This window comes from Hemiscyllium ocellatum, chromosome 4, assembly GCF_020745735.1.
Source record: "Hemiscyllium ocellatum isolate sHemOce1 chromosome 4, sHemOce1.pat.X.cur, whole genome shotgun sequence".
NCBI classification, from domain to species: Eukaryota; Metazoa; Chordata; class Chondrichthyes; order Orectolobiformes; family Hemiscylliidae; genus Hemiscyllium; species Hemiscyllium ocellatum.
In genome coordinates, this window is record NC_083404.1 from 2,231,219 (window position 1) to 2,375,397 (window position 144,179).

General features: G+C 46.1%; 1 protein-coding gene across 4 annotated transcripts; it reads right to left on the reverse strand.

Moving 5' to 3' along the window:
* Nucleotides 1-39,584: 39,584 nt before the first annotated feature.
* On the reverse strand, nucleotides 39,585-108,731 carry ca8 (carbonic anhydrase VIII). 4 transcript variants are annotated; one of them, XM_060824085.1, is made up of 10 exons: nucleotides 108,693-108,731; nucleotides 107,463-107,596; nucleotides 106,826-107,017; nucleotides 102,549-102,673; nucleotides 97,866-97,961; nucleotides 90,306-90,368; nucleotides 83,857-83,905; nucleotides 83,644-83,756; nucleotides 72,218-72,384; nucleotides 39,585-40,642 (listed from the first exon to the last, which is right to left on the reverse strand). In XM_060824085.1, exons 2-9 carry the CDS (start codon nucleotides 107,536-107,538, stop codon nucleotides 72,250-72,252), a joined length of 849 nt encoding a protein of 282 aa, XP_060680068.1. In that variant the 5' UTR covers nucleotides 107,539-107,596; nucleotides 108,693-108,731; the 3' UTR covers nucleotides 39,585-40,642; nucleotides 72,218-72,249. The 4 variants fall into 4 exon arrangements, with proteins under 4 accessions (XP_060680068.1, XP_060680066.1, XP_060680069.1 ...); XM_060824083.1 differs by lacking the exon at nucleotides 108,693-108,731 and adding an exon at nucleotides 108,574-108,683; XM_060824086.1 differs by lacking the exon at nucleotides 108,693-108,731 and adding an exon at nucleotides 108,574-108,619 and having other exon boundaries at nucleotides 107,463-107,640.
* Nucleotides 108,732-144,179: the final 35,448 nt, after the last annotated feature.

Consider the following 144,179-nt stretch of genomic DNA (forward strand, 5'->3'; position numbering starts at 1 on the left):
CATTCTCACAACCAAGATCATACTCAGGAAATTGGTCATCATTGTCCAATCATCTCCATGAGAGAAAACACAGCCTCAGTTGTGAATGTTTTGCTGATAATACTTATCAAAGCGTTTGATTGTGAATCATTAATTAGACTTGCCTTATAGTGAAAAATGCTCTAAATCTATTTTTATGCAGGCTGTAAATGGAAATTAAGAAATGTGTCTAAAGTTTTTGTCTCGATATATTTGACATAGACACGTGGTGGCGCTGTCATGCTACATGGTTATGTTTCCTGTGACTATCTTAACTAAATATGAAAGAATGAACCTGTACTCAAATCAAAATAATACCAGAAATTTGAAGAGTTGGTGTTGCATAGTTTCTCACGTCTCTGACTCATTCACCTGCGGTTGGTGGAACACAGAGACATCCTGAAGCAAGAGACATTTATACAAATTCACACGTTCAAAATAAAGCAAAGAAATGCACAGAAGGTATTACATTGGCTGGGATTGTTCACTTGCTTTCCTGCTCTTCACCTCAATTGTTTTAACAACAAGCAGCCCGTATTTTAAATTGAAAACTTTCAGTTAAATGTGTCAATAATATTGCTGTTTTGTTCAGGTCTCTAAAAAGGGTGAACGTGTTTATTTCCCTAAATGGATGCAACAGTTAATGTATGTAATTATCCATTAGTCATGGTGTTATCAATTAAATCCTTAGACCATTTATATAATGTTGTTCTGTTTCCCTTCTGTACTCGAAATTACAAATCACTTCAAATGCTGTGTTCCTGAAACTCAATTAATTTCCTTCAGTCTTTATTAATACTCATAATGAAGAAATGTGGTTTCTATTACATATGTTTGGCAGAGCAGAAATTTCATGGCTTCTATCCAACGAGCTTGACTTTGAGGTTTATAAATGTAGAGAGAAATAGAGTAGAGTTAATTAATTCAAATTCAATTGATCCATACACTGATTTAATTTGCTGTGTAAATGAGATTTAAGACTCCAGGCTAATTTTAGAATGACTTCATAATGATGTTTGACATACATCTCACTTAATTACTACCATTTAGCATTTGTTTCCGAAGGAACTTCCTCACAGCTCTAACTTTAATCAGTCACTGCACTGCTCCAAACTAATCATTCTGGGCTCATTTGCCACGAGTAAAAATGACTTCTCAAGCAAGAATTCTATGCAAAGCCAATAGTTTGTTTCACAAAAAGAAAATAATATTTTCAATCATTGCTTTGCCTTCTATATTTTGCATTTTCCTGGTGTTATCCACTGTCTGTGGACAATGTGAATGAGCAATAAATGCCCAGTCAGAGACGCTCATGTCCCACCAATGAGTCATTAAAACATTCTATGGATATGACTATTAAATATTGGGTACATCTTAATTATTCACAAGAGTACACAGATTAGTCTCTCAGGAGTAAAATGCCAGCATTGTAGGTCTATGCAATTTCATTGGTTATATTTATGTGATACAAGTCAACGTCAGCATTTCAGGCATGGCTTGTCATCAAAGAGTCAAGAAACATAAGAATATTTAACATACTCTCGGCATAACCAAAGAGAAAGGAATTTAAATTAAAATACATGTTGTTGTTCATGCTGCAACGGACCCTGGTGTTCAGTTCATAATATTATAGTGAAACTTTTCATAACTACATTAAACACTACAAAAATTAAATATAAGCATGTAAAATGTTGGAAAAGTCATAAGAATCTATGTAAATGTTGAAAATTTAGCCAAAGCTTGCACTTAAATATAGCAGCAATAACACTCAAACTGATTTGTCAAAATGTAATGAGAAAATAGTCTGTCTGCAAGAGCTGCATTTCAAGTAGATGTTCAGACTTTGTGCAGCTTTGTTAAAGTGGGCCAACTTGCCTTACAACGATCATGTGACTCGGATATATTGGTGTGATTAAGTAAGTTACCAAATTTCAGCTTAAAGTTCCCAGTTTACTGAAGGCAAGTTTATTCATTAAGTTAATCAGAAAATGACAGTTGTCAGTAAAATATCTACTTGTTATCCCAGTAACACTTTGACAAGGGACAGAATCAGACCTGGTTCGAAATGTCAGGGGTGAGGATGAGATGAATGGCAGAATCAGGAGAGATGTTTAGCGTAGTCTCTCTCAATGTTGAGATCATCGCGCAGCACCTTGTACACTCTCTCAGACGGACCGAGGAGCTTCTCACTGGGCAGCAGGGAGGTTCTATTGATGCTGATCATTACCCTTCCTGCTGCTTTGCAAAAGTAGCCAAGAAGGTCCCCTCCTCCCTCCACAACCTCTTGTAAGGATGCCTACCTTGAAGATGTTCTCCTCCTCTTTCCACAAAAATCTCAGTGAGTCTCTCTCTCACTGCAACCCCCAGGTCATCTCCGCTGCCTTGACTCTTTGCTACCTTCTCCCCAGAACCCCCTCCCCCCGCCCCCCCCCCCCCCCCCCCCCCAGTGTATCTCTCTCCCCGGAGGCTCCCTGCCTCTATTCCTGATGAAGGGCTTTTGACCAAAACGTTGATTTTCCTGCTCCTCGGATGCTGCCTGACCTGCCGTGCTTTTCCAGCACCACTCTGATCTAAACCCCTCCCATCCCATTCATTCTCTCTTCCACCCTCTTTCATTGGGGCAGAAGATATAAAATTTTGAAAACATGCACATGCTGAATGAACTTCCTGAGGAAGTGGTGGATGTGAGCACAATGTTTAAAAGACACTTAGATGAGCACATGAACAGGAAAGGTTTGGGGGAATAAATACCAAGGAGCAGGCAGCTGGGACTGGTTTAATGTGGGATTATTTGCAGCATGGATGAGTTAGACCAAAGGGTCTGTTTCTGTACTGCATGATTCTATGACTATGATTCCATAACAGATTTAAAAACAGTTTCTTCCCCACTGTTGTCAGACTTATGAACAGGCCTCTCATATATTGGAATCAATCTTTCTCTGCACCTTCTCTGTGGCTCTAACACTATATTCCACGTTCTGTTCTATTAGCTGTAAGGAATGATTTGTCTGGTTAGTGAGCATCTTTGGACATGTGACAAAAATAAATCAAATCTAAAGTATGAGAAAGTAAAGCCTGTAGATGCTGGGGATTGGAGTCAGAGAGTGTGGGGCTGGAAAAGCACAGCCGGTCAGGCAGCTTCCAAGGAGCAGGAGAGTCGATGTTTTGGGCAAAAGTTCTTCATGATGATTCCTGATGCTTGAAACATCAATTCTCCTGCCCCTCAGGTGCTGCCTGACAAACTGTGCTTTCCCAGCATCACACTCTTCAAATCTTATCTATGTCCTATGTGTTAAAAGTAGGACAAATCCAACCTGGCCAAACGACCATCCTACCCACGCCCACTTAATCATCAGCAAGTGATGGAAGGAATTGGTGACGGTGCTATCAAGCAGAACTTGCAAAGGTATAACCTGCTCCCTAGCGGTTTGGGTTCTGCCAGGACCTTCAGCTCCTGACCTCATTATCACATTTTGGAAAATCAGATCACAACACTGTCCTTCTCCTCCCGGCTTACAGGGAGAAATGGAAACATGAGGGCCCAGTGCAGAGATGGTCTGAGGCAACAGAGGGACCTCTCAGGGACTGCTTAGAGTTGGTGCACTGGTCCATATTCAAAACTCAGTGGCCCACCTAAATGAGCAAACAACACTACCATTACAAATTTCATTAGTCAGCGTGTAGATGGCTGTGTGCTGAAGAGGTGGGCCTGAATGTTCCCCAATCAGAATCCATGGTTAAACTGGGAGATCCACTCCTGAAGTCCAAGTCTGAGATGTACAAGACAGGTGACCTTGACCTATCCAGGAGATACAGGTACAACCTTTGTAAGGCTATCAGAGACACTCAGAGGCAATACCAAACTAAGCTTCTGCCAAGGCTTACACAACATAACAGGCTACAAAGCGCAGCCAAACAGAATGGCAGGCAACAGTAACCTCCTACCCAATCAGCTCAATGCATTCTACGCTCGCTTTGAACAGGCGTTTGGTGAAACAATGTTTCATCAGCCTTTACTGCTCCTGTACCCACAGTCACTGCTATAGACCTTCTTGAGAGTGAACTCATGGAAAGCGCTTGGCTCAGATGGAGTCCCTGGCTGTGCACTCTGATCCTGTGCAGACCAGCTGGTGGGAATATTCACCTCTCTAACCTCTCCTTCCTCTGATGTGAGAATCCCCCCTGCTTCAACTAGACCACCATCATCCTGGTGTCAAACGAAAATCAGGCAGCATGCCTTAGTGACTATCACCCAGTAACTCTAACCTTCTTCATGATGAAGTGCTTCGAGAGGTTGATCATGGCTCACATTAACTCCAGCTTCCCAGATTACCCTGATCCCTTCTGATTCACCAGCTGTCACAACAGGTCCATGACAGACACCATCTCCTTGGCCCTACTCTCATCCCTGAAACAACTGACTAACAAGGATAGCGACGTTAGGTTCCTACTTATTGACTACAGTTTCACCTTCAAAACCAAATTCCAAACAAACTCATCTCCAAATTCCAAGACCTAGATCTCTTCGACTCTGTCCTAGGAGTTGAATCTCAGACAATAACAAGATGGAGTACAGGGAAGGGATTGTATTCCTTTGGCATTGTTATAGACAGTGATCTCTCCCTCAACATCAGCAAAAGGAAGCAGCTGATCAATGACCTCAGGAAGTGGAGTGGAGGACACACTCCTGTCTCTATCCATGGGGCTGAGGAGGAGATGGTCAACAGTGTCAAGTTCCTGGGAGTGACAATCACCAACAATTTGTCCTGGACCACCCACATTAACGCCTCAGTCAAGGAAGCATACCAACATCTCTACTTTATCGGGAGGCTAAGAAAATTCAGCATATCCACAATGACTCTCAGCAATTTTGATAGATGCACCACAGAAAGCATCCAATCTGGACGTATCAGAACATAGTATGGCAACTGCTCTGCTCAAGACCATAAGAAACTCCACAGAATTGTGAACACAATCCAGTCCATCACCCAAACCAGTCTCCCATCCACTGACTCCATCTCCACCTCCCACTGTCTCAGGAAAGCAGCCAACATTATCACAGACCCCTCCCACCCCAGTTCGACTCTCTTCCACTCTCTTATGAAGATATAAAAGTTTGTATACACATACAAACAGATTTAAGGACTGCTTCTTCCCCTCTGTTTTCAGACTTTTGAATCAACCTCTTTAATGTTAATGTTGGTCTCTCTCTGCACCTTCTTGGGCAGCTGAATCATTATACCCTGTGCTCTGTTCTGTTACCCTGATGCTCACATATAGTACAATCTGCCTGGAAAGCATAAAAGACCACACTTTTCACTGTACATTGGTACAGGTGACAGGAATAAATCAAATCAAATTAAAATTTTTGCCTGTTGAATACTTTGTTAAGTGCCCAACTCACCAAATGTTGCAATCTTCTTTCAGGACATTACGAGTGCGGTGGACAGCGGGGAACTGGTGGATGTATGTATCTGGATTTCCTGAAGTCATTCGACAAGGTGCCGCACAAAAGGCTGCTGCATAAGATAAAGATACACGGCATTGTAGGCAATCTCTTTGTATGGATAGAGGTTTGGTTAACTAACAAGAAGCAAAGAGTGGTGATAAATGGGTGTTTTTCTGGTTGGTGATCAAGGATCATGATTTCCCACCCACTGTGGGTCGATAGGGCCCTCACCCTTGCCCCTTGCCATCACTCACAACAGCATGATCAGATTCCCCTCATCCTCACTTTTCAAATCATCATTCTCCACCATTTCAGACAACTCCAGCAGAATGCCACCACCAAACACATCTTCCCCTCACGACCCTTGTCTGCATTTCACAGAGATCGTTCCCTCCGGGACACTCTAGTCCAAACACCACCCTCCCTTCCCACGGCACATTCCCCGGTAACAGCAGAAGGTGCAACACCCGCCCCTTTCACTCTTCCAAACCCCCAAACTAGCTGTTGTGAAAACTCAGTGTAGAAACCAGAGTGGGTGCTTGGCAGATTCAATTTAACACATGTTCCAAAAAACCTCCATGTTGAATACCAGGTGCCAACATGCCTGGCACAGTTCCTGGACAATAGCCACACACAGCCCACAGCTGGGAACATGAACATCCGAGCTCTACCAGTATCTGTGGAATCTCATGGGTATATCCATCCACTTACAGGACATTCTGCCCTTCGATGCTGGACCCCAGGCTGCCCCGGTAACTCTGATTGTAACGTTGCAGCATGGACACAGTGTGCTCAGGGACACCCCTCGCCCCACACCCTACACCCAGCTCAGGGACTGCACCGGGCTGTATCTCCGGGATCCCCACTCCCTGTCAGAGCACTCCCTCACTCACTCAGTCACACTGAGCCTACCCCGATGCACACAGCCTCCTGGCTTGTATTGCCTTACCTCGTCTTTTTGCACCTTTCCCCCTGAGCCAGTGATACCACCTCATATGAGCATGACCTCGCTGTGCCACTTAGCCAGGAGGCTTGTCATGGTTGTGTACAGAGACTTTGCTCAGGGACCCTGGCACAGCTGGTCCTGTGATCCCAGTCCAGGGCCTGCTCAGGGGAGAGGGCAGAGTCAGGACCCTCTGTGAAATGCGCACCACCCACCCTGCCTCTTACTGTCCTGTTGTGGCCTGTTTCCCTGCTGGAGTGAGAGTGAGGAGATGGAGGTGGTTGGCACAGCTGTTACAGCTGGAGGGAGTGGGCAGCTCAGACACCCGGCAGGTTAGTGGTTTTGGGGGTTGGGATGGTGACGGTGAGTGGGGAACATGCCGCATGGGGTAATGAGAGTGATAGAGCATGAGCCTTGCTGGGCACTAGGTACAGCAGGAGAAGGAGAGTGAATGCGTGGGAGTGATGATGGGGCACTCACTCTGGCAGAGTGGAGAAGGACATTGGTCTCCTTACTGTATTTATCCAAGTGGTTGAGACTGCTTGAGCCCAAGTGACAACACGAGACAGTGCTGGTATGGTCTGGGTCCTGGCCCTTACTGCTCCTGCTGCCTGTCCATCGCCCTGCCCAGTGGGAGCTCCAGGGCCCGGTCCATCAATCAGCCCCCAACCCCTGTCTCCCATGTCCAGGGCAAACATCAGGGCAGTTCCAGGCTGTGTGTGTCCAGGTTCGTAACAGACTTTCAAATATGGCGCCGGCGTTAGGGAGGCTGGTTAATCCTGGGATCTCGGGTGAGTGGGAAATTGATACAAGGTAAGACGAAGTAGGAATCGGGTGTGATTGACATCACCAATCAATGCAGCAAGTTTGGAAAGTTACAGAGAGAAACCGTGCGCAGTGGGAATCCATCCCCCAAGTACATTGTGTCTCACATCTAGCCAAAGAAAACACAAGATTTCACCTGAAGTCTTTACTCCTGGAACTGCAGGTCAGTTTGAAAAAAATGTTTTGATTCAAGCCTGTAACTTGGTCTAAATTGATCTTTTGAAGCATTTTATTGGAACCAATTGTTTTAGGAGAAGTTGCCATTTCATTGTCAGTTTCAACAGTTTTCATATGTCCTTGAATTGTTCACTCAGTAAGAGAATTAAAAAGTATCCCTGCCTACTTAACCAGGGATATTCAGTTCAGGAGCTGAACCACAAACAAGCAATTTACTCTGTGACCAATCCTGTAACTGAAGTGTTTTAGGCTGGGGTTTTCAATACGATGTCAGTGAGCTGCTAGATGTTCACAATAAAACATCAAGGGATCTATCAGCAGCTTCTTCTGTATATTGAGACAACAGGAACAGTCTGAGTGATGAAAGACAGTCCATTGTTCTCTTTCTGTTTCCACTGCTCATTACATAAATTTGAATGTTTAACGAGTTACTGGTATGACCAATCGCTTGTTTTATCATAATTAGGTTTACAATAAAAAGGTCAATCTAACAGATTTCTTTACTAAACAACAAAATTATTAATTTATTGTGAAAGCAGGTCCTCTTCAGTAAACATAGAGTCATAGAAATGTACAACATGGAAACAGACCTTTCATCCATGTCGACCAGATCAATAAATTAATCTAGTCCCACCTGACAGCACCCGGCCCATATCCCTCCAAACTCTTCCTATTCATATTCCCATCCAAATGCCTCTTAAATGTTGCAATTGTACCAGCCTCCATCACATCCTCTGGCAACTCATTCCATACACACACCACCCTCTGTGTGAAAAAGTTGCCCCTTAGGTGTCTTTTAAATCTTTCCCCTCTCACCTTAAACCCATGCCCTCTAGTTCTGGACTCCCCCACCCCAGGGAACAGACCTTGGCTTTTCACCTTATGCACGCCCCTCGTGATTTTATAAACCTCTATAAGGTCACCCCTCAGTCTCCGCAACTTCAGGGAAAATACCCCAAGACAATTCAGTCTCTCCCTACAACTCAAAGCCTCCAACATTGGCAATGTCCTTGTGAATCTTTTCTGAACCCTTTCTAGTTTCACAACAGCCTTCCTGTAGGAGGGGGACCAGAATTGAATGTGGATTCCAAAAGTGGTCTAGCCAATGTCCTGTACAGCTGCAACATGACCTCCCAACTCCTGTACTCAATACACTGACCAATAAAGGCAAGTATACCAAACTTCTTCTTTCCTACCCTGTCTATCTGTATGAGGCTGATTAATGCATAGTTTGAAATCAGAAAGTCTGAATATTTATCCTAGACCATATATGGAATCATAGAATCCTACAGTGTGGGAAGAGACCATTGAGCACATCAACTCTTCATTGATACTTCAAACAGCATCCTACCCAGAGCAAGCCCCCTACCCTATCCCCATAACCCCACAATTACCATGGCTACTCATCCGAACTGCACACCTTTGCACTATGGGAGGAAACCTACACAGACATGGGGAGGATGTGCAAATTCCACACACACAGTCACCCGAGATCAGAATTGAACCCAGGATCCTGGTGCTAGGAGGCAGCAGTGCTAACCACTGAGCCAAACACACACTACTTTAAAGGAAAAAAGAACTTTTATTACAAAGCTGAATGGGAGGTGGAAATACTTTGGCCAATAACTGTTAGTTCCTGAAAGAATAAGGTTTGTCATGTTCAACGGTTTGTCATGTTCATGCTGCCTAACCTGCTGTGCTTTAACCAGCAACACATTTTCAACTGTGATCTCCAGCATCTGCAGACCTAATTTTTTACCCTTTGTCATGTTCAAGACAGCTTTCAGTCTGTGTCCTGACATACATAGACGGGTCTCGTTAGACACAGATCATTGTCACCAGGTGAGTTGCAGATGTAATGCAGCAGGAATCATGGACTACCCAAAGGCAGTTTCAGAAGATTTCAAGACTCAGGGGCAATCCTTTTCACACAGGGTGTGGTTTGTGTGTGGAATGAACTTCCAGGGGAAGGAGTGGATGTGGGTACAGTTGTAATGTTAAATGACATTCGGATACGTACATGAATGGAGGGATATGGGCCAAGTGCAGGCAGGTGGGACTTGTCTATGTTGGGATTATGGTCAGCATGGACTGATTGGACCAAAGATCTGTTTCTGAGCTGTATGACTCTATGATTCTAACAACATCAATATTTATTTTGGGGGAGTGTCTTTGATCCCCTCTATTCACTTACATGTTCATAAACCACTCCCTATTTTTAATTATTAAATAAAATAGTGTAATATTCTAAAGTCATAGAGATGTACAGCATGGAAACAGACCATTCACTCCAACCTGTCCATGTCGACCAGATATCCCAACCCAATCTAGTCCCACCTGCCAGCACCCGGCCCATATCCCTCCAAACCCTTCCTATTCATATACCCATCCAGATGCCTCTTAAATGTTGCAATTGTACCAGCCTCCACCACTTCCTCTGGCAGCTCAGTCCATACACGTACCACCCTCTGCGTGAAAAAGTTGCTCCGTAGGTCTCTTTTATATCTTTCCCCTCTCACCCTAAACCTATGCCCTCTAGTTCTGGACTCCCCCACCTCAGGAAAAGACTTTGCCTATTTATCCTATCCATGCCCCTCATAATTTTGTAAGCCTCTATAAGGTCACCCCTCAGCCTCCGATGCTCCAGGGAAAACAGCCCCAGCCTGTTCAGCCTGTTCAGTCTCTCCCTGTAGCTCAAATCCTCCAACCCAGGCAACATCCTTGTAAGTCTTTTCTGAACCCTTTCAAATTTCACAACATCTTTCCGATAGGAAGGAGACCAGAATTGCACGCAATATTCCAACAGTGGCCTAACCAATGTCCTGTACAGCCGCAACATGACCTCCCAACTCCTGTACTCAATATTCTGACCAATAAAGGAAAGCATACCAAATGCCTTCTTCACTATCCTATCTACCTGCGACTCCACTTTCAAGGAGCTATGAACTTTGCACTCCAAGGTCTCTTTGTTCAGCAACACTCCCTAGGACCTTACCATTAAGTGTTAAGTCCTGCTAAGATTTGCTTTCCCAAAATGCAGCCCCTCACATTTATCTGAATTAAACTCCATCTGCCACTTCTCAGCCCATTGGCCCATCTGGTCCAGATCCTGTTGTAATCTGAGGTAACCCTTTTCACTGTCCACTACACCTCCAATTTTGGTGTCATCTGCAAACTTACTAACTGTACCTCTTATGCTCGCATCCAAATCATTTATGTAAATGACAAAAAGTAGAGGGCCCAGCACCGATCCTTGTGGCACTCCACTGGTCACAGGCCTCCAGTCTGAAAAACAACCCTCCACCACCACCCTCTGTCTTCTACCTTTGAGCCAGTTCTGTATCCAAATGGCTAGTTCTCCCTGTATTCCATGAGGTCTAACCTTGCTAATCAGTCTCTCATGGGGAACCTTGTCAAACACCTTACCGAAGTCCATATCGATCACATCTACTGCTCTGCCCTCATCAATCTTCTTTGTTGCTTCTTCAAAAAACTCAATCAAGTTTGTGAGACATGATTTCCCACGCACAAAGCCATGTTGACTATCCCTAATTTTCATCGAGGGGATTAATGACCAGCTGAGGAGCAGAGAAATCTGTGAGTTAAATGTATGTGATGAGTAGGAGCAGCATAAGCCATTCTTTCAATGTTCATCTTTCAGCTTGTACATAGCCGCCCAATGTCAGTTCGATGGTGCACATATGTTCCATAAGAAAGGGCCTGTTACTAAGTTGTAATAATCTGGATCATATACAAATATCTTCTCTAATGTCTTCACTGCACAGAGTTTTCAGAAAGCTGAAAGTGATATCAAACGTTTATTCTCATTTCATCAGATTCGAAGCTTTAAAGTCTGACCACAAATGCACCTGGTGTCCTTTGATATACGCACTGGATATTTACAGAATTAGACAGACTGGCAGTTCTCCCTTTCACTGATCAGAGAAATGTGGCAAGCATGAAAATCACAGACACTGAACCATCTGGGTTATTTAAACACAGTAAACAGCACTGTGCATGCTGCTTAGGGCAGCACATTGGCTCAGAGGTTAGCACTGCTGCCTCCCAGCACCAGGAACCCAGGTTCAATTCCCGCCTCAGGCGACTGTCTGTGTGGAGTTTGCACATTCTCCCCGAGTTTGGGTGGGTTTCCTCCCACAGTCCAAAGGTGTGCAGGTTAGGTGGATTAGCCATGGGCAATGCAAGATTGTAGGCAGTGGGCCTGGGTAGGATACTCTTTGGAGGGTCAGTGTGAATTTGATGGGTCAAACACCCTGCTACCAGACTGCAGGGATTTGAAAATTTTCTGTTTTCCAAATCTCTCCCCACGTCCCGAGACAGTTACATTGAGCTGTGTATGTCCCCAAATGAAGGTGCTAACTTTAGGAATGAAGTTAACTTTATTCTTGCATGGGATGTGAGCATTGTTGGTAAGCATTTATCCCTAATTACCCTTAAATTGAGTAGTTTGCTAGGTCAGTTCAGATGGAATTCAAGATTCAATTGCGTTGCTGTCGGGCTAGAGTCACATAGAGGTCTCCGGCATGGAAAAAGGCCCTTCGGCCAAAGGGCCAAGCCACCCAGTTTTCACAATAGAACTAGTCCCATTTGCTTGTGTTTGGTCCATATCCCTCCATACCTATCCCATCCAGGTACCTGCCTATATGTTTCTTAAATCACAAAATTATACCCGCCTCCACCACTACCTGTGGCAGCCCGTTCCTGATACTCACCAGCCTCTGTGTGAAAACATTACCCCTCTGGAGCCTTTTGTATCTCTCCCCTCTCACCTTAAACCTCTGCCCTCTAGTTTTAGACTACATTACAACAGGGAAAACCTGTTAAGAGTGTAGTGCTGGAAAAGCACAGCAGATCAGGCAGCATCCGAGGAGCAGGAGAATTGACATTTCAGGATAAACCCTTCACCAGGAATTGGGAAAAGCTGTTGGCTAGCTACCTTACCTATGCCTCTCATGATTATACAAGTCACGATAAGGTCACCTCTCAATGCCCTATACTCCAGAGAAAAGGTCCCAGGCTATCCAACCTCTCCTCATAGCTCAAACCCTCCAGTCCAGATATCACTGTAATAAATCTTTTCTGCATTCTTTCTAGTTTAATAATATCCTTTCTATAGTCAGGTGACCAGAACTGCACGCAGTACTCCAAACGTGGCCTCACCAATATCTTGGCTGAAAATGTGTTGCTGGTTAAAGCACAGCAGGTTAGGCAGCATCCAAGGAACAGGAAATTCGACGTTTCGGGCATAAGCCCTTCATCAGGAATAAGAAGAGTGTGTCCAGCAGGCTAAGATAAAAGGTAGGGAGGAGGGACTTGGGGGAGGGGCGATAGAGATGTGATAGGTGGAAGGAGGTCAAGGTGAGGGTGATAGGCCGGAGTGGGGTGGGGGCGGAGAGGTCAGGAAGAAGATTGCAGGTTAGGAGGGCGGTGCTGAGTTGAGGGAACCGACTGAGACAAGGTGGGGGGAGGGGAAATGAGGAAACTGGAGAAATCTGAGTTCATTCCTTGTGGTTGGAGGGTTCCCAGGCGGAAGATATCTTGTACCGCTGCAACAAGGTTTCCCATCTCCCATACTGCAAATGTGTTGCTGGTCAAAGCACAGCAGGTTAGGCAGCATCTCAGGAATAGAGAATTCGACGTTTCGAGCATAAGCCCTTCATCAGGAATAAGAGAGAGAGAGCCAAGCAGGCTGAGATAAAAGGTAGGGAGGAGGGACTAGGGGGAGGGGCGATGGAGGTGGGATAGGTGGAAGGAGGTCAAGGTGAGGGTGAACTCCCCCTCCCACTCCACCGAGGACATGCAGGTCCTTGGACTCCTCCACCGGCAGAACACAACTACACGACGGCTGGAGGAGGAGCGCCTCATCTTCCGCCTGGGAACCCTCCAACCACAAGGTATGAATTCAGATTTCTCCAGCTTCCTCATTTCCCCTCCCCCCACCTCGTCTCAGTCGGTTCCCTCAACTCAGCACCGCCCTCCTAACCTGCAATCCTCTTCCTGACCTCTCCGCCCCCACCCCACTCCGGCCTATCACCCTCACCTTGACCTCCTTCCACCTATCCCACCTCCATCGCCCCTCCCCCTAGTCCCTCCTCCCTACCTTTTATCTCAGCCGGCTTGGCTCTCTCTCTCTTATTCCTGATGAAGGGCTTATGCTCGAAACGTCGAATTCTCTATTCCTGAGATGCTGCCTAACCTGCTGTGCTTTGACCAGCAACACATTTGCAGCTGTGATCTCCAGCATCTGCAGACCTCATTTTTTACTCGAAGATTTCCCATCTCCCATACTCAATTCTCTGACTGATGAAAGCTAACATGCTGAAAACCATCTTCACTGCCCTGTCTACCTGTGAGTCCACTTTCAAGGAACTAATGAACCTTTATCTCTTCATTCTATAACACCCTCCAGGCCCCTACCATTGACTGTGTAAGTACTGCCCTGGTTTGACCTTCCAAAATGCAACACCATGGGAAGACCATGTAATACCAGATAAGGGCAACAAATTTCCTCCTTTTTGTACAACGTATTCATCCCAGTATAAAAACTGTTATTAAAAAGTGATCATAAAACAGTTAATTCAAACAGAAATGCATTCCTGGGCAGGATGGTCAGCAAATCCCTCATTGGCTGAAACACCTTTGAGGCGATAAAGACAGTCCCGCCTCTTTACTCTAGGTCCGTCGTCTCTCTCAGTTTTACCATATTACATCATCACTCTGTGGCATCTCTTCTAACCAAATACCTTCATGATGAAACAATGTGAAAATGCTGCAAAACAACTACAATGCTGGGGAAGCTTGGGAAACAAAACTATTTCCTATTGTCCAGATTTTGAAATTACCAGCTTTGCAGTGAACCAGAAAAGCCCACTAGAAATCCACATCAAACATCCGTAACCTCCCGGGACAACAGCCTTTCCAGCTCATTGCCATTAGCAAGGGCAAATCCAAAAGGTTGTTATTTGGTGAAGCAAATAGGTTTGAATGACAACAACAAGGTCCATGGCCATCAGCTGGCTTTTAATTGCAGGTTTTATTGAATTCAAATGTTGTCGTCAGTCATGATGGGATTTGAACCCAAGTCCCCAGAACACTTGCTTCCACCGCTGTGTTAGGGCTTGGTTATAAAATAAGTGTGAAATTCTGAAATGGAGCACATTATTGTGGAATTTTAATCCAATTGAATTAAATATTCACAAACATGTCTGTAATGCCTGCACCCATGCTTGCTGCTCCTGGTTAAGGAGAAAGTGAGGACTGCAGATGCTGGAGATCAGAGCTGAAAATGTGTTGCTGTAAAAGCGCAGCAGGTCAGGCAGCATCCAAGGAACAGGTGAACCGACGTTTCAGGCATAAGCCTTTCCTGAAGAAGGGCTTATGCCCGAAACATCGATTCTCCTGTTCCTTGGATGCTGCCTGACCTGCTGCGCTTTTCCAGCAACACATTTTCTGCTCTTAGTTAAGTTCTGGTTAACAAGAGCGAGGAACATTCACAGGGAGGGGACACACATTGGGGACATAATAAATCCTTCTTCACATAACACAAGAAATCTGTTTCAGCAGGAGCAAGGTAAACTAGAAAGTGCAAGAAAAATTGTAAGCTCACACAAGAAATATCAGATATAGTTGAATTGTTAGTCTGACTGTCAGCTTAAAAAAGCCCAAACCCACAAACTTCCTTCTGAGAGGGTGAGAAAGATCAAGAAGGTGTGGCTAAGAGGTCAAAGGATAAAGTCTCATTAACTCTGCAAAGTTAAGTAAACATAAGACGAACTTCACACTGAAAGTGGAGACATATTAACTGCAGCGTTTTGCACAGGACCATCTAATACATTTTCAAACTTACCCAAATTACTGAGATAATTCATGAGCAAATACAAAATAGGAGAATTCCTTTCTGAGTAAAAGAACTACTTCGTGGTAAAGCAGTTATAAAATTCTCAATTACAGCTAATAAAATCATCTATTACATGGCACAGAAACTAGTAAATACAAAATGTGACTGCATGTGACCCCTCAGTGTAATGCTCTGTGACATGGGAATGGTTGGAGAGCAAGGACGCCAAGGAGCTGCAAAGTAACATTAATGTCAAATGAAATAATCAAACAATAGATTGATTTAACGTCAGAAGATATTATGCACAGAATACTCCCCTCCCTGGAGGTGGTGAGAGAGCTCATTGGAAATGGGAAATCATTGGGTAAGTTGGCATGATGAGATACTGACATCTTTTCTGCCACCTCACCAATTAAATGTGGGCAAAGAGATAGCAGGCAAGCGTCTGAACCCATCAACTATTAATGCCCTTAAGGGACCAATGAATAGGGTGCCTTAATCTGAGGGCAAAGAGAGACATGAATGGGGTGTACAGCCTCTGAAAGCCCCTGTCCCTGAAACCCCCTGTCCAAAACCTCCTATCCCCGAAACCCCCTCTCCCCGAAACCCCCCTGTCCCCGAAACCCCCTCTCCCCGAAAGCCCCTGTCCCTGAAACCCCATCTCCCCGAAAGCACCTGTCCCTGAAACCCCCTCTCCCCGAAACCCCCCTCTCCCCGAAAGCCCCTGTCCCTGAAACCCCCTCTCCCTGAAAGCCCATCTCCCCGAAAGCCCCTGTCCCCGAAATCCCCTCTCCCCGAAAGCCCATCTCCCCGAAAGCCCCTGTCCCCGAAATCCCCTCTCCCCGAAAGCCCATCTCCCTGAAAGCCCCTCTCCCCTATACCCCATCTCCCCAAAACCCTCCGTCCCCGAAACCCCATCTCCCCAAAAGCCCCTGTCCCCGAAAACCCCTCTCCCCGAAACCCCCCTGTCCCCAAAAGCCCCTGTCCCCGAAACCCCCTCTCCCCGAAAGCCCCTGTCCCCGAAAACCCCCCGTCCCCGAAAGCCCCTCTCCCCGAAACCCCCGCCCCCGAAAGCCCCTGTCCCCAAAACCCCCTCTCCCCGAAAGCCCCTCTCCCCGAAACCCCCTCTCTCTGAAACCCCATCTCCCCGAAAGCCCCTCTCCCCGAAACCCCCTCTTCCCAAAAGCCCCCTGTCCCCGAAACCCCCTCTCCCTGAAACCCCCCTGTCCCCGAAACCCCCTCTCCCTGAAACCCCCTCTCCCCGAAACCCCATCTCCCCGAAAGCCCCTGTCCCTGAAACCCCCTCTCCCCGAAACCCCATCTCCCCGAAAGCCCCTGTCCCTGAAACCCCCTCTCCCCGAAACCCCATCTCCCCGAAACCCCCTCTCCCCGAAACCCCCTCTCCCCGAAACCTCCTCTCCCCGAAACCCCCCTGTCCCCGAAAGCCCCTGTCCCTGAAACCCCCCTCTCCCCGCCCCAACTAGACAATTATAATCATGTCACTTCTCACCGTGGGATCCCCCAAGACGTCACATCCTCTTATTGGGTGGTAACTTCTTGTGACCTGGGGAACTAGTGTTGAGGCCTGTGATAGGTCAAGAGACTTGCCCACCATCACCTGTCAGCTCTTCGCAACCTGATTGGTGCACAATTGGTTGTCTAGCTCAGTAATGTTAGTCATGTTAGTCAACATCTTACACACCCACACACGCACTCAGCCCCAAATAGTTAATGAGGCGAGATTGGGACAACAGCATGAGAAAACTCGTTAAGCCTTGCAAACAGAAACCCACCATCAAATTCAACAAAAATGATATTTTACCAGAACATGGGAAGGGTCAACCCCTTTTATTGTTGTTTGTCAGGATGTGCAGGCAAAGGATATTTCTGTGCTCATACACAGAGCGATGAGATAATTATCTTGAGACACAATGCTTAGCCATATGATTTCATTGCCAAGGAATACAGCTTGGCTGATAACAATCAGAACTTACAGAAATGCTGGCCGATGCAACACAGCTGAGTTACTTTGCAGACATATTCAGTGAAATAAATAAGCTGAATAAGTCTGTGAAAGCTGAAAGAACATTCTTTGCCTGATGTGAAAAGAAGTCAATGCATCAAAAAGTCCAGAACGTTCTTGTAAGTGTGGGGAACGACAGTTATATTTGAGCTCTTATCTTCCCTTGTTCAAGATAAAAATAGACTGATTGATGCAATTAAGCTATAGCTGGCAGCGCATCGCTTTGGAATGTGTAAAAAACTTAATCCTGCTTTTTCAGAATTCACAACAGAACAATCAGGTACAAAGGAACTGATTATCCAGCATTTGACTAACTGAATTTTAGATTATCTGAACAAGATCGCAAGGTCCCGATGCTTGGCTGACTATGTTATCTGGCATTTGATTAACCCAACAAAATACTCCCCACCCGAGTCCTTCAGATAATCAAGGCTCCTCTATATACCCTGGTACTCTACAAAACATTTTAGTGAGAATCTTGAAGCTAATTCTCATTGTCTGCCCCATCATAGCTATTGGAAGAGATAACAGATTTCACCACACAGTGCCCTCAGAACCAATGACAGTAAAATGCCACTGGAGACATATTGGTGTAAACACTCCGATGAAGATAGCTTTACTTTTTCTGCAGTGTAGAAAGTGCTGGCCCCATTCAACACAACCTTCCAATGGGAGTGTTTAACAGTGACAAGTACCGAGGCACAGCATTGAGATTAACAGGTACTTTCAAAGATAGATCCCCATTTTCAAGGATTATTGCTCAGTTCCAGCATGTTCCTCATGAATTAAACCAAATACTTTCCTTTTTGTTAATAATGGGCACATCAGAAGATAAACTAATCACTCATTTTAGACAATGTGTTCAGTGCAGTGTCCGAATGAGTAGCTGCCATTCAGTTAAAGACGTTTGAGGATAGTGTCAAGTAGACAATCAGTTTATTGTGTCAGAGCGAATTACTGCAGATGCTGGAATCTGTACTGAAAACTATATTGCTGGAGATCACAGTGGGTCAGGTGGCATCCATGGAGAGAGACAGCAAGCTAACGTTTCCAGTCTAGATGGCTCTTCATCAGTTTACGGTGTCACTTTGATGTGATCAGATAGGATCATAGAGTCAAGAGTGTGGTGCTGGAAAAGCACAGTAGGTCAGGCAGCATCTGAGGAGATCAACGTTTTGGGCAAAAGCCCTTCATCAGGACTGAGTCATAGAATCATACAGCATGGAAACAGTCCCTTCAGCCCACCCAGTCCATGCTAGCCATCATCCCAAACTGGACTAGTCCCACTTGCCTGCATTTGGCCCCTATCCCTCCACAACTTTCCTATTCATGAACTAATCTAAATGTCATCTAAACATTGTAACTGTACCTGAATCCGCCACTTCCTCAGGAAGTTCATTCCACACATGAACCACTCTCTGTGTAAAAAAAGTTGGCTCGTGTCTTTTTTAAGTCTTTCTCCTTTCACCTTAAAAATTCGCCCCCTAGTTTTGACTCCCCCACCCTCAGGAAAAGACCTTTGCTATTCACCTTATCTGTACCCCTCATGATTTTATAAACTTCTATAAAATCACCTCTCAACCTCCTATGTTCCAGTGAAAAAAGACATGGATATTTGAATAAATCCCACTACAAGGCCTTAATCTTATCTAAGCCATCACAAAGAAGTGCAGTCTACAATAAGGTGCCTCACCTTAGAGAGAGGGAAGAAAATCACCATAAGAGGTTAGTCATTTTATAATCATTCAACACTTAGTGGGTAGAAAAAAGCAGAATAAAAATTCTTAAGGAGCTTGACAGGGTCAATGCTGAGAGAATGTTTCACCTCATGGAGGGTCTAGGATCAGGGGGTACGGTCCCAGAATAAAGGGACACCAATTTAAGGCTGAGATGAGGAGGAATTTCTTCTGCCAGAGGGTTGTGAGTCTTTGGAACTCCTTAACACAGAGAGCTGTGGGGGCAGAGTCCCTGTGTATATACAAGGCTGAGAGAGAGAGAGATTCGTCATCAGTCAGGGAATCAATGGTTACAGGGAAAGGACAGGGAAGTGGATGTGAGGAATGTTGGATCAACCATGATCCTATCCAATGGTGGAGCAAGTTCGAGGGGCCAAATGGTCATTATCCAAAAGTCTTTAAGGAAGTAAAATGGAATGCACGAATTAGGAACTATTGGAGGAGACAGTTACGGTCCAATGGGTAGCAGCTGCTGCCAAACTGCATGGGAGCATTTAGTCCAGAGGATGTGAAGCTCATCGGCCTGTGAGCTAATGCTGAACCTAGTCCCTCGCTGCCACCACCTTACTGCCCCTGCACCTCACTCCCCAATCTCTCACCACCTTACTGCCCCTGCACCACGACTAACCCCGCCCCCACGTCGATCTCCGTCACCGCCCCGGGCCTAACCCCGCCCCCACCCCCAGCTCCAGTCCCACACCAGGTCCTAGCTCCCAGCCCTGCCGTGTTTTCACCATCCCTCCAGACCTCCCCCTCTCTGAGGATGAAAGATCAGTCCTCAGCAGAGGCCTCACCTTCATTCCCCTACGCCCTCGGATTAATGAGTTCAACACGCGGCGAGATATTGAACAATTCTTCCGCCGCCTTCGCCTCCGTGCCTACTTTCACAACCAAGACTCCCGCCCACCCTCTGACGACCCCTTCTCCCACCTCCAACACACCCCATCCACCTGGACACCCCGTGCTAGCCTCTTACCCACCCTCGATCTATTTATAGCCAACTGCCGCCGTGATATTAACCAACTCAATCTGTCCACCCCTCTCACCCTCGGAATGTGCAGCCCTCCACTCCCTCCGCTCCAACCCCAACCTCACCATCAAACCAGCAGACAAGGGAGGCGCGGTTGTAGTTTGGCGCACCGACATTTATACTGCTGAGGCCAAACGCCAGCTCGCGGACGCCTCCTCCTATTGCCCCCTTGACCATGACCCCACCTCCCACCACCAAACCATCATCTCCCAGACCATCCATAACCTCATCACCTCAGGGGATCTCCCATCCACCGCCTCCAACCCCATAGTCCCACAACCCCGCACCGCCCGTTTCTACCTCCTGCCCAAAATCCACAAACCTGACTGCCCCGGCCGACCCATTGTCTCAGCCTGCTCCTGCCCCACCGAACTCATCTCCGTGTACCTCGACACGGTTCTGTCCCCCTTAGTCCAAGAACTCCTCACCTACGCTCGGGACACCACCCACGCCCTCCACCGCCTCCATGATTTTCGCTTCCCCGGTCCCCAATGCCTTATCTTCACCATGGACATCCAGTCCCTGTACACCTCCATCCCCCATCACGAAGGACTCAAAGCCCTCCACTTCTTCCTTTCCCGCCATACCAACCAGTACCCTTCCACTGACACCCTCCTTCGACTGACTGAACTGGTCCTCACCCTGAACAACTTCTCTTTCCAATCCTCCCACTTCCTCCAAACTAAAGGAGTTGCCATGGGCACCCGCATGGGCCCCAGCTATGTCTGTCTCTTTGTAAGATATGTGGAACAGTCCATCTTCCGCAACTACACTGGCACCACCCCCCACCTTTTCCTCCGCTACATCGATGACTGTATCGGCGCTGCCTCGTGCTCCCACGAAGAGGTTGAACAGTTCATCAACTTTACCAACACCTTCCATCCCGACCTCAAATTCACCTGGACCGTCTCAGACTCCTCCCTCCCCTTCCTAGACCTTTCCATTTCTATCTCGGGTGACCGAATCAACACAGACATCTACTATAAACCGACTGACTCCCACAGCTACCTGGACTACACCTCCTCCCACCCTGCCCCCTGTAAAAACTCCATCCCATATTCCCAATTCCTTCGTCTCCGCCGCATCTGCTCCCAGGAGGACCAGTTCCAACACCGCACAGCCCAGATGGCCTCCTTCTTCAAGGACCGCAGATTCCCCCCAGACGTGATCGACGATGCCCTCCACCGCATCTCCTCCACTTCCCGCTCCTCCGCCCTTGAGCCCCGCTCCTCCAACCGCCACCAAGACAGAACCCCACTGGTTCTCACCTACCACCCCACCAACCTCCATATACAGCGTATCATCCGCCGACATTTCCGCCACCTCCAAACGGATCCCACCGCCAGGGATATATGTCCCTCCCCTCCCCTTTCAGCATTCCAAAAAGACCACTCCCTCCGTGACTCCCTCGTCAGGTCCACACCCCCCACCAATCCAACCTCCACTCCTGGCACCTTCCCCTGCAACCGCAGGAAATGTAAAACTTGTGCCCACACCTCCTCCCTTACCTCTCTCCAAGGCCCCAAGGGATCCTTCCATATCCGCCACAAGTTCACCTGTACCTCCACACACATCATCTATTGCATCCGCTGCACCCGATGTGGCCTCCTCTATATTGGGGAGACAGGCCGCCTACTTGCGGAACGTTTCAGGGAACATCTCTGGGACGCCCGCACCAACCAACCCAACCACCCCGTGGTTCAACACTTTAACTCCCCCTCCCACTCCACCGAGGACATGCAGGTCCTTGGACTCCTCCATCGCCAGAACATAACAACATGACAGCTGGAGGAAGAGCACCTCATCTTCCGCCTGGGAACCCTCCAACCACAAGGGATGAACTCAGATTTCTCCAGTTTCCTCATTTCCCCTCCCCCTACCTTGTCTCAGTCGATTTCCTCGAACTCAGCACCGCCATCCTAACCTGCAATCTTCTTCCTGACCTCTCCGCCCCCACCACACTCCGGCCTATCACCCTCACCTTGACCTCCTTCCACCTATCACATCTCCATCGCCCCTCCCCCAAGTCCCTCCTCCCTACCTTTTATCTTAGCCTGCCTGGCACCCTCTCCTCATTCCTGATGAAGGGCTTATGCTCGAAACGTCGAATCTCCTGTTCCTTGGATGCTGCCTGACCTGCTACGCTTTAACCAGCAACACATTTTCAGCACCTTTCCGCACCAACCTCACCAAGTCCCCTAAGAAATGTGTATTTTTCAATCAGGTTGCCTCTCATTCTCCTAAATTTCAACAAGTACAGGCCCAACCTACCCAACCCCTCCTCCCCAGACAGTCCCTCCACACCTGGTAGCAATGAAGAGACGCACTCTGGGCTGTCTCCAAGGCCAGTCTATCCTTCCTGAGGTAACAGGACCAAAGTTGGTCACAGTGTTCCAGGTATAGCCTGATATTTTCGAAGGGGAAAATTTCTAATTAATCAATACGACTGTGGTAAATTAGCAACACACAGAAAAAAGAATTTTTGTTCAAATCTGGAAAGAAGTGGTGGATCCTTTATTGACGTTTCTCTTGTGAAAAAGGAAGTTGTGATCTATTTGAAGGATGATGAAAAACCGAGAAGCAGAATTTAGAGGAATACTTTGAAATTAAATGAGATTAAAAAAAATTACACTAAGCACCAAATGGATACAATTCCCAATTAAACATATGCTGTAAATGTGAAGTAATTTATCAGCTGATATTACTTTGGATATATAACACATTTAATTGGAATCAAATTATCAAACAATTTATAAATCTACCTTCATGTGTCATTTAAATTGATTGCTTCCAACTGCTGCTGTGAATATATTATTGAAAATGGTTGAGGGGGAAGCTGAATAGAGCAGGCAGCTCTATCATACAGCAGAGGGTAGTCTCCCTGTCTCTAAACCATCAACTCTGCATTTTAAGATGGACTTCAGGACGTGGTGACTGGTCACAACATGACTGCGTATCACCTCATTAATTCTTCCATCAAACACAACTGGCAAAGGGTAAGAGTGAAAGGAATTCTTATAGAGTTATTGAGTCATTGAGATGTACGCACAGAAACAGACCCTTTGGTCCAACTTGTCCATGCTGACCAGATATCCTAAATTAATCTACTCCCATTTGCCAACATTTGGCACATATCCCTCTAAAACCTTCTTGTTGGGGTGGCACGGTGGCTCAGTGGCTAGCACTGGGGCCTCACAGCACCAGGGTCCCAGGTTGAATTCCAGCCTCGGTTGACTGTCTGTGTGGAGTTTGCACATTCTCCCCGTGTCTGCGTGGGTTTCCTCCCACAGTCCAATGATGTGCAGGCCAGGTGAGTTGGCCGTGGGAAATTGTCCATAGTGTTAGGTGAAGGGGTAAATGTAGGGGAATAGGTCTAGGTGGGTTGCTCTTCGGACGGTCAGTGTGGACTTGTTGGGCTGAAGGGCCTGTTTCCAACTGTAGGGGAACTAAACTATTCATATACCCATCCAGATGCCTTTGAAATGTTATAACTTTACCAGCCTCCACCACATCCTCTGGCAGCTCATTCTATACACATACAACCCTCTGTGTGAAAAAGTTACTCTGGGTAGCCAAGTGAGGAAAAGCTAGTCTAGCCGCCACCATCCTGGTCGTCGCACTGAGAGCGGAGATGTACGTGAGAGTGCATGTTCTTTCTCATGTGGTCCGGAGATGTGAGTGTCCCTGGCACGGTTGTTGTTGACCCCAGCTGCACTTTGCCTGAATCTCTCGGTAAGCCATTGCAGATGGAAGTTAAGAGTGAACCATGTTGCTGGGGGTCTGGAGTTACACAGAGGCCAGGCAACATCAGAACGGCAGATTTCTTTTTGTAAGGTTCATTTGTGAACCACAGCAATCATCACCGAGACTAATTTATTCATTGAGTTTAACATCCACCAGCGAGTGACATGGGATTTGAATCCCTGAGAGCCTGTGTTTTTGGATTATGAGCTGAAAATGTGTTGCTGGAAAAGCGCAGCAGGTCAGGCTTCAGTGATTCCTGATGAAGGGCTCATGCCCGAAACGTCGAATCTCCTGTTCCTTGGATGCTGCCTGACCTGCTGCGCTTTTCCAGCAACACATTGTCAGCTCTGATCTCCAGCATCTGCAGACCTCACTTTCTCCTCTTTGGCTTATGAGTCCAGTGACATTATCACTGCCCCACAATCACACTTTGTACCCACAATAACTCCCAGTTGACTGGATGACTGACGTGAATGAAATCAGTGTCAGCAGCACAAGGTTTGAGCTGTGTTCCTGTCGGGCTGGATTCAGGACCTGCCTCTTTGTCCTTCCTGTGGTGAAGGTACGAGACTGTGACTCGAGCTCTCGAAGAAGAGACCAGGTCCGATTTATGAACTGCCCGCCCACTCTGAGCAAACTGGAATGGCTGCTCCAACTGCGATTGACCAGACACGAGACTGACCTCTGACTGACCACTGTACAAGTGCTGGACTGATTCCTGCTAATCCCTCGACCATTTGCAGTGACTGAGGCTTATTCCCAGGTCAGGGCCTTTACAGAATCCCTGGCGCAGACCACCCCAAGTGGCTGACTGACCTTGTCCAAGCCATTGGACAGATGTTGAGTGGTGTCCTTGACTCACTCCGCGACAGAGTTAGAGTTAGTACCTGTTGGGTCCCCTCAGATCGATAACAGAGCTCTGAGACTTTACTGAGAAAGACTGCTCTTTGAATTTCAGACATGGCTGCTTGTGGGAGTGGGAGTTGCTGCAGATTGTGCACTAACAGGTCTGCCCTCTCCCTGACCATTGCCAGCAGCTCTGCCTGCTGCTGGAGCTTCCTTGCTTGTAGCTTGTTGTCACAGCAACTACCCGACGCCACACAGTCACTTCTTGCTGGGCTGTTACATTATCAGCAGCTTCAATATTGCCTCAAGGGATAGAAAATCCAACTGGAAATCTCGTAATATGTTGAACCCCAATTCTAACCCCATGGTAAACCCAACTTCCTTACTTCCATTGGATTATCAGTTGGGTCACAAATTACCAGCAATCCAGGGCCCTGGAAAGTGTGGTCAAGGACCAATAGGACAATCAATGTGGCCACGAACGGGGGATGTGTGACTCCTCTCCCCACCCCTGCCCTGTCACAGTCCCAACAGCCTCTTTTGAGCATACCTGGGGGTGGGGTATTGGCCATAAGGCTTTCCGTGCAGTAAGGAGAGGATCGGCACTTTCTGTGCAGCTGCCTGACTCTCCTGAGGGGTTTATGTCCACCTCTGAACCAACAGTCACCTCCCTGATGGTAGCCCCTTTCCTGGTCTTAGGAATTCAATCCTTCCCCGTGATCAGGATGATGTGATCCCATGCTTCAAAGAAAGATCATTGAGTGTGGTCATTATTAAACCTCAACCCTAGCTGAATGTGCTCATCTCTCCCTGCTTCCATCAGGTGGTCCCTCACTCCCCTCCCAAGATCAGACTAAATGAGAGATCCAGGAGATCAACGAGTTTAAACAATTTCTTCATCTCCAGGGAAACCAATTCCTCCCCTTACAGTGTGCTCCTTTTAATAAAACCTCCTCTGTGACTGAGTTGGGTTGCTGGTGTCCCCAAAAGCTATTGTTAGTCCCTCAAAGATCCACCATAGCCTTTGTTACACATCTGCAGCTCTTTCCAATATTTCCCAACTGGTTTTCCAGTCCAGGTGTTCCATATGAAACTACCTGCTCACTCACATTAAAGCCTCACGAGGCCAAAGGTGATCATGCATCCTCAACCAATCATTAATCGCTGGATCAACAAATCTCTCTCAATCTATTCAGCTTCTTACTCAATGGGAAGTAGAATATCCAACCACAAGTATTGTCAAGGGAATGCTGATGGGGAGCCTCTGCCTGTATTCTCCTAAAAATCTGTTTTCCTCTTCAATACCTGAGCATCCAGTAACCCAGAGCAGCTCCAGCCTCTGACAAGGGCATTACCAGTTTCAACTCCTCCACCATCCACTCCATCTCAACCAGGCACCTTCCAACCCTGATCACCAGGACTTGATACCTGGACTGTGGAATCTTACTGAATACACCAGAAATGTTAGCTGAGATTTAAACACACAGCCCCAGCCATCAGGAAGCTGACAGCATTTATCCCACTGGCATCAAGTCTTTACAAACGTGAAGTGAAATTAAAGTTAACAAGGAAATAGTCCTAATATTTACTTGGAATGCAGCCAGTGATTTACATTGAGTTAATGTATCCTTGTCTGTCTGCTCCTTCTCCTGAAGACAACTGTTTTACCAGAGAGTGTTCTTTCAACTTCACCAACAGCATTCCATCACCATTGCCACCCGCTGATGGAAGTCCGAGCACATGTACAGGAGCTCCCCTTCTTGCTGCCCTCCCTCACCATCGCCACCTGCTGCTGGAGGTTCCGAAACACAGTGAGCATCCATGGATGGGCAAAGTGAGTGAGTGTTCAGGAAGCAAGCTTGGAACTCTGAGAGGAGGGCTCTTGTGGTGTGGTAACAAGAAGAGGTAGGGAGCTAGGGGCCTGAGTTCATGTCCCACCTGCTCCAGAGGCGTGTTATAGCATTTCTGAACAGTTTGGAACTCCGAGGTGCACCCTCTGGTAATGTATGTGAACTCCTGTGAGTAAAGTGACCTGGCAGCACATTGCATTGCAAGGTGTCAGTGAGCTCGAGAATGCAGTTTGGAATTTGAAGAGATACCATGAAGATGTGAGGCGTGTTCTTGGCCAATACGATGGATGGAGGTGTCGGTAATCACTGCGAATGAAGCTTGTCCTGGGGTGGCAGGTTTGTTGTACGAGGACAGATTGAGTCAAATGGTCCAGTATTCATTGAAGTCCAGAAAAATGACAGGAAGTGTCATTGAGACATATACAATTCTGAAATTCTCTAAAGGGTGTCACGGTGGCTCAATAGTTAGCGCAGCTGTCTCACAACAGGAGGGACTCAGGTTCGATTCCAGCCTCAGGTGACTGTCTGTGGAGTTTGCATGTTCTGCCCGTGTCTGCGTGGGTTTCCTCCTACAGTCCAAAGATATGCAGATTAGGTGGATTGGCCATGGGAAACTGCCCCATAATGCCCAAGGTTGTACAGGCTAGGTGGATTGGCCATTGGAAATGCGGGAGTTACAGGGATGGGGTCGGTTGGAGTAGGATACTCTTCAGCAGATTAGTATGGACTTGATGGGCTGAATGGTCTATGTCTGCACTATAGAGATTCTAGGATTCTGATATCAAATATGGGATTGCTGTTTCCCTTAGGTGGGGATTTCAGAACAAGCAGTTCATGATCTCAGGGTATGAGGATGGCATTTTGAACATAAATAAGGAGAAATGTCTTCATTCAGAAGGTGGTGAACCTGTTAAACTTTCTACCAATGAAGGTTGTGGAAGCCTATTATGTTTAAGCTAGAGATAGAAGCTAAATGCATCAGGGATATGGGGAGACCACAGAGTATAGAGTTGGGATAAAGGTTCAGCCATCATCATGCTGAATGCTGGAATGGGTTCCATTGGCTGAATGGTCTCTGTTTTTATGTTCCTATCTATGTACTGCCTCCTGACAGTCACTTTCCAACTTGTCTTGGTATCATCAGCAAATTTAGCCCCACACATTTGGTCCCCTCAACTAATTCACTGACACAGATTGTAAATCGTTGAGGACTTGCCCCTGTGGTAATCCATTAGTTGTAGTTCCTGACTAGAGAAGGACCATTTATCCCTATTTTGTGCTTCCTGTTAACCAACAAATAATTGATCTACAATAAAGAACTATCATGACAGCAGTTCTTAAATGAGATTGTGCCCTCAGTCATGTTTGGTGGAAGCTTCTGGAAGCTAGGCTGTTGGTAACTTTCAGGAGAAAGTGAGGACTGCAGATGCTGGAGATCGAAGCTGAAAATGTGTTGCTGGAAAAGCGCAGCAGGTCAGGCAGCATTAAGGAACAGGAGAATCGACGTTTTGGGCATGAGCCCTTCTTCAGGAATGAGGAGAGTGTGCCAAGCAGGCTAAGATAAAAGGTAGGGAGGAGGGACTTGAGGGAGGGGCGTTGGGAATGCGATAGGTGGAAGGAGGTTAAGATGAGGGTGATAGGCCGGAGTGGGGTGGGGGCGGAGAGGTCGGGAAGAAGATTGCAGGTCAAGAAGGCGGTGCTGAGCCTGAGGGTTGGGACTGAGATAAGGTGGGGGGAGGGGAAACGAGGAAGCTAGAGAAATCTGCATTCATCCCTTGTGGTTGGAGGGTTCCTAGGTGGAAAATGAGGCACTCTTCCTCCAGGTGTCATGTTGCCATGGTCTGGCGATGGAGGAGTGGGAGGGGGAGTTAAAGTGTTCAGCCAAGGGGTGGTTGGGTTGTTTGGTCCGGGTGTCCCAGAGGTGTTCCCTGAAACATTCCGCAAGTAGGCGGCCTGTCTCCCCAATGTAGAGGAGGCCACATCGGGTGCAACGGATGCAGTAAATGGTGTGTGTGGAGGTGCAGGTGAATTTGTGATGGATATGGAAGGATCCCTTGGGGCCTAGAAGAGACGTGAGGGGGGAGGTGTGGGCACAAGTTTTGCATTTCTTGCGGTTGCAGGGGAAGGTTGCGGGAGTGAAGGTTGGGTTGGTGGGGGGTGTGGACCTGACGAGGGAGTCGCAGAGGGGGTAGTCTTTCCGGGATGCTGATAGGGGTGGGGAGGGAAATATATGTGAGGAATAAGAGAAAGGTCAAAGAAAGGGTAGCATAGGGAATTTGTGTGTGGAGTCTGAGGAGGTAGGGGAAGCCCAAAATGAGTTTTTTGCTTCTGTCTTTACAAAAGAAATGAATTTTGTAGTGAATGAAACCTTTGAAGAGCAGGTGTGCATACTGGAATGGATAGAGATAGTGGAAGCTGATGTGCTGAAAATTTTGTCAAACATTAAGATTGACAAGTCGCCAGGCCCGGACCAGATTTGTCCTCAGCTGCTTTGGGAAACGAGAAATGTAATTGCATCCTCACTCTCCACTGGAGTCGTACCTGAGGACTGGAGAGAGGCAAATGTAATTCCTCTCTTCAAGAAAGGAAATAGGGAAATCCCCGGCAATTACAGACCAGTCAGTCTCACGTCTGTCATCTGCAAGGTGTTAGAAAGGATTCTGAGGGTTAGGATTGATGACCATCTGGAAGAGCATGGCTTGGTTAAATGCGTCAACACGGCTTTGTGAGGGGCAGGTCATGCCTCACAAACCTTACCTTTGAGGATGTGACTAGAAAAGTTGATGAGGGTCAAGCTGTGGATGTGGTGTATGTGGACTTCAGCAAGGCATTTGATAAGGTTCCCCACAGTAGGCTCATTCAGAAGGTCAGGAGGAATGGGATTCAGGGGAACATAGCTGTCTGGATACAGAATTGGCTGGCCAACAGAAGACAGCGAGTGGTAGTAGAAGGAAAATATTCTGCCTGGAAGTCTGTGGTGAGTGGTGTTCCACAGGGCTCTGTCCTTGGGCCTCTATTGTTTGTAATTTTTATTAATGACTTGGGTGGGGGGATTGAAGGATGGGTCAGCAAGTTTGCAGATGACACAAAGGTTGGAGGTGTCGTTGACAGTATAGAGGGCTGTTGTAGGCTGCAGCGGGACATTGAACAGGATGCAGAAATGGGCTGAGAGGTGGCAGATGGAGTTCAACCTGGATAAATACGAGGTGATGTATTTTGGAAGGTTGAATTTGAAAGCTGAGTACAGGATTAAGAGTAGGATTCTTGGCAGTGTGGAGGAACAGAGGGATCTTGGGGTGCAGTTACATAGATCCCTTAAAATGGCCACCCAAGTGGACAGGGTTGTTAAGAAAGCATATGGTGTTTTGGTTTTCATTAACAGGGGGATTGAGTTTAAGAGTCGTGAGATCTTGTTGCAGCTCTATAAAACTTTGGTTAGACCGCACTTGGAATACTGTGTCCAGTTCTGGTCACCCTATTTTAAGAAAGATGTGGATGCTTTGGAGAGGGTTCAAAGGAGGTTTACCAGGATGCTGCCTGGACTGGAGGGCTTATCTTATGACGGAGCTTGAACTTTTCTCATTGGAGAAAAGGAGGAGGAGAGGGGACCTAATTGAGGTATACAAGATAATGAGAGGCATAGATAGAGTCGATAGCCAGAAACTATTTCCCAGGGCAGAAATGACCAACACGGGGGGTCATAGTTTTAAGCTGGTTGGAGGAAAGTATAGAGGGATGTCAGAGGCGGGTTCTTTACACAGAGAGTTGTGAGAGCATGGAATGCGTTGCCAGCAGCATTTGTGGAGGCAGGGTCATTGGGGACATTTAAGAGACTCCAGGACATGCATATGGTCACAGAAATTTGAGGGTGCATACACATGAGGATCAGTGGTCGGCACAACATCGTGGGCTGAAGGACCTGTTCTGTGCTGTACTGTTCTATGTTCTATATCCTTGGTGGTGGAGTCTGTTTGGAAAGTTGGTAACTTTCCGTTTTATTAGACCCTTGTCTATTTACAGCTAAGGCTTGACATGGGGCTTAACACAGAGTTCGCCAATCTGTTATGTGATCGTCTAATCACGAAAGATGTGCGCTATTTACATGTTTACATTTAATCCTTTACTCTATATTCCTCCAATCTCTACCATCCTCCAGTCTCTAACTTAAAACATTTATTTATAGTCTGAGTTAAAACAGGAAGGCATAGTTTCAATTTCATTTCTGATTTGAAGTTCCTGGTTTGTTTATACTACACTTTTAGTGAAAGTTTACAGCATTGGATTAGAACTGGGAATGAGCAGGTCAATGTGGTTTTTTTTTGAAAACTAGAGAAATTGGGTTATTGTGCACAGTAAGATTCTCAATGACACAGGAAATGTGACAAAAAGTATTTAATCAGTCAGTGAGTTACTCCGTGTCTGTAAAAAGCCTGGCCAGAGAAAGTATCGGAAGCTGAGTTTATGGAAAACAATGTTTTTCTTGTGAGCATGCTCAGAGGTCAATGGGGAGAAAGCTCCAAAATTCAATGACAGCTGAACTCAAGACTTCAGCATGAAGAGAGGAGTTGTGTTTCACTGAGGCTTGTGTCTGCAGGTTATTGTTGGGGAATAGGATATCAGATTCTTTCCTTCTGATATTTGTGATGAGACGGTCTCAGATTGTCAAGAACAGTTCTTGCTTTCCATTTTTTTTTAAATGCTCTTGTGTTTGAAGTCCATTACAGGTCTCTTGTGAATATGTTCAGTGACTGACCCCACAGGAAACAGAAAAAAACCATACTTTTGGTTTATCTCGCAAGATTTAGCTAGATGGGTCAGTTTTTGTTCAATGTCTGCAGGAGGGTTTCCTGACCCAGTATGTAGACAGGCCAACAAGGGGCAAGGCCACATTGGATTTGGTTCTGGGGACTGAACCCGGCCAGGTGTTAGATTTGGAGGAAGGTGATAATGACCACAATTCAGTTATGTTCATTTTAGCAATGGAAAGGGATAGGTATATATTGCAGGGCAAGAGTTATAGCTGGGGGAAAGGCAATTACGATGTAATTAGGCAAGATTTAGGATGCACAGGATGGGGAAGGAAACTGCAGGGGATGGGCACAATTGAAATGTGGAGCTTATTCAAGGAACAGTTACTGCGTGTCCCTAATAAGTACGTACCTGTCAGGCAGGGAGGAAGTGGTCAAGCGAGGGAGCTGTGGTTTACTAAAGAAGTTGAATCTCTTGTCAAGAGGAAGGCAGTGGCTTATGTTAGGATGAGATGTGAAGGCTCAGTTAGGGCACTTGAGAGATACAAGTTGGTCAGGAAAGACCTAATGAGAGAGCTAAGAAGAGGCAGGAGGGGACATGAGAAGTCATTGGTGGATAGGATCAAGGAAAACCATAAGGCTTTCTATAGGTATATCAGGAATAAAAGAATGGCTAGAGAAAGATTAGGGCCAATCAAGGGCAGTAGTGGGAGGTTGTGCGTGGAGGCTGAGGAGATGGGGAGGTGCTAAATGAATACTTTTCATCAGTATTCACACTGGAAAAAGACAATGGTGTCGAGCGGAGTACTGAGATACAGGCTACTAGACTAGATGGGATTGAGGTTCACAAGGAGGAGGTGTTAGCAATTCTGGAAAGTGTGAAAATAGATAAATCACCTGGGCCGGATGGGAATTATCCTAGAATTCTCAAGGAGAAGATTACATAGCCTTTGGCTTTGATCTTTATATTGACATTGTCTACAGGAATAGTGCCAGGACACTAGAGAATAGTAAATGGAAAAAGGGGTGTAGATGCAAGCCTGGTAATTATAGACCAGTGAGACTTAGTTTGGTTGTGAGTAGAGTGTTGGAAAAGGTTACAAGAGATAGAATTTATAATCATCGAGAGAGGAATAAGTTGATTAGGGACAGTCAACATGGTTTTGTGAAAAGTAGGTCATGCCTCACAAACCTTATTGAGTTTTTTGAGAAGGTGACCAAACAGGTGGATGAGGGTAAAGTGCTTGATGTGGTGTATATGGATTTCAGTAAGGCATTTGATAAGGTTCCCCACAGTGGACTATTGCACAAAATATGGAGGCATGGGATTGAGGGTGATTTAGTGGTTTGGATCAGAAATTGGTTAGCTAAAAGAAGACAGAGGGTGGTGGTTGATGGGAAACGTTCATCCTGGAGTTCAGATTAGATTAGATTACTTAGTGTGGAAACAGGCCCTTCGGCCCAACAAGTCCACAAGATGTACCGCAAGGATCTGTTTTGGATCCACTGTTGTTTGTCATTTTTATAAACGACCTGGATGAGGGCATAAAAGGGTGGGTTAGTAAATTTGCAGATGACACTAAGGTCGGTAAAGTTGTGGATAGTGCTGAAAGATGTTGTAGGTAACAGAGGGACATAGATAAGCTGCAGAGCTGAGCTGAGAGGTGGAAAATGGCCATTAATGTGAAACAGTGTGAGGTGATTCACTTTGGAAGGATTAACAAGAATGCAGAGTACTGGATTAATGGTAAGATTCTTGGTAGTGTAGATGAACAGAGAGCTCTGGGTGTCTATGTACATAGATCCCTGAAAGTTGCCACCCAGGTTGATTAGGGTTGTTACGAAGGCATACGCCGTGTTAGCTTTTATTGGTAGAGGGATTGAGTTTTGGAGCCATGAGGTCATGCTGCAGCTGTACAATACTCTGGTGCAGCGCACTTGGAGTACTGTGTACAAGTTCTGGTAACCACATTATAGGAAGGATGTGGAAGCTTTGGAAAGAGTTCAAAGGAGATTTACTAGGATATTTCATGCTATGGAGGGAAGGTCTTATGAGGAAAGGCTGAGGGGTTGAGCCTGCTTTCATTAGAGAGAAGGAGGTTGAGAGGTGACTTAATTGAGACATAAGATAATCAGAGGATTAGGGTGGGCAGGGAGAGCCTTTTTCCTCAGATGGTGATGGCAAGCACGAGGGGACATAGCTTTAAATTGAGGGGTGACAGACATAGATGTGAGAGGTAGTTTCTTTACTCAGAATATTAGGGGTGTGGAATGCATTGCTTGCATTGCCTGTAGATTAGAGTGGTGCTGGAAAAGCACAGCAGGTCAGGCAGCATCCAAGGAACAGGAAAATCGATGTTTTGGGCAAATGCCCTTCATCAGGAATGGAGGCAGGAAGCCTCCAGGGTGGAGAGATAAATGGGAGGGTGGTGGAGCTAGGGAGAAGGTAGCAAAGAGTAGATAGGTGAATGTGGGTGGGTATGGAGGTGATAGGATGGAGCGGATAGGTGGGAAGGGAGATTTGCAGGTAGGACAGGTCATGAGGACAGTGTTGAGCTGGAAGGTCGGAACTGGGGTAAGGTGGGGGGAGAGGAAATGAGGAAACTGGTGAAGTCCACATTGATGCCCTGGGGTTGAAGAGTTCTGAGGCAGAAGATGAGGCGTTCTTCCTCCAGGCGTTCGGTGGTGAGGGAGTGGCAAAGGGCATTTAAATGGAATAGTGTAGGATAGATGGGTTTCAGATTGGTTCCACAGGCCAGCGCAACATAGAGGGCTGAAGGGCCTGTACTGCACTGTTATGTTCTATTTAGAGTCATACAGATGTACAGCATGGAAACAGACCCTTCAGTCCAATCCATCCATGCTGACCAGATATCTTAACCCAATCTAGTCCCACCTGCCAGCACCTGGCCCATATCCCTCCAAACCCTTCCTAGTCATATACTCATCCAAATGCCTCTTAAATGTTGCAATTGTACCAGCCCCCACCACTTCCTCTGGCAGCTCATTCCATACATGTACCACCCTCTGCGTGAAAAAGTTGCCCCATTATATATATATTTATATATCTTTCCCCTCTCACCCTAAACCAATGCCCTCTGGATCTGGACTCCCCGACCCCAGGGAAAAGACTTTGCCTATTTACCCTCTCCATGCCCTACATGATTTTATAAACCTCTAGAAGGTCACCCCTCAGCCTCCGACACTCCAGGGAAAACAGACCCAGCCTATTCAGAGTCTCCCTGTAGCTCAAATCCTCCAACCCTTGTAAATCTTTTCTGAACCCTTTGTTTTCACAACATCTTTCCGATAGGAAGGAGATGAGAATTGCATACAATATTCCAACAGTGGCCTAACCAATTTCTTGTACAGCCGCAACATGATCTCCCAACTCCTGTACTCAATACTCTGACCAATAAAGGAAAGCATACCAAACGCCTTCTTCACTATCCTACCTACCTGCGATCCACTTTCAAGGAGCTATGAACCTGTACTCCAAGGTCTCTTTGTTCAGCAACACTCCCTAGGACCTTACCAATAAGTGTATAAGTCCTGCTAAGACTTGCTTTCCCAAAATGCACTTGGCTCTGGGATCTGACTTATCGTCAGCCGGATAATAATATAAACAAAGTCTCTGCACTCTCAGTGGCATCTTCACTAGTTCCTTGGTTTTTAATAACGCTGGCACTGATTAGCCACCTGGTTTTATAATATACTTTAAAACAAAGACATAGTCTGGAATCTTCTTACCAGCAGCTATTGCATCTTGAAGTCATTGATCACAGAGATTTACAGAACAGAAAATGTTTCTTCAGCCCAAAACGTCTGCACCAGTCTCCAACAACCAGCCGATGGTTTCCATTTCCCAGCACTCGGCCCTAGCTTTATTTGCCTCGGAATCACAAGTGAGTATTTAAATCCTTCTTAAATTCTGCTTCTCCCACCCTTCCAGCCAGTGAGTGCCCAATTCCCACCACCCTCTGGGCAAAACGGTTTCTACTCAGATTTCCTCTAAACTCTTGCCCCTTTCCTGAAATCTCTGTCCCTGGTCACTGATCCCTCCATCAAAGAAAATGTTTCTTCCTGTCTACCCTCTCTATACCTCAATGCTTCTACGCACCTCCGTCATATCTCTTCTCAATCTCATCTGCTCTAATGAAAACCATCCCAGTCTGTCTAACCTCTCTTCATAACTGAAGCTCTCTCGCCCAGGGACTATCCTGGTAAATTCTCTCTGGACCCTCTCCGGTGCGATCACATCCCTCCTGTGGTGTGGATTACAGAATGATACACAGCACGCTGCTGTGGCCTTACCAATTAATTGTTTAATTAATTCAAGACCTGGAAATGGAGCAGACTGTCTTTATATGGTATATTTGAGAGAGGAGTACAGATACTAAACTGTTTGTTGATGTACCTGCAGCTGCTATTCTGGGTTGTAATGAGCTGATGTGTCTGATGAAATGAGCATTTCCTTTTCTCCTGTTGGATGAAATGTGTTTTGATTTGCGTCAGCAATGGGTTTGGTCTTGCCTATGGAATTGTCATTGTGATTCAATGGTGTGATCTGATTCACCGTCACTATGAAACGTTGAAGTTATGTGACTTTGCAAAACATCAGGAAATCTTTGACCATGTTGCTTTCCTTTTAGAAGAGTAGATGCTTACTACATGAATGACATGTCCCGGAACTTTAATGGCTGGCTGTGAGAACTTATTTTTCATTGAAAGTTAGTCTTGGCTTCTTGCATTGGAATGTAATCTCCGTCTATCAGTGTGCTCTGATATAGTGGAACGTCAATAAAGAATGCCATTCCAATGACACATAACTCCCTGTACTTCAAGGATGTTCATTATGGTTCTTTGAAAACTTTCTGGTGCTGATGTAATACTAAGGAGCAATTGATTAAAGCTATATGCTGTAAACAGTGTCAGGAATGTTGTCGGTATTTTGAATCCTGTGGCTGGATAAAGGTACTCATGTCCCTGATTCAGGGTAGGGCATTTACACTGAGATGAAGAGAAATTTATTCCAGAAATTTCACCCAGAGAATGGGAGCCTGAGGAATCCTCAGGCACAGAAAGCAGTTGAGGCCAAAACGTTGAATGTTTTCAAGGAGGAGTGGAGTTATAGGTCTTAGAGCTGAAGGGATCAAAGGGTACGGGGGGAAAAGTGGGAACGGGGGGAAAAGTGGGAACGGGGGGAAAAGTGGGAACGGGGGGAAAAGTGGGAACGGGGGGAAAAGTGGGAACGGGGGGAAAAGTGGGAACGGGGGACTGGGCTGGATGATCAGGCATGATCATATTCAATGGTGAAACAGACTCAAAAGACTGAATGATCTACTCTTGCTCCTACTCTCCACATTTAATAATAGGAGAAGTGATGAGAATTGATGAGTTTTGAGAAGATTTATAGCTCAGGTTGAGGTTTTGGATGTCTCAACAACAAACCCAAATAAGCAGACAAAACACATCCAGAAACCCTAGCCACTCTCCCCTACATCAAAGACATCTTGGAAATGACTGCCAGACTACTCAGACCCCTTGGCATCACGGTAGCCCACAAACCCACCAACACACTAGAAAAGCAGCTAATGAACTTGAAAGACCCTATACAGACAATAAGCAAAACTAATGTTGTTATTTACAAAATAACCATGCAAGGACTGTAACAAACACTATATTAGACAAAACGGGCAGGAAACTAGCCGCTAGGATACATGAACACCAACTAGCCATAAAAGACATGACCCTCTCTCACTAGTATTCTCACATACAGATGAGGAAGGACACCACGCATGAGAATTCCTAGAAGCATGGCATTCCAACTGGAACTCTATCAACAAACACATTGAGTTAGACCCCCATCAACCACCCCCTTAAAAAAGGAACAGAAAGTGACTTCACCACAGGAAATCACATCACCAACTCAAAGAAACCCAAACAATATAAATAAAAAGCAGGAATTTTCAGCATTGCTTCACGTGAGGTCCACTGAAGATGTTGAAAATGTGTTGCTGGAAATGCACAGCAGGTCAGGCAGCATCCAAGGGGCAGGAGAATAGACGCTTCGGGCACGAGCCCTTCTTCAGGATTCCTGAAGAAGGGCTCATGCCCGAAACATCGAATATCCTGCTCTTTGGATGCTGCCTGACCTGCTGCGCTTTTCCAGCAACACATTTTCAGCTCTGATTTCCAGCATCTGCCGTCCTCACTTTCTCCCACTGAAGATGTTACCTAGTAAGGTAACAAAACTTCTGGAAATGAACCTTTCAGCTCAGGTGAGCAAACCTACATCCAATATGTATTGATATTGAAGGCCTACAAGGCGACAGGAAGATTTCCATTACTTCAGGGACATGGGCTTTACTGGCTGGGCCAAGGGCATGATTCCGGAGATTTGGCCATAGCTGCTCATATTTTAAACACCAACATATTATTGAGATGAAAATTTTGCTGAACACACAGTCACGGTACAGATAACATTCACAAATGAAAGCTTTAAATAAAAAACTATACTGACATTATTGTACTAATAAGGAGATCAATTTTTTTTAAAACAGCTATTATAAAAGTAACAAACTCTCAATTGATAATCTTAGCTCAGCTGCTATATGGGATCCAATGCAGTAACATCTTTATATGAATGAGATTTGTGCGACAAGTTATTGAAAAGAAGAGTTATTGGAGTACTTTAAAATGCAATGCTAAAATAATTTGCCAAAAACTCAATTATAGCACTGGGTTTTTGACTATAAAGGATTTCTGGTCATAACTTGGAGAGATAGGAAATGTTTAATGTGTTCTCACTAAGGACAATTATTTTACAATCTTGGAAATACTTGAAGGTTAGCTTTGGATATTGTCTTTACTGTTTATCTTAATGCAGTACAAAAATTTGCACTTTCAATACAGAAAATCAGGGATATCAATTCTATGAGATAATTAAACTAACAATATTTTCTTTTCACACAGAATCAAGAATTGAAACCTAAAGATTTGTTTGAATTGATTTAGACATAACAAGGAAGATTTGATTTTGACATCAGTCCTTATGCTCACATCTCCACTGATACACAAAGTTGTCAAATGCTTCATGAACAGCACCTTTAGTAAGGCCATAAGTTTATTGCTCTATGGTTCTAGCTTAGTATCCAGGCAGATAATTGTGATGAGGAATTAAGAAAGCTCCTATAAAGTTTAGTAAAAGAGATACTTCCATCAACAGATACTCCAAATATTTAAATAATGTCTGTAAAATGTCTGCGATATTGATGTAAGTTCTGTTTGTACTTGTATATGAATAGAAAAACAATGCAATGGATAGGAAAATGTTCAAATTCTGACATCACTGTTTGTAGAATAATCAGTACCAGGAGCATAAACAAAATGATACCATCTTACCTGCTCAAAATGTGTAAAATTGATGCCTACACAATCTATAGAGTTCAATTTTGAAAATTATGGCACATGATCAGCTAAACATTAAATTATTATTGTTTCACTAATTGCACTTCAACAATCAGCTATGAAAGAAGTACATGCAGATCTTTCATTAAAATGGAATATTCAATTAAACATCTAGCCTGTAGTTTGCAGCAATTTGAAACTTTATCATGTACAGAATATTTTGAAAAGCAATTTGTCAAAGATTTCCAGATAATAAATCAAAACAAATGAGTATTTCAGCAGAATTTAGCAGGCTCCAACAATTTGCTCAAGATTTCAACTAATAGTTTAGATTGTAGGTTTGAACCATCTACGGTGGTGCCATCAACAGTTTGTGGCTTAGACAGCCAAAAAGGAAAAAATGGGTAAAAGGAAAGAAATGAAAATAAAGTAGCATTTAGACAAAGGATGCATTAAACAGGAAATACAAAGAAGAGAGAAAAAAAACAGCCTTTTGTGGACCTATTAAATATTCAAAAGTTTGATTCAGCACATTATAAAACAGATGAGTTGCACAAAAAAAAAGTCACTAGAGGTTCCAGATATTCATTCAAATTTTCTTCCACTAACATGTCCTCTCACCCCAACATCATTTAGAATGAAATTGTATTAAAAATTATTGAACTTGACACACTCAACCTGTCTCAAAATGTAAATCCAAATGAGGGTAAAGCAAGGTCTACCAGTTTAAAAACACGATCAAAGCTTATTGAGACTATGTATTATAGTGCTATTTTAGCTTGCTACCTCTCTAATATGGTTCATAGCATTAGCTTGAATGAACATAGATGTAACTAGATTTACAGAAAGTTTATCTATGACAAACTAAATTGGAGTATCATTCAGGAACAGAATGGTTTGAAATAAAAGACATATCAAACCATGCTGTTGAGACAGGTTTCAGTTTCCCATAACTGCAGCAAAATCTACATTGCACTAATTTTACTAATTGCTGCAAACCTTCCTTAAGTAAAAAGTAAATGCAGTTTATTTAGAATATAGAATGTTACAGCGCAGTACAGGCCCTTTGGCCCTCGATGTTGCGCCGACCTGTGAAGCTAATCTGACACCCATTTAACCTACAACGTTCCATTATTATCCATATGTAAATCCAACGTCCATTTAAATGCCCTTAACGTTGGCGAGTCTCCTACAGTTGCAGGCAGGCCGTTCCATGTCCTTACTGCTCTGAGTAAAGAAACAACCCCTGACATCTGTCCTAAATCATCACCCCTCATGTTAGCCTTCACCATCCGAGGAAAAAGGCTCTCACTGTCCACCCTATCTATCCCTCTGATTATCTTATACCTTCCTTCTACATGGATATTCAATTTAAAGTCACAAATTATTGAAGCTTTTTAAAAAAAGTTCATAATTTAACATGATCAGGAATAGCCAAATTAAATAATTTCTTTGATAAAGGATAAACTGAGTTGCGACTGAATTCTTTGTAAGTGCAGGCACTCCCTGCAGTATTGTTCATTAATGCAGATAATCTACACTCATTCACTGAAGAGAAAGTTTCCTTTTAATGTTTATAAGCCACAGTTTGCAAAATTGAACTATTTTAAGCAGCAAAGAGCTTCAAACTCAAAACTTCAGAAATATGTTTCACTGTTGAGTTGTTAAGTGTATGAAAGAATTTCTACATCAATAAAATACTTAATAAATATCCATTTACAAAATGCAAATGCATAAACAGTCTACAGAAACAATTATGTGAAGCATCAGGGCACGTAAAACGAACTCTTGTTCTTGCACATCAGCTTTTCTTTTCTGGAATATTCCGCAGGACTATGAGAACAAGCCAACTGCTACAGCTGCTGTTCACGACTGCATTAATTATAGAAGGCAACACAAAACATGCTTTGTACTTTGAAGGAGCAGCAGCCTCACAAAGATCCATTTCTCATACAGTGGGATACTGTGGGTGCATTGTCTTCACCCTGTTGAGAGAGAATGGGACATTCATGCCTGAGAAATTCCTTAGTAGAAGGTTCACCCTGTCCATTTGACTGATCAGACATATGGAATAACAAAACAACAGTTCTAATATATCTGTGCTGTCTACCACTGTAGAATTCCTGTCCTACAAATTACTCAGTAGAATAATTTTATCTATGTGCTACTCAACAGGGTCAAAACAAGCCCTGTGCCATAAATACACTTTTCTTACAGCTTTCAGATCTATGCTTCATGTATTTATAAACTGCTGAAGCAGCCACACCACCTTATTATTTTCTTCAGTACAACTAAATTTCAAAACTGTTTTTTCTGATATCAAGAACAAATGGGATGAGAAACTGTTAAAATTTTAGTTTATTTGTTTTACTATGGGCCAATTCAAACCAATGAAAATCACAACTCTGTGGAAAAGATGATTGAACAAATTAAATCCATTATTTTGGATAAGTGTAATTTTGAGGGCAAAATAATGAACCTTTGAATTCGCACGAACCTTTAAAAGTAAGTTCTGAAGGGGACCTCTTGTGGCCAGCTTCAAGTCCCACCTTCCCCAGAGGTGTGTATTAACATCTCAGAAAGGTTGATTAGGAAAAATAAGTTAATTTCTTTTTAATTAGGAGTGAGTTCTGGATCAATTTAGTGGCAAGCAGATAAGATTTTACTATGAATCCCTGCTTCATAACAATGCACACTTTCAAAGATACTCATACACAATCACAAGGGGAAAAATAAACACTTATTTTGCCAAATGTTGTCTGCTATGATTCCTGTGTTACAACAGAGATTCCACGAATAGTACGTCACTGCTTGTGATGCATTTCGGGTTGTCCTGATGATGTAAAGGGTGCTCCAATGCTTATTTTCCTTTTATTTGAAGATGTTTCCTCATACCAAATTTGCTAAACAGATGGATGGCCATTTCAGTCATTTAAAACAATGGCCACCACTTTAGTAAGGAGTACTAAAGACAGATTGAATAACATTCTTTGCTATCTTGAGGATTTAAAATATTGAAACCTAGATAACTAATAAATTCAATTAGAATACAAAACTGTTTTAGCTGCAAATTTTTATTAACCATTCCTTGAATGTGGGTGTTGCTGGCTAGGGCCAGCATTTGTTACCCATCACCAATTGACCAGAGAGTAATTTAAGAGTCAACCCCATTTCTGAGAGTCTGGAGTCACATGTAGGCCAGGCCAAGTAAGGATGGGGTTTTCTGACAAGTGGCAATGGTTTCATGGTAATTATTGGATGATCAAATAAGAATCATTGGAATTTTATTGAATTCAAATTCCACTATTTGCCATGGTGGGATTTGAACCCAGGTCCTCAGAACATACCCTGAGTTTCTGGATTAACAGGCCAGAAATAATACCACTCAGATATCACCTTCCCACACAAATGGAAATAGGAACAGGTGATGAGGGTAGAAGGTAAACAGTGAGCCATTCTCACCACTGACCTTAGCGGAGAAAGACCTGGTAATTAAAATAGATTACCCTCATCATCATTCCAAATAAAAAGTTTGCATAGTGGCAACTCGCTGGTCGATAGACAGAAGTTTGTGCAGGAGACCCCGAGCTGACATCACAGTAACAGGCAACAAAAATAACAATCCACACATTGCTAGAAGCTCTCAAGAGGGAAGAAGGAGCAAGATAGGCCTAGACATTCTTAGTGGGGCTTAATAAGAACACTTTAGCTCCTCCAGGCTCCAGAAGGAGAGCAAAATAAATGTCACTTAATTCTGGTTTCGGGACCTCTTACTGATCTTTCCTTTGTAGAAATGGAGCAGCATTGAGCTGCTCAGCATCAAGGCTGTGTCCCCTGACTACTATGTTTAAGCTCACTGCTTATCTTCCACCCTCATCACATGTTCCCCATTTCCATTTGTATGGGGAAGTGACAGCCGAGTGGTATTAGCTCTGGCCTGTTAATCCAGAAACTCAGGTAATTTTCTGAGGACCTGACCACCACAGCAAATAGTGGAATTCCAATGATTCTTATTTGATCATCCAATGATGACCATGAAACTATTGCCACCTGTCAGAAAACCCCATCTAGCTCATGAATGTCTTTTAGAGAAGGAAACATCCTTTAGAGAAATGGGTGTCACCCACTTCAGGTAGGTTAATGAAGACTTCAATGGCTACATCACAACGATGGCTTTAACTATATCAATTAGGCAAAAGGGTTAAAAATTGTCCTTGAAAATAGGAAGGAAATCATGCAATTCCAAAAGTAGGCAACCCTAGATATTTTGAATAAAAACGTTACATTCAGCATGTGAAACTATGTAAGCCTTGGTTGACTATCAGACCCTGACTGTCACATCCTGACCATAGTTGCATATTTCTGCACAATGTTCTAGAGTTTGAGCTTCAGCACCAATAAGTTCCACTTGAATCTCAATATTATTGAATATTGAGATTAGTAATAAAATCCAGATCTACTACATATGAAGTGTTTTTGATTCTTCTCTGGTAAAGGCATTTGGGAACAAATTGATTAAAAGATTTTGCTGGAAGAATTTGGTAATGAGAAGCAACATTCATCAAAACAAAAATGAGTAAATTTCTAAGATTAGTTATCTGCTGACTGGACAGAATGGTACCACTGCGTTTCTCTGATAGAAACAGCCTTGAATTAAATCGATGCAGTGACGTCAGTGGAAGGATAAAATTAATCAAGTGGTATGTTGCCTAGTGAAAATAAACTTCATATCTCATCGGCTTATAGCATTTCACACATTGATCAAAGATGAACCTTTAACTGCCTTTCATCTGCACAAAGCGGACAGAATAAAACAGAACAAAAGAATCACGATGCTGTAAATTAGAAACAAAAACAAATTGCTGGAAAAGCTCAGCAGGTCTGGCAGCATCTGTGGAGAGAAATCAGAGTTAACATTTCAGGTTTGGTAATTAAAACAGAATACATGCTGTGAATAAGACCTTCTTTTTGATTACTATTTCTGCTAAACTCTTCCTTTGCTCCTTATCCAGACAGAAGAGTTGTTTGCACGTCAGATGCTCATGATTAACACCAGTTCCTCCATCATATTGTATTGCAGACTAACCATTAAGGATTGTTTTAACATTCAGTAATCAGCTGAAGTGAAGGGACATCAGCAGTTGATAATGAAACAAAAAAATCTACCTGCCTCAAATTCACAGAGTAACTAAGTTAAACATTACAACAAAGGGACACTTTTATTTTAGATGTGTACAGTGCAGGCACCGAAAACTAGAGCAACCTGCAGCAATTGGAAGTGGCTGAATCCATGAACAAAATACCTTTAAAGAAGTGATTGCAGGTGGGGGGCATGGGGAAAGAGGAGTACTAGGGACCTAATAAAACCTAAAATGAAAGAACTGCAGATAGTGCAAATCAGAGACAAAAGCAGTAATTGCTGGAAAAGCTCAGCAGGTCTGGCAATACCTGTGGAGAGAAATCAGAGTTAGCATTTTGGGTTGAATGACCCTTTCTCAGAAGTAATAAAACTATCCCAACCCTACCCCGGTCCAGGAGTTGTCTGCTTGACCAAGCCAAGCACCATCACCCCTCCCACATAACACCGGCTTGTTCTTACAGACTTTGGCTTCTGGCCTGATGTGGTTCAGGACACAATTTAAAAATGGTATCCTGCTGTTAAACTCTGAATTTCCCAGCCTCAAGTACACCCTACCCCCAACAAATCTGACCTCCTAAAGCAGCATAAACAAATTATTCAGCTTCACAATGTCCTGATGTCTGCAATGGTGAAGATGAAAGGTCTGTTTTAGATCTGGTTTTCGGACATGCTCATGTCTAATGAGAGCTTAAACGTATTGCAGCTGGCAAGGTCCTCAAGGAAATAAATGGTGTGGAATTTTTTAAAACAAGAGTATTCCATCGTACCTGTCACTTGAAACCATAAACTGTACAACCAATTTCCCTAACCACCATTCTCACATTGAATTCCAAAGTGAGATGTTGATGGACAGTTCCTATCAATTGTGTTGCTGGTCAAAGCACAGCAGGCCAGGCAGCATCTCAGGAATAGAGAATTCGACGATTCGAGCATAAGCCCTTCATCAGGAATAAGAGAGAGAGCCAAGCAGGCTAAGATAAAAGGTAGGGAGGAGGGACTAGGGGGAGGGGCGATGGAGGTGGGATAGGTGGAAGGAGGTCAAGGTGAGGGTGATAGGCCGGAGTGGGGTGGGGGCGGAGAGGTCAGGAAGAGGATTGCAGGTTAGGAGGGCGGTGCTGAGTTGAGGGAACCGACTGAGACAAGGTGGGGGAGGGGAAATGAGGAAACTGGAGGAATCTGAATTCATACCTTGTGGTTGGAGGGTTCCCAGGCGGAAGATGAGGCGCTCTTCCTCCAGCCGTCGTGTTGTTGTGTTCTGCCGGTGGAGGAGTCCAAGGACTTGCATGTCCTCGGTGGAGTGGGAGGGAGAGTTAAAGTGTTGAGCCACTGGGTGATTGGGTTGGTTGGTTCGGGCGGCCCGGAGGTGTTCTCTGAAGCGTTCCGCAAGTAAGCGGCCTGTCTCACCAATATAGAGGAGGCCACATCGGGTGCAGCGGATGCAATAGATGACGTGTGTGGAGGTACAGGTGAACTTGGTGGATATGGAAGGATCCCTTGGGGCCTTGGAGGGAAGTGAGGAAGGAGGTGTGGGCGCAAGTTTTACATTTCCTGCGGTTGCAGGGGAAGGTGCCGGGGGTGGAGGTTGGGTTGGTGGGGGGTGTGGATCTGACGAGGGAGTCACGAAGGGAGTGGTCCTTGCGGAACGCTGATAGGGGAGGGGAGGGAAATATATCCTTGGTGGTGGGGTCCGTTTGGAGGTGGCGGAAATGGCGGCGGATGATACGTTGTATGCGGAGGTTGGTGGGGTGGTAGGTGAGAACCAGTGGGGTTCTGTCTTGATGGCGGTTGGAGGAGCGGGGCTCAAGGGCGGAGGAGATGCGGTGGAGGGCATCGTCGATCACGTCTGGGGGGAATCTGCGGTCCTTGAAGAAGGAGGCCATCTGGGCTGTGCGGTGTTGGAACTGGTCCTCCTGGGAGCAGATGCGGTGGAGACGAAGGAATTGGGAATATGGGATGGCGTTTTTACAGGGGGCAGGATGGGAGGAGTGTAGTCCAGGTAGCTGTGGGAGTCAGTCGGTTTATAATAGATGTCTGTGTTGAGTCGGTCGCCCGAGATGGAAATGGAAAGGTCTAGGAAGGGGAGGGAGGAGTCTGAGACAGCCCCACTCCTCCAACCGCCACCAAGACAGAACCCCACTGGTTCTCACCTACCACCCCACCAACCTCCGCATACAACGTATCATCCGCCGCCATTTCCGCCACCTCCAAACGGACCCCACCACCAAGGATATATTTCCCTCCCCTCCCCTATCAGCGTTCCGCAAGGACCACTCCCTTCGTGACTCCCTCGTCAGATCCACACCCCCCACCAACCCAACCTCCACCCCCGGCACCTTCCCCTGCAACCGCAGGAAATGTAAAACTTGCGCCCACATCTCCACACTCACTTCCCTCCAAGGCCCCAAGGGATCCTTCCATATCCGCCACAAGTTCACCTGTACCTCCACACACATCATCTATTGCATCCGCTGCACCCGATGTGGCCTCCTCTATATTGGTGAGACAGGTCGCTTACTTGCGGAACGTTTCAGAGAACACCTCCGGGCCGCCCGAACCAACCAACCCAATCACCCCGTGGCTCAACACTTTAACTCTCCCTCCCACTCCACCGAGGACATGCAGGTCCTTGGACTCCTCCACCGGCAGAACATAACAACACGACGGCTGGAGGAGGAGCGCCTCATCTTCCGCCTGGGAACCCTCCAACCACAAGGTATGAATTCAGATTTCTCCAGTTTCCTCATTTCCCCTCCCCCCACCTTGTCTCAGTCGGTTCCCTCAACTCAGCACCGCCCTCCTAACCTGCAATCCTCTTCCTGACCTCTCCGCCCCCACCCCACTCCGGCCTATCACCCTCACCTTGACCTCCTTCCACCTATCCCACCTCCATCGCCCCTCCCCCTAGTCCCTCCTCCCTACCTTTTATCTTAGCCTGCTTGGCTCTCTCTCTTATTCCTGATGAAGGGCTTATGCTCAAAACGTAGAATTCTCTATTCCTGAGATGCTGCCTAACCTGCTGTGCTTTGACCAGCAACACTTTTGCAGCTGTGATCTCCAGCATCTGCAGACCTCATTTTTTACTTACAGTTCCTATCAATTCTTGAGTGGAAATATTTGTTGACGTAGGGGATTAAGTACTTAATTAAACTGATTTCAAACATTTCATTTAATACCTTCTGTAAACAATGGATTGATTTTTTTTATTATTATAGAAGAGTGTTTTTTCTCCCCAATAGTAACACCATCAATAGACACAGTCAGCGCACATCCAGATCTGCGGTTATCATGATTATTAAGGGAGTTGTATAGACAGGGAAGGGGTTGATGAGTAGGGCTGGGAGCTGATATTTGCCACTCCATGTCCCAAACACCTCCATATCCCTTTATAGCCTCAAGATGACAGAGGGTATTGAGGGGCTATGGAAGACGGGTACATAGGCATAGAATAGCATGGGGATATAAAAGGAATGAGTACATTGGTATAGGCTTGGTAACAGGCTATAAGGAATCAGAGATGGGTAAATGAGCATGGGGAAGAGCCATGTTAGATCGAGAGGGAGTATAGGAAAACAAGGAGGAGTTGGCAATTCAGCCCCATGAGTCTATTCTGCTTTTTAATAGGAGCATCTCGGCTTCAGCTCCACCCTCCCGTCCTCTCTCCATGTGAGGGGTGAGGGGTAAGGGGGAGTGAACAGGAGGGATACTTCCTTTTTAAACTTTCCCTGTACTGCCGAAACCCGAAACGTCCTATATAACAGGATCGGATTTATGCTTTCATTATTAGCTGTGGTCACAGGTCCTCTTTTCTGGTTTTATGTCCAAATCCAGCTGCAGCAGATTTGTGTAGAGTTCTGGTGGGAGACCTTCAATGGAGCTGGAGAAAGGCTGCAAAGTAAATTCATGCCAAAGACCTGAGCTCCCAGGTTTCCTGTTCCTACATCAGGGGCTGCTGTTAGCCCAGCATCTGGCACTAGAACATCCTGGGCTACAGTTTTATTAGTGTGTCTGGAAAGCAGAGGACCAAGGCTGTGTAAGAATCTCTCACTGAAATATCCAACAGGCTTAAGGACTCGATAGGGAAGATGTGGAAAAGTAGCTTCCCCTGGAGGGAGAGTCTAGGATCAGAGGGTATATCTCAGAGTAAAGGATCACACTTTTAAGATAGAGATGAGGAGGAATTTCTTCTCAGAGTGAGAAAGAATGCCTTAGATTCACTAAAGAAAGCTTTAGGTATATTCAAGGTTGAGAGAGGGGTTTTTAATCAGGAAAGGAATCAAGGATTATGGAAAGTGAAGTTGAGGGTTAGCCGAACAGCCATGATCTCATGGAATGCTGAAGGAGACTGGAGTGGCTGAATGATGTTTGCTCCTATACATTATGTTGTAAAACCTATCACGGCACATGTCACATGCTAACACTAACTTCCATACAGCGGTCACAATGCCAGGTTTTAGTAATGCACCATTTTCGAAAGAACGGAATCTCTTACACTGGGCTTTGGCTGTAGTTTGAGGTGAGTTATGGTTAACACACCAGCTGTCACAGGAAGTCAAACACAGGATATATAAAGCACTCAATGGCTCTACAAAGTAAAGAGACAATAATGTTATCTTTTACAAATTGCTAACTGTAAACAATAAATACAAAGTGCTGGAAAAGACTCCTAACACCTGCTGTTTTTCAACCATTAGGAAAGAAAAGCTCGTTATTCTTTGCTAAGGTCATTTAAGCTTCATCTGTTTACAATATGCTCAGAGCTGCCAAGGCATTGCTCATATTTACGTTTCACTCACTTCAAATGGTGAGAAATGGAAATAACACTACAGGTTGGTCCTGGAGAGGAACTCATCACAGTTCAATGGTGGGTCAGACATTTTCTACTCACCTTGTTCAAAGATGGTATGACACACCTTTGGAACAGGTGGGATTGAACCTGGGTTTCCTGGCTCAAAGGTTAGAGGCACTAGCACTGAGACACAAGAGCCCCTAGTACTGGGTAAGAAGGTTCTTCACTCACCAGTAATCAAGTCCCCTAAGTGACCAATTACTGGCTACTTTGAGGGTCTGAACTTCCCAATCAATCAATCAGCTGGTGAAAAACAATGGGACTGATTCACCCAACTGAAAATAAAAAAGCTTCCAGGTACCAAAGTGCACCGACCTGATGACAATCTGAGCCAGAGATGAAAGGTAATCGTATGGACTCTGAAAGCCACCATCCTACCCTTGTTTCCAACCTAATTGACCCTATCCATATGCAACAAAACAACAATATACCTGCCCAGCCACCAGCAGGTCTCCTGAGGAAGGCAACTTAACCAGCCGGATTTAGGACCCAAGGCTGGCAACTTCTGATTGGCTAGCAACTCTGGTCATTGGGTGACATACGTTCCCTTATTCAGCTGTCAGCTGTAAATGAACAGATTGGCAGGTGATTGGGTAAGTGTTCCAGCAATGGGAGGGTTTGGTCTGTTACCTCCAAATATACTTGTAACATTCCTTTTAAACAAAGGGAACGTTCTGACTGCATCCATATCTATGATCTAGAGACAGTCGGTCAATCTAACATTTTATAAATCCTTACTTTGGAAATAAAAACAAATCTGACTCCAGGAAGAGAGACAGTCAAAAAAAACCTGCAGGTGCTGGAATCCAAAGTAGACAAGCAGGAGGCTGGGAGAACACAGCAAGGCAGGGAGCATCAGGAGGGAGAGGGGACACAGCAAGGCAGGCAGCATCAGGAGGGAGAGGGAACACAGCAAGGCAGGCAGCATCAGGAGGGAGAGGGAACACAGCAAGGCAGGCAGCATCAGGAGGGAGAGGGAACACAGCAAGGCAGGCAGCATCAGGAGGGAGAGGGAACACAGCAAGGCAGGCAGCATCAGGAGGGAGAGGGAACACAGCAAGGCAGGCAGCATCAGGAGGGAGGGAACACAGCAAGGCAGGCAGCATCAGGAGGGAGAGGGAACACAGCAAGGCAGGCAGCATCAGGAGGGAGAGGGAACACAGCAAGGCAGGCAGCATCAGGAGGGAGAGGGAACACAGCAAGGCAGGCAGCATCAGGAGGGAGAGGGAACACAGCAAGGCAGGCAGCATCAGGAGGGAGAGGGAACACAGCAAGGCAGGCAGCATCAGGAGGGAGAGGGAACACAGCAAGGCAGGCAGCATCAGGAGGGAGAGGGAACACAGCAAGGCAGGCAGCATCAGGAGGGAGAGAAATCATTGTCTAATGCATTGTCTAACCCGAGGAGTCACCCTGATTCTGATTTAATCTAAAATTATCTTGGGGCAGGGATTCACACATTAATCGATTGAAACCTGCACCTCTATTTAACTGATTAAAGAGTTAATCATCATTTAAGTTTGTTCAATACAAAGGGTCATACAACTTATGCAAATGATCTTTTACTATAAACTCTATGCCTTATGCATTCTCTCTCAGTAGCAGCCGCACTCTGAAAGCTTCTCATTTTAAATAAACCTGCTGTCGTGTGATGTTAGATCTTCTATCTTGGCAATGTGCCCCTTAACAGACAATGACCAAGTGAAAAGGCTGAATTAAAACTACGTTTATTACAATATATCCCTGAGTGTACTTTGGAGATGGAATTATACAATTATATACATGACAATAAGAAATAGTTGCAATTATGATTACATTGTTCTTCTACCTTTGTACTTTATCGTAGAATGTTTTTCTTTTTTAAAACAAGGTCAAGGAACATTTAAAGGAGAGACAGCTAGATGCAGATTTTTCTTTATTCATTCACAGGATGTGGACACTGTGCAGCTCAGTGGCAGACAACCACATTGCTGTGGGTCTGAACTCACAAGTAGGTCAGACTAGGTAAAGGCAACTGCTTCCTTCCCCAGACGGACCTTAGTTAACCAGATGGGATTTCTCGGAAAATCGGCAGTGGCTTCATGGTCATCGTGACCACACAGCAGAATCATAGATCCTCTATAGTGTGCAAACAGGCCATTCGGCCCATCACTTAAAACATGACCTGGGTCAGGTGGTCTTGAAACAGGGATAAAACTGAGGTAAAACTATTAAAATAAGGTATTCCAAAATTTAGTAAATAGAGGATGGTCCCAGATAATGAAGCCTGTGAAAAGACAGCCCACTCTTAGTTTGAGTGAGGGGATGGGGATTGAATTACTGCTAATTCTCTTAAAAATGCCATAGTTTGGTTCCCACGCGATCTCACCTTATAAGAAAATCACGCAATGCCAACACCATTTAAACTATTGGGGCCAGAATCATTATAAGCAACATGGATAGGGAAAGTTCATGGTCTACAAATAAATCGGTCTAAATTCTGTATTCTAGCCCTCTTGAAATGAATGCTGACATTGCATTTGCCTTCGTAACCTCCAGCTGAGCTTGTATGTTAATCTGAAGAGAATCCTGAACTAGTACTCCCAAGTCCCTTTCTGCTTCAGATTTCTGAAGCCTTTCCCCATTTAGAAAATAGTTTACACACCTATTCTTCCATCCAAAGTGCAACACCTCACTTTCCCACAATGTATTCCACCCGCAATTTCTGTACCCACTTTCCTAGCCAAACCAAGTCCTTCTGCAGCCTCCCTACTTCCTCAACCTCCACCTACCTTTGTCAACTGCAACTTAGCAACAATTCCCTCAGTTCTCTCACCCAGATCATTCATGTACAATGTGGATAGTTGTGATACCAACACAGACCCCTGAGGAACTTCACTAGTCACTGGCTGCCATCTTGATAAAGACCCCTTTATCCCCAATCTCTCTGCCTTCTGCTAGTCAGCCAATCCTCTGTCCATGCCAGTACCTTGTCCCTAACACCATGGGTTCTTATCTTATTTAGCAGTCTCCTGTGCAGAACCTTGTCAAAGGCCTTCTGGAAATCCAGATATTCACATGCACTGGCTCTCATTTGTCTAACTTGCTCATCACCTCCTCAAAGAATTCGAACAGATTTGTCAGGCGTGACCTCTTCTTGAGAAAGCTGTCTCAGTCCCATTATACCATGCACTTCCAAATGCTCCACAATCTCATCCTTAATAATAGACATTAAATCTTACCAAAGATTGAGGTCAGGCTAACTGACCTCTTGTCTTCTGCCTCCCTCCCTTCTTAAACAGGTCACATTAGCCATTTTCCATCCTCTAGGACCCTTCCTGACTCCAGTGATTCCTGAAAGATCACCACAATGTCTCCACTATTTTCGCAGATATCTCCTTTAGATCCCTGGGGTGTAGTCCATCTGGTCCAGATGATTATCCACCTTCAGATCCTCAGCCTCCCCTTCTCCTTAGTGGTGGCCATTATACTCACCTCTGCCCCCTGACTCTACTGAAGGTCTACGGAGGTAAAAACAATGGCTGCAGATGCTGGAAACCAGATTCTGGATCAGTGGTGCTGGAAGAGCACAGCAGTTCAGGCAGCATCCGAGGAGCAGCGAAATCAACATTTCGGGCAAAAGCCCTTCATCAGGAATAAAGGCAGTGAGCCTGAAGGGTGGAGAGATAAGCTAGAGGAGGGTGGGGATGGGGAGAAAGTAGCATAGAGTACAATGGGTGAGTGGGGGAGGGGATGACAGTGATAGGTCAGGGAGGAGAGGGTGGAGTGGACAGGTGGAAAAGGAGATGGACAGATAGGACAAGTCCAGCAGCCAGTGACTAGTGAAGTTCCTTAGGGGTCTGTGTTGGTATCACAACTATCCACATTGTACATGAATGATCTGGGTGAGAGAACTGAGGGAATTGTTGCTAAGTTGCAGATGGAAGTTTGGAACTAGGGCGAGGTGGGGGAAGGGGAAATGAGGAAACTGTTGAAGTCCACATAGATGCCCTGGGGTTGAAGTGTTCCGAGGCAGAAGATGTGGCGTTTATCCTCCAGGTGTCTGGTGGTGAGGGAGCGGCGGTGAAGGAGGCCCAGGACCTCCATGTCCTCGGCAGAGTGGGAGGGGGAGTTGAAATGTTGGGCCACGGGGCGGTGTGGTTGATTGGTGCAGGTATCCCAGAGATGTTCCCTAAAGCGCTCTGCTAGGAGGCGCCCAGTCTCCCCAATGTAGAGGAGACCACATCGGGAGCAACGGATACAATAAATGATTAGTGGATGTGCAGGTAAAACTTTGTTGGATGTGGAAGGCTCCTTTAGGGCCTTGGATAGAGGTGATGGAGGTCTGGGCGCTGGTTTTACAATTCCTGCGGTGGCAGGGGAAGGTGCCAGGATGGGAGGGTGGGTTGTAGGGGGGCCTGGACCTGACCAGGTAGTCACGGAGGGAACGGTCTTTGCAGAAGGCGGGAAGGGGTGGGGAGGGAAATATATCCCTGGTGGTGGGGTCTGTTTGGAGGTGGCGGAAATGTCGGCGGATGATTTGGTTTATGCGAAGGTTTGTAGGGTGGAAGGTGAGCACCAGGGGTGTTCTGTCCTTGTTAAGGATGGTGCGGGACACCCGCACCAATCAACCACACCACCCTGTTGCCCAACATTTCAACTCCCCCTCCCACTCTGCCGAGGACATGGAGGTCCTGGGCCTCCTTCACCGCCGCTCCCTCACCACCAGACGCCTGGAGGAAGAATGCCTCATCTTCCGCCTCGGAACACTTCAACCCCAGGGCATCAATATGGACTTCAACAGTTTCCTCATTTACCCTCCCCCCACCTCACCCCAGTTCCAAACTTCCAGCTCAGCACTGTCCCCATGACTTGTCCGGACTTGTCCTACCTGCCTATCTCCTTTTCCACCTATCCACTCCACCCTCTCCTCCCTGACCTATCACCTTCATCCCCTCCCCCACTCACCCATTGTACTCTATGCTACTCTCTCCCCACCCCCACCCTCCTCTGGCTTATCTCTCCACCCTTCAGGCTCACTGCCTTTATTCCTGATGAAGGGCTTTTGCCCGAAATGTCAATTTTGCTGCTCCTCAGATGCTGCCTGGACTGCTGTGCTCTTCCAGCACCACTAATCCAGAATCTACTAAAGTTCTGGAATGTTCCTGGTGTCTTCTATTGTGAAGACTGACGCAAATAAATTTCCCAGAAGCTGTGTTGGTGGGATTTGAACCGACATGCCGAGAGTATTAAGTTGATCTATCAGGACTGTTAGGACAGTGACATTACCACTAAGCCATCCTGACCCCCAATAAGTCTCATGGACAATGTAAAATCCCCAGCCATCTGTCACACTGCCCTGGATTTTATACTTTGTGAAGGATGAGTAAATATCACAATTCGAATTGAAATACAACAGTTGATTGCAGCAAACTGACCAAGAGCAGGCAGATATCGCAGAAGGAAGGATGAAATCTAAACTAATAGAATTGGAACTTCAGAATCAATGTTCCCGTGACCAGCTGATCAAGTCCGTAAATGACTGAGCCACTGATGAGCACTTTCACAAACTCCATGCTCTATGAAAGAGACCCTCAAAAGGAGCAGACCAGAAAGAAACTCGAGGAGAGACATTGATGGGAAGAGTATTGATGAATAAGACAAGAAAATCTGTCCCAAAGCAACAGTTAGTCATCTCAGATTAGCAATCTGCTGATGGGTGCCACATGGTTTAGCGGAAACAGAATTGTTTAAATTTCTCCATAAAAATGGCGGGAGTTAGAGGTTGTGTCAACCTCAGTAAGTCATCCCTAAAAAGTACTAAATCTCCAATACTCATCAATTATTCTCAGAATCACGTTCCACGTTTTTAAAAGTCACTTGTTTTGGGAACAAAAAGTTACTTGCTGTGCTGTTCAAATTACTGGCTATGATGGACACTGCTGCTACCATCATCTTTATGTTTAAGGAAGTACAGGGTCTGCTTGTTCTAGTGTGGTCACAAAACTACTGCCTGGTCTAACTAGAAGAGTCTCCTGTAGGTGATGGAATATGTTAACAATTAGTTACATTGATCTGACAGACACAGATGTTAGGTCTCACTCCTTCAGAATCTTAAGCTGTCCTGCCCACAAGTCCATATGGGATCACAACTCATGACACTGACCCCCTCAAACAATACACAGTGCGGCCATCATCCCATTAAATATTTACCTATTCTTGAGTGCAGCAAACATGACTTATTCTGATGTCTCCAGTGGGAAATTGTGAATAATTACATTAAGATCAGAAAACTGCATCAATTTCAGTATTACATCAGCAAGAACTATTATAACACATCCTGGGGAGGACAGGAGTGTCTTTGACAACAAATTTCACATTTCCACGTTTTAACGCACGTACAACGGAAGTAATGTCTTATTTTCTCCATAAAAACAGAAACACCGAGTCTCACCGTCACAGTGCACCCCAACACCCCAGGCCTCACCGTCACAGTGCACCCCAAACCCAGGCCTCACCGTCACAGTGCACCCCAACACCCAGGCCTCACCGTCACAATGTACCCCAAACCCAGGCCTCACCGTCACAGTGCACCCCAACACCCCAGGCCTCGCCGTCACAGTGCACCCCAACACCCCAGGCCTCGCCGTCACAGTGCACCCCAACACCCCAGGCCTCGCCGTCACAGTGCACCCCAAACCCAGGCCTCGCCGTCACAGTGCACCCCAACACCCCAGGCCTCGCCGTCACAGTGCACCCCAACACCCCAGGCCTCGCCGTCACAGTGCACCCCAAACCCAGACCTCGCCGTCACAGTGCACCCCAACACCCCAGGCCTGACTGTAGTTGCACCAATGGTAGTGAGAAGGCACAGGATGTTCCAGGCCCAGCTTTACCTCATGAACTGGGAGGTCACTTCAGTAACTACATACTACACACAGCCACACAGGAAAGAAAATACCTGACTGTTGTTACTTTAGCCTTTGGTGAGAATTACATTTGTTCTTTACAAAAATGTATTTAGTAAAAGACTCTTAATATTCTTTCAGCTGCTGAGGTTTCACTCTGTGCTCGACTTGGTAAATGTGAAAGTAATTCTGCTTCGATTTGAAAAAGGAGGGAAGAGGGCCAGACTGAGATTGGACTTTCCTGTCAGAGTGTAAGTATCTCCCCACGGCTGCAGAAGAACTTGCAAAGTTAGAGCTGACCATCCATTTACCAAGGTTCAAGAGGGAATCAACAAAACCGACAGAGCTAGTTGGAGGAGTAAATTACAAAGCAGAACCTCAAACATAAATCTCTGGACTGTTACATAAACCAGACCCCAATAACGAATCAGTTGAAGGTTAAATGTGTGGATTAAAAAAAAAGTGTGGTGTAGGAGTTGTAGATTTTTCATTTTGTAGACCACTGGCACACATAATGGAAATGGAGGAACTATTTATAAAAACATAGGAGCAGTAATTAGGCCATTCAGCCCATCGAGACTGGTCTGCTGTTCAATCATGGCTGATAAGTTTCTCCAGGTGAAAGGGAGGACTGTGGATGCTGGAGATGAGATTCAAGGTTAGAGGGGTGCTGGAAAAGCACAGCAGATCCTGATGAAGGGCTTTTGCCCGAAATGTCAGCTTTCCTGCTCCTTGGATGCTGCCTGCCCTGCTGTGCTTTTCCAGCACCACTCTAATCTTGACTGATAAGTTTCTCACCCCATTATCCTGCTTTCTCCCTGTAACCCTTGATCCCCTTGACAATCAAGAACCTATCTACCTCCGTCTTAAATACACTCACTGACCTGGCCCCAACAGCCTCCTGTGGCAGTGAATTCCACAGATTGACCACTCTCTGGCTGAAGGAATTCCTCCTTGTCGCCATTCTAAAAGGCTGTGACGTCGGGTCCTAGTCTCTCCTACCAATGGAAGCATCTTCCCAACATCCACCCTGTCCGGGCTGTTCAGTATTCTGTTTCAATTCAATCCTCGCTCATCCTTCTAAACTCCACCGAGTATAGACCCAGAGTCTTCAAATCTTCGTCATATGTTAAGCTTTTCCTTCCTGGGACCATTCTCATGAACCTCCTCTGAACACACCCCAGGCCCAGTACATCCTTCCTGAGATATGGGGCCCAAAACTGTACACACAATACTCCAAACGTGGTCCGACCAGAGCCTCAGAGGTACACCCCAGCCTTTATATTCAAGTTCTCTCAAAGTAAATGCCATCATTGCATTTGTCTTCCTAACGACTGACTCAACCTGCAAGTTTACCTTGGGATTTCTAGTCCAGGACTCTCAAGTCTCTTTGCACTTCAGGCTTCTGAATTTTCTCTCCATTTAGAAAATAGTCCATGTCTCTTTCCTTCCGACCAAAGTGCATGATTTCATACTTTCCCACATTGCACTCCACCTGCCACTTCCTTGCCCATTTTCCTAACCTGTACAAATCCTTCTGCAGCCTCCCTGCCTCCTCAAATGCTACCTGTCCCTCTACCTGTCTTTGTATCACCTGCAAATTTAACCAGAATGCCCTCAGTTCCTGCATCTAAATCATTAAAAAAAGGTATAAAGTGAAAAGTTGTGGTCCCAACGCTGACCTTTGTGGAACACCACCAGTCACCAGCTGTCATCCTCAGAAGGGACAGACTCTGCTTAAAAGTGAGTTGGAACCAGTCCCAGTGTGTCCCAGTGCCTGGGCTCATGTGTATATTTGACAGTGCTTTTCACAAACTTGGTGTAGGTGGGCAGAGCTTCAGGAGAGGCTTGATTCAAAAGCAGCAAGAGAAAAAAAAAAGTGTGACATGGCACTACAGCAAAGATTCAACTGTTTATCCCTTTTCTTTTAAAATCAGGGATTTTATGCTTTATTTTCATTTTAGTTATCTCTACTTTAAGCACCCTAAAATATTTCGAATCCTTGTCACTTTGCAACAATATTTCTGTAATATCTATTAGTACAGATTAACTTCTGTCAATGCATAATTTTTTTCACTTGGAGGAGCTGGTGTTGGACTGGGGTGGACAAAGTTAAAAAAATCACCAGGTTATCATCCAACAGGTTTATTTGGAAGCACTAGCTTTCAGAGCGCCACAACCACCTGATGAAGGAGCTTCGCTCCGAAAGCTACTGCTTCCAAATAAACCTGTTGGACGATAACCTGGTGTTAAGACCACAAGACCATAGGAGTGGAAGTAAGGCCATTCGGCCCATCGAGTCCACTCCGCCATTCAATCATGGCTGATGGGCATTTCAACTCCACTTACCCGCATTCTCCCCGTAGCCCTTAATTCCTTGTGACATCAAGAATTTATAAGTGTTGTGAGATTTATAATTTTTTGAGAATGCTTTGAGCAACTGGTTATATAAAGAACAAAGAATATTCCAGCTCAGGAACAGGCCCTTCGGCCCTCCAAGGCTGTGCCGATCCAGACCCTCTATCTAAACCTGTTGCCCATTTTCTAAGGATCTGTATCCCTCTCCTCCCTGCCCATTTTTCTGTCGAGATACATCTTAAATGACGCAATCATGCCTGTCCCTACCACCTCCACTGACAACGCATTCCAGACACCTACCACCCGCTCTGTAAAGAACTTTTCCCCCTCACCTTGACATCATGACCCCTAGTAATTGAGTCCTCCACTCTTGTGGGGGTGGGAGGGGAGACGAGTTTCTTGCTATCCACCCAGTCTACACCTCTCATGGTTTTGTCGGCTTCAATCAGGTCCCCCCTCAACCGCCTTCTTGCCGATGAAAATAAACCTAATCTACTCAACTTCTCATGGCGAGCCCCCTCCATACCAGGCAACATCCTGGTGAGCCTCCTCCTCCTCCTCTGCACCCTCTCCAAAGTGTCCACATCCTTTTGGTAAGTGGCGACCAGAACTGTGCACAGTATTCTAAATGCAGCCGAACCAAAGTCCTATACAACTGTCACATGACCTGCTAACTCTTGTACTCAGCACCCCATCTGATGAAGGAAAGGATTCCATATGCCTTCTTGAGCACTCGATTGACAGCATTGCCACCATCAGGGAACAGTGGACCTGAACACCCAGATCTCTCTGTACATTAAATTTTCCTCAGGGCTTCTCCATTTACTGTATAGATTGCTCTTGAATTGCATCTTCCAAAATCCATCTTCTCCCATTTGTCCAGATTGAACTCCATCTGCCATTTCTCTACCCAGCTCTCCAATCTATCTATATTCAGCTGTATTCTCTGACAGTCCCCTTCACTATCTGCTACTCCACCAATCTTAGTATCATCTGTAAACTTGCTAATCATACCACCTATACTTTCCTCCAGATCATTTATGTATATCACAAAAACAGTGGCCCCAGCACGGATCCCTGTGGGACACCACTGGCCATAGGTCTCCATTTGGAGAAATGCCCTTCCACTACTACACTGTCTCCTCTTGCCCAGCCAGTTCTCTATCCATCTAGCTAGAACACCCTGGACCTCCATGCGACCTCACTTTCTCCATCAGCCTACCATGGGGAACCTTACTGAACACCTTACCTGAAGTCCATGTATATGACATCTACAGCCCTTCCCTCATCAATCAACTTGGTCACTTCCTCAGAGAATTCTATTACGTTTGGAAGACATGACTTTCCTTGCACAAAACCATGCTGCCTATCACTGATAAGCCCCATTTTCTTCCAAATGTAAGTAGATCCTATCCCTCAGTACCTTCTCCAGCAGCTTCCCTACCACTGACATCAGGCTCACTGGGCTATAATTACCTGGATTATCCCTGCTACCTTTCTCAAGGGGGTCATCAGCAATTCTCCAGTCCTCCCGGACCGCTGGAGCAATTGTGAGCCTGGGGGCAGAGCGGGGTATTCTCACTGCTTAACAGGCCCTCAGAACCTCGCCTCTCAACCACAGTGCATCACCCAAACATGTTCCTTCCCCCAATCTCCCACACATCCTGCATCGCTACTCACACACACTGTGTACAGTCCTCAAAAGCAAATGGTTGATTATTTTAAAAACAGCTGTTGAAAAAAAACCTTGACAATCTGAAACTCATGATTCCTGATGAAGGGCTTTTGCCCGAAACGTCGAATTTCCTGTTGCTTGGATGCTGCCTGACCTGCTGCGCTTTAACCAGCAACACATTTTCAATCTGAAACTCATACAACAGCTGATGTCAAATCAAAAGAATTGAACAAATTGGAGGAGCGAGAGAGAGCGAGAACTGCCCACATTAAAGGTGTTACGCTGACTGTTAAACTCGAGCTAACACAGACTTGTCCACATTTAATAATATAAATGTCTTTCAGCTGTCCCAGCACTAGGTGGAGCAGTTGTACCTCTTTGCTCTAACAGGTCCATTTATGTGGATGGCACAACAACATCTCAGATATTTCTAATATTGAGTCATGTAGAGCCAGAGGTGTACAGCATGGAAACAGACCCTTCGCTCTAACCAGATATCCTAAATTAATCTAGTCCCATTCACCAACATTTGGCCCATATCTGTCCAAACCCTTCCTATTCATATACCCATCCAGATGCCTTATAACTGCTGTAATTGTACCAGTCTCCACCACTTCCTCTGGCAGCTCATTCCATACACGTACCACCCTCTGTGTGAAAACATTACCCCTTCGGTCTCTTTTATATCTTTCCCCTTCTCACCCTAAACCTATGCCCTCTAGTTCGGGACTCCCCCATCCCAGGGAAGACTTTGCTTATTTAACCTATCCATGCCCCTCAGAATTTTGTAAACCTCTAAAGTCACCTCTCAGCCTCTGACGCTCCAGGGAAAACAGCCCCAGCCTGTTCAGCCTCTCCCTGTAGCTCAAATCCTCCAACCCTGGCAACATTCCTGTAAATCTTTTCTGAACCTTTTCAAGTTTCACAATATCTTTCGATAAATAAAATGTCACAAGACACTTCACACGGATCATTGTAATGTCTATTTTTTAAAAAGATGGGTCACATTCGGACATATTTGTTCAGATGACCAAGTGCCAGGGTAAGCTGGCAGTTCACAGCCATAGATGAAGTGTTTCGGTGATCAGGTTTCCTGGCACCACATCCTCCATGGCCTGAGGAAAATTCTCATATAAATTACCACTTTTCACCTCACTAGTTGCTGAGATGTTGGACATGCCCCATGGGGACTAAGGTGGAAGCACTCAGTACTGCTGGGACCCACCAACGTACACTCCTCTGACACCATATTTAAACCCAGCTGCACACCACCCCAGCTTTGCAGATCAGGAACATCCACTCTCCCTCACTCACTAATGGTGATGCTCCTCTCAGAGAATGGTCTAAGAGGAAGGGTGACCTTACTGCCCATTTCCAAACCAGGGATCTGGAGGTGAGCAGGGCAATGCTTCTCCCTCCTGACCACCAAAAGATGACAATGCCAGAGTGGACAAAAATGGTATCATGGGTATTGGAAAATCAGGCAGAAACAGATATTAGCATCGGGCAGTTTGCCAGGAGCTGGAGAAGCTGGAATAAAGAATGGAGACATCCAAAAAAGGGGTTTAGAGCGGTGTTTTCCTGGAAAGGTTGGTGCCCGCTGTGCACAAGATCCAGAGGAATGTTCACTGTCTGCTGGGTGTGTGCATGGAGCATAGTGTCCATATTATCAGCAGGGTGAAGGGAGGGGGTAACAGACCCCTGAGACAGGATGCTGCCAGAGGTGGAATCACAAAAGTATACCAGGAGTTTATTCTCAAAACATTCCAGTGGGACTCAGACTTTCCATTGCCTCCCCTCCCCTCCCCTCCCCATCCCACCCCTAACCCCATGCCGGTGATCCCAAAGTCTAATGGATTACAGGCAGTGAACCTGAATCTGGGGAGGAGTCAGTCCATCGCCCTGGGGTCTCTAAGGCCCCATCCTCACCTAGTGACCAGAGTTCACTGCCAATCGTGAAGCAGGCTTCCTTCCCTCTACCAGGAGGAGCTGACAGACGAACACAAACAGTTAAAGTCACATCCTTATCAATATTCATGAGATTAAAATCACATCCAGAAGCAGGATAGGCCACTTGCCCAACTGCAGTCTTCACCAACTGCCCCCTGCAGCATTCTACGTCACCGCCTGCCCTCCGAGTCACCCCCTGCGTGACCTCCCCTCCCTCTGCTGCCCTCCACGTCACCCCCTGCCCTAGCTTCCCTCGTGTCACTCCCTCCCCCAGCTGCCCTCTGCATCACCCCCCTCCCCGTCACCCCCCCTTGCCCTCCGTATCACCACCTCCCCGTCACCCCCCCACCCTCCGTATCACCCCCTCCCTGTCACCCCCTGCCCTAGCTGCCCTCCGAGTCAAACCCCTGCCCTCTGCCTCTCAGTTCTAAAGGATCATCCCTTCACCAGGACGCTGTGCCCTCAAGTCTTAGTCTGTCCAACTGGTGGAAACATCTTCTCCATGCCCCCTCTCTCTCCAGGGTCCCAGTATTCTGGGAGTTTCAGTCAGATTCCTTCCAAAATTCATCTAGTGCAGACCCAGAGTCCTCATACGGCAGACCCTACATCCACAGGATCATTCTTAGAAAGATTCTCTGGACCCCCTCCAATGCCAGCACATCCTCCCTTAGATACAGGGCCCAAAACTGCTCACAATGTTCCTAATGGAGTTTGGTCAGAGCCTTGTACAGTCTCAGTGTATCCCTGCCCCTGTATTCCAGTCCTCTTGAAATGAATGCCAACATTGCATTTGCAGGTTCGGTTGGCAGTTAGGAAGACACGTTAACCTGAGCAGCATCCTGAACAAGCACTCCCAACTCATTGTGCTTCAGCCATCAATGATGGATCATGTTGTGCCATCACAGTATGGGATCGAGGCTTCACAAAGGGGCCAGAGTCAGGGGTTGATAGCAGCCCTCAGTCTGTGCCTTTATCCAGTTGTATATCACACAACCAGAAGTTGTCATTTCACATTGCAGTTAGAATTCTAACCATAAACCACACAGAAACCCACAACCCCAAGGGGAAGGCACGGTGGCACAGTGGTTAGCACTGCTGCCTCACAGCGCCTGAGACCCGGGTTCAATTCCCGACTCAGGCGACAGACTGTGTGGAGTTTGCACGTTCTCTCCGTGTCTGTGTGGGTTTCCTCCGGTTTCCTCCCACAGTCCAAAGGTGTGCAGGTCAGGTGAATTGGCCATGCTAAATTGCCTGTAGTGTTAGGTATGGGTGGGTTGCGCTTCGGTGGGTTGGTGTGGACTTGTTGGGCCGAAGGGCCTGTTTCCATACTAAGTAATCTAATCTAAAGGCTTCCTTCCACATCCATGGCCTTGCATAGCTACACTCTCATTCTGAGAGAATCTGGAAGTTGCATTGTGTCATCTTGCAGAACTTGCTAAAGGAACATCGTTGGAAAGTTCCAGATTCTCATGACACTTGTTTAGTCTACGTGACAAGGAGGCAATTAGTGTGCACCAGGATTGCAAGGCCATAGTTTTACACTTGCATTCTTGGACAATAAGTGACATGTCAATGGTGTACAATCTGAAGAAAAGTGAGTAATATTTCTGAATAGCTGCAACTGCCGCTGGAGGTTCTCAACCATTTTGTTTGAAGTCATTGTGCAAAGTTCACTTTTCATTGGATGGAGCAAGATTCCATCTCAGTGAGCGAGAGTGTGAGAGCGAGAGTGTGAGAGAGCGAGATTTGTAGGCTCCAGTCACCTACAACCTCCCCCCAGTCATTGGGTTCCAAAGAACAATATGTCACAGCAACATGCCCTTCAGCCCAATAAGATTGTGCTGACATGTCTTTCTAAACAATAAACATTTTGCCTTTATTAGTTTGTCCTTTATTAGGACACAGCTTAAAAATATGGTGTAGACCATTTAGGACAGAGATGAGGAGAAACTTCTTCACCCAGAGAGTGGTGGCTGTGTGGAATGCTCTGCCCCAGAGGGCAGTGGAGGCCCAGTCTCTGGATTCATTTAAGAGTTGGATAGAGCTCTCAAGGATAGTGGAATCAAGGGTTATGGATATAAGGCAGGAACAGGATACTGATTAAGGATGATCAGCCATGATCATATTGAATGGTGGCGCAGGCTCAAAGGGCTGAATGGCCTACTCCTGCACCTATTGTCTATTGTCTATAGTATTGACAAAGGGCCTCACCCACTTCCCCTGACTCCACACAAATTCCTTCCTTTGTCCTGGGTAGACCGATCCTTCCTGAGCTACTCTGCTAGGCCCTGTATATGTATAAAATGTCTTGGGGTTTCCTTTCAGCCTGTTTGCCACGGATATTTGATGGCCCCTTTTAGTCCTAATTCTCTGTTTGAGTTCATTCCTGTTAGCTTTGTATTCTTGGAGGGATCTATCGTAAACCTGACAGTTGACTCCTTTTGCTTTTGGACTAAGCTCTCAAATTTCTCTCATCATCCAAAGTTCCTGAATTTTACTATCCCCCTATCTTTCATTTTGACAGGAACATGCTGGTCCTGAATTCTGAACAAATAGCCTTTTAAAGATTCCCACGTGCCAGATGTAGAGTTACCCTCAAAGAGCCACCCAGAGTCTACATTCCCCAGTTCCTGCCTATTTTGTAGTCGCTAGTTTTCCCCCAGTTTAGTTCTTTCACCCAAGGACCACTCTTAACCTTATTCAAAAAGGTTACTTAAAACTTAGAGAATTATGGTCACTGTTCCCCACTAAAACTCCAATCACTTGGCCAGGCTCATTCCCCAGTACCAGGTTTGATATGGCCCCTTCCCTATTTGGGTGATTTACATATGGTTTAAAAAAAATCCTTGATGCACCTAACAAAATCCCTCCATCCACATCCCTGGCACTGAGCAAGTCCCAGTCAATGGAGGAGAAATTAAAATCTTGTTTCTTTAAAACTTTTTTCCCCACCATCTTCCCCCTTTGTTCCCATTCCAGAGGCCTGAAAGAGCTTTGAACTCCATCTATTTCTGTTCAATTCCTTAACATTAACAGCAATACGCCCATTTGACCTCCAACCAATGATTTTACACATTCCCACATCCATGATGCCCCTACACTCTTCCCAGGTCAGAGTTCTTATGAGCCCACTGACCACCCCCTTGTTCATAGATCCCAGTTGTATCCCATTCGCTGAGATCCCAGTCTGGTCCCAGCATGCAACTGCTTCCTAACACAATGACTGTCGCCTCAGATCAAATGCAATGATACCCAAACCCATCTCAAGTTGCACATGTTCTCCAGGATTCCAGATCCAAACTTATTAACCACTGTCCATATCTGACCATGGTCCACCCAGAGAGAGGCAGTTTAGATTGACCTCTCAAATTCCCAGGCTGCTTTCACCTGACTGTCATGCAAGTCCCAGATGATAATGACTCCGTCTTACAACAGTCCAGGGACCGGAGGGCTTTAGTGATCAGGACTAACACCGCACACTAGAATCGGATGGGATTGTTTCTGGTTGTGGTGAGACCTGATTGACTGTGGTGGCTTTTCACACCATGAAAGGACACTTCCACTTTGACACTCACACATGGTCACTTCCTGTGGCTGTGATACTGACATAACAAACATGGTGTTGTTCAGTGACATGTCCACCCCCTGTCAAACTGTTCAGCTCTACCCACCATCACAGACTGCCTACTTTCCCCTCAAGGGAGCTGAAACAGGCTGGGTGCCCTGTCACTCCAACAAGACTAATGTGCTGAAGAAGTAGTGAACCAGAGACTGGCAACAACTGAGTAGTGTGGGGGAGACAATGGCCCAGTGGTCTATCACTGCACTATTAATCCAGAGATCCATGTAATAGTCTGGGGACCTGCGTTCAAATCCCACCACAGGAGATGGTGGAATTAGAATTCAATAAATATCTGGAATTAAGAGGCTGACCAGAAGCCCATTATTGATTTTCGGAAAAACTAATGTTTCACTCATGTCCTTCAGGGAAGGAAACTGCCATCCTTACCAGGTCTGGCCTACATGTGGCCCCACAGCTAACAGAAATGTAAGTTGACTCTTCACTGTCCCCTGGTCAATTATGGACAGGCAGTGAATACTGGCCAGCCAGCGACATCTACATCCTGGGAATTAATTTTCAAAAGCACAAGCTAGGAGCCATCGAATGCTGGTCTACAGCAGTTGGAAAGTGTCCGATGTGGGTGCAGGTTGTTCTGCGCAAACAGCCATAAGACACAGGAGTATAAGTAGGCCATTCTGCCCATAGAGTCCACTCCACAATTCAATTAGATCATGGCTGATCTGAATCCTCAGTATCAAAGACTTCTGCACCATTACCTGTTACACTCCTAAACCAACTTCTTCCAAACTTCAATACTGGCATCTACTCAGCAATGTGGAAAATTTCCCAAGGTACATCCTTTACAGAACAAGCAGGACCAATCAAACCCAGTCAATATCAACAACATCTCCATCAACATAGTGCTACCAATCAACAACATCTCCATCAACGTAGTGCTACCAATCAACTTGGTTACAGGACCATTGAGCTCCTGACCTCATCTTAACCTTGGTTCAAAGAGGAAAGAGCTGGTCTCCAGAGCCACAGTGAGGGGCACTGCCCTTGACATCAACGCCATATTCAACTGCGTGTAATCAAGAAGCTCAAGCAAGATTCTATGGGAGTCAAGTGAAAATGCTGTGCTAGTTAAATGGTTGTGGGAGGTCAGTTATTACAGCCCCAGGACATAACCACCAGGAGTTCCTCAGGATAGTGTCCAAGGCCCAACCATCTCCAGCTGCTTCATTAATGACCTTACGTCCATCATAAATGTCAAAAATGGGAATGGTCATTGAACATTGATGATTGCACACCACCATTCACAACACCACAGACACTGAAGTAGTCCATGTTCAGATGCAACAAGATCTGGATAGTATCCAGGCTCGGGCTGACAAATGGCAAGTAACATTCATACCACACAAATGCCAGTCTATGACCATCTCAGACTGCCCATTGGCATCACTGAATCCTCAATATCAACATCTTGGGAGTTATCATTGACCAGAAATTCAACTGGACTCACCACATAAACAGAGTGGCTACAAGTGCAAGTCAGAGGCTTGGAATACTGCGGTGAGTAACTCACCTCCCGACTCCCCATCTACAAGGCACAAGGTGTGTGAAGGAATACTCCTCACTTGCCCTGGACGGGTGCAGCTCCAACAATACTCAAGAAGCTGGTCAACCCATCCAGGAGAAAGTAACATAATCTGCCAACTCTTGTACTCAATACCCCATTCAATGAAGGAAAGCATGCCGTATGCCTTTTTGACCACTCATCGTCCTGCATTGCCACCTTCAGGGAACAAAGGACTTGGACACCCAGATCTCTCTGTACATCAATTTTCCCTAGGGCTTTTCCATTTACCATATCGTTCACTCGCGAATTGGATCTTCCAAAATGCAATGCCTCTCATTTGGCAGGATTGAACTCCTTCTGCCATTTCTCTGCCCAACTCTCCTATCTATATTCTGCTACATTCTCTAACAGTCCCCTTCATCATCTGCTACTCCACCAATCTTAGTGTCATCTGCAAACTTGCTAATCAGACCATCCAAACCTTCCTCCAAATCATTTATGTAGATCACAAACAGTGGTCCCAGCATGGATCCCTATGGGACACCACTGGTCACACATCTTAGTTTTGAGAAACTCCCTTCTACTAGTACGGTCTCCTCTTGCCCAACCAGGTCTCTATCCATCTGGCTAGAACACCCTGAACACCATGCAACTTCACCTTCATCAGCCTACCATGGGGAACCTTATTAAATGTCTTACTAAAGTCCATGTATAGGACATTGACATCCCTTCCCGCATCAAGCAACGTTATCACCTCTTCAATAGGTTTGTAAGACATGACCTTCCCTGCACAAAACCATGTTATCCATTTTATTCCAAATGGGGATAGATCCTATCTCTGAGTATCTTCTCCAGCAGCTTCCCTACCACTGACGTCAGACTCACTGGTCTATAATTACCTGGAGTATCCCTGCTACCCTTCTTAAACAAGGGGACAACATTAGCAATTCTCCAGTCCCCTGGGACCACCCCCATTTTCAAGGATGCTGCAAAGATATATCTGTTAAGGCCCCAGCTATTTCCTCTCTCATTTCTCTCAGTAACTCAAGATAGATCTCATCTGGACCTGGGAACTTGTCCACCTTAATACCTTTTCAAATACACAAATACACATTCCTTATACTGACTTGACCGAGAGTAATCAAATATCTATCCCGAACTACAACATCCGTCATGTCCCTCTCCTCGGTGAATACCGATGCAAAGTACTCATTAAGAATCTCACCTATTTTCTCTGACGCCATGCATATCTTTCCTCCTTTGTCCTTGAGTGGGCTAACCTTTTCCCTAGTTACATAGAAAAGTACAATACAGAACAGATCCTTAGGCCTATGATGTTGTGCTGAAGTTTAACCCTAATGTAAAATATAGTAACAACCTACACATCCCTCAACTCACTGCTATCCACGTGCATGTCCAGCAGTCGTTTAAATGTCCCCAATGACTCTGCTTCCACCACCACCGCTGGCAACACGTTCCATGCATTCACAACACACTGCGTAAAGAACCTACCTCTAACATCTCCTTTATACCTTCCTCCCAATATCTTCAAAGTATGACCCTCGCACTAGTCAATCCTGCCCAGGGGAAAGGTCTCTGGCTATTGACTCTATCCATGCCTCTCATTACCTTGATCAGGTCACCTCTCTTCCTCCTTCTCTTCAGAGAGAAAAGTCCGAGCTTATTCAACCTTTCTTCATAAGATAAGCCCTCCAGTCCAGGCAGCATCCTGGTAAACCTTCTTTGCACCCTCTCCAAAGCCTCTGTATCTTTCCAAAAGTAGGACGACCAGAACTGGACACAATATTCCAAGTGTGGTCTCACTAGGGACTTGTAGAGCTGCAGCAAAACCTTGCGGCTCTTAAACTCAATCTCCCCCTGTTAATGAAAGCCAAAGCTCCATATGCCTTCTTAACAACCTTATCCACTTGGGTGGCAACTTTGAGGGATCTATGCACTTGAACACCAAGACCCCTCTGTTCCTCCACACTGCCAAGAATCCTGTCTTTAATCCTATATTCAGCATTCAAGTTCAAAATGCAACACTTCACATTTATCCAGGTTGAACTCCATCTGCCATTTCTCAGCCCAGCCCTGCATCCTGTCTATGTCACGCTGTAGCCTGCAATAGCCCTCTACTATCGATGACACCTCCAACCTTTGTCATAAATCTCCAACCTTTGTGTTACCTCTTGCTCCTTACATACAACTAAAAAGCCTTCGCATTTTCCTTAACCCTGTTTGCTAAAGATATCTCATGACCTCTTTTAGCCCGCTTAATTCCTCACTTCAGATTGGTCCTACTTTCCCGATATTCTTCCAAAGCATCATCTGTTTTCAGTTGCCTTGACCTTATGTACGCATCCTTCTCCTCTTAGTTTCACAATTTCACCTGTTATCCATGATTCCCTAATCTTGCCATTTCTATCCCTCATTTTCACAGGGACATATCTGTCCTGCACTCTAATCAACCTCTCTTTAAAAGCCTCCCACATATCTATTGTGGATTTACCCTCAAACAGCTGCTCCCAATCCACATTCCCCAGCTCCTGCCAAATTTTGGTACAGTTGGCCTTCCCTCAATTTAGCACTCTTCCTTTAGGACCACTCTAGTCTTTGTCCATGAGTATTCTAAAAGTTATGGAATTGTGATCACTGTTCCTAAAGTACTCCCCTACTGAAACCTCAACCACCTGGCCAGGGTCATTCCCCAACACCAGTTCCAGTATAGCCCCTTCCCAAGTTGGACTATTGGCATACTGCTCTTAAAAAAAAAACCCTCTTGGATGCTCCTTACAAATTCTGCTCCATCCAGACTTCTAACACTAAGTCAATCCCAGACAATGTTGGGAAAGTTAAAATTTCCTATCACCACCGCCCTGTTGCTCCTACATCTTTCCATAATCTGTTTACATATTTGTACATCTATCTCATGCTCGCTGCTGGGAGGCCTGCAGTACAATCCCAACATGGTGACCACACCCTTCCTACTTCTGAGCTCTGCTCATATTGCCTCACTGCTCAAGTCCTCCATAGTGCCCTCCATCAGCACAGCTATGATATCCTCTTTGACCAGTAATGCAACTCCTCCACCCCTTTTCCCTCCCTCTCTATCCTGCCTGAAGCATCTATATCCTGGGATATTTAGTTGCCAATCGTGCCCTTCCCCCAGCTAAGTCTCAATAATTGCAATAAATAGTTCAACAGTATTTTCAAGGGCAGCTAGGGATGGGCAATAAATTTTGGGTTAGCCCTGAACCCCTAAATGATTTTTTTTTGTGAAAAGCATAAACATTTTTAACCAGATGTTTATATTTTTAAAAATTAACATTTTGTTTCCTTTCTCACTTATAAAATTAGCATTATTGAAGTTCAGTCTGGTTCAAATGTGCTGTCAATTGGCATTAGGTTCACAAACATCCTGAGAGCAGTCTTCCCCAGTGGAAGATTAAGGTAGTTGGGATTGTTATTAATTAATGTCTATTTTCATCATATTGTCCTGCTTTCTAAAACGAGATCCCATTCCCTCAGGACTGAATGACCTATTTAATAGGTACAGGCAAAATAACACTATTTAATTTCCTTTCTCTTTCTACAGAATATTCCTGCAGCATTTACAGTCATGAGTATATATTTAGCATGAACAAAACAGTGTAACAAGACAATGAGGCTACAAAAATGTACCACTAATGAATATGCAAAAAGGTGATTAATTTCAATTTATTCATATCATTTTAGTGACAGAGATATTCGTTCTAATAATGTGTACTTATACCATGTTTTTTAGCATCAAAGAACAGTGCTTCACAGAACCATTATCCTGCAACATTAGATGAAGAGCTCATGTTCGAAATGCTGACTGTCCTGCTCCTCGGATGCTGCCTGACTGACTGTGCTTTTCCAGCACCACACCAACTACTGAATCACAATGGTGTTATGGGGATGGATGGTCCAAAGCTTAGTTACAGATGGGGTTTTTAAAAAGGAGCATCTTAAAAGGAAATGAGAGCGAGAGAAAAATTAAGGAATTCCAAAGATTAGAGTCAAAGTAGTATAAAAAGCCACAGTCCCTGATGGTGACAATTAAAATCAAATGGTAATATCTGACAGTTTATAGAGTCACAACACAGAAATAGCCAGCCCCTCGATCCAACTCGCCCATAACAACCAATGTAGTAGGGCTGAGGAAAATTAAAGGAGGTGGTGAAGAACAAAGGCCATGATAGAACTCAACAAACAGACAGGAATTTTAAAACAAGATGCAGAATCTGCAGGGTGATGGGATTTCAAGCAAGTTAAAAATACATGGACAACAGAGGGTTTTAATGATTTTGAGTTGATGGAGATCAGAATGTCAGAGACTGGACAATAATGCGACTGAGTAGCCCAAAGTTAAAAAGGCAAAGACATTGAATGAGAGAAGTTACAATATATCAAAAAGGCCACACAGTCCATGTACGAGAACCTGCTAACCACTCAACCCACTTTCTCACACCTGGTCCATGGCACTTCAGCTGAAGATTCAGATCAAGATTTTCACCTCAATCTTCAAACCAGGCAGTGAATCCCAAGCAGTCACCATGCTCTGGGTCAAAGGGTTTTTTTTCTGATGGCCCTTATTAATTACTTTAAATCTCTACCCCCAATCACCAACCTTTCCTCTAGAGGAGAAACAGGTCCTCCCTGCCTATTCTATCCAAGTCCTTCCTTACTGTGAAACTCAATTACATTATCTACAGCCTCCTCTGTTTTGAAGGAGAAAGAAGTCTGGCCTCTCCAATCTTTCATTTGCAGCTTTCAAGCCCCAAAATATTCTTATAGCCCCTCTGGAACAATGATGACCTTCCTTTTTAGTAAAGGAAAATATTACCCTCTCTTAACAAAATTAAAATGAAGTCTCCTGGATTAACCCAGTGCCTATCCAAATAGGAGAGCTCTTCTGACACCAACAATTTGATAAATTCTGATTGGACATGCTCACCATTTGTTGTTCCAGAAATGTGCACATGGTTGAGTGAAAAAAATTTTCAATAATCTACTTTAACAGTTTTTCTTTGTACCAATCACCAAGGTAATGGCTTAATCTTCTCAATGTTCAACCACACAGAATTTCTGCTGATTACGTACAGGCTGCTGTACAATAATTTAGTGACAGTGGAGTGATTGAGAGGGGCATTGTAGAGGTGGAGCTGGTATCATCAGCATACATCCAAGTTGTTTTTACTTCATTCATGGGACATGGGCATCATTGGCTGGGCCAGTACTTAATGCACTTTCACATCTCAATTTGTTGTGAAAAGAGTGTTTAATAAAGGCAGGTCAGCCTTTTCTCTCTCTCTTCTCTACAAGATAATCCAGGAATAAAGTATATTACTGTTTAAAGATTACTGTCACAGATGTGACATCTGTGTATTATGCAAACTCATCTAGAAATAGAAATGTTTTCAAAAACTTTAACAATAGCACAGCAACCTGTAACTAAACAGCATAGATGGCTTCACGTTCACAGATATATTTTTGGTCTATTTGTAAAACAGCAAGAAAGATTTTGTCTGAGGATTACCTGGAAATGATTCTGTTTAGCATCAGCATTTCCTATTGGAATGCAGCTCTGACAATTCGATCACTGAGAGGCTGAGTTGGTCTAAAATTGTCTCCTAAAATCCCATCACATCCTTCAGGTAGCTCGGCTCCTTTAACGTGAGATCGTACTCTTCGGAACTCTTCTATCTGGGATGCAAAATACAGTCAGATTCAAACAAACTGCATTTATATGACGACGTCTTTCTTCCTTCATGGGAGGTAGGCATTCCTGGAGAGGAACTGAAGCCTTTCAACTGAAGGCTTCACCAGGAAATTTCAGGGGCTGGCTAAAAGTCCACCACATTTCTGTGGGTCTGGAGTCTCACAGAGCAGCCTGGGTGAGAACGTCAGATTTTCCACTCTTAAAAAAAAATTTGTGAACCAGATAGATTCGTGACAAATGAGTAATAATGATAGTCATCATCTCTGCAATTTAACTTCATATTCCAGATTTTTATTAAATTAAGTTTAAATTCTACCAGCTGCCACTGAAGCATTCTGTAGGGTCATCGAACCCAAAGCATCAACGGTTTCTCCCTGCACAGATGTTACCAGACCTGCTGAGCAGCATTAAGTCACCATCTCCCCTGTTACCCTTCTTATACAATGGGACAGCATCGACTATTCTCCAGTCTTCTGGGACCGCACCCAAGGCCAAAGATGATACAAAGATGTTGGTCAATGCTCCAGCAATTTGTTCTCTTACATCCCTCAGTATTCTGGGATAGATCCCATCAGAACCCAGGGACATATCTACTTTCGTACTTTAAGACACAAAATACTTCTTCCTTTTTAATAGCCACTTGCTTAGAGATTCACTCCCTTCCCAGAGATCTTCCTCCACCAATACCTTCTCTTTGGTGAATAGATAAGATTAGATTACTTACAGTATGGAAACAGGCCCTTCGGCCCAACAAGTCCACACCGACTCTCTGAAGAGCAACCCATCCAGAACCATTCCCCTACATTCAGCCCTAACGAATGCGCCTAACACTACGGGCAACTTAGCACGGCCAATTCACCTAACCTGCACATCTTTGGACAATGGGAGGAAACCTGAGCACCCAGAGGAAACCCACGCAGACACAGACAGTTGCCAGAGGCAGGAATTGAACCCAGGCCCCTGGTGCTGTGAGGCAGCAGTGCTAACCACTGAGCCACTGTGCTGCCCTGACACAAGTATTAGTTTAGGACCTCACCTACCTCTTCTGGCGCCACACACCGATTCCCTCCTCAGTTCTTGAGTGGGCCACCCCTTTCCCTGGCTACCCTCTTGCTTTCTATACAAGTATAGAAAAAAAAACTCAACTCTCCCCTTCAGTTGATGAATCAGTAATCTCCCCCTCATATTAAAAACCACTAAGAAACAACTGAGGGTATAAGGATACAGAATGTTCTCAGGACCTTTAATGTTCATCGTTAAGAGGGGCTCTGCAGTAGCACTGACTGAGCTGGCTGTATCCAAAATAACAGCTGCAAAACATCGCCTGAGAAAGCTGGAACCAACTGTCAATGTAACCCTGCCCTTACTAGTTTGCAGACTGATTGGAGTTACAATGACACACAGTCGAGAGTAGAGACTCAGTCCAGCCCAGGAGGGGCTTTCACACGGTGACTCTGACCTGCTGAAAATAATTCAAACTAATCTAACTATTCCAAACTAGGAACCAGTGAGACTCTGCGGACTATCAGCAGAATTGTAACCTCATGGCCACACACACACACACACACACACACACACACTTACCATCTTGCCAAAAAGATTAATATTGGTTCAAAGCAGAGTGCATACCAAGAACCCCACCATACAGAGATACAAAGGAACGATCAATCTGGTGAAGCTATTCCATGGGACTGCATGCATGTCAAACAGCACATGACAGAGAGGGCTCAGTGATCCCACAACCAATGGATCAGAATCTAAACTCTGCAGTCCTGCTACATCCAGTCATGGATAGTGATTGACAAGCCTCCTCCAGCAGTCCCCAGGATTCCAGATGCAAGTCTTCAACCAATTTGATTCATTCCACATGAGATCAAGACACTGTTGGGGAGACTAGATACTGAGAATACATTTGGCAATGGTACTGGACACCTGCTCCAGAATTAGCCACCTCCCAAGCCAAACTCTTCCAGTCCAGCTAAACACTGTCCTCTACCCAACAGTGTGGAAAATTGCCCACATATTTCCCATGCATCCCACCCAATGTACTCTCTGCTCACTTTGGACTGGTGAGTGAAAGGAGATCACCTGCCCCAACAGCACCCATACCCACATTCACCATCACAGACATCAGATAGACCTTGGAGTGTGAACCCATGGAAAGGACTGGCCCAGAGGGAGTCCCGGCCATGCACTCAGATCCTGCACACACCAGCTGGCAGGAGCAGGCCCATCTTTAACCTCTCCTTACGGAGGGATGAAATTCCCACCAGCTTCAAGACAACTTCACGATTATCCTAGTACTGAAGAAAAAAAATCAGCTAATGTGCCTTAATGATTAATGTCCGATTATTCTGACCGCCATCATTATGAAGTGCTTTGAGAGGTCAGTAATGGGACACAACAACTCCAGCCTCCCAGATTGACTTAATCCACTACAATTCATCTACCATCACAACAGGTCCATGGCAGACAGGCAATCTCCCTATCCCAATACTCATCCCTGGAACATATGGATAACAAGGACACCTACGTCAGTGTCCTATTTATGGATTTTAGGCCTGCCTTTGACACCACAATTCCAACCAAACCCAGCTTCAAACTCAGAAGCCTATGTCTCAGCTCTCCGCTCCCCAGCTCCCCCCCCCCTCCACCAAGGATCCTGGATCTCCTGACCCACAGACTGCATCAGTGATGATAGGTGACAGCACCTCCTCCACCATAATCCTCAACACCAGTGCCCCACAAGACTATGTACTCATCCGTTTACTAGCTTCCTGATACACGCATGACTGTGTCGCCAAGTTCAGCTTGAACTCCATTTAGAAATTTGCTGATAACACCACTGTAGTAGGTTGGATCTCAAACAGCAAGACAGAGTACAAGAAAGAGATCGAGAGCTTAGCAGCATGGTGTAAAGACAACAATCTCTCCCTCAATGTCAGCACAATGAAGGAGCTGGCCATCGACCTCAGGAAGTGGAATGGAGGCACGTCTCTATCTCTATCTATGGGACTGAGGTGGAGATGGTCAAGAGTTTCAGGTTCCTGGGAGTAAATACTACGACCAATCTGTCCCTGTCCATCTACATTGATGTTACAGTCAGAAAGCATAGCAACACCTCCACTTCCTCAGGAGGCTAAGGAAATGCAGCATGCCCACAGTGACTCTCACCAATTTTTATAGATTCACCACAGAAGGCATTATAGCCAGATATATCACAGGGCGATATGGCAACTGCTCTGCCCAAGACCACAACAAATTAGAGTTGTGAACCAGCTCAGTCCATCACGCAAACCAGCCTTCCATCAACTGACTCAATCTAAGCTTCCCACTGCCTCAGGCAAGCAGCCAACAGAAAGACCCTTCTCATCCCAGTCATCCCCTTTTCCAATGGGAAAAAGATACAAACATTTGAAAACATGAACCAACAGATTCAAGAAAAGCTTCTTCCCCGCTGTGTTCAGATTTATGAACGGACCTCTCATATTAGAGTGGATCTTTCTCTGCACCTTCTCTGTAGCTGTAACATTATATTCTGTGTTCCGTTCTATCACCCTGACGTACTTATGTAATGTATTTGTCTGGTTAGCATGCAAAACCATACTTTTCACTGTATCTCAGTACATGTAACAATAAATCAAATCTAAACTAGTCCTGCCTTTGTGTACAGGGCAAAGTTCAACCTGGCCAAACGACCATCCTACTCACGCCCACTTAATCATCAGCAAGTGATGGAAGGAATTGGTGATGGTGCTATCAAGCAGAACTTGCAAAGGTATAACCTGCTCCCTGACGGTTTGGGTTCTGCCAGGACATTCAGCTCCTGACCTAATTACCCCAAACATGGACCAAAGAGCTGAACTCCAGAGGAGAGGCAACTGTCACTTCCCTTGTCATTAAGACTTGACCAAGAATAGCATCAAGGAACTCTAAATCTGGAGCTGGCAGGAAATAGGAGGAAAGCACTCTGCTGTTGGAACATAAAGGAAGATGGTTGTGGCTGTTGGAGGTCAGTCATCTCAACTCCAGGACATCTCTGCAGGAGCTCCTCAGGAAAGTGTCCTAGGCCCAACCATCTCCAACTGCTCCATCAATGACCTTCCCCCATTGGTCAGAAGTGGGAAACAAAAACAGAAATTGCTAGAAAAACTCAGCAGGTCTGGATGCACCTGTGGAGAGAAACCAGAGTCAACGTTTTGGGTCGAGTGACCCTTCCTCAGAACACTCTTCCTCAACCTTTCCTCAGGACAGGAGTGAGGATGTTCACTGATGAATGCACAATGCACAATTCCTCAGACACTAACAGTCCAAACCCATGATCAGTAACATAGATGGGAGCAAGGAATATTCCTACCATCTTATTAAAACAATCTTTTGGTCTCAACCACTTTGTTGTAGTGAACTCCACTGGCACACCACTCTCTGGGTGAAGACATTTCTCCTCGTCTCAGTCGAAAAAGGGTTTACCCATTATCCTTAAACTATGACCCCTGATTCTGGACTCCCCACCATTGGGAATATTCTTCCTGCATCTAACCTAACCATCTAGTCCTAGATCCCCCTCATACTTCTAAACTCCAGTGAACACAATCTCCCCTCAGACATTAGTCCTGCCACCTCAGGGATCAGTCTTTGCTTCACTCCCTCCATCACCAGAACATCCTTCCTCAGATAAGGAGATCAAAGTTGCACACAATGTTTCAGATGTAGCCTTACCAATGCCCTGATTACAGTAAGACATCCTTGTTCCTATAATCGAATCCTCTCACTATGAAAGCCAGTATACAGTGTACCTATGACCTGCTGCACCTGCATGCTTCCCTTCAGTGACTGGTGCACAAGGACACCCAGGTCTTGTGAAATCCCCCCCTCCCAGTCTCAATTGACAGTCAAATAATAGTTTGCTTTCCTATTTTTGCTATGAAGAAATAGCAGTAAGATTTGGAAAATATCAAGTCTGCAGCTGATAGGTGGTGAGAAATCTTTGTGCCTGGCATTGGTGTGACAATCTCCAAAAGAGTATCTCACCATCACTTCTCAACTTTAATGGCATTACCATATCTCAATCTCTCGCCATCAACATTCTGGGGATGACCGACCATTTTCTGCACCACAAGCACTACATTTTAGGATTCATGACCCTTTCTAGGATCCAGGGAAATGTTCACATTACAACGTTCACATTTACGGTCTATGCAACCACTTCTTTTAAGACCCAAGGAAGAAAGCCATCAGGTACAGGGCTGGGTCAATGTTTAGTCCCCATTAGCTTTCAGTATTTTGGTCATTTTGTGATAACAATTATTTTAAACCCCCCCTTGCCTCTTTCCCTTATATTTTCTTCCATGATAAAGGATGTTCCTTTGCCTGTCATCTATAAAGATGACAAATGTAAAATATTTGTCCAAAGCATCTTCTCTCCACCTTCATTAATTCCCCCGCCTCATCCTCAAAATGACCAATGCCGAGTTTCAGCTACTCTCTGCTTTTTTAATACTTGGAAAACCTCTCCCCTGTCTGAATTTATATTTCTTGTTACTTACTCTCAAATTTCAATTTCACCCGCATTCTTTTATGACATCCTTTTCAGATTTCTGAAAATTTGAATCTTCTGGCCTCCTACTAACCATGGAACCTTGCACCACAGAGCTTTGACAACGTTATGTGATGATCATATATCCCAATAAATATGCAACCTTTATAGCTCAGGTTCCATCATCATGGTCTTGGCAATCACCATTGACTAAAAGATGTACTGAATTAATACAAGTGAATATTCTGCACAAAACGTTCCCTCCTAAAAACTTGATTGAGTTTTTTGAAGTAGTAACAAAGAGGATTGATGAGGGCAGAGCAGTAGATGTGATCTATATGGACTTCAGTAAGGCATTCGACAAGGTTGCCCAAGGTAAGATCTCACGGAATACTGGGAGAACTAGCCATTTGGATACAGAACTGGCTGAAAGGGAGAAGACAGAGGGTGTTGGTGGAGGGTTGTTTTTCAGACTGGAGGCCTGTGACCAGTGGAGTGTCACAAGGATCGGTGCTGGGCCCTCTACTTTTCATCATTTACATAAATGATTTGGATGCGAGCATAAGAGGTACAGTTAGTAAGTTTGCAGATGACACCAAAATTGGAGGTGTAGTGGACAGCGAAGAGGGTTACCTCAGATTACAACAGGATCTGGACCAGATGGGCCAATGAACTGAGAGGTGGCAGATGGAGTTTAATTCAGATAAATGAGAGGTGTTGCATTTTGGGAAAGCAAATCTTAGCAGGACTTATATACTTAATGGTAAGGTCCTAGGGAGTGTTGCTGAACAAAGAGATCTTGGAGTGCAGGTCCATTGCTCCTTGAAAGTGGAGTTGCAGGTAGATAGGATAGTGAAGGTGGTGTTTGGTATGCTTTCCTTTATTGGTCAGAGTATTGAGTACAGGAGTTGGGAGGTCACCTTGAGGCTGTACAGGACATTGGTTAGGCCACTGTTGGAATATTGCATGCAGTTCTGGTCTCCTTCCTATCAGAAAGATGTTGTGAAACTTGAAAGGGTTCAGAAAAGATTGGCAAGGATGTTACCAGATTTGGAGGATTTGAGTTTTAGGGAGATGCTGAACAGGCTGGGGCTGTTTTCCCTGGAGCATCAAGGGCTGAGGGGTGATCTTCTAGAGGTTTACAAAATTATGAGGGGCATGGATAGGGTAAACAGACAAAGTCTTTTCCCTGGGGTCAGGGAGTCTAGAACTAGAGGGCATAGGTTTAGGGTGAGAGGAGAAAGATATAAAAGAGACCCCAGGGGCAACTTTTTCCACACAATGTGGTACGTGTATGGAATGAGCTGCCAGAGGATGTGGTGGAGGCTGGTACAATTGCAACATTTAAGAGGCATTTGGATGGGTACATGAATAGGAAGGGTTTGGAGGGATATGGACCAAGTGCTGTCAGGTGGGACTAGATTGGGTTGGGGGATATCTGGTTGGCATGGATGGGTTGGACCAAAGGGTTTGTTTCCATGCTGTACATCTATGATTCTATATTTGTAAATGCAAGTCAGGACCATGATGGGATTGTGATCCTCAAATGAGTGCAGTTACACTGAAAGTGAAACTTCAGTCGTTAAATACCACGAAGGACAGAGAAGTTGTTACCCCTCTCCACTATTAGATTTAGTGTCCACCTGCCTATGGTCTCAGGGCAACCAGGAGGACCTACTCACCACCATCCACTTCCCAAAAACAATTTCTTTTTAAGTGTGCTCTCGGAATAAGTGTCAGAAGTTGGGAACATCTATAATTGTATCAAAAAACCAAAACTTATCTCAAATGATGTTGACAGGTATCCTTTCCCTTCGATACACTGGGATCTAACCTCCAAAAAACTATTGATGTCCATGCTTGACCATTGTGTTTTAAAATGGCACTTTTAATTTGAAGAAAATTTTTAATTCCTTTTTTCAAAAAGCCAAACTCTGCAGTGGGATGTTGCCAAGACTTTCAGGCAGCTTCAAGAAATCTGGCACAGATTTAGCCCAAAGATTAGCATTCTCAGCCCCCACCCCCAACCCCACCCAACTGAGTCCCTGCCACCAGAACTGAACAGGGGTCCTAAGGTCAGAGAACGGGCGCAGCAGGAAGACCGGTCACAATAATCCGGGAAGCAGCCTCCTACGTAACCAGCTCAGTGTACAATCCACTCAACATCATTGGTCATGGCACCTCCATCGGGAGAGGAGAGCGTGGATGGTGCAGATAAACAATAGAACAATGAGGATGTCCCGAAATGGCTGACACACTCCTCAATAATAAAGCAGCCAGGATTTAGGCAAATGCACAAGCTCAGGTAGGGAAAGGTAGTGGAGGGGGGGCGGCACCTTCCGCGGATTAGTCCCAACAACAGTTGTCATCTTTTTGGAGCGCAGTCCTCTCCTTGCAGTGTAGACCCTCTACTTCGACAGCCCCTTGGCTTTTTGCATAATTGCCATGGCAACCTTTGTACACACCACCACTCTGCTGCCAACAAAATATAGTGAAGAGGTCACAAAATACACAGAATTGGGCCCTGAACAACGCAAAGTGTTGGCCCACTTCTGAGAACCCAATCCATAAAGGTCCCAGGCAAGTCTCTTCAGAGGTAGAAATGAGTTACGAGCTATTCAGTTTTTTTCCTATTTTCCTGGTCATAGATGAAGGAAAGTCAGCCAATAGCCTAAACAACAAATCAACCAGTTTTCAGTGACATTTGGTTGAACTCCAGGATGAAGTTAGAAGTTGGATTTTTGGTCTTTTCCTGTTCGGTAAAGTGCTGAGAATGAGCTAATGACCATACTGGAAATAGCTTTCAATAATTACTAAATTCAGCAATGTTATCATCAAAACCAGTCCATTAAGCTTACTCATTTAATTAACCTGCCTGAAACTTTTGCCCATCCAGAGTCGAGCACTAGAGCCAGTGAACTATTTATTTTCCGAATCAGACTTGATGGTTATCGAAGAGACATCAAAAAATAAATTAAAATCTAGCCTGACAGATTTAGAACAACTAAAAACAGCAGACAACACCACATAACATCATAATTACAATTTTGTTATGCAGTAGTTCAATAATTCTTTATTATGAAAGATAATATGAATTAATTAAAAAGTAAATAATCACAAACAGTGCAGTATGAGGGGAATTGGTTGATTTCAAAGCCTCTGTAGTACCAGCTTTCCTGTATTTTCATATTTACCCACAGTGGGAAATAACGTGAAATAAAATTTGTAATTCTTGGTTTTGATTCAAAACACGTGGCACATGTTTAATGTCAAGTAGTCTGTTTGACACCAGCTCTATTTAACTACGATATTTCACCTCTCTGCTTTGTTCCAGATACTTCTCTAGTTAGAGTTTGATATGCTTGAGCTTTTGAAAAAAAGACAAGAACATAGCCATTTTCTAACCAATTATCAACTGTGAATGTCAACACTATGGAGTTACAGCTTCCTGCACTGTTCAATATTGTAGTGCTCTGTTTAGTTTTATTCTATTCTGTTATCAATCCCAGATCAAACATTAAAGAGTATAAAATCCTAACAACTGACTTCATCTCAATTTTTCTCTTGGGGGGTGTTTCAGATTCCTGGTGTACTACTGTATGTCACTGCTACTGGAAGGGAGAAGCAGAACAGGGAAAAGTGAACTGCATCGTGTGCATCCAGACTGTCACTGAGCTTGTGAGAAACATGGTCAAAGAGCGTTAAAAATGACAAAAAGGTAACTTCAAGCAGCTTTGCATGCCTAAAAATACAGAACTTGCAGTTCTAGTTTCACAGATCTTTGCTTACTCTATGTGGGAGATTTAAACATAATCCTTAAAACGAAGGTTATACCATGGTCTAGGTATCTAGGGATTTGTCAGAATCCAGGACCAATGGCTATTTCCTTTGATAAATCATCAAATTAATTCAGTTGAAAAATGAACCAAGAGTAAATAGAACACACATCTCTGTGATTAATACTGCTTCAAAATTTTGAGTTGAGAACAGCTATGATGTAATAAGACAGAGACAAGGGTAAATGTGACTCCACAATAGAGCTATCCCAGATTCAAACAGTTTTTCCTTTTATAAACTGTTATAATTCACGAAAATGTTATTGATCTACGTGAGGTTAATGAGGGCTCTAATTTAATTTCTTCCTAAGATTATAGAACTCCCTAATACAGTGTATGTATTTATAATTAAAAATTATACTCTAATGAAAATAAAGTTAAATATCACATGACATCAGAACTTCCAAGTAACCTGTTGGATGATAACCTGGTATGGTGAGCTTTTTAACTTGGTCCACATCGGTCCACCCCGGGCTCCTCCACATAATGAAAACAACAAGACTGACTGCAGTATTCAAAATAACAAAGAAATTTCCATGCCCTTGCCAACATTTATCCTTTAGCCAACTTCAGGCAAGCACAGACCCAGATCTTTAAGTCAGGGCGAGAGCAGAATGCTCGGCCCTGACACGCACAAAAACTGCCCACAAGAGCCCGGGGGAACCTACTGCCTCTGACTTGAGTTTGAACACAGCGTCATGCAGAGTCAGGAAGACACACGTTGAAGCACAGCTATGGTTCAGAACCAATCCCCTTTTCTCATCATAGACTGTATAGAAAATCCACTTTCAGTTAACTGACTTGTTGTGATTTCAAATGTACAAGTCACCCACAACATTACACAGCCATCAGCGCTCCTCCCTTAACCTCCTAACAATGCTCACCTTGCCCCTCAACCGCAGATAAAATACACCCATCAACAATGGTGGACCATCCCGAAATACCCGCCTACCCTCTTGCCATGTGACATTGTTCACCATCCTGGAACATGCTGAGCAGTGACAGGGGAAACTGCAGAGTTGCATTGAGGTTGCTACAGGATGCTGGAGCACTATGATACACAGCTATTTCACTTCCACTGAATACATCTGGAAACTTTACAACGGTTACAAAAGCAACAAATAAAATCAGTTCAAGAAGAAGGGGCAAATATAGTGCAAATAGCTCCAGCTTATGAGAAATTAGCCACCTCCTCCCACTGTTGTAGAGGACTGTACAGTGGGGTTTTCCCCATTTAAATATTATACATTTGCAAATGTCATCACTTCCTCAGGGTCTCACGTTACAGGAGTCATTCACAACCTCCATTCTGATGTAGGGAGCTATCACATTCAGGTGATCGGATTTCCTACATTAATCCTACAAAATATGCCGTCGGTATTACTGCCTGAGATTGAAAGGCAGTGTGAATCCATGTCCTTCCTTTAAAATCCAGGCAAAAAAGTTACATGAGCTGCTTGCATTAACATAATATGACAATTAAATTAGCTGTATTAAATTAATAATCAAATTAACCTGAGCAAAATTGGACGATGGTCATATGGTTATTTCCAGTGACACGTTACAATTGTTCCTTTCTCTTTTTAAAAATCAAATGTCACTTTACAATAACTTCAAACGATAGCATTTAACAGCTACATCAAAGTGAAAAATACATTCGTTTATTCTCTTATCGATTGATCACTATGGTTACCTGACTTCTGTCGATGTTTCCAGAAAAAAAAATGATAAAAGATAACCTTCATTTCATCTTTGACCTTTGCTTGGGATTCTAATACCCGTACAGCTTTTTAAAGTAAAGCCTTTGAAAAGGAAATTGATTTTCCAAGTTTCTCCTGTATAGGGAGAAGCTTATGAAGTTCACTACGTACCTGTAACTGAGAGATTGTGAGAGGGTATCGGAATAAGATCCAGGTCACATTCTCACAACACGGTGGGATGGTCAGAGAGCCTTCATATACCCAGTAATCTCGAAGGAGTGGATCTAAACATTGACAAAATTAGAAATATTTAAAAAGGAGAATACAGGAGTCCTGCAGCATTAGCTTAACAAAACAGAATATGATCAAGCAGAAAATACTCACCAGGAAGTAAGGTATTGGGATTAAAACACGGTATGGTCTTCAATTTTCCCTAGCCAACAAAAATGGAAAATGAGAATACTTATAACAAAAGAATAGAATGAGCATTAGGTTTTAATGTCACGTACTCAAATACAGAAGTACAGTGAAGAGTGAACAACGTTGCTCCACACGGGCATCAGCCTAACTACCGAGCTCCAGTCAGGATGGTCTGAAATCATGTCAACTACGACCAATTCGACTCAAACCAATAAAGTCAGCCAAAGAACATTGAACATTACAGCACAGTACAGGCCGTTCGGCCCTCGATGCTAATCCGCGCTGTGAAACCAATCTGAAGCCCATCTAACCTGCATGATTCCATTCTTGTCCATATGCTTTTCCAATCACCATTTAAATGCCCGTAAAGTTGGTGAGTATAACTGTCCCAGGCAGTGCGTTCCACTCCCCTATGAGTACAGAAACTACCTCTGACATCTGTCCTAGATCTATCACCTTTCAATCTAAAGCTATGTCCCCTCGTGCTAGCCATCACCATCTGAGGAAAAAGGCTGTCACATCTAACCCTCTGATTATGTTATATGTCTCACTTAAGTCATATCTCAACCTTCTTCTCTAACGAAAAACAGCCTCAAGTCTCTCAGCCTTTCCTCAAGAGACCTTCCCTCCATACCAGGCAACATTCCAGTAAATCTCCTCTGAACCCTTTCCAAATCTTCCACATTATAGGAATAATGTGGTGACCTGAACTGTGCACAATATTCCAAGTGCAGCCACACCAGAGTTTTGTACAGCTGCAGCATGACCTCATGGCTCCGAAACTCAATCCCTCTATAAAAGCTAACACACCGTACCCCTTCTTAACATCCTGTCAACCTGGGTAGCAACTTTCAGGGATCTATGTACATGGACACAGATCCCTCTGCTCACCTACACCTTCAAGAATCTTACCATTAGCCCAGTACTCTGTATTCCTGTTACTCCTTCCAAAGTGAATCACTTCACACTTTCCCACATTAAACTCCAATTCCCACCTGTCAGCCCAGCTCGGCAGCTTATCTATGTCTCTCTGTAACTTGCAACATCCTTCAGTACTATCCACAACTCTACCAACCTTAGTGTCATCTGCAAATTTACTAACCCATTCTTCTACACACTCACCCAGGTTATTTATAAAAATGACAAATAGCAGTGACCCTAAAACAGATCCTTGTGGGTAGCAGGTTAAGAAGAGTTGCAACTTAGGTTGAGGTTCTGGATATAGGTTTGCTCGCTGAGCTGGAAGATTCATTTTCTGACATTTCGTCACCATACTAGGTAACATCTTCAGTGAGCCTCCGGATGAAGCACTGGTGGTGTAGTCCACTTTCTATAGAGAGTTTTCTACGGTTGGTGACATCATTTCCTATGGTGATATTATGTCTTGTTCTTTCACCATCACTAAATGATATAAATTAGAGGAAACCTTCAAGACCATCAATAATCCCCTTACTGGCATAAAATTCACTAAAGAGGAGGAAAATAACAACAAACGGTCATTTGTAGATGTCACAGTAGAGCAAACAGCCAATGGGGAACTTCAAACAAGCGTTTACAGAAAAACACACCTACGGGCCAAATATTGAACTACAGAAGCAATCATCCCAACATCCACAAACGAAACTGCATGATAACATTTCAATGAGCCACCACACACCGCAGCACAGAGGAACTATGCAGAGCAGAGGAAAATTACATAGGATATCTGATCGTTTTGAGTACACTATGAACAAAGTCTGCTGATTTCTCAGCAACAAACCCAAACAAGCAGACAAAACACGTCCAGAAACCCTAGCCACTGTCCCCGATATCAAAGGCATCTCGAAAATGACTGCCAGACTACTCAGACCTCTTGGCATCATGGTAGCCCACAAGCACACCAACGCACTAAAACAGCAGCTAATGAGCTTGAAAGACCCTATACAGATAACAAGCAAAATTAATGTTATTTACAAATTACTGTGCAAGGACTGTAATAAACACCACATTGGGCACACAGGCAGAAAACTAGCCACCAGGATACATGAACACCAACTAGCCACAAAAAGACATGACCCTCTCTCACTAGTATCCTCACATACGGATGAGGAAGGACACCACTTCGACTGGGACAACACATCCATCCTAGGACAAACCAAACAGAGACACACATGAGAATTCCTAGAAGCATGGCATTCCAACCAGAACTCTCAACAAACACATGACTTGGATCCCATTTACCACCCCCTGAGAAAAATAACAGAAAATGGCATCATCATAGGAAGTAATGTCACCACTGGAAATGACATCACCAACCCTAGGAAACTCAAACATATAAATAGAAAGCAGCCTACTCCATCAGTGCTTCATTCTGAGGCTCACTGATGTTACCTAGTATGGCGATGAAATGTCGGAAAACGTATCTTCCAGCTCAGCGAACAAACCTACATCCAGATCCTTGTCGTACACCACTAGTAACTGAACTCCAGGATGAGCATTTCACATCAACCACCACCCTCGGTCTTCTTTCAGCTAGCCAATTTCTGATCCAAACTGCTAAATCGCCCTCAATCCCATGCCTCCATATGGTGTGCAATAGCCAACCATGGGGAACCTTATCAAACACTTTACTGAAATCCATGTACATCACATCAACCACTTTACCCTCATCCATCTGTTTGGTCACCTTCTCAAAGAACTCAAGGTTTCTGGGGTATGACCTACCCTTCACAGAACCATGTTGACTATCCCTAATCAAATTATTCCTTTCCAGATGATTATAAGTCCTATCTCTTACACCCTTTCCAACAGTTTACCCACAGGTCTATAATTACCAGGTTGTTTCTACTCTCCTTCTTGAACAAGGAGACAACATTTGCTATCCTCCAGTCTTCTGGGACTATTCCTGTAGACAATGACATCATAAAGATCAAAGTCAAAGGCTCTGCAACCTAATCACTGGCTTCCCAGAGAATCCCGGGATAAATCCCATCCGACCCAGGGTACTTATTTTCACACGTTCCAGAATTGTTAACACCTCCTCGTGAACCTCAATCCCATCTAGTTTAGTAGCCTGTATCTCAGTATTCCGCTCGACAGCATGGTCTTTTTCCAGTGTGAATACTGACGAAAAATATTGATCTAGCACTTGCCTTATCTGCTCAGACTCCAAGCACAACTTCCCACTACTGTCCTCGATTGGCCTTAATCTTACTCTAGAGCCGAAAAATGTGTTGCTAGAAAAGCGCAGCAGGTCAGACAGTATCCAAGGAGCAGGAGAATCGACGTTTCAGGCATAAGCTGATTCCTGAAGAAGGGCTTATGCCCAAAACGTCGATTCTCCTGCTCCTTGGATGCTGCCTGACCTGCTGCGCTTTTCCAGCAACACATTTTTTAGCTCTGATCTCCAGCATCTGCAGTCCTCACTTTCTCCTCCTTAATCTTACTCTAGTCATTCTTTTATTCCTGATATACTTATAGAAAGCCTTAGGGTTTTCCTTGATCCTATCCACCAACGACTTCTTATGACCCCCCTGGTTCTTCTTAGCTCTCTCTTTAGTTCTTCCCTGGCTAACTTGTATCTCTCAAGCACCCTAACTGAGCCTTCACATCTCATCCTAATAGCAGCCTTCTTCCTCTTGATAAGAGATTCTTGAGTAAACCACAGCTCCATCACTCGACAACATCCTCCCTGCCTGACAGGGACATACTTATCAATGACCCGCAGTAGCAGGTCCTTCAATAAGCTCCACATTTCAATTGTGCCCAACCCCTGTAGTTTCCATCCTGTGCACCTTAAATTTTGCCTAATTGCATTATTACTGCCTCTCCCCAGCATTAACTTAAGCCCTGCAGTACATGCCTATCCCTTTCCATTGTTCAAGTAAACATAATTAAATTGTGCTCACAATCACCAAAGTGATGGTCATTTGCCCTAATTCACAGGGAATAGCTGTAAGTTGATCCAAAGTAAGTCTGTCTGCACTTTCCTCACTAAACGACCCCCATTGTGGAATTCCAGCAGTGAGGAGCTGTCCTGGACAGCACAGCTTCATTGCTGCTTCTGTGGCAGGAGCCAGATCACTCCCAAACCACATGAGAATTAGACAGGACTGGCAGCAGACCCATGGAGAGGCATTGGTGGAGCTGGTATTAGCTGACAGCTCAAAAAAGTAAGCTAGGCTGTGAAAATAGTCATCTTGACATGTAGGCTAGCTCTGCACCAAAACCTCAGGCTTCCTGTCCACCACCTTCCTAAAATCAACAGGCAGAGTCTTTTGTGCATCTTTATCCTTTCCAATCCTCTCAAACCTCTCCCCTCAATGAGGTGGAATTTACACGTCTAAAGGCCTTGCTGTAGAATCAGGGAGATTTTGGTGACATATTCCAGCACATCCTCAGGTATCTCTGACATTGCCTTATCTGGAAGCCTGTCTGTCCATATCCTTAGTACCCACTGATAGTCCTTCCTACCAGCTACTGGCCTTACAGCATCAAATAGTGATAACCTTCCTTTATCACATCTTTAGCTCCAACTCTCAAGGTTATGGGACTATCAGATGGATGAGAACAATAGGCGTTCTACCAAAATCAGCACTGAGAAAGGAATGGGTTTCATCCATTCAGCTGGAGAGACCTTCCATTCCTTTCACTGTCCATAACCTCATTCAGCCTACAGCAATTTCCTCCCACCAGTGAGTTTTTGAAAATGGTCAGTCACAGTCTGCCAGAGACCCTCCAATTGCAACCTGTGACCCTCCACCCTCTGTCTGTCATCTTAGACTTCAATCCCAACACTGGAGACTGTCATCCAAAGAATGGATGTGCCATCCTTCACTCTACAGCCTATCCCAATCAAAACTCGCCCTGGTTTCCCGAATCCTCCTCACAGCATTTGTTAATGTGTCTGGTTGGTCATGTGACAGTGCAAAACCTTTGGAAGGCCTTACCTACTTCATGATTTACTTGCTTCCCTATTGATCACCTTCCTACTCCAAAAGCCATTCTTTTTGCCAACTACACCTTGCGTTTGACCCACAGAATCCACACCTGGACAGTATTGAACTTGCAGATGTTTTTATTTACTTACTGATATTGACTGCAACCATCCTGTGATCACACCAAAGACACATGCCCTGCCTTCTGTACATTCCACACCTCACCCCAGTCCTCCCTCTTCCACTATCAAAATTCCTTTTCCCAGTTCTTCATGCTTCAACTGACAATAGCCCAGTGCCATTGTCAGGCCATCCCGGCCATCATTCTCCTGCTCGCCCCTCTGCCACAAAAGCTCAGTGAACATTCGGCTCCGACATAACTAACTCTCCCCATCCGACATGTTTCCCATTCCCAAATTCTTCAGTAAATTCTGTTTGTTAAGATAGATCATCATCTCCATTTAACTTTCACTCATGCACATTTCTGTACAATTACTTTATTCTGGTAACAAATGAATTTTTTTCCCCAACCATTTTCCCCTCCTCTCCCTGTTTCTAAATGATGTCATTTTTAAAAACTCTGGAGTGCACACACACCACCTCCCAATTGGAATCCCATGTGACTGTCTAATTAGGAATGTCACTTGTTCTCATTCCCTTCATATTTCTCCTCCCAATAAGAAAGTTGATTGATCTTGGGCTGGGGAATGAGAATCAAAAATTAGGTTAATTGCTACCCCAGTGGCACTGTTGCAAAACATACCTTTATGGAGATCAAGCTGGAAGCTTTGAGGTGATATTTTTCATGATTAAATGTTTGATGGAGTTTACATTCTAACCAGCAGAATCCTTCTTTTCAATGACATTCCAAACAAGCGAACTTGAATTCTGTTAGCTTCCCACTGAGCTAGTTTGGAGTCAATTTTTCAATCAGCTCTTTATCACTGCACACTTCATTCCTTCACACAAATTATATTCTTCAGCTTTCCCATTTCCAGAAGATTTTTCCCAATCTTCCTCTCCTCATTGACCTGATAATTGGGTTCGTCCATTTTTCCCAGGATGGAACATAGTTTTGGGGTAAGAAGTTCATATATATTGACATAAAACACATTGCAGTTATGTGGGGGACACAGTCTGGATGGATCTGGGGGACCTTTTCTCACCTGACATCTGAATATATTCAAAGACAAGTCGCATTTTAAAAGTTGAACTGCTAAAAATGCTAAAATGGATGTTTGCAGGAAAAAGTAGATAAGTAAAAATAAAATCACAGACAAACTGGCCCTTCTCCATCGCTAAATGGGGTTTACAATCCCAACCCCGAAAAACGCAGTCCCACTTTTGTTTTCTTTCACTTCTCCACACCTCTTCCATTTCAGAATACAAACATGCAACATACATAAAGCTACCACCTTTCGTCTTAAATTTTAAAAGATGTTGAATCACTACGAGAGAGGAGTCTTTCTCTGGCACAGACAATGATTTACAGATTACCTTGTACTGGATTTCCTGAAGGATTTCAGTGACAGCTTTTAGACCTAGGTGTTCCTTTCCTATCTGCAACAGGAAGACAATGAGATACTTATTTAGTTCAGTCATTTTGGCTTTGAATGTATGATAATATGAAACATTAAAAACTTCTCATTCCTATAGCAACAATAGGAAGGTTTATATTTAATTAGCAGCTTGTATCATGATAGTGGAACATTACACACGTAGTAGCCTTGAATCATGCATTATCGACAGTGAGCTGTCAGAGCAACGGAACATTAGGTCACTTGAAATGTTTGTGTTGTACTTTGACTGATAAGTACAGAAATATTTCACCTTCTTGAGGCACAGATATTATTTTACAGTTGGCGGTGCCAGAGATTACACCATACATTGCTTTATTTTAGTTCAGTCATGGAACTTGGGTACCACTGGCTGGGCCACTATTTATTGCCAGTCCCTAATTGCCGAAAATGTGTTGCTGGAAAAGCGCAGCAGGTCAGGCAGCATCCAAGGAACAGGAAATTCGACGTTCCGGGCATAAGCCCTTCTTCAGGAATGAGGAGAGTGTGTCCAGCAGGCTAAGATAAAAGGTAGGGAGGAGGGACTTGGGGGAGGGGCGTTGGGAATGCGATAGGTGGAAGGAGGTTAAGGTGAGGGTGATAGGCCGGAGAGGGGGTGGGGATGGCGAGGTCAGGAAGAAGATTGCAGGTAAAGAAGGTGGTGCTGATCCCGAGGGTTGGGACTGAGATAAGGTGGGGGGAGGGGAAATGAGGAAGCTGGAGAAATCTACATTCATCCCTTGTAGTTGGAGGGTTCCCAGGCAGAAGATGAGGCGCTCTTCCTCCAGGTGTCGTGTTGCCATGGTCTGGCGATGGAGGAGTCCAAGGACCTGCATGTCCTTGGTGGAGTGAGGGGGAGAGTTAAAGTGTTGAGCCACGGGGCGGTTGGGTTGGTTGGTGCGGGTGTCCCAGAGGTTTTCTCTGAAACGTTCCGCAAGTAGGCGGCCTGTCTCCCCAATATAGAGGAGGCCACATCGGGTGCAGCGGATGCAGGAAATGGTGTGTGTGGAGATGCAGGTGAATTTGTGACAGATATGGAAGGATCCCTTGGGGCCTTGGAGGGACGTGAGGGTGGAGGTATGGGCGCAAGTTTTGCATTTCTTGCAGTTGCAGGGGAAGGTGCCGGGAGTGGAGGTTGGATTGGTGGGGGGTATGGACCTGACGAGGGAGTCGCAGGGGGAGTGGTCTTTCCAGAACACTGATAGAGGAGGGGAGGGAAATATATCCCTGGTGGTGGGGTCCGTTTGGAAGTGGCGGAAATGACGAAGGATGATACTATGTATCTGGAGGTTGGTGAGGTGGTAGGTGAGGACCAGTGGGGTTCTGTCCTGGTGGCGATTGGAGGGGCGGGGCTCAAGGGCAGAGGAGCGGGAAGTGGAGGAGATGTGGTGGAGAGCATCGTCAACCACGTCTGAGGGGAGATTGCGGTCTTTGAAGAAGGAGGCATCTGGGTTGTTCGGTATTGGAATTGGGAATATGGGACCTTTACTCATCCCGACTCTGCCCAGCTCAATGAGCACACAAATCTATAGGTTTGACACAGCATCAGTGTCATGCATGAAAACATCAAAAGAGGGTTGGGGACTTGATCAAAGGGTTTGGAGCTTTGGAATTTTTGCTGAGTACAATACAGAATCATCTCGTAAATGTTCAAGACTGTATCTCTGTCCTGTTTAGCATTGGACCTACAGCTGGCTTGTTCAAAACCCAGACTTAAAAACTTTCAACAGCATTAACTACGCCCTTAACACCAAATGGTCTTTGACACATCCTCTCCAGCTGTCAGTCCAAATATTCCCAGCACAGGATAGAAATACTTGCAGGGTCTACCTTTCCACCCCAAATGGACAGTCGCTCACCTTTGCCAGACGGTATTTATTTCTCTCTCTCTCGAGTTTGCACATTCTCCCAGTGTCTGTGTGGGTTTCCTCCCACAGTTGTACGGTTACGGTGTGAAAGCGTGAAGATGGAGTTGAAAAACCTATCAACTATGATTGAATGATGGAGCAGACTCGATGGGCTGAATGGCCTCATTTCTGCTCCTCTGGCCTTATGTGCAGGTTAGGTAGATTGCCCATGTCAAATTGCCCAGTGTGCAAGGATGCAGTGGCTAGGTGGATTAGCTATGGGAAATACAGTGTTACAGGGATAGGGTAACAGGGTGGGTCAGGGTGGGATGCTCTTTGGGAGGGTTGCTGTGGACCCGATGGACCATATAAGACCATAAGGTATAGGAGCAGAAATGAGGCCATTCAGCCCATTGAACCTGCTCTGCTCTGATAAGTTCCTCAACCCCATTCTCCTGCTTTCTCTCCATAACCATTGATGCTCAAGAACCTATCTCCATCTTAAATAAACTCAATGACCTGGCTGCCACAGCCTTTTGTGACAATGAATTCTGCAGATTCCCCACTCCCTGGCTGAAGAAGTTTCTCCTTATCTCCATTCTAAAAGGTCTTCCCTTTACTCTAAGACTGTGCCCTCAGGTCCTAGCATCTCCTATCAACAGAAACATCTTCCCAACATCTGTGAATGGCCCAATTCCATAATGTAGGGATGCAGTGATTCCTCAGATCACAAAATTCTGCCTTCTTTCATTTAGAAAATGTACTGTCGAAGAGGAAGCTTCGATTCCAACTGCCTGGGCTAGGCACATTGTAGCCAATTATTTATTTCTCTTTTATTCCCACTCTGGGTCGCAGGCTCCCACTAGGCTGAGCCAAGCAAGGCCATGCACTGCCTTCCAGACTCCGACAAAATGGAATTGGAAAAGGCTGCAACCACACAGGGAAAGGAGTGGGATAAGTCACCCTTTCCTGCTGTAGCACAGGGACTCCGCTGAGTAATGTGAAGCCTTACAGGGGACAGTAACACTGAGGGGGGATTTTTCGCAGCATTGGTTGGAGTCAGCTCCAATCGTTGTACCCTCGATGTGAAACATAAACAGTATCCAATCACGTAGGGTACAAATCCTGGGCAAGTGTGGTGTGGACTCCTCCCCCATGAAAGTTCACAAAAAAGTGACAGAGCTGATTCCTAATCAAAGTCAGCTCAGTTCAACATCTTTCATCTGTATTTCTTCTGAGGAAGGATGGTTACTCATACAATATTATTTGGCATTCTTCACAATGCTTTCCAAAACTATTGGCCGAAAAGACTTCTGTGTAATTTATTCACAGAATGAAAGCATCATTGGTGAGGCCAGTATTGATTGCTGAACCCTAACTGCTATTGAGGTGTTGGTGAGAAACTGCCTGCTTTAATTGTTGCTCTCCTCAAGGTGGGAGAACATCTACAGGATTTTGACCCAACCACAATTGAACTGACTAGATTGATATCTGGAGTGGGTAGGTTCTCAGTCAGATTGACCTCTGCTCCACTCGTAACCGCTCCTGAAAACGTCAGCCATTTCTCCTTCAATTCTAAGTATTTATCCATTCTAACTTTCACTGTTTCTCAAGTTTAAGTCCCGTTACTTGACTACTGTACATAGAGGAGAAAGTGAGGTCTGCAGATGCTGGAGATCAGAGCTGAAAATGTGTTGCTGGAAAAGCACAGCAGGTCAGGCAGCATCCAAGGAGCAGGAGAATCGATGTTTCGGAATTCCTGAAGAAGGGCTCATGCCCTAAACGTCGATTCTCCTGCTCTTTGGATACTGCCTGACCTGCTGTGCTTTTCCAGCAACACATTTTCAGCTCTGATCTCCAGCATCTGCAGACCTCACTTTCTCCTCTATGTACAGTAGTCAAGTAACGGGACTTAAACTTGAGAAACAGTGAAAGTTAGAATGGATAAATACTTAGAATTGAAGGAGAAATGGCTGACGTTTTCAGGAGCGGTTACGAGTGGAGCAGAGGTCAATCTGACTGAGAACCTACCCACTCCAGATATCAATCTAGTCAGTTCAATTGTGGTTGGGTCAAAATCCCTCGACCAATGAAACCTAACACACCATATGCCTTTTTAACAGCACTATCCACCTGGGTGGCAACTTGCAGGGATCTATGTACATGGACTCCAAGATCCCTCTGCACATCCACACTACCAAGAAGCTTTCCATTGACCCAGTACTCTGCCTTCCTGTTATTCTTCCCAAAGTGCATCACCTCACATTTAGCTCCATTGAACTCCATTTGCCACCTCTCAGCCCAATTCTGCAGTATTCCTAAGTCCCCCTGCAACCTGCAACATTCTTCCACTGTGTCCATTATTCCACCGACTTTAGTGTCATCTGCAAATTTACTAACCCATCCACCTATGCCTGCATCCAAGTCATTTATAAAAGTGATAAACAGCAGTGGTCCCAAAACAGATCCTTGTGCCACACCAATAGTAACCAGACTCCAGGCTGAATATTTTCCATCAACCACCACTCGCTGCCTTCTTACAGAAAGCCAGTTTCTAATCCAAACGGCTAGATCACCCTCAATCCCATGCCTCTGCATTTTTTCCAACAGCCTACCATGTGGAACCTTATCAAAGGCTTTACTGAAGTCCATTACACAACATCAACTGCCCTACCCTCATCTACATGCTTGGTCACCTTCTCAAAAAACTCAGTGAGGTTTGTGAGACATGACCTGCCCTAGATGAAACAATCTGAAATCAAATTGTTGCTTGCTAGTTGATTATAAATCCTCTTTCCTCCTTCCCAAAACCTTTCCTCCAACAGATGTAAGGCTCACTGGTCTATAATTACCTGGGTCATCTCTATTGCCCTTCTTGAACTAGGGCACAACATTTGTAATCCTCCAGTCCTCTAGTACTAAACCTGCAGACAATAACGACTCAATTATTAAAGCCAAAGGCTCCACCCTCTCCTCCCCAGCTTCCCAGAGAATCCCATCTGGCCCAGGAGACTGGTCTACTTTCACTCTTCCTAGAATTGATAACAGCTGTTCATAACTGACCTCGATCCTTTCTAGTCTAATATTCCGTATCTCACTCTTCTCCTCTACAACATTCTCCTTTTCCTGAATGAAAACAGACGAGAAATATTCGTTTAGCACCTCTCTGATCTCCACAGGGTCCACACATCACTTCCCACTTCAGTCTTTGACTGGCCCTAGTGCTAGGAGACAGATGCCTGGAGATCAGAGTTGAGTGTGTGTTGCTGGAACAGTACAGCAGGTCAGGCAGCATCAACGCCAGAGCCCCTCTTCAGGAAAGAGTTGACGAAGGGGTCTGGCCTGAAATGTCTATTTTCCTGCCCCTTGGATGCTGCCTGGCCCTATTCCTACCCTAGTCATCCTTTTATTTCTCTCATACTCTAGAAAGCGTTAAGGCTCTCCTTTATTCTATTCGCTAAAGACTGCTCATGTCCCCTCCTTGCTGTTCTTGACTCTCTTTAATCCTTCCTAGCTACTCTGTAACTCTCCATCACCTCATCTGAACCATCTCACCTCAACGTCATATAAGCCTCCCTCTTCCACTTAACAAGAGATGCAATTTCTGTAGTAAACCATCATTCCCTTACCTTATCACTTCCTCCCTGCCTGACAGGAACATACCTATCAAGGACACGCAACATCTGTTCCTTAAACCAGCTCCACATTTCAATTGTTCTCATCCCCTGCATTTGTTACCCCATTTTATGCCTCTTAAGTCTTGTCTAATCACATTATAATTGCCCTTTCTCTCCCCCCCCCCCTTTCTCTCCCCCCCCCCCCCCCCCCCCCACAATCGATAACTCTTGCCCTATGGCATGTACCTATCCCTTTCCATCGCTAAACTAAACGTAATATAATTATAGTCACGGTCTCCAAAGTGCTGACCTCCCACTAAATCAAACACCTGACCTGGTTCATTATTAAACACCAGATCCAGTGTGGCCTCCCCTCTTGTCGGCCCTTCGACATTCTGTGTCAGGAAACCCTCCTGCACACATTGGACAAAAACTGATCCATCCGACGAACTAGAATTATAGCATTTCCAGTCAATGTTGGGGAAGTTAAAATCCCTCATCATGACCACCCTGTTCCTTTCACTCCTGCCCAGAATCGTGTTGATCCTTTTCTCCACATCCCTGCAGAGGCCTACAAGATACACCCAGCAGTGTGACCTCTCCTCTCCTGTTTCTAACCTCAGCCCATACCACCTCAGGAGACGAGTCCTCATCAAAAGTTCTTTCAGTCACCGTTATACTGTTCTTGACTAACAAGGCCACACATCCCCCTCTTTTACTACCTTCCCTGATCTTACTGGAAGATCTAAACCCTGTAACCTGCAACATCCATTCCTGACTCTGCTCTATTAGTGTCTATGAAATGGTCACAACGTCAAAGTCCCAGGTACCTATCCATGCTGCAAGCTCACCTACCTTATTCCAGATACCCCTGGCATTGAAGTAAACACACTTCAAACCAGCTTGCTGTCTGCCAGCACATTCTGGTGACCCTGAAATCCTGTCCATGCCCTCCCTACTCTCATCCTCCTGTGCACTGGAACTACACCTCAGGTTCCCATCCCCTTGCTGAGCTAGTTTAAACCCACCCGAATACCACCAGCAAAATTTCCCACCCAGGATATTAGTACCCCTCTGGTAAGCCACGATCTATTAAGAAGGACATGGGGAGGTTCAGAGCTAAGTATTTAATTGTTCATTTATTCACATGATGCACACAAATGGTAAGGAGCAATGCCTGTGCATTACCATTAGATTCCTAAAATTGTGGTCCTTTGCTAATTTCCCATTTACATTTCCCCTTATCCCAAATACATCTGCACTTCTATTTTCCACATTGAAATCGGTTGCAAAATACTGCCCAACCATTACACTTCATGTGAGGCTGCAAAAGCGAAACATGAACAACAAAGCAATCTGTTTCCGAACAAAGTTAAAAATCACACAACCCCAGGTTATAGTCCAACAGGTTTGATTGGAAGCACTAGCTTTCGGAGCGACGCTCCTTCATCAGGTGATACTGGAGGGCTCGATCATAACATACAGAATTCTGTGTCACGATCGAGCCCTCCAGTATCACCTGATGAAGGAGCGTCGCTCCGAAAGCTAGTGTGCTTCCAATTAAACCTTCCAAATAAATAGGGCAGCACGGTGGCACAGTGGTTAGCACTGCTGCCTCACAGTGCCAGGGACCTGGGTTCAATTCCCGCCTCAGGCGACTGACTGTGTGGAGTTTGTACGTTCTCCCCGTGTCTGCATGGGTTTCCTCCGTGTGCTCCGGTTTCCTCCCAGAGTCCAAAGATGTGTGGGTCAGGTGAATTGGCCATGCTAAATTGCCTGTAGTGTTAGGTAAGGGGTAAATGTAGGGGTATGGGTGGGTTGCGCTTCGGCGGGTCGGTGTGGACTTGTTGGGCCGAAGGGCCTGTTTCCACACTAAGTAATCTAATCTAAACCTGTTGGACTATAACCTGATGTTGTGTGATTTTTAACTTTGCACACCCCAGTCCAACACCAGCATCTCCAAAACATGTTTCCAAACAATTCACCATCCTTCCAGGTGAGGGCAAAGCATTTGTTTGATTGTAATCAAATTCTTACCTGGACAAACAAAGCAATGATCGCTATCCCATTTTTCTTTCCCAGAGCTTCATCAACATTTTTGAACAAAGTAGAGTTCCAATGGATAAGATGGAGCTGAAAATACAAATATTGTAAATATAATAAAAAAGACCAGTTCAATGATAGTTAACTGTTTGAACCTAGAATGCCCAAAGACATACTTAAAACAAAGGCATTATTAAAGTATTATCTTCTTACTCCGATGTCACAGCAGAATGAGATGTCAGTCTCCCGAACACACTAATGCTCAACCCACTGCTTTGACAGAAAGCTGTAGTAGCTACAAATATCAGGCATAAACAAATAATTTAGTCACAGAAGATACTTAAGTTTTGTGGGGAAGGGAAGAGGTCTCACACAGAATACAGATCTCATAGGTTTTTAGAAGAATCAGCAGTAAAAATAGTTCAGGTCTCTGCACAAGACAATTTAAGCAAATTTTATTTAAGATTAAGCAGACAAAGTCTGTAAAAAAAAAGAGTTGGAAGACACAAAAGAGGTCATCCAGTGTTAACTGCGTGACTCCACTTCCAGTTCCTTGGGTCCAGCACCATGTCAGGAAATACAAGGAACAATCAGCCACAATTTTCAAATGCACAATATTAGACCCACTAACCAGCTCCGACTTACTACGTTCAATCTTCTTAGTATGTGTGTCCATGAAATGACAGGGGTTTGGTCATGCTCTTCAACACAGAGCCCTGAAAACGGTAATCTTCATTCTTAATGTGGTCTAACTGCTCACACAACAATCGGACTGCATCAACGAAGAACCAGAGAACATTGGTACGTGTTTAAAATCACAACACCAGGTTATCTTCCAACAGGTTTAATTGGAAGCACTAGCTTTCAGAGCGCTGCTCCTTCATCAGGTGGTTGTGGAGAATAAGGTTGTAAGATACAGAATTTACATGACAACGATTGTCACATGTTGCATTCTTCAGTTTTCATTAATAACTAGATTGCCATCATCCAAGTGTAGCCCAGTGGTTTATTCCTAATTAGCACAGAACTCCAAGCCTGAATACCTCCGAATCCTTCAGGTCTGGAAATCTGTTCTGGAACTACAGCAATGTCATAAACAACACCTATCCCTCCTCACCCTCTCTCCAGCTTGGAGCTGGTTAACAACCAGCTTCTCAATTGCTCGAGGGTGGGTCGGCACTCCCCTAGTTTAATTATTCTCTAATTGTAACCCCACAATCACATACTTGGCTTATCTTCCTCCTGCATGACTAAATCGCTTCACTGTCAGGCATTAGGATCAGAGCAGATTTAGGGAGATAGGTCAGAGACTGGGCTTGTACTTTCTGGAAATTAGAAGGGGGGTGGAATCTCATAGGAACAAAGTCCTGATGGGATTGGACAGGGTAGATGTGGGAAGAATGTTCCCGATGTTGGGGGAAGTCCAGAACAAGGGGTCACAGTCTAAAGAATAAGGGGTAAATCATTCAGGACTGAGATGAGGAAGAATTTCCTCACTGAGTTATGAACCTGTGGAATTCTCTCCCACAGGAAGCTGTTGGTGCTAGTCCATTACATAGAACTGGACATGGTCCTTGTGGCGAAAGGGATTTGGTGGTGGGGGGGGGGTTGTGGAGGGGAATGGGGAGAGGGTGGGTGTGGGATACTGAGATTGCATGATCAGCCATGATTGTATTGAATAGAGGAGCAGGCTTGAAGGACCTATTGGTCTACTCCTGCTCCTATATTTCCATGTTTCAGTGCGACCAATGTGTGCACTGAAAGCTCCAATGTGTTAATACACAGGACCCTATTTGCTGTGGGCAGAAAGAACATGTACATATTCTGCCCATTTCAACAAAAATAGATATCAGCCATTTAGTGATTCATTTCAAGGAAATTCCTCAGCACAATATGGTAGGTTTAAAATTTAAACAAAGACTGACAGTTAACTGTCAATCTGTAATGGTGGCTACAATCTCCAAAGCAACACCTCTACCAGAGTCTGTTTGTCAACTAATCAGCACTCTCCTCAAAGTGTTGAGTTTCCTCTTACATTGGTATCCTGACACATTGTGGATATTAAAAATCAAAAACAAAAACAAATTGCTGGAAAACCTCATCAGGTCTGGCAGCATCTGTGGAGAGAAAGCAGGGTTAACATTTCGGATCGGAGATCCTTTTTCAGGAACTGATTGCAGTTTGGAAAACATTAGTTTTTATACTGAAGATATGGACGTGGGGGGGGGTGGAGGAGAGGAATAAATAATAATTGGGGATAGAGCCCAAAAGGAGAGAGAAAAACAATTGGACAGACAAAGGAATGGGTAAAAAGGTCAGTCTGGGAGAAAGAAGAGCTACTAATGGGGAATATTAGTACCTGACAAGGGGTTGAATGGGATCGCAGCCCACGCGATGACAAGGCCCTGGTATGTGGAGCTATACCTGCACTTTTCACACAGTCTAGTCTACTGCATTCGCTGCTCACGATGTGGACTCCTCTACACTGTAGACTGGGTGACCACTTCACCGAACAGCTACATTGTGCCCTCAAACAAATAAACGACCCTGAGCTTCCAGTTACCTGCCACTTTAACACCCCACCCTGTTCCCTGGCTAACATCTCGGTCTCAGCCTTGCTGTAGTGCTCCAGTGAAGCTCAGCATAAGCTGGAAGAACAGCACCTCATTTTCCACTTGGGGACCCTGCAGTCCTCTGGACTCAATATGGAGTTCAAAAACTTTGAGGTCATGTCCTTACCCCAAGCCCCACTACAATGAACAATACAGGGCAATTACTTTTTCCAAGCTCTGTCAGAAACTTGCATTCAGTGCAATGGCAGGGTAAGAAGATGCTGTTTTCAGTGATTTTCCTACAGACTGTGTTCACTGAACCTGCCCCTCATCCACATGTTCTCACTGTTACCCTGCATCCCTTTCTGCTACAGGTAAGTAAACCACAACAAAAGGATGGGAATACTGAATAACCCAGTCACCCCCAACACCTTCCATGTCTTCAAGCAGTAACTTGAGCTGCTGAGTAAAATACAGCCAAAATCTGAACTTTTGTTAAATAGACTTGGCCAGCGCAACGTGACCATTTGTAAAGTATATTATTTACTTTACTGAGGTTTGCAAAATCAAGAATCTTTTCACCAGATTCTGGTCTTTCAGCTCGGCCAGTCATTGGTCCTGTTTTTAAATGAAAACAGAATTTCAGAGTTCCCACTTTATGGAACGTTTGAGTGATAGATGGCCCTATTTGAAGACAGCGGAGTTAAGTGACTGACTCTTTGAAAACCAAAAAAAACAGAGAGAATGACCTTTTAATGCTCCATGGAGCCACTTCAGAACAAATTATTACTCTCTGTTGCCAGATTAAAAAGCTGTAGAGATTCAAGGCTGCAATACCGAGGACAGTCAGCAGTATATTTTTTTCTTTATTTTCTGGTTATTAAACATTTTTAAATGCACATTCAGATCTTCAGGCCTTCAAATTATGATACAAAATGTAAAGACCTCACACCTCCAAAGGAACCATCCCCTTCTCCACCACCCATTCCCATCCAAGAGGAGGTCATAGAGATGTACAGCACGGAAACAGACACTTCAGTCCAACTTGTTCATGCTGACCAACCAACCTAAATTAATCTAGTCCCATCTGCAGCACTGGGCTATATCTCTCCAAACCCTTTCAATACATATACCCATCCAGATACCTTTTAAATGCTATAATTGTACCAGCCTCCACCACTTTCTTGGGCAGCTCATTCCACACACTCATCACCCTCTGTTTGTTTTTATTTCAGATGTTCAGCATCCGCAGTTTTTGGTTTTGATTTTCAATTTCCAAAAGAGGTGACTTAAACAACATGTATTCCTTTACAAAGCTTTACAATTTACAAGTATCCATTTCAGTCCGACCCTTACCTCCACTGAAAATGCTTTAAAATTAAGTTGCCCCTTAGGTCACTTTTAAATCTTTCTCCTCTCACCCTAAACCTGTGCCCTCTAGTTATGGACTCCCCCATCCCAGGGAAAGGATCTTATCTATTTACCCTATCCATGCCTCTCATGATTTTATAAACTTCCAAGGTCATCCCTCAGCCTCTGACACTCCAGGGATGTAACAACACAACAAAAACAGGCTGAATTATTGAGGTAATGCCCAACAAGCTCTGAACATTTTGGAGGGGGTAGAGTGGATAAAGAAAAAAGCAACTCAAAAACAACTGACAGCAAAACTACACAGGATTCAGCATCTAATTCCTCAACACTAGCTGAGAAAGACCTGCTGAATGCTCAGAAAATCCAAAAATCTTACATATTATTGAGTCTCCACAATGCATTAAGAAACTTGATTGGACTGGATATTCTCAGCAGGAAGTAGTAACTGAGAAACACCACAACTTTGGAGAACGAAAACGGAAATTGCTAGAGAAACTTAGCAGGTCTAATAACATCTGTAGAGAGAAAGCAGAGATAACTTTCAGGTCTGAAGAAAAGTGACTGGAATGGAGATGTTAACTCTGCTTTCTCTTCACTGACCTGCTGAGTCCCTCCAATAGTTGCTGTTTTTGTTTCAGATGTCCAGCATCTGCGTTTTTCGGTTTTGTTTTTCAATTTCCAAAAGAGGTGCCTTAAACCTTCCATTACAAATCTTTACAATTTACAGCACCCATTTCGGTCGGACCCTTACCTCCATTGGAAATGCTTTAAAATTAACCGTGTGTTCAGAACCACGCTGGTTCTCCTTGCCCCAGTGAAATCGAACCTCGTGTAATTCATATTCATGACTTCCAAGCAGTGGGCCACCAGTTAAAACTGTAAATGATCAAAAAAAATCCATAAATTTAACAGAAAACAAAAAGTTGCTTATAGACATTAACTTTCCAAATACATTTTCATCTGTTATAAACATAGAGTGAAATACTTTGAGATTAATCTGAGCTGAAATCGGTCAAAATCAGTGGAAACAGTACAAAAACACTTCCCGAAAAATCTTCCTCTTCCAGGTCATAAAATAGTCCAGAAAGTAGGCTAATAGAAAAATATTAAATCCCTGCACTTATTCCATTGGAGTTAAAAATAGTGCCTTAATGAAGTGATTTAAAATCAGAAAGATGACAGAAGTAGACCAGGTTATTGTGGGGATTCTAAATCTGCAAATAATACAACACCATTCTCATTAAATATCTAGAACTTTAGGAAAGCGAGGACAGATTCTCTTCCTCATTATTGTGCCCTATTTGAATAGGTTTGGTTCCTCCTTGAGGCAAAAAGACAATTTCTGCATAATGATGCAATTCAGGTAAGTGATTTATTTTTATATTACATGGAAGTTAATAGCTTGATTTTTTTTAATTTTCCCAATCCACAATTAATCTTCTGATTAGCTGTAGATGCCATCCTGAGCCCAAACTCCAAGTGAATGAACAAATAAACATACTGTTATTCAAAGAAAAACAGTGGGGAAGTGTCCCAGTCAATGACAGTACCAGAAAGTACAAATTGGTTATGTTTATAAAGTTTCTAAGACCTTATTATGCATGAACTCCCACATTTTCTCTTTAGCAGCAATGATTACTCTACAAAAACAAACAATTAGTCAACTGTATAATAGAACAACCTCATGTTGTAGAAGAATGGAATAGTTAATAAGATTCTGTCGCTGCTGAGGTCACAGGACATTTTATAGTTAAGGAATTGTTCCATCCTCAGATAACGGAGATTCTACATAGGAACCATTTTTTGTCACAGAGAATTGGTGCTAAGGGTATTGCTGTTCACCCTTCAATCAGAAAAGACACATATCAAAAGTGGATTTAGATGATATTCTGTTTTGAAAAAGAGCATTTACAACCTTCAACAAGAAAAATAGATTGTTTTTATTCTTATTCATTCACAAGATGAGGGTATTACTGACTGGACCAGCATTTATTTCCCTCCCTTATGGCCCACAGGGCAGTTAAGAGTCAATCACATTGCTGTGGATCTGGAGTCACATGTAGGCTAGACCAGGTAAGGATGGCAGTGTCCTTCCCTAAAAGGACATTAGTGACCCAGATGGGCTTCTCTCACAATGGATTTGTAGTAATCAGTAGACTCTCCATTCCAGATTGTTTTTAAATTGAATTCAAATTCCATTACCTGCCATGGTGCAGATCAAACACAGATCCCCAGAACATTTCCCTGGTCTCTGGATTAACAGTCCAGCGGTAATACCACTAGGACATCACCTCCACAGATACGCACAGATGTGATTGAGAGAACCGGTCTGGTTTCTACAAGTGTCATTTAATATCTAGTTTTATTTGTGTGGTTTGGGCCAGCACCAACATTGTGTGCTGAAAGCTATTGAACAAGACAATTTAGGATGTGGATAAATTGTTGATGGTTCACTAGTATCATTAAATTAATCTAAAGTGCATGTTCTGATGTACTGCCAAGCCAAGCAAATCCAAACACAATAACCCTGTTGATTCAGCATTATTTACCATAGTGTATCCAGACTCCATTTCCTCATATTGAATATTATTATATAGTGGTCCCAAGGAAAAGGTGCAGTAGACAGTTACAAGATTATAATCTAGAACACAGAAGCATAGTCTTTGGCTCAAAGGCTGTATGATCTACTCTTAGTCCAGTACATGATCTTGAAGTGATTTGATAAGAATTCTAATAAATATAGAAATGAAATAAGATGGGGTACGTGTGGATTAGACATTGGAGTTTGGTACAATAGAGAGATCTGTGGAGCACAGATATAAACTCAAATGTATCGAATCAGGTTGATTGTTTAAGAGATACTTATTTTGACAGTTGTCAACCTCAACATTTCAATTCCCCCTCCCACTTTGCTGAGGACATGCAGGTCCTGGGCCTCCTCCACCGCCACTCCCCTACCACCCGATGCCTGGAGGAAGAACGCCTCATCATCTGCCACGGGACCTTCCAAGCCCAGGGCATCGATGTGGGCTTCACCAGCTTCCTCATTTTCCCTCCCCCCATCTTACCAGAGTTCCAACTTTTCAGCTCAGTACATCCTCATGACCAGTCCATAGTCTTTCCCACCTATCCTCCTCTCTGACTTATCACTTGACTCCCACCTCCATCCACCTATTGCACTCTCAGCTACCTTCCCCCCCCTACACCCCCCCCCCATCCCATTGGCTCCCAGCCTCATTCCTGATGAAAGGCTTTGCCCGAAACGTCAATTTTCCTGCTCCTCGAATGTTGCCTGACCTGCTGTGCTTTTCCAGCATCACTCTAATCTTGGCTCTGATCTCCAGCATCTGCAGTCCTCGCTCTTACCCAGCTGTCAACCTTGTAGGGTTTACTGCAAACATTCAAAAGGAAATTGGACAGAGTAACCTGTGACCCAAAAGAATGCACAAGTTGAGGGTGGAGTTTAGTTTTGGGAGTCATTATAATTTCCTCAGGCTTCATTTTCCCAACCCGGATCAATGTGGGCAACAGCAAGTCAGTTAATTGGGCCAACAAAAGGAAAAATCTGAAAACAATGATTTTCAACATCAAGGAACAAAGTCTAATTTTCCACAAGTTTGAACCTCACCAGAAAGCAGCAAAAGACCCATTTGCTTACATATACATTTCATTAGTACCCAATCTCGCTTCATCTAGATATAATTTCCTATTCTGCAAGGACACTGAATGAGATAGAGACATGAGGAACGTTGAATCATCCAAATTCCTATTGAATGGAAGAGGAGGCTCAAGGCCCGACCGACCAATCCTGTTCTCTATGGTGTAAGCAGACTGACCTTTGACCTGTGTCAAAAGTGAATGAGGAAACTGCCTCACAGCCAGTTTGTAAAATTTAACCCAATCAATTCTGAAGGGTATTTGTTAAAGAGGCAACAAAGTGAGCGAACAGGACTTAGTAAATGCAGCAAACCTGATTCATTCTCAACTCAAGGAGAGATTTCTTCATCTAGGAGAGAGTGGTGAACCAGTGGAACTCTGTCACAGAAAGCAGCTGAAACCAAAACATTAGAATGTTTCCAAGAAGTTAGAAATAGTTCTTAAAGCTGAAAGAATCAAATGGTGTGAGGAAAAAGCAGGAACAGGCAATGGAGTTGGATAATCAGCTATGATCCTATTGAATGATGGGACAGGCTTGAAGAACCAAATGGCCTCGTGCTGCTCCTATTTCTGTTTTTGTTCATGTTTCTGTCTTAAACATCAACAGCTACAGATCATAGACTTATTTATAGTTTCATTCAGGAGCTTACAATTCATCCAGCATGTTTTTCTGTGTCGTGTAGTTCAATACTCTTTAATTGATACTTAAAAGCCACAAAATGCACAACACAAGTCTGAATCCTGAAAGAGCTCATAACCATTAAATCAGTTCTGAAAAAAAATGTTCGATATTGTGTGAAGTCAGTGTCATCTTCCAGCACTGGGGTAAAATTCAAACCAGTGCCATGGAGGTCAATTCTGATATAAAAACTGAATTTATATCTAAATCCAATCACCTTCTCTGGAAAACATAATTTTGTTTCATTTGAGTGAGTGAAATTAAGAGAAAGAATGTTCTCTAAACATTAAAACCCAAAATAACTGGATGCTGTAACTTAGAAATAAAATCCGTAAGTTGCTGGAAAAGCTCAGCAGGTCTGGCAGCATCTGTGAAGAGAAATCAGAGATAACGTCCAGTGATCCTTCCTCTGATTTCTCTTCACAGCTGGTGCCAGGCCTGCTGAGTTTTTCCTGCAGTTGTCTCAGTTTTATTTCATCCGGTTTATGTCGTGTCTTACACAATATTAATCTGCTGAGGAGTCTGAACAACAGCACAGTAAAACAGAATGGATTATTCAATCTACATGGGCAGCTCTCCTATCATACATTATGACAAGAAAAACAAAAAGATGCTTTGAGGAAGATGCACATTCTAATGCAACATTTTATAATCTATTGTACAACCTGGGCAAATTTCACATTTTTACATACCTGATTTAGACTTCAGCAGTATCTGAATAGTGTGACCATCATTAATTACTTCAGAATCTCGACAGACAACATAATTTGGTGATAAACGTGTTTCCAATAGTGAAGGATCATACTTTGCCTCTCTGGAGTTCAGGTTTATCGGGGACTGATACTCTCCATTTGCTTCAGGAAACAACAGTCCCCATTCCACTCCTGAAATAGAGCAATTCACAGCAATTGTATTCACTTTCAGAATTCATACTTTTAAAAATGGATTTTAAACATGACAAAATTAAAGTTAGCTTCAATTTGATTTTTGAATCTTTTTCCCAGGCTAAAGTTGAAACAAAGGGTTAATTTTAACACAGTTGGACAGTTTACAAATTATCATATTATCAAAAATGCAAATAATTTTTACAACAGTTGATCACCTATCTAATAAGCCAAACTCCTCAAAAGGAAGTTCACTATGTACCTACAAAGGGACAGAGATATCTTTTGTATTAAATCTCTCAGCAAAGACACAAACATTAAGACAAAATATTTTAAAACACAAAGTTTAACTTGATAATGGTTTCTTTCATGAAGAAAACGCATACCAATGGGGGTGAAATACCATGTTTCCATTGGCCCATTTTAAGAAAGTTGTCCAGCTCACCTTCTTCATAGCCCCACTCCAGACCCTCCTTATAGCCATAGGGTCGGCTCTCCTCAATCAGTGCGCTGTCAGCCATGGGATAGGCAGTTCCTGCAGTGAACAATCCCAGCTGCACTCTGCTTCCCAGCTGGACCCTGGCCAAGACACGATGGTTATATAAACTACCGAGCAATCTTGCCTTTAAAACACAATTACACAAATCACTAACTCATTGGAAACAGCAATCTGACCAGTTGCTAAACAAACCGTTGCCGCTCATTATCTGTCACCTTGGAGAATCTGAAATTCGCGCTTCCAGCTTCTATTCGAACAATACCAGAAGCTGAATACACTCTGACAAGTTCAACAAGTGCTTTCTGCGCTGTGTAATTTAACACAGTGGGAGTTTACACTCTGCAACACCACAGACGGTCCAGTCAAAGTAAGATCTGTACAACCACACTCACCTGGTCACTGAGTTAACTCCACCAACTTAGTTAGTGGGTTCAATCCTGGGCTCTTCTAGCGAAGTGATACTGTCCCTACCTGTGGACCAGGAGGTCCGCGTTCAGGTTCTACCTGCTCCAGGGGTGTGTCATAACATTTCTGAACAGAGTATAGTCTAAAAGGAAAGATCGAGCCTGGGGGAGTTTTTAGTCGATGTTAGTGTAACTGAACTGATTCACAGGGCAGTTGGAAACGATTTTAAGAGAGCCCGAATTCTGGGCTCTGATCAAAGTGACCCCTTTAGGAGGGCAGGAATAAGACCACTCCCCGTTTGCCAGGGAATCTTTTATTACTGCGATGAATTGTGTCGAAGAAAAATGTCACGAGAATCCAGTTTCACTCTCCCTTAAGTTATAAATCTCAGTTATTCTTAAAACCCAGCGTGATATTTATTAAAAGGAGAAACGTTACTGGATAATCCTCCTTTACGGTTTTTCATCTCAATGACGAAGGTAAACCGTGCACTGAAACCGGTTCTGTTTTATTTCCTGAAAACTCCCCTCCCCATCACAAAGCGTTAACTCAATCCGCAGCCGGAAGTCTGAAAGTCACACTATTAAACCGGAGATTATACCTCCTTTTAAAAGTTGCTTGTTAAATCCAAAATATTTTGCAAAGTACTTACCGGGAATTTCCCATAAACTGTCAATCAATACACAATAAAACTGCAAAACTATCCTGGATCCTGATCCTGCCTCTGCTGTTACACTCTGATTCTTACAGTGAAATGATACACTAACCTACCTCAGACTGCAGCACCCACAAGCAACTCTCTCTCTGATTTTAACCAAACTCGATAGTCCACGTCAGTGGGTGGATCCACTCGAGAACTGCAGCTTCCAACAACCGAAATCAAAAGAGCCCACACACATTGCACGTGTACCAGAGCAATATGCAATCTGTTCACCCAGACAGTATAGAATATGATGGCAATGTGAACTATTTCACTCAACTTGGTTCGTGTGATCCGAGTTCAAAACATGCCCATGTTCACCGATTTCCATATTTATCAGGGAGCTGAGGAATGCTGAGGTGAGGGATGTGGAATCTAGTTGAGATGCTGAAGATGCCATTCATCACCAGCAACCCAAACACTTGTATGTGCACACCTATCAGGGCCCTAGCTCTCTATCTCTCTCTCTCTGTCTCTTCCACACGCACAAACACACAAATTCTTACACAAAAAAAAATTGTTTATATGAGCTTCTGTCGAATTGCTCATGTTAACCAGAAAATTGATAACTTTATCACAGAGAATCACAGAACTTAGTGAGTTTTGAGAAGAGTTATATCTCAGGTTGAGGTTCAGGATGTAGGTTTGCTCACTGAGCTGGAGGGTTAATTTCCAGACATTTTGTCACCCTACTAGGTAACATCTTCAGTGGGCCTCAGGTGAAGCACTGTAAATGATTCTTGCTTTCTATTAATATGTTTGGGTTTAGAAAATATAGAAAGCAGGAATCATGTACAGTGCTTCACCTGGAGGCCCACTGAAGATGTTACCGATTAGGGTGACGAAACATCTGAAAATTAACCTACCAGCGAGCAAACCTACATCCAATCACAGAGCTATTATGAACAGAAGGTCAGTCAGGCCCTCAGGTCTGTCTCCAAAGGACTATCATGGCCTTAAGCTATTCTCCTTGATCTTTTTCCTTAATCCTGCATGATATTTTAACTTAAATAATCATCTTTTGAATGCCTTGATAGAACGTCTCTCCAAAACACTTCCAGGTGGTGGGAAAACGTAGAGAATATTCATGTGTTTTGTAGCCGGGAGAGACTCTTCGGCCCATCATGTCCATGACAGTCACAAAGCACTTATCAACTGACATCCTTTTATTTAGCACTTGGCCCATAGCCTTTGATGCTGGGGTGCTCCAAGTGACCATCTAAATGCTTCTTAAATGTTGTGATATTTCCTGTCTCTACCTCAACCTCTTCTATTTTAACAAAACAACAAGCTGGCCGGGGGCGGGGGGATGGTGCAGTCCTTCATGAAGCTGGACATGAGCTAATGCATACTAGTTGCAATTGTGGTTGGATAAGGATTCCAAGGAATATACTACAATTAATATCCAGAAGGGTTTGTACCAACATACGGGATTGCCATTTGGAATATTGTCAGCCTGTGCAATTTTTCAGTAGACGATGGAGAACATTTTACAATGTCTACTCCAGGTCACCATATGTCGAGATGACATGATAATAACGACAGACCAAAATGGAGCATTTAGAGTCATAGAAATGTACCCTTCGGTCCAACTCATCTCATCTCATTTGCCAGCACTTGGCCCATATCCCTTTAATATCTTCCTATTCATATACCCATCCAGACACCTTTTAAATGTTGCAATTGTACCAGCCTCCAACACTTCCTCTGGCAGCTCATTCCATACATGCACCACTCTCTGTGTGAAAAAGTTGACCCTTAGATCTCTTTTATATCTTTCCCCTCTCACCCTAAACCTTGGCCCTCTAGTTCTGCACTCCCCACCTCAGGGAAAAGACTTTGTCTATTTATCCTATCCAAACCCTTCATGATTTTATAAACCTCTGCAAGGTCACCCCTCAGCCTCCAATGCTCCAGGGAAAACAGCCCCAGTCTGTTCAGTCTCTCCCTGTAGCTCAAATTCTCCAACCCTGGCAACATCGTTATAGATCTTTTCGGAACCCTCTCAAGTTTCACAACATCTTTCCAATAGGGGGAGACCAGAATTGCATGTAATATTCAAAAAGTGATCTAACCCAATGTCCTGTACAGCTGTAATATGACCTCCCAACTCCTGTACTCAATACTCTGACCAATAAAGGAAAGCATACCAAACACCTTCTTCACTATCCTACCTACCTGCGACTCCATTTTCAAGGAGCTATGAACCTGCGCTCCAAGGTCTCTATGTTCAGCAACACTCCCTAGGACCTTACCATTAAGTGTATAAGTCCTGCCCTGATAACTTGGGCATAGTCCTTAGACATTTCTCCCAAGTGAGCGCAGGCCTTTGAAGGGAAAAATGTGTGTTCCTGGCACCACAAGTGACCTAGTTGGGCTACTGAGTTGACTAAAGCAGATTACACACATTGGAAATGAGGGTGAGTACAGGTGCGCTGGCTCCTATGTCTGTTCCGGAGCTTAGGTCTTTCCCTGGACTGGTGAATTATTACAGAAAGTTCATACATAATCTGTCCTCAATCCTGGCACCTTTGCATCAAATGGTGAAACGGGGTCAGTCTTGGAAATGGTGATGTAGCCAAGCCCTAGGGAAGTGATAGGGAACAGTTGTCATCCTCTGGTGTTGGCACACTATGACCCCAAGTGAGATCTGGTGTTGACAGGTGATGTCTCCTCGTATAGCACTGGAGTAGTATTAGCTTATGGGTGGCCCAATGGAGAGTAACTTCCAATAGCATATGCATCCAGGATTTTGGCTATTGCAGAGCGTAAATACACCCAGATAGAGAAGGAATAATTGGCGGACATATTAGATTCAGGAATTTCCACCAATACCTTTATGGATGTAAATTTGTAATAATAAAGGACCACAAACCCCTGTCAGGTCTAGAGCTCAAATACTCAGTGCATGTAATTATGAGTTGGAACACTATCCAGGGGGCCAAATAGTCAATGTGGATGCATTGAGCTGCCTTCCACTGGCAGATACACCACTGGTGGTAACACCAATGAAAGAGTCTGTAATGGTTTTAAATTGGGCACACTTCCGTTCACAGCTGACAATATCGAAATTTGGACACAGAAAGATCTGGTCCTGGCAAAACTGAAACAGTTGATGGCAGTGGGGGAAACCAAAGAACCATCACAACCAGAACTGAAACCTTTTTGGACCCAGTGAGACCAGATCATGGGAGAGAATGCCATATTATTATGGTGAGCAAGAGTGATTTCCCGAGCAAAGGTCACCACCACATACTGGCTGAACTCCACCAGGTGAAGGTGAGGGCTGCAGATGCTGGAGATTAGAGTCGAGAGTATGGGGCTGGAAAAGCACAGCAGGTCAGGCAGCATCCGAGGAGCAGGAGAATCGATGTTTCAGGCATAAGCTCTTCATCAGGAAATGTTAGAAAGTGTGTTCCAAGTGACACGTCACTGTGTGTTACATGCTGCCTGTAACAGAGCTGGAGTGGGAGTAACCTTACCCAGTGCCAACCCCCCACTCCCAACTCAGAGGGGGGGTGATATAGTGATTGTAACAGGGTCAGGCAGGTGGGCCCTATAGAATAGGAGTTCCCCGATTGGGGCTGTTAATCTGGTCCAATCAGGGAGCCCTGGCTGACAGATATAAACAGGAGTGTCAGGGGCTCTGTTCACTCTGAGAGCTGGCTCTGAGGGAGCTGGGTCAGTGTCAAAAACTCTCCCCATGTAAATAAAGGTGGACTCGGTGATGGGATCCAGCCTCTGTGGAGTGATTTCAATAATTAGAGCTCTTTAATCTATATTACTCTGCCATATCTATGATCCATTTGTCTCAGAATAATATCATATCACCGTATGGGAACATATCACTGTACGGAAGGAAGTTCTGTTTTACAATGCCACAGCAGGACCATCACTGCAACACTTGATATATAAAAAAACAGAAGTAAAGCACAGGACAGATGGAAAGACGGGGGATTTATTTAAGCAGCAACTTGTTAATGTCATTGCCTGAGACAGCAGATGCAGTTGTGGCTTTTAAAAAGGGACTGGAGAAGATAAATTAAAATTGCAGGGTCACAGGGAAATGGTGAGAGTGACAAACTGAATGATTATTACAGAGACTCAGCACAGACATGACTGACCTCCTCAATGTACCAACTGTACAGCCTGGATTCTTCAGGTGGCAAGAGTGATTCACTTGCAAGGATATGGATTATATTTCCTCCAAAACCAGCTTATTCTGCAGTTACTTCACATTCAGTGAGAGATTACTTTGCTCAGGGTTAGAGTTCCACTCCCATCTTGGCAAGGAGTCCATCTTACAGAGCTACCAGCAGCCAATCTGATGGGACAAGAGTTCTGTTGTCTCAGCAGCCCAGTTCAATGAGAGACTATTGCTGGGATCGCAGGACACCCTGGAGAGGAGGAGCTCATGGAGAGTAGGCCTCCCTGAAGCCCTGGCCATAAGCAGGATGAAGTGGGAAGGCCGGAACAGGACGTTGAGGGGTTTGGACTTGGATTTGGGCACAGGAGGCCGGACGAAGTTTCTGAAGGGGATTATTATCTTGTGGGGAGGAGGGGGGTCTCACAGGAAGCCCCAGGGGAAATTTACCCATCCCTCCATTGCTTGCCAGCAGCCTGTTCAGTTCAAGCTGCAGCCTGGCCTGAGTCTCCTCCTATTGCCCTTAAGGTGATTGCAAAGGAGGGATGTGGCACTGAGATGACTCAGAGTCAAAGCTGGTGGCACGGTGCTTTGACTGCCACCTGCAAAATGGGAACGTGGTTTGAGCGGGAGAGTAGGGAGTGCAGAGAAAACGCACAACATTTTACCTGCCTGGTGGTGACCAGGAAATTCCATGCAGAGATTCTACAGTAGTGTGAAAGTGGGTGAAGAATTAAAATGACAGGCCACCGAAAGCTCCCGTTTGCAGAATCGAACAAGGTGTTCGTATTTATCCTTAACATGAGCAGTGACACAAGGTCACGTACCAAAATTCGTATACCAATCATCTGATGTATGTTTGATTCCTCTGGGTAACTCCCCATGCCCCTGTAGCACCAGCTGTGCTGTTTTCGCCAGCATTTATGAACGGCCACTCTCTGGAACCAGTCTCCAAACTGCTTCAAAATCCAAGAATTTCTGGGCAGCTCACTTGTGTTCCGACTACTGTGCATCTTCCAGGTTGGATTTTCAGATCATGTGTTAATTACATCTAGAGAACCTGGTTAATGGGAATTTAGGAAAGTAGGAAACTGGTATCTTCACCCGCACCCCGCTGTGAATATCCTGAATGAGATTGTTGTTACATTTTGTTGGAAATGATTCAGGGTTTGTGCTGCACTCTGACAGAGGTCCTGTCCTGTCTCTGATCCTGAAAGTGTGCATCAGTCAGAAACAGGCACAACAGGGAAAAACTTCAAATCCTACTTTAAGAGGATTGCAATGGGTGGGATCATGGATGGAGAGTGATCAGAGAAGTCATCATTGTGGTTGAGACAATGGAAAGACAAGGTCAGGTGAGGTTGGCCATACATATGCAGTGGGGAGTTTAAATGCAGGGAATGAGTAAGGGAGGTCAGGATGGTAGTGCACACAGAGGACTGAGGGCATGAGGAATTAAAATAATGAGGTAGACAAAGAGGTCACTGTCCAGGGTCACAGAGGAAGGAAGAGGGTGATGATGGGTGAGCAGCTGAGGGGCAGGTCATGCCCCAGGAGGTTTACTGATGTCTGTGAAAAGTCACAATTGACACCTAGCAGCCCCTGTGGACAAATCACACATAATAACCCTTTAACATGGACACCACTCTTCGCAGGGGAAACCCCAACCCGAACAAGAGGGAAAAACAAGAGGTGAGAAGGTGTGTAATGGGATGTGGCTGTCACATTGGGAGACTATGCTGTGATATAACTTTGTAGCACTTATAATGCAACCCAATCTTTTCAAGGCATCTCACAACAATGTCTTCACCTGTTCAGTGAAGTAACAGCATCAGCTCCATCATCACCATCAGGTTCCAAAGTGCCTGTACTACCTCCTACTACAGGCAATTCTCCATCCTCAACATTTAGCCAGCCTGTCATAGAATCAGAGAGATGTACAGCGTGGAAACAGACTCTTTGGCCCAACCCGTCCATGCCAACCAGATATCCCAACCCAATCTAGTCCCATCTGCCAGCACCTGGCCCATATCCCTCCAAACCCTTCCTATTCATACACCCATCCAAATGTCTCTTAAATGTTGCAATTGTACCAGCCTCCACCACTTCCTCTGGCAGCTCATTCCATACACGTACCACCCTCTGCGTGAAAAAGTTGCCTCTGAGGTCTCTTTTATATCTTTCCCCTCTCACCCTAAACCTATGCCCTCTAGTTCTAGACACCACACCCCCCAACAGAAAAGACCTTGTCTATTTATCCTATTCATGCCCCTCATGATTTTTTTAATAGATACTTTTATTGAAAAAGATTTTTGAGATTTTTTACAAAATTACAAAAATAGTACAAACTAGTGTATTCCACTTTACAATATAATAACAACATCAATAGAGAACTTTTTTTTAAAAAACTAACTACTAATCTATTCTACAAACTGCCAAAACATAAAATATGATATCATACATTACTAACAATAAACAAAAGGAGAACAGAAAATAAATAAGTAAATAAATAACTAGATAGATATTCAAAATAAATTTATATCAAGTCATAAAGAAGCCCATATTTATACGGGATTCCTCTCCTGGGAGCACCCGAACCAGCCAGAACCATCCCCACAGCTAAGCAAAGGCCCTGAACAATGTGGCTGATATATCTGTGTCAATGTAGTTCAGAAAGGGCTGCCATGTTCTATAAAATTATTCCATTTTTTGGTGCACCATATTCATAAGGAAGTCAAAGGGGAATATATTCCATGACTATCCTGTGCCAATTTTAAAGTCCTGGGGGGCCTTCGGATATCTAATTCACTAAGATGTCTTTTTTCCCCTGACAAAAGGAAAGGATAATGAATAGTTTCCTCCCGTATACATCCAAAGAGGGGAGACTTGGGGAGCCCAAGAGTAGAGACACGGGGTCCAACCCAATCTCCGTACTTAAAATATTTGTCAAGGCACTCGCTACTCTGTTCTGGATTAGAGTGGTGCTGGAAGAGCACAGCAGTTCAGGCAGCATCCGAGGAGCCGAGAAATTGACGTTTCGGCAAAAGCCCTTCATCAGGAATACAGGCAGAGAGCCTGAAGGGTAGAGAGATAAATGAGAGGGGGTGGGGATGGGGAGAAAGTAGCATGGAGTACAATAGGTGAGTGGGGGAGGGGATGAAGGTTATAGGTCGGAGGGGGGAGAGTGGAGTGGATAGGTGGAAAAGAAGATAGGCAGGTAGGACAAGTCCGGACAAGTCATGGGGACAGTGTTGAGCTGGAAGTTTGGAACTAGGGTGAGGTGGGGGAAGGGGAAATGAGGAAACTGTTGAAGTCCACATTGATGCCCTGGGGTTGAAGTGTTCCGAGGCAGAAGATGAGGCGTTCTTCCTCCAGGCGTCTGGTGGTGAGGGAGTGGCGGTGAAGGAGGCCCAGGACCTCCACATCCTCGGCAGAGTGGGAGGGGGAGTTGAAATGTTGGGCCACGGGACAGTGTGGTTGATTGGTGCGGGTGTCCCAGAGATGTTCCCTAAAGTGCTCTGCTAGAAGGCGCCCAGTCTCCCCAATGTAGAGGAGACCGCATCGGGAGCAACGGATACAATAAATGATATTGGTGGATGTGCACGTAAAATTTTGATGGATGTGGAAGGCTCCTTTAGGTCCTTGGATGGAGGTGAGGGAGGAGGTGTGGGCACAGGTTTTACAGTTCCTGCAGTGGCATGGGAAGGTACCAGGATGGGAGGGTGGGTTGTAAGGGGGCATGGACCTGACCACAGCGCCTGAGGGAGTCACTGAGGGAGCGGTCTTTGCGGAAGATGGAAAGAGGTGGGAGGGAAATATATCCCTGGTGGTGGGGTCCGTTTGGAGGTGGCGAAAATGTCGGCGAATGATGCGGTTTATGCGAAGGTTGGAGGGGTAGAAGCTGAGCACCAGCGGCGTTCTGTCCTTGTTACGGTTGGAGGGGTGGGGTCTGAGGGCGGAGGTGCGGGATGTGGACGAGATGCGTTGGAGGGCATCTTTAACCACGTGGGAAGGGAAATTGTGGTCTCTAAAGAAGGAGGCCATCTGGTGTGTTCTGTGGTGGAACTGGTCCTCCTGGGAGCAGATACAGCGGAGGCAGAGGAATTGGGAATACGGGATGGCATTTTTGCAGGAGGTAGGGTGGGAAGAGGTGTAATCCAGGTAGCTGTGGGAGTCGGTGGGTTTGTAAAAAATGTCAGTGTCAAGTCGGTCGTCATTAATGGAGATGGAGAGGTCCAGGAAGGGGAGGGAGGTGTCAGAGCTCAGGGTGGAATGTGTTGGTGAAGTTGATGAATTGCTCAACCTCCTCACAGGAGCACAAGGTGGCGCCAATGCAGTCATCAACGTAGCGGAGGAAGAGGTGGGGAGTGGTGCCGGTGTAACTACGGAAGATGGACTGTTCTACGTAGTCAACAAAGAGGCAAGCAGGCTGAGATAAAAGGTAGGGGGCGGGATTTTGGGGAGGAGTACTGGGAATACGATAGGTGGAAGGAGGTGAGGGTGAGGGTGATAGGCCGGAGAGGGGGTGGGGGCCAAGAGATTAGGAAGAAGATTGTGGGTCAAGAGGGTGGTGCTGAATCCAGGGGTTGGGACTGAGATAAGGTGGGGGGAGGGGAAATGAGGAAACTGGAGAAATCTGCATTCATCCCTTGTGATTGGAGGGTTTCTAGGCGGAAGATGAGGCGCTGTTCCTCCAGCTGTCATGTGGCCAGGGTCTGGCGATGGAGGAGGCCAAGGACCTGCATGTCCTTGGCGGAGTGGGAGGGGGAGTTGAAGTGTTCAGCCATGAGGCGGTTGGGTTGGTTGGTGCGGGTGTCCCAGAGGTGTTCTCTGAAATATTCCATCATTTCCCCTCCCCCCACCTTATCTCAGTTCCAACCCCCGGATTCAGCACCGCTTTCTTGACCTGCAATCTTCTTCCCGACCTCTCCGCCCCCACCCCCTCTCCAGCCTATCACTTTCACCCTCACCTCCTTCCGCCTATCATATTCCTGCTCCCCTCCCCCAAATCCCAACCCCCCCAACCCCCAACCTCCTACCTTTGGCACACCAGCCTCTTTCCCGAAGAAGGGCTTATGCCCGAAACATCGATTCTCCTGCTCCTCAGATGCTGCCTGGCCTGCTGCGCTTTTCCAGCACCACACTTTTCAACTCTGGTCTCCAGCATCTGCGGTCCTCACTTTATCGTCGCCAACAAAGAGACAGGCATAGCTAGGGCCCATACGGGTGCCCGTGGCTACCCCTCTGTCCAGTATCTGCGGATCTTATGACATGTCCACAGACAATGCGTAAGGGTATCAACTTCTATTTTGCCTATAGGACACATTGGAGATGCTCCTGCCTTGAGCTTTGCAAGTCGCTCAGGTGCCATGTGAAGCCTATGAAGTGTCTTCAATTGGATAGGCTGAGTTCTGTTACAGATAGAGATCTTCCTGGCATTTTCCCAGACATCCTCCCACATTTCTGAGGAGATTTCCATCCCCAATTCTTTACTCTAGGTTTTACATAACCATTCCATGTCCTTTGATACCTGATTAAATAGTTAGTGGTAGAGAGTACTGATCACGGGTGGACCCATTGGTTGAAGCACTATCCTTTCTCTATCTGATTTACATGGATTAATTATCAAAGTGGTTTTCTTTTGCATAAAGTCTCGTATTTGAAAATATCGAAAAAGGTCCCTACTAGGCAGCCCAAATTTCTGACGCAGCTGTTTGAAGGACATTATGACCCCCCCCATCAAACAGATCTCCAAAACAGGAGATACCTCTGGACTCCCAGGTTTTGAATACAGCATCAGTCAGCCCTGGCTGGAATCCCAGCGTTCCCACTATAGGGGTATAGGGGGAGGATTTTTGTAGGTTACCCTCATCCTGTCGCATTATCCTCCAGGCTTTGATTGTATTGAATACAATATGGTTTTTACAATGATCCAGGATAACTCCCATCTTGTCCATAAATAGTGGATTGATGAGGAGATATATATCTAACCACAAGAGACCCAACCAGCTACATAGGATAACAGAGAGCTCAACTGGTACCTCCTGAAATCCTGAAAATCCAGCCCACCCCTTACTTGTGGAAGCTGCAGCTTTTCTAATTTAATAAGGGGCCGTCTATGACTCCAAATAAAGGAGCCGGGCCAACCATAAAGCTTACACAGCGTCTCGGCAGCATCAGGGGGAGCATTCTCATCAGGTATAAAAGGCCAGGTAGGATATTCATCTTAACCAGAACTATCATTCCTAGCCAGGATAGCGGGAGATCTTCCCAGCGTTGAAGTTCCTGTCTTATTTTCTCTAATAAATATATATAGTTGGCTTTATACAGCTGACCAAATGCCGGAGTAATGAAAATACCTAAGTAAGGAAAACCTCCCAGTGACCACTGAAAGGGGAAACGGGATCCATCCGGATAATTGGATTTGCTGGCCAGGCCTCCCAAAGGCATGGCCTCTGATTTCATAAAATTGATTTTATAACCTGAGAACATACCGAATAAGTTAACCGCTTGAATTAAGCGGGGCACAGATGTCAATGAATCATTAAAGAAAAGGAGGACACCATCCGCATAGAGAGTGATTTTGTGCTTATCCGATCCAACCTCCGGAGCCGTTATGTTAGGGTCAGTTCGTACAGCTTCCACCAGCAGCTCAATCACTAGTGTAAATAATAATGTGAGAGAGGGCATTCCTGACGACAACCTCTGCCAACGCTAACATTATCCAAACTTATCTGTTGGTGATCACACTGCTTTGGGATCATTATATAACACTGTAACCTATTTAGTAAAGATCTCTCCAACACCGAACCGTTGCAGCGTATACATGAGACATGGCCATTCTACCCGATCGAATGCCTCCTCTACATCTAGGGAGATAACTAAACCCGATATCGCTCCCTGCTGGCAGGTTTGTACCATGTTTAAGACTCTTCTAATGTTATTAGTTGATCTGTGACCCTTTATAAACCCCATCTGATCCTCTTTTATAATGAATGGTAAAACCCACTCCAGTCTTAATGCTAAAATTTTTGAGAGAATTTTAAAATCCACATTTAATAAGGATATAGGTCTGTATGGAGAGCAGTCACCTTGGCCTTCCCCTTTTTAAGAATGAGAGAAATATTTGCTTCTTTCAGAGGAGGCAGGAGGCAGCCCCGACTATGTGAATAATTAAACGCATTTATAATTAGGCCTGGCCAGTTCCCCTATAAATTCTTTATAGAACTCAGCCTGGAATCCGTCTGGCCCAGGCGCTTTGCCACTCTAGAGCTGCCTCACTGCCTCCTGTACTTCCTGGGTTGCCAGGGGGGCATTCAAGAACGACACCTGCTCAGAGGTTAGGCCCAGGAGGGCCAGATTCTTTTAAGAAAGACTCCATTTTCCTCATTCTATCCTCACAGCCCTGTGACCTGTACAATTCAAAATCAAGCTTTCTAAAGACTGCATTAATCTTTTTACGATCACAAGTCAGGGTACCAGCACTCTCTCTAATAGACATGATAGCTTGGGGGGCCTTTTTCTTTCTGGCAAGGTACACAAGATACCTGCCAGGCTTGTCACTGTATTCAAATAATCTCTGCTTCACAAATAATAGCTATCATCTGATAAAGGAGCGATGCTCTGAAAGCTAGTGCTTCCAAATAAACCTGTTGGACTATAACCTGGTATTGTGTAATTTTTAACTTTGTACACCCCAGTCCAACACCGGCACGTCCACATCATCCCTCTTTGCTGTCTGAGTAAGTGCGGTATTCAAAGTTGCCCTAAGAGCTGTGATCCTCTGTAGCTTAGTAATAGAGGGCCTATTAAGATCTGCCTTCAGGCCAGCCTGGAGCAGACGCTGCTGTTCTCCCTGTTGTCTTTTCCGGGTCACAGAATCTGTGATATCCAAGCCTCGTGTGTATGTCTTAGCAGTCTCCCACATCATCAAAGAGTTACAGGCCGTGCCTGAGTTACAGGCTGTGCCTGAGTTACAGGCCGTGCCTGAGTTGACATCCCAGAAGGTTTTAAATTCCTGCGAGAAATATTTAATGAACTTGCTGTACTTCAATAGGAAATGGGTCCTATCCCATCATCACTAGTCTTAACCTCCATATATACTGCGGCATGGTCAGAAATAGTTATATTACCTATTTTACAAAACAATATCGAGTTCAAAAGGGTCAAGGGGACAAAAATCATGACGATTCTGATATGGCACTGGTGTGGGTTAGAATAAAAAGTAAAGTCTCTACCATCAGGATGGAGACATCCCTCCACACATCTACAGGCCCCAACTCCCTATTCAGATCCACCAACTGCCTAGATCACAAAGGTATGCCCACAGAGCTCCTAGGTATCCTGTCCGTCTCTCGGTCAATGATACAATTACAATCTCCCCCGATAATTGTGTGGTGCACCCCGAGAGCCATCAACTTGGAGAACGATTCCGTTATAAATTTAAAAGGGTGCGCCGGGGGGGGCAATAAAAATTCAAAATCCTGTATGTCCCACCATATAATTAGGGCTTTAATTAATATATACCTGAGACCCCCCAGGAAGAAAACCCCCACCCAAAAGACATAGAATAAAAATCAAAAATGATTCACATATAAAAACACTCTTTAGAACAACTAAATCAAAATAGCTAAGAGCCAGACCTAAAAACAAATAACACAAAACATATGTAAAAGGAGACTTTCCCCCCCCTTGCTCACAGGGGACACTACTACTTCCAATGACCCCACCATAACCTCTCCCAGCTAGAACCATGCCCTCGGCCCAGGCGTTACAAAGTAGAGTAAATAAATTCCAATATCTTATAAAACAGGAGGTAAAAGTGGGTGACTCTCCCATTCCCCCCCCCCCACACTATCACCGAGATACATTTAGCAAATCAACACAAGATAAAAATATATTAAATTACAAAATTACAATCCCAGCAAATATTAAGCAACCAAATTAAAAAACACTCAGAAACATCCCTCAATATTCAAATAAACCGCACGAGCTATAGATAAGAGTCCAAAGAAAGGATAAGGAATGAGCACTATTCAGCCTCTCCCTATAACTCCAATCCTCCAACCTCGGCAAAACCCTTGTAAATCTTTTCTGAACCTTTTCAAGTTTCACAACAACATTCCGATTGGAAGGAGACCAGAATTGCACGCAATATTCCAACAGTGGTCTAACCAATGTCCTGTACAGCCGCAACATGACCTCCCAACTCCTGTACTCAATACTCTGACCAATAACGGAAAGCATACCAAACGCCTTCTTCACTACCCTATCTTCCTGCGACTCCACTTTCAAGGAGCTATGAACCTGCACTCCAAGGTCTCTTTGTTCAGCAACACTCCCTAGGACCTTAGCATAGTGTCCTTCAGCATTCTGAGTTCCTCTTGGCCCTACAGCCCCAGCCCTATGCCTGTCATCCTCCTGGTGTAAGGGACTCCTTTCCTGCAGGTACAGGGTAAACAGTCCATGTATGCTTGCTGGTGGTGATGTCGGGTGGAGGGTAGTTTCGGGGTGTACAAAAGGACAACTCCATGTTTAGTGTGCAATACTGACTCACAGGGATTAATGTCAGAGCTGCTGCCCAGTGCTACTCCAGGTAACTGTACATACTGTGTGCTAGCATTTACTGCTCATCCCTAGTTGCCCTTGAGAAGGTAGTAGTGAGCTGTCTTCCTAAACTGCTGCACTCCATGTGGCATCAGTTGATCTACAATGCCCTTGGGAAAAAATCCCAGGATTTTAACTCTGAGACGGTGAAGAAATGGCAATGTATTTCCAAGTCAGAATGATGAGTGTCTTTAAGAACAACTTACAGGTGGTGGTATATCTGCTGTCCTTCTGGATAGAAGTAGTCTTGGATTTGGAAGGTGCTGTAAAGGAGCCTTTGTTGCTGCAATGCATCTTGTAGATAGTACACACTGCTGCTACTGCACGATTGTGGTGGAGGGAGTGGTTGCTTGTGGATGTGGTGTCAATCAAGCAGCCGCATTGTCCTAGGTAGTGTCAAACGTCTTGAGTGTTGTTGGAGCTTCACCACTTGGAGCTTAACATATGAGGAACATTTGAGCCTATACGCGATAGAGTATAGAAAGATGAGGAGGAGTATCTAATTGAAACATACAGAATCTTGAATGGCCTGGACAGAGTAAGTGTTGGGAAGATGTTTCCATTAGTTGGATAGACTAGGACCTGAGGGCACAGCCTTAGAGCAAAGGGAAGACCTTTTAGAACGGAGATAAGGAGAAACTTCTTCAGCCAGAGAGTGGGGACTGTATGGAATTCACTGCCACAGAAGACTGTGGAGGCCAGGTCACTGAGTGTATTTAAGACTGAGGTAGATAGGTTCTTGATTTGTCAATTGGATCAAGGGTTATGGGGAGAAAGCGGGAGAATGAGGTTGAGAAGCTTATCAGCCAGGATTGGATGGCAGAGAAGGCTTGATGGGCTGAATGGCCTCATTGCTGCTTCTGTGTCTCATGGTCGTATGTCCCCATCCAGGTTAGTGGGGAGTATTCCATCACACTTGAGACTTGTGCCTTGTAGATGGTGAACAGGCTTTGGGGAGTCAGGAGCAATACTCCCACTAATTATTTTCTCACTGGATGGATCTCCAAGGTCTACGCATGGCAATGACTTCCAAAATGAGAAGGGACTGTGTCAGCGTGTCAATTGGCATTTGTTTTGTTATTTATTCACAGGATGAGGGCATCTCTGGCTGGGCCCAGCATTTATTGCCCATCCCTATTTACCCAGAGGACAGTTAAGAGTCTACCACATTGCTCTGGGTCTGGAGTCACATGTAAACCAGACTGGGTAAGGATGGCAGTTTCCTTCCCTAAAGGACATTAGTGACCCAGATGGGTTGTTGCACTGACTGACAGTGGTTCCATCACCACTATGAAGCCAGCTTTGAGGCCCAGACTTTTTATTTGTATTCAATTCAAGTTTCACTCTGCCATGACGAGATTTGATTTGGAGATGCCGGTGTTGGACTGGGGTGTACAAAGTTAAAAATCACACAACACCAGGTTATAGTCCAACAGGTTTAATTGGAAGGACTGGCTTTCGGAGCATTGCTCTTTCATCAGGTGGTTGTGGAGAATACGATTGTAAGACACAGAATTTATAGCAAAAGTTTACAGTGTGATGTAACTGAAATTATACATTGAAAAAGACCCAGACTGTTTGTTAAGTCTCTCATCATTTAAAAAGAGAATGTTGGTTTCAGTTCTTTCATATGTAAATCACAAAACATTTTTTAAAAAGTTACATTCTCAAGTGCACTTTAACAATTGATGTGATGTCGGCCCAGATAAGGTATTGAAGGTGTTAGCTCCCTGTGTGAGGCTGTCTGTGCCCCAATGGTCAGACTGATCCTCATCTAAAAAACAGATTTACAGAATCTTACATGGATTCATGCAGTTTTTGAGCAAAGTTAAATGTAATTCTGCAACTACAAATTCACCCCACACACATATATGTGTGTGTGTGCATGTGGGTGTATGTGTGTGTGTGAGAGAGAGATTGTGGGGATTATGAGTGTCTGTGTATGTGTGTGAGCCTGAGTGGAAAGGGGTTTAAGTCTATGAGAGGGTGTATGTGGGCGTGTATGTGTGAGTATATGAGAGAGGGTCTGAGTGTGTGTGTGTGTGTGTGTGTGTGTGTGTGTGTGTGTGTGTGTGTGTGTGTGTGTGTGTGTGTGTGTGTGTGTGTCTGTCCATGTGTATAGTGCAGTGGGGTCACAAGGTTGTCATTGCAGACGCTGCAAGACATGTGAGAGTGTCAACACGGATACCACTATTACACATGGGGACACCTCCCACCATGTATGTGGTAGGTACTCATGTGACTCAGCCAATGTTCTCTATCTCATACGTTGCAAGCAAGGATGCCCGGAGGCATGGTACATTGGGGAAACCAAGCAGAGGCTACAGCAACAAATGAATGGGCACCACACAACAATCAACAGACAGGAGTGTTCCCTCCCAGTTGGGGAACACTTCAGCGGTCCTTCGGGTGACCAACCCCCTTTGGGACAGGCAGCAGTGAAAAGTGGCCGAGCAGAGGCTGATAGCCAAGTTCTGTACCCATGGGAATGGCCTCAACTGGGACCTGGGGTTCATGTCACCTCGGGAGTGTTGCTGAACAAAGAGACCTTGGAGTGCAGGATCATAGCTCCTTGAAAGTGGGTTCACAGGTAGATAGGATAGTGAAGAAGGCGTTTGGTATGCTTTCCTTTATTGGTCAGAGTATTGAGTACAGGAGTTGGGAGGTCATGTTGTGGTTGTACAGGACATTGGTCAGGCCACTGTTGGAATATTGCGTGCAATTCTGGTCTCCTTCCTATCGGAAAGATGTTGTGAAACTTGAAAGGGTTCAGAAAAGATTTACAAGGATGTTGCCAGGGTTGGAGGATTTGAGCTACAGGGAGAGGCTGAACAGGCTGGGGCTATTTTCCCTGTAGTGTCGGAGGCTGAGGGGTGACCTTATAGATGTTTACAAAATTATGAGGGGCATGGATAGGGTAAATAGACAAAGTCTTTTCCCTGGGGTTGGGGAGTCCAGAACTAGAGGGTTTAGGGTGAGAGGGGAAAGATATAAAAGGGACCTAAGGGGCAACTTTTTCACACAGAGGGTGGTACGTGTATGGAATGAGCTGCCAGAGGATGTGGTGGAGGCTGGTACAATTGCAACATTTAAGAGGCATTTGGATGGGTATATGAATAGGAAGGGTTTGGAGGGATATGGGTCGGGTGCTGGCAGGTGGGACTAGATTGGGTTGGGATAGCTGGTCAGCATGGACAGGTTGGACCGAATGGTTTGTTTCTGTGCTGTACATCTCTATGACTTTAATTACCCCCCAACCTCCGCCCTCCGCCGACCACCCCTCCCCACCACACACACACACACAGACACACACAGACACACACAGACACACACACACACACACACAGACACACACACACACACAGACACACACAGACACACACACACACACACACACACAGAGACACACAGACACACACACACAGACACACACACACACACACACACACAGACACAGACACACACACACACACACACACGCACAGACACACACACACAGACACACACACACACACACACACACACACAGACACACACACACACACAGACACACACACACACACACACACACGCGCATATAAGTGTGTGGGGTGAATTTGTAGTTGCAGAATTACATTTTACTTTGCTCAAAAACTGCATGAATCCATGTAAGGTTCTGTAAATCCTTCTGTAAATCTGTAGATGAGGATCAGTCTGACCATTGGGGCACAGACAGCCTCACACAGGGAGCTAACACCTTCAATACCTTATCTGGGCCGACATCACATCAATTGTTAAAGTGCACTTGAGAATGTAACTTTTTAAAAAATGTTTTGTGATTTACATATGAAAGAACTGAAACCAACATTCTCTTTTTAAATGATGAGAGACTTAACAAACAGTCTGGGTCTTTTTCAATGTATAATTTCAGTTACGTCACACTGTAAACTTTTGCTATAAATTCTGTGTTACGATCGAGCCCTCCACTACCACCTGATGAAGAAGCGTCCCTCTGAAAGCTAGTACTTCCAATTAAACCTGTTGGACTATAACCTGGTGTTGTGTGATTTTTAACTCTGAGGAGATTTGAATTTATTCCCCAGAACATGTATGACCCTGGAGTTCTGGATTATTAGGAGAAAGTGAGGACTGCAGATGCTGGAGATCAGAGCTGAAATTGTGTTGCTAGAAAAGCGCAGCAGGTCAGGCAGCATCCAACGAGCAGGAGAGTCGACGTTTCGGGCATAAGCCCTTCTTCAGGATTATTAGTCCAGTGATATTCCCAACCAAAGCCATTGCCTCCACATGTGCTGATCACTGTGTCAAACCCTTTGCAGCAGCTGCACAGTTCACAGCTTAGAGGAAACACTGGTTAGGAGGTGAGTTACTCACTGCAGATTCCCTAGCCCCTGACCTGTTCTTAGAATTACTGTAGTGATATGGCTGGTCCAGTTCAGATCTTTGTTAATCATAACGTTGATAGTGGGGGATTCAGTGATGGTGACACCATTGAATGTTAAGGGGTGGTGGTTAGATTGTCTCTTATTGGAGATGGTTATTGCCTGGCATTGGTGTGGTACAAATGTTACTTGCCACTTGTCAGCCAAAGCTGAAAATGTGTTGCTGGAAAAGCGCAGCAGGTCAGGCAGCATCCAAGGAGCAGGACAATCGATGTTTCAGGCATAAGCCCTTCATCAGGAATGAGGAAAGTGTGTCTAGCAGGCTAAGATAAAAGGTAGGGAGGAGGGACTTGGGGGAGGGGCGATGGGGATGTGATAGATGGAAGGAGGTCAAGGTGAGGGTGATAGGCCGGAGTGGGGTGGGGCGGAGAGGTCAGGAAGAAGATTGCAGGTTAGGAAGGCGGTGCTGAGTTCGAGGAATTTGACTGAGACAAGGTGGGGGGAGGGGAAATGAGGAAACTGGAGAAATCTGAGTTCATCCCTTGTGGTTAGAGGGTTCCTAGGTGGAAGATGAGGCGCTCTTTCTCCAACCGTCGTGTTGTTATGTTCTGGCGATGGAGAAGTCCAAGGACCTGCATGTCCTTGGTGGAGTAGGAGGGGGAGTTAAAGTGTTGGGTGGTTGGGTTGGTTGGTCCGGGTGTCCCAGAGGTGTTCTCTGAAACATTCCGCAAGTAGACGGCCTGTCCCCAATATAGAGGAGGCCACATCGGGTGCAGCGGATGCAATAGATGTGTATGGAGGTGCAGGTGAATTTGTGGCGGATATGGAAGGATCCCTTGGGGCCTTGGAGGGAAGTGAGGGAGGAGGTGTGGGCGCAAGTTTTACATTTCCTGCGGTTGCAGGGGAAGGTGGCGGGAGTGCAGGTTGGGTTGGTGGGGGGTGTGGACCTGACGAGGGAGTCACGGAGGGAGTGGTCTTTTCGGAACGCTGATAGGGGAGGGGAGGGAAATATATCCCTGGTGGTGGGGTCCGTTTGGAGGTGGCGGAAATGACGGCGGATGATACGCTGCATATGGAGGTTGGTGGGGTGGTAGGTGAGAACCAGTGGGGTTCTGTCCTGGTGGTGGTTGGAGGGGTGGGGCTCAAGGGCAGAGGAGCGGGAAGTGGAGGAGATGCGGTGGAGGGCATCGTCGATCACGTCTGGGGGAAATCTGCGGTCCTTGAAGAAGGAGGCCATCTGGGCTGTGTGATGTTGGAACTGGTCCTCCTGGGAGCAGATGTGGCGGAGATGAAGGAATTGGGAATATGGGATGGTGTTTCTACAGGGGGCAGGGTGGGAGGAGGTGTAGTCCAGGTAGCTGTGGGAGTCAGTCGGTTTATAGTAGATGTCTGTGTTGAGTCGGTCGCCCGAGATAGAAATGGAAAGGTCTAGGAAGGGGAGGGAGGAGTCTGAGACAGCCCAGGTGAATTTGAGGCCGGGGTGGAAGGTGTTGGTAAAGTGGATGAACTGTTCAACCTCCTCATGGGAGCATGAGGCAGCGCCGATACAGTCATCGATGTAGCGGAGGAAAAGGTGGGGGGTGGTGCCAGTGTAGTTGCGGTAGATGGACTGTTCCACATATCCTACAAAGAGACAGGCATAGCTGGGGCCCATGCGGGTGCCCATGGCAACTTCTTTGGTTTGGAGGAAGTGGGAGGATTGGAAAGAGAAGTTGTTCAGGGTGAGGACCAGTTCAGTCAGTCGAAGGAGGGTGTCAGTGGAAGGGTACTGGTTGGTGCGGCGGGAAAGGAAGAAGCGGAGGGCTTTGAGTCCTTCGTGATGGGGGATGGAGGTGTACAGGGACTGGATGTCCATCGTGAAGATAAGGCGTTGGGGACCGGGGAAGCGAAAATCATGGAGGAGGTGGAGGGCGTGGGTGGTGTCCTGAACGTAGGTGGGGAGTTCTTGGACTAAGGGGGACAGAACCGTGTCGAGGTACGCGGAGATGAGTTCGGTGGAGCAGGAGCAGGCTGAGACAATGGGTCGGCCGGGGCAGTCAGGTTTGTGGATTTTGGGCAGGAGGTAGAAACGGGCGGTGCGGGGTCAGCCAAAGCCTGGGTATTGTCCAGTTCTCACTGTGTTTGATCTTGGATTGCTTCAGTATCTGAGGAGTCACAAATGATGCTGAACATTGTGTAATCATCAGCAAACATTCCCATTTCTGACCTTATGATGGAGGGAAGGTCATTGATGAAGCATCTGAATGTGGTTGGGCCCATGGCACTACCCTGAGGGACATCTGGACAAAGTTGAATGGACTTGAAAGATTTATTGTTTCTTTCACTACAACTGCTGGCAGACCTGCTGAAATATCTGCGATCATTACTCAATGCAGGTGCATCAGTAATGAGAAAGCCTTCAAATACTTCGAACCTGTCAGTTCTTTATTCATCAACAGCAAAACTGAACAAGAATCAAATCAGCAAAGGCTTCATTTGAGTCTCGGACCAGATGGGGACTGCTTACCTTTTGAGCACCAACAACGTTCTCATCAAGGTAAGTCAAACAAGGTGTCCCCAGGATCAATGCTGGGACCTGGGAGACTGTTTCAGCAGTGAACCTGTCCACGGAGAGCCAACATACCACACAAACCCGGGATAATAAAGCAAACCAGAAACTGATCTCTGGCTGAAAGAGCAGGGAAAATTCCACATTGGACTATGAATGGAGTTTTAGTAAAATGAAATCTAGAACATGCAGCCCAAACACCACATGTTTTTTTTAGATTAGATTACTTACAGTGTGGAAACAGGCCCTTCGGCCCAACAAGTCCACACCGACCCGCCGAAGCACAACCCACCCATACCCCTACATTTACCCCTTACCTAACACTACGGGCAATTTAGCATGGCCAATTCACCTGACCCGCACATCTTTGGACTGTGGGAGGAAACCGGAGCACCCGGAGAAAACCCACACAGACACGGGGAGAACGTGCAAACTCCACACAGTCACCTGAGGTGGGAATTGAACCCGGGTCTCTGGTGCTGTGAGGCAGCAGTGCTAACCACTGTGCCACCATGCCGCCCTGTATAACCAGATCCACTGGCTGACCCCCGACAAAGGTGCTCCTGATCTCCTGCCTCTGGAGTATATGATAATTATATACAAGGGGACTAATCCCACATGGGCGTCGATAGCCAGAGCCCTTATCATTGGACAAAGCAAGTGAGCGACCTCACTTGCTGTGGAGAACAGGAGGTGATTTTTTTAAAACTTGAGTGAACCACCTCATACATCACAGTGCTCAGGAATTACACTGGGATGGCCTTGGAAATGACAGCTGATCATCAGCAATCTCTCACGAACCAGTCTGATTATCCACCTCGGGAATTCTGTGACACTGCTCTCGGGATCTGTGGGTCCTTGCGTGGCTAATGATCCTGATCCTAGAGGGACATCTCCCATCCACACACTGGGCAGGTGTCTCCAGGAGGTGGGAGTGTTGGAACAGGGTAACGTGGGTGGGGGAGATAATGGAGTGGTCATCCTGGACTTTTGGGGAACAGTGTGTGATCCCCAGAGAATGGGGTGGGTCAGGTGCATTCTCTGATAAATTAGTTGGTTAGGGATCTAAAGAGGTGGGAAGCTCATGCAGTTTGGGGAAGGACTCCCAGGAAAATGGCTTGAATGTTCAGGATGTGATGGCAGATCCTGAGAATTACCGTCTGAAAACAGCTCCCTGCCACCTTCCATCATCCTGGAAAATGCCCCAGCTGCACCCTGGGGAGAGGAGGGGGTGGTGGTAAAAGCCTGTGATAGAGGGGGGTGAGGGGGCTGCAAAACTCAGCTGAGTAAGGCTCTTCAGTGAGCAAGAACTATAGATGCAGACCCACACAGTGTGCACAGACATAACTGCTCAGGCTCCCAATCGTAGATAACCCATTGCTATTACCGCACTGAGTGCTACAGCCCTTCACAGGGTCAAACAGCACTGACTGCTTCATATCAGAGCAACACTTGGACACGGAGGCCAGTGATGCCAGAATGAGATTTGTCCTCTGGGACAGATGGTGCCTTGTTTCTGAGGAATGATCTAAATGTGATACTCACCCTGACTACACCTTGTGCAGCTGTGTTGCAGGTTAGACATTGCTTCATCGTGTTTATGGACTGAGGTCTGGCTTCACTGTAAACCAGTGACAGTCGGACAGTCACAGAGATCTGACAGTGTGACACTACCCCAGCCTGACCCTCTGACAGTGTGACACTACCCCAGCCTGACCCTCTGACAGTGCGACACTACCCCAGCCTGACCCTCTGACAGTGCGGCACTCCCTCAGTACTGACCCTCTGACAGTGCGACACTACCCCAGCCCAACCCTCTGACAGTGTGACACTCCCTCAGTACTGACCCTCTGACAGTGCGGCACTCCCTCAGTACTGACCCTCTGACAGTGTGACACTCCCTCAGTACTGACCCTCTGACAGTGCGGCACTCCCTCAGTACTGACCCTCTGACAGTGTGACACTCCCTCAGTACTGACCCTCTGACAGTGTGACACTACCCCAGCCTGACCCTCTGACAGTGCGACACGACCCCATCCCGAACTCTGACAGTGTGACACTCCCTCAGTACTGACCCTCTGACAGTACGACACTACCCCAGCCTGACCCTCTGACAGTGCGACACTACCCCAGCCTGACCCTCTGACACTGCGGCACTCCCTCAGTACTGACCCTCTGACAGTGCGACACGACCCCAGCCCGAACTCTGATAGTTTAGCACTCCCCCACCCTGACCCACCGACAGTGCGACACTAACCCAGCCTGACCCTCTGACAGTGCGACACTATCCCAGCCTGACCCTCTGACAGTGTGACACTGCCCCAGCCTGACCCTCCGGCAGTGTGACACTGCCCCAGCCTGACCCCCTGACAGTGCAACACTACCCCAGCCTGACCCTCCGACAGTGCGGCACTCCCTCAGTACTGACCCTCTGACAGTGTGACACTACCCCAGCCTGACCCTCCGACAGTGTGACAGTACCCCAGTCTGACCCTCCGACAGTGTGACACTACCCCAGCCTGACCCTCTGACAGTGCGGCACTCCCTCAGTACTGACCCTCTGACAGTGCGACACTACCCCAGCCCAACCCTCTGACAGTGTGACACTCCCTCAGTACTGACCCTCTGACAGAGTGACACTACCCCAGCCTGACCCAGCAACAGTGCGGCACGACCTCAGCATGACCCTCTGACAGTGTGACACTACCCCAGCCTGACCCTCTGACAGTGCGGCACTCCCTCAGTACTGACCCTCTGACAGAGTGACACTAGCCCAGCCTGACCCACTGACAGTGCGACACTACCCCAGCCTGACCCTCTGACAGTGCGGCACTCCCTCAGTACTGACCCTCTGACAGTGCGACACTACCCCAGCCCAACCCTCTGACAGTGTGACACTCCCTCAGTACTGACCCTCCGACAGTGTGACACTACCCCAGCCTGACCCTCTGACAGTGCGACACTCCCTCAGTCCTGACCCTCTGACAGAGTGACACTACCCCAGCCTGACCCACCGACAGTGCGACACTAACACAGCCTGACCCTCTGACAGTGTGACACTACCCCAGCACAACCCTCTGACAGTGCGTCACTCCCTCAGTACTGACCCTCTGACAGTGCGACACAAACCCAGCCTGACCCTCTGACAGTGCGACACTACCCCAGCCTGACCCTCTGACAGTGCGACACTACCCCAGCCTGACCCTCCAACAATGCGACACTACCCCAGCCTGACCCTCTGACAGTGCGGCACTCCCTCAGTACTGACCATCTGACAGTGCGGCACTACCCCAGCCTGACCCTCTGACAGTGTGACACTACCCTAGCCTGACCCTCTGACAGTGCGGCACTCCATCAGTACTGACCCTCTGACAGTGCGGCACTACCCCAGCCTGTCCCACCGACAGTGGGACACTACCCCAGCCTGACCCTCTGACAGTGCAGCACTCACTCAGTACTGACCCCCTGACAGTGCGAAACGACCCCAGCATGACCCTCTGACAGTCGACACTACCCAAGCCTGACCCTCTGTCAGTGCGACACTCCCCCAGCCTGACCCTCCAACAATGCGACACTACCCCAGCCTGACCCTCTGACAGTGCAGCACTCCCTCAGTACTGACCCTTTGACAGTGCGGCACTCCCTCAGTACTGACCCTCTGACAGTGCGACACTACCCCAGCCTGACCCTCCAACAATGCGACACTACCCCAGCCTGACCCTCTGACAGTGCGACACTCCCTCAGTACTGACCCTTTGACAGTGCGGCACTCCCTCAGTACTGACCCTCTGACAGTGCGACACTACCCCAGCCTGACCCTCTGACAGTGCGACACAAACCCAGCCTGACCAACTGACAGTGTGAAACTACCCCAGCCTGACCCCCTGACAGTGCAGCACTCCCCCAGCCTGACCCTCTGACAGTGTGGCACTACCCCAGCCAGATCCTCCGAAAGTGCGACACTACCCCAGCCTGACCAAGCAACAGTGCAGCACTCACTCAGTACTGATCCACTGACAGTGCGACACTACCCTAGCCTGACCCTCTAACAGTGCAACACTACCCCAGCCTGACCCTCTGACAGTGCGGCACTCCCTCAGCACTGACCCTTTGACATTGCGGCACTACCCCAGCCTGACCCTCTGATAGTGTGACATTACCCTTGCCTGACCATCCGACAGTGTGACACTACCCCAGCCTGACCCTCTGACAGTGCGGCACTACCCCAGCCTGACCCTCTGATAGTGTGACATTACCCCAGCCTGACCATCCGACAGTGTGACACTACCCCAGCCTGACCCTCTGACAGTGCGGCACTACCCCAGCCTGACCCTCTGACAGTGCGACACTACCCCAGCCTGACCCTCTGACAGTGCGACACTCCCTCAGTACTGACCCTCTGACAGTGTGACACTACCCCAGCCTGACCCTCTGACAGTGTGGCACACCCTCAGTACTGACCCTCTGACAGTGTGACACTACCCCAGTCTGACCCTCTGACAGTGTGACACTACCCCAGTCTGACCCTCTGACAGTGTGGCACACCCTCAGTACTGACCCTCTGACAGTGTGACACTACCCCAGTCTGACCCTCTGACAGTGTGACACTACCCCAGTCTGACCCTCTGACAGTGCGGCACTCCCTCAGTACTGACCCTTTGACATTGCGGCACTACCCCAGCCTGACCCTCTGATAGTGTGACATTACCCCAGCCTGACCATCCGACAGTGTGACACTACCCCAGCCTGACCCTCTGACAGTGCGGCACTACCCCAGCCTGACCCTCTGACAGTGCAACACTACCCCAGCCTGACACTCTGACAGTGCGGCACTCCCTCAGTACTGACCCTCTGACAGTGCGACACTACCCCAGCCTGACCCTCTGACAGTGCGACACTCCCTCAGTACTGACCCTCTGACAGTGTGACACTACCCCAGTCTGACCCTCTGACAGTGCGGCACTCCCTCAGTACTGACCCTCTGACAGTGCAGCACTCCCTCAGTACTGACCGTCTGACAGTGTGACACTACCCCAGCCTGACCATCTGATAGTGGGACACTACCCCAGCCTGACCCCCTGACAGTGCAGCACTCACTCAGTACTGACCCCCTGACAGTGCGAAACGAACCCAGCATGACCCTCTGACAGTCGACACTACCCCAGCCTGACCCTCTGTCAGTGCGACACTCCCCCAGCCTGACCCTCTGACATTGCAGCACTCACTCAGTACTGACCCTCTGACAATGTGACACTACCCCAACCTGACCCTCTGACAGAGTGACACTACCCCAGTCTGACCCTCTGACAGTGTAGCACTCCCCCAGCCTGACCCTCCGACAGTGCGACACTACCCCAGCCTGACCCTCTGATAGTGCGGCACTCCCTCAGTACTGACCCTCTGACAGTGTGACACTACCCCAACCTGACCCTCTGACAGTGTGACACTACCCCAGTCTGACCCTCTGACAGTGTAGCACTCCCCCAGCCTGACCCACCGACAGTGCGACACTAACACAGCCTGACCCTCTGACAGTGTGAAACTACCCCAGCCCAACCCTCTGACAGTGCAGCACTCCCTCAGTACTGACCCTCTGACAGTGCGACACAAACCAAGCCTGACCCTCTGACAGTGTGACACTACCCCAGCCTGACCCTCCAACAATGCGACACTACCCCAGCCTGACCCTCTGACAGTGCAGCACTCCCTCAGTACTGACCCTCTGACAGTGCGGCACTACCCCAGCCTGACCCTCTGACAGTGTGACACCACCCCAGCCTGACCCTCTGACAGTGCGACACAAACCAAGCCTGACCAACTGACAGTGCGACACTACCCCAGCCTGACCCTCTGACAGTGCAGCACTCACTCAGTACTGACCCCCAGACAGTGCGACACGACCCCAGCCTGACCCCCTGACAGTGCAGCACTCCCCCAGCCTGACCCTCTGACAGTGCAGCACTCCCCCAGCCTGACCCTCTGACAGTGTGGCACTACCCCAGCCTGACCCCCTGACAGTGCAGCACTCCCCCAGCCTGACCCTCTGACAGTGTGGCACTACCCCAGCCTGACCCTCTGACAGTGCGACACTACCCCAGCCTGTCCAAGCAACAGTGCGGCACTCCCTCAGTACTGACCCTCTGACAGTGCGACACTACCCCAGCCTGACCCTCTGACAGTGCGACACAAACCCAGCCTGACCAACTGACAGTGTGACACTACCCCAGCCTGACCCCCTGACAGTGCAGCACTCCCCCAGCCTGACCCTCTGACAGTGTGGCACTACCCCAGCCTGATCCTCCGAAAGTGCGACACTACCCCAGCCTGACCAAGCAACAGTGCAGCACTCACTCAGTACTGATCCACTGACTGTGCGGCACTACCCTAGCCTGACCCTCTAACAGTGCAACACTACCCCAGCCTGACCCTCTGACAGTGCGGCACTCCCTCAGCACTGACCCTTTGACATTGCGGCACTACCCCAGCCTGACCCTCTGATAGTGTGACATTACCCCAGCCTGACCATCCGACAGTGTGACACTACCCCAGCCTGACCCTCTGACAGTGCGGCACTACCCCAGCCTGACCCTCTGACAGTGCAACACTACCCCAGCCTGACACTCTGACAGTGCGGCACTCCCTCAGTACTGACCCTCTGACAGTGCGACACTACCCCAGCCTGACCCTCTGACAGTGCGACACTCCCTCAGTACTGACCCTCTGACAGTGTGACACTACCCCAGCTTGACCCTCTGACAGTGTGGCACACCCTCAGTACTGACCCTCTGACAGTGTGACACTACCCCAGTCTGACCCTCTGACAGTGCGGCACTCCCTCAGTACTGACCCTCTGACAGTGCAGCACTCCCTCAGTACTGACCGTCTGACAGTGTGACACTACCCCAGCCTGACCATCTGATAGTGGGACACTACCCCAGCCTGACCCCCTGACAGTGCAGCACTCACTCAGTACTGACCCCCTGACAGTGCGAAACGAACCCAGCATGACCCTCTGACAGTCGACACTACCCCAGCCTGACCCTCTGTCAGTGCGACACTCCCCCAGCCTGACCCTCTGACAGTGCAGCACTCACTCAGTACTGACCCTCTGACAGTGTGACACTACCCCAGTCTGACCCTCTGACAGTGTAGCACTCCCCCAGCCTGACCCTCCGACAGTGCGACACTACCCCAGCCTGACCCTCTGACAGTGCAGCACTCACTCAGTACTGACCCTCTGACAGTGTGACACTACCCCAGCCTGACCCTCTGATAGTGCGGCACTCCCTCAGTACTGACCCTCTGACAGTGTGACACTACCCCAACCTGACCCTCTGACAGTGTGACACTACCCCAGTCTGACCCTCTGACAGTGTAGCACTCCCCCAGCCTGACCCACCGACAGTGCGACACTAACACAGCCTGACCCTCTGACAGTGTGAAACTACCCCAGCCCAACCCTCTGACAGTGCGGCACTCCCTCAGTACTGACCCTCTGACAGTGCGACACAAACCAAGCCTGACCCTCTGACAGTGTGACATTACCCCAGCCTGACCCTCCAACAATGCGACACTACCCCAGCCTGACCCTCTGACAGTGCAGCACTCCCTCAGTACTGACCCTCTGACAGTGCGGCACTACCCCAGCCTGACCCTCTGACAGTGTGACACCACCCCAGCCTGACCCTCTGACAGTGCGACACAAACCAAGCCTGACCAACTGATAGTGTGACACTACCCCAGCCTGACCCTCTGACAGTGCAGCACTCACTCAGTACTGACCCCCAGACAGTGCGACACGACCCCAGCCTGACCCCCTGACAGTGCAGCACTCCCCCAGCCTGACCCTCTGACAGTGTGGCACTACCCCAGCCTGACCCCCTGACAGTGCAGCACTCCCCCAGCCTGACCCTCTGACAGTGTGGCACTACCCCAGCCTGATCCTCCGACAGTGCGACACTACCCCAGCCTGACCAAGCAACAGTGCGGCACTCCCTCAGTACTGACCCTCTGACAGTGCGACACTACCCCAGCCTGACCCTCTGACAGTGCGACACAAACCCAGCCTGACCAACTGACAGTGTGACACTACCCCAGCCTGACCCCCTGACAGTGCAGCACTCCCCCAGCCTGACCCTCTGACAGTGTGGCACTACCCCAGCCTGATCCTCCGAAAGTGCGACACTACCCCAGCCTGACCAAGCAACAGTGCAGCACTCACTCAGTACTGATCCACTGACAGTGCAGCACTACCCTAGCCTGACCCTCTAACAGTGCAACACTACCCCAGCCTGACCCTCTGACAGTGCGGCACTCCCTCAGCACTGACCCTTTGACATTGCGGCACTACCCCAGCCTGACCCTCTGATAGTGTGACATTACCCCAGCCTGACCATCCGACAGTGTGACACTACCCCAGCCTGACCCTCTGACAGTGCGGCACTACCCCAGCCTGACCTTCTGACAGTGCAACACTACCCCAGCCTGACACTCTGACAGTGCGGCACTCCCTCAGTACTGACCCTCTGACAGTGCGACACTACCCCAGCCTGACCCTCTGACAGTGCGACACTCCCTCAGTACTGACCCTCTGACAGTGTGACACTACCCCAGCCTGACCCTCTGACAGTGTGGCACACCCTCAGTACTGACCCTCTGACAGTGTGACACTACCCCAGTCTGACCCTCTGACAGTGTGACACTACCCCAGTCTGACCCTCTGACAGTGCGGCACTCCCTCAGTACTGACCCTCTGACAGTGCAGCACTCCCTCAGTACTGACCGTCTGACAGTGTGACACTACCCCAGCCTGACCATCTGATAGTGGGACACTACCCCAGCCTGACCCCCTGACAGTGCAGCACTCACTCAGTACTGACCCCCTGACAGTGCGAAACGAACCCAGCATGACCCTCTGACAGTCGACACTACCCCAGCCTGACCCTCTGTCAGTGCGACACTCCCCCAGCCTGACCCTCCAACAATGCGACACTACCCCAGCCTGACCCTCTGACAGTGTGACACTACCCCAGCCTGACCCTCTGACAGTGCAGCACTCACTCAGTACTGACCCTCTGACAATGTGACACTACCCCAACCTGACCCTCTGACAGTGTGACACTACCCCAGTCTGACCCTCTGACAGTGCGGCACTCCCCCAGCCTGACCCTCCGACAGTGCGACACTACCCCAGCCTGACCCTCTGACAGTGCAGCACTCACTCAGTACTGACCCTCTGACAGTGTGACACTACCCCTGCCTGACCCTCTGATAGTGCGGCACTCCCTCAGTACTGACCCTCTGACAGTGTGACACTACCCCAACCTGACCCTCTGACAGTGTGACACTACCCCAGTCTGACCCTCTGACAGTGTAGCACTCCCCCAGCCTGACCCACCGACAGTGCGACACTAACACAGCCTGACCCTCTGACAGTGTGAAACTACCCCAGCCCAACCCTCTGACAGTGCGGCACTCCCTCAGTACTGACCCTCTGACAGTGCGACACAAACCCAGCCTGACCCTCTGACAGTGTGACATTACCCCAGCCTGACCCTCCAACAATGCGACACTACCCCAGCCTGACCCTCTGACAGTGCAGCACTCCCTCAGTACTGACCCTCTGACAGTGCGGCACTACCCCAGCCTGACCCTCTGACAGTGTGACACCACCCCAGCCTGACCCTCTGACAGTGCGACACAAACCAAGCCTGACCAACTGACAGTGCGACACTACCCCAGCCTGACCCTCTGACAGTGCAGCACTCACTCAGTACTGACCCTCTGACAGTGCGACACAAACCAAGCCTGACCCTCTGACAGTGTGACATTACCCCAGCCTGACCCTCCAACAATGCGACACTACCCCAGCCTGACCCTCTGACAGTGCAGCACTCCCTCAGTACTGACCCTCTGACAGTGCGGCACTACCCCAGCCTGACCCTCTGACAGTGTGACACCACCCCAGCCTGACCCTCTGACAGTGCGACACAAACCAAGCCTGACCAACTGACAGTGCGACACTACCCCAGCCTGACCCTCTGACAGTGCAGCACTCACTCAGTACTGACCCCCAGACAGTGCGACACGACCCCAGCCTGACCCCCTGACAGTGCAGCACTCCCCCAGCCTGACCCTCTGACAGTGTGGCACTACCCCAGCCTGATCCTCCGACAGTGCGACACTACCCCAGCCTGACCAAGCAACAGTGCAGCACTCACTCAGTACTGATCCACTGACAGTGCGACACTACCCTAGCCTGACCCTCTGACAGTGCGGCACTACCCCAGCCTGACCCTCTGACAGTGTGACATTACGCCAGCCTGACCCTCTGACAGTGCGGCACTACCCCAGCCTGACCCTCTGACAGTGTGACACTGCCCCAACCTGACCCTCTGACAGTGGGACACTACCCCAGCCTGACCCTCTGACAGTGCAACAATAGCCCAGCCTGACCCTCTGACAGTGCGGCACTCCCGCAGTACTGACCCTCTGACAGTGTGACACTACCCCAGCCTGATCCTCCGACAGTGTGACACTACCCCAGCCTGACCCTCTGACAGTGCGGCACTCCCTCAGTACTGACCCTCTGACAGTGCAGCACTCACTCAGTACTGACCGTCTGACAGTGTGACACTACCCCAGCCTGACCCTCTGACAGTGTGACACTACCCCAGCCTGACCCTCTGACAGTGCAGCACTCACTCAGTACTGACCCTCTGACAGTGCGACACTACCCCAGCCTGACCCTCTGACAGTGCGACACTACCCCAGCCTGACCCTCTGACAGTGCGACACTACCCCAGCCTGACCCTCTGACAGTGTGACACTACCCCAGCCTGACCCTCTGACAGTGCAGCACTCACTCAGTACTGACCCTCTGACAGTGCAACACTACCCCAGGCCGACCCTCTGACAGTGCGACACAAGCCAGCCTGACCCTCTGACAGTGCGGCACTACCCCAGCATGACCCTCTGACAGTGCAGAACTCACTGAGTACTGATCCCCTGACAGTGCGACACGACTCCAGCCTGACCCTCTGACAGTGCGGCACTACCCCAGCCTGACCCTCTGACAGTGTAACACTACCCCAGCCCGACCCTCTGACAGTGCGGCACTACCACAGCCTGACCCTCTGACAGTGTAACACTACCCCAACCTGACCCTCTGACAGTGCGACATTCCCCCAGCCTGACCCTCTGACAGTGCGACACTCCCCCAGCCTGACCTCCTGACAGTACGACACTACTCCAGCCTGACCCACCGACAGTGCGACACTACCCCAGCCTGACCCTCTGACAGTGTGACACTACCCCAGCCTGACCCACCGACAGTGCGACACTACCCCAGCCTGACCCACCGACAGTGCGGCACTCCCTCAGCACTGACCCTCTGACAGTGCGGCACTCCCTCAGTACTGACCCTTTGACAGTGCGACACTACTCCAGCCTGACCCTCTGACAGTGTGACACTACCCCAGCCTGACCCCCTGACTGTGTGACACTACCCCAGCCTAACCGTCTGACAGTGTGACACTACCGCAGCCTGACCAACCGAGAGTGTGACACTACCCCAGCCTGACCCTCTGACATTGCAACACTCTCCCTGCCTGACCCTCTGACAGTGCAGCCCTCCCTCAGTACTGACACTCTGACACTGCGACACTCCCTCAGTACTGACACTCTGACACTGCGGCACTCCCTCAGCCTGACCCTCTGATAGTGCGGCACTGCCTCAGTACTGGCCCTCCGACATTGTGACACTACCCCAGCCTGACCCTCTGACAATGCGGCACTCCCTCATCACTGATCCTCCGACAGGGCGTCACTCCATCAGTATTGATCCTCCGACAGTACAGCACTCCCTCAGTACAGACCCTCTGACACTGCAGCACTCCCTCAGCTTTGACCCACTGACAGTGTGGCACTCCCGCAGCACTGACCCTCCAACAGTGAGGCACTCACTCAGTACTGATCCTCCGACAGTACAGCACTCCCTCAGTACAGTCCCTCTGACACTGCAGCACTCCCTAAGCTCCCTCCCAACGATACTGCGGCACTCCCACAGCTCTGACCCATCGACAGTGTGGCACTCTCTCAGCACTGACCCTCCGACAGTGAGGCACTCACTCAGTACTGATCCTCTGACAGTACAGCACTCACTCAGTACAGTCCCTCTGACACTGCGGCACTCCCTCAGCACTGACCCTCTGACAGTGCGGTGCTCCCTCAGCACTGACCCTCCAACAGTGCCCACTCCCTCAGCCCTGGCCCTCTGACAGTGCAGCACTCCCTCAGCACTGACCCTCCGACAGTACAGCACTCCCTCAGCTCTGACCCTACGCCCTACGACAGTGCAGCACTCCCACAGCTCTGACTCTCTGATTGTACAGCACTCCCTCAGCACTACTCCACTGATAGTGCTGTACTCCCTCAGCACTGACCCTCTGACAGTGCAGCACTAGGGAGAGACTTCCAGATTTTCAGTGTCACTGGATGAATAGTAATGTATTTCTAAGTCGGTTGGTGAGTGGTTGGAGTGGAGATTGCAGATGGTGTTGTTCTTTTTTGCTCTTGTCCTCTGGACTGTAGTGATTATGGGTTTGGAAGGTGTTTCTAATGGATGAATTCCTGCAGTGCATCTTGTAGATGGTATACACAGCTGCGAGCAGGTGTCGGTGGTGGAAGGAGTGGGTGTTTGTTAATGTGGAGCCAATCAAGTGGGCTGCTTTGTCCTGGGTGGTGTTGGAACTACATTGACTTGTGTCTTATGGAGAGGCTTTGGGGAGTCAGAGGTGAGTTACTTGCCACAATATTCCTCACCTCTGAGCTGTAGCCACAGTATTAATACGATTAGACCACTTCAATTTCTTTAACTTGCTTTGACAAAGTGTCCTTTGCAGATTAATGTCGATTAAAACCAGGCTTCCTGTGACCTTTGGCTATTGTGTTTGCAGTAGCAGTTAGCTACCTCAAGGTGGCATTATGTGTGCACCAATGGAGCTGACTGGGATCAGGATCAGGTCAGCAATTTTCATGTAGGACGTTAGTTTCTGAATGTATTGAGCATGTAATGTCTTCCAGAAGTGAATTGGTGCTGTGATTTCAAGATTATTTAGACTTTTAGGCTGTTTGTGTTGATTTAATGAGAAAGAGTTCAGAGTATTCACTCGTTTACAGCGGGTCTGTAGACTTTAGTCTTGATTGCTTTTGTAACTTCAACCTTTTGTTTTTAAGTAAGACTGTTTTATAAATTTCATGTACTTTTGAAATAATTTATATTCCAATGAAAAATGAAAGTAGCTCTGTCTTCTTGGTCATCATTGTAATTTGTCAAGAATTACCAAGCTGTCCATACTCACTGCTGATGGGTGAGAAACATTTCTTTGTCTAAAGCTGTTGTTTGTTTGGTCTTCAATTATTTTCCCAAATATCTACCACCAAGATAGTTTCTGGATGGTTACCTGTGACACCACAATGTGTCTTTGCCTCTAAAAAGGTGTCTTGTTGGATGTGGTGAGTTATGTCATTATCTCTCAGACAAGAATTTGGACATAGGGATTGTGGTATTGAAGAATCCAATAGATACTTATTACAATTCACTATTAAGCCTAAACAATTTATTCTTCAGGCACACAGGTGTCTTGGCTAACATTAAGCGATGGGATTATCAAGAGCACGTGCTTCCCATGGCATGTCATGCTTCAAATGATCTCTGAGTAAGATGCAGTCTGAGAACTATGTACCCTCCAGTCACAGACCAAGTAGAGTGATGATATATCAGGACCTGGCTATTCTGACAGTGAGATATAATGCCAACTTGATGTGCGTTGTGTAATCAGGAGTGTCCACTGTTTTTAAAATTCAAATTTACCAATGTTTCCGAGTGATCTACAATCCAGTACAGAATCTCAGAATTGTAGCAGTGAAGAAAGACATCAGAACAGAACCTTTGGGTGATCATCATGACTTAATGCAATTCTCCCACCCCTCACCCTATAACCCTGCACAATGTTCCTTTTCATATAATCATCTCATCCTTTTAATGCCTCAATTGAACCACATTTTCAGGCAGTGCACTGCAGGCCTGAGCCGCTCATTGCATGAGAAAGCTTCTACTCACATTACGTTTATTTCTTTTGCAAGTCACTTTATGTGTGCGCCTGAAAACAGGCGCCATTTCTCCCCAATATACTCTGTTCAGACCTCTCACAATTTTTGAAAAATTCAACTAAAGCCCACCTCCTTCCCAAGAGAAACAGTCCCAGCCTCTCTAACCTAACCTCATACTGGAGGGGCTGTTTGTAAACTCCATGCTTGTAAACCCCCTCTGCTGTACAGGATGGTGACAACAGCATCTTTTAGTTATACAGCTCTTTGTAACACGTACAGAATGCTAAAAAGCTCTAAAACTCTGCGAATATTTAAAGAACGACATCTTAGCACACTTTCAGGAAAATTGAGAAGGCAGTTGTTTTGCTTAAGGGTTGTGCTGAGAGCGTGGGTAAGTGGAGCTGAGGTCATGAAAAGATCAGCCGTGATCTTATTGAATAGCGAAGCAGGCTTGAGGGGCCAGACGGGATAAAGTGAGGACTGCACATGTTCGAGATCAGAGGGGCTTATGACCGAAACATCGGCCCTCCTGCTCCTGGGATGTGTCTGGCCGGCTGTGCTTTTCCAGCACCACACTCTTGACTCAAAGGGCAGGATGGCCTACTCCTCTTCCTAGTTCTAATGTTCTTGTGAACTTCCATAAATGTTCTCACATTCTGACTTGGCCTTTGACAAATAAACCTGACGCTCAAAATTACTCTGCATTAAAGGCTCCACAGAAGCGGACTTCAGGTGAGGAGCTTTGCTGGTCTGGAACGTTCCGTTAAAG

Coding starts and splice junctions, on each gene's coding strand:
- ca8 (XM_060824083.1), bottom strand. Junction 107,018..107,462: donor GGAGTGGGGCTATGAAGAAG/GTGAGCTGGACA, acceptor GCTCTATTTCAG/GAGTGGAATGGGGACTGTTG. Junction 102,674..106,825: donor ACTGCTGAAGTCTAAATCAG/GTATGTAAAAAT, acceptor GATCATTTACAG/TTTTAACTGGTGGCCCACTG.